The 120,197-nt window shown below is 39.4% G+C and overlaps 6 protein-coding genes and 1 long non-coding RNA gene across 16 annotated transcripts; 4 read left to right on the top strand and 3 right to left on the bottom strand.

Moving 5' to 3' along the window:
- Positions 1 to 17,259: 17,259 nt before the first annotated feature.
- On the bottom strand, positions 17,260 to 32,613 carry mfsd8l2 (major facilitator superfamily domain containing 8-like 2). Of its 4 annotated transcripts, none has more exons than XM_023289662.3 (12): positions 32,482 to 32,613; positions 31,108 to 31,239; positions 30,784 to 30,969; positions 28,891 to 28,953; positions 28,673 to 28,792; positions 28,387 to 28,466; positions 27,677 to 27,950; positions 21,975 to 22,048; positions 21,401 to 21,614; positions 20,314 to 20,436; positions 19,966 to 20,096; positions 17,260 to 18,116 (listed from the first exon to the last, which is right to left on the bottom strand). In XM_023289662.3, the coding sequence occupies exons 2-12, from the start codon at positions 31,181 to 31,183 to the stop codon at positions 18,036 to 18,038; spliced, it is 1,422 nt and encodes a 473-aa protein (XP_023145430.2). In that variant the 5' UTR covers positions 31,184 to 31,239; positions 32,482 to 32,613; the 3' UTR covers positions 17,260 to 18,035. The 4 variants fall into 4 exon arrangements, with proteins under 4 accessions (XP_023145430.2, XP_035812886.2, XP_054870845.1 ...); XM_035956993.2 differs by lacking the exon at positions 32,482 to 32,613 and adding an exon at positions 31,334 to 31,533; XM_055014870.1 differs by lacking the exons at positions 20,314 to 20,436; positions 32,482 to 32,613 and having other exon boundaries at positions 31,108 to 31,311.
- LOC129349946 (uncharacterized) lies at positions 21,613 to 23,298 on the top strand. Its single transcript, XR_008603112.1, has 2 exons — positions 21,613 to 21,752; positions 21,869 to 23,298. It is a non-coding gene; the product is annotated as an uncharacterized LOC129349946 (long non-coding RNA).
- On the top strand, positions 32,512 to 39,755 carry kcnmb3 (potassium calcium-activated channel subfamily M regulatory beta subunit 3). Of its 2 annotated transcripts, none has more exons than XM_035956994.2 (4): positions 32,512 to 32,762; positions 35,386 to 35,595; positions 36,652 to 36,826; positions 37,380 to 39,755. In XM_035956994.2, the coding sequence occupies exons 1-4, from the start codon at positions 32,677 to 32,679 to the stop codon at positions 37,746 to 37,748; spliced, it is 840 nt and encodes a 279-aa protein (XP_035812887.1). In that variant the 5' UTR covers positions 32,512 to 32,676; the 3' UTR covers positions 37,749 to 39,755. The 2 variants fall into 2 exon arrangements, with proteins under 2 accessions (XP_035812887.1, XP_023145425.1); XM_023289657.3 differs by having other exon boundaries at positions 32,513 to 32,762; positions 35,392 to 35,595.
- Positions 39,756 to 41,289: 1,534 nt separating this feature from the next.
- On the bottom strand, positions 41,290 to 56,137 carry LOC111581473 (phosphatidylinositol 4,5-bisphosphate 3-kinase catalytic subunit alpha isoform). Its single transcript, XM_023289652.3, has 21 exons — positions 55,586 to 56,137; positions 54,300 to 54,711; positions 53,826 to 54,035; positions 53,469 to 53,719; positions 52,868 to 53,113; positions 52,561 to 52,646; positions 52,360 to 52,465; positions 50,723 to 50,875; positions 50,045 to 50,179; positions 49,673 to 49,797; positions 49,436 to 49,517; positions 49,110 to 49,274; positions 48,868 to 48,971; positions 48,462 to 48,633; positions 46,225 to 46,331; positions 45,801 to 45,922; positions 45,342 to 45,420; positions 44,968 to 45,138; positions 44,701 to 44,818; positions 44,446 to 44,597; positions 41,290 to 44,223 (listed from the first exon to the last, which is right to left on the bottom strand). Exons 2-21 carry the CDS (start codon positions 54,649 to 54,651, stop codon positions 43,953 to 43,955), a joined length of 3,207 nt encoding a protein of 1,068 aa, XP_023145420.1. The 5' UTR covers positions 54,652 to 54,711; positions 55,586 to 56,137; the 3' UTR covers positions 41,290 to 43,952.
- A 1,219-nt stretch (positions 56,138 to 57,356) lies between these two features.
- On the bottom strand, positions 57,357 to 63,660 carry kcnmb2 (potassium large conductance calcium-activated channel, subfamily M, beta member 2). Of its 2 annotated transcripts, none has more exons than XM_023289660.3 (6): positions 63,444 to 63,660; positions 59,971 to 60,080; positions 59,455 to 59,577; positions 59,168 to 59,338; positions 58,692 to 58,887; positions 57,357 to 58,484 (listed from the first exon to the last, which is right to left on the bottom strand). In XM_023289660.3, the coding sequence occupies exons 3-6, from the start codon at positions 59,511 to 59,513 to the stop codon at positions 58,200 to 58,202; spliced, it is 711 nt and encodes a 236-aa protein (XP_023145428.1). In that variant the 5' UTR covers positions 59,514 to 59,577; positions 59,971 to 60,080; positions 63,444 to 63,660; the 3' UTR covers positions 57,357 to 58,199. The 2 variants fall into 2 exon arrangements, with proteins under 2 accessions (XP_023145428.1, XP_035812891.1); XM_035956998.2 differs by having other exon boundaries at positions 63,427 to 63,660.
- Positions 63,661 to 67,255: 3,595 nt separating this feature from the next.
- On the top strand, positions 67,256 to 95,994 carry tbl1xr1b (TBL1X/Y related 1b). Of its 3 annotated transcripts, none has more exons than XM_023289645.3 (16): positions 67,256 to 67,463; positions 69,503 to 69,567; positions 73,809 to 73,912; positions 74,091 to 74,236; positions 74,447 to 74,678; positions 76,413 to 76,545; positions 80,449 to 80,590; positions 80,958 to 81,021; positions 81,108 to 81,205; positions 82,634 to 82,694; positions 84,316 to 84,437; positions 84,810 to 84,884; positions 85,035 to 85,162; positions 85,929 to 86,094; positions 87,140 to 87,241; positions 93,228 to 95,994. In XM_023289645.3, the coding sequence occupies exons 3-16, from the start codon at positions 73,855 to 73,857 to the stop codon at positions 93,252 to 93,254; spliced, it is 1,554 nt and encodes a 517-aa protein (XP_023145413.2). In that variant the 5' UTR covers positions 67,256 to 67,463; positions 69,503 to 69,567; positions 73,809 to 73,854; the 3' UTR covers positions 93,255 to 95,994. The 3 variants fall into 3 exon arrangements, with proteins under 3 accessions (XP_023145413.2, XP_023145414.2, XP_023145412.2); XM_023289646.3 differs by lacking the exon at positions 67,256 to 67,463 and adding an exon at positions 67,670 to 67,877; XM_023289644.3 differs by lacking the exon at positions 67,256 to 67,463 and adding an exon at positions 67,670 to 67,873.
- A 2,768-nt stretch (positions 95,995 to 98,762) lies between these two features.
- Positions 98,763 to 109,496, top strand: b3gnt5b (UDP-GlcNAc:betaGal beta-1,3-N-acetylglucosaminyltransferase 5b). Of its 3 annotated transcripts, XM_023289654.3 has the most exons (3): positions 98,763 to 98,869; positions 105,069 to 105,167; positions 107,268 to 109,496. In XM_023289654.3, the coding sequence occupies exon 3, from the start codon at positions 107,571 to 107,573 to the stop codon at positions 108,732 to 108,734; it is 1,164 nt and encodes a 387-aa protein (XP_023145422.2). In that variant the 5' UTR covers positions 98,763 to 98,869; positions 105,069 to 105,167; positions 107,268 to 107,570; the 3' UTR covers positions 108,735 to 109,496. The 3 variants fall into 3 exon arrangements, with proteins under 3 accessions (XP_023145422.2, XP_035812889.2, XP_035812888.2); XM_035956996.2 differs by lacking the exon at positions 98,763 to 98,869 and having other exon boundaries at positions 104,877 to 105,197; XM_035956995.2 differs by lacking the exon at positions 98,763 to 98,869 and having other exon boundaries at positions 104,877 to 105,167.
- The last annotated feature ends 10,701 nt before the right edge of the window (positions 109,497 to 120,197 follow it).

Raw genomic sequence — 120,197 nt, forward strand, 5'->3', positions numbered from 1 at the left:
TTTTGGCGCAAAAAAAACGCCTTACTATACTATGTCGAAAAAAAATGCCATTTTTCAAACATGTTGTAAAAACGTGCCATATGATGAAATAATGTAAAGGAGGCCGTGAAAAACACTCCAGAAAGGTTTTCTTTGAAAAAAAAATCATCATGAATTTTGGCGCAAAAAAAACGCCTTACTATACTATGTCGAAAAAAAATGCCATTTTTCAAACATGTTGTAAAAACGTGCCATATGATGAAATAATGTAAAGGAGGCCGTGAAAAACACTCCAGAAAGGTTTTCTTTGAAAAAAAAATCATCATGAATTTTGGCGCAAAAAAAACGCCTTACTATACTATGTCGAAAAAAAATGCCATTTTTCAAACATGTTGTAAAAACGTGCCATATGATGAAATAATGTAAAGGAGGGCGTGAAAAACACTCCAGAAAGGTTTTCTTTGAAAAAAAAATCATCATGAATTTTGGCGCAAAAAAAACGCCTTACTATTCTATGTCGAAAAAAAATGCCATTTTTCAAACATGTTGTAAAAACGTGCCATATGATTAAATAATGTAAAGGAGGCCGTGAAAAACACTCCAGAAAGGTTTTCTTTGAAAAAAAAAATCATCATGAATTTTGGCGCAAAAAAATGCCTTACTATACTATGTCGAAAAAAAATGCCATTTTTCAAACATGTTGTAAAAACGTGCCATATGATGAAATAATGTAAAGGAGGCCGTGAAAAAGACTCCAGAAAGGTTTTCTTTGAAAAAAAAATCATCATGAATTTTGGCGCAAAAAAAACGCCTTACTATACTATGTCGAAAAAAAATGCCATTTTTCAAACATGTTGTAAAAACGTGCCATATGATGAAATAATGTAAAGGAGGCCGTGAAAAACACTCCAGAAAGGTTTTCTTTGAAAAAAAAATCATCATGAATTTTGGCGCAAAAAAAACGCCTTACTATACTATGTCGAAAAAAAATGCCATTTTTCAAACATGTTGTAAAAACGTGCCATATGATGAAATAATGTAAAGGAGGCCGTGAAAAACACTCCAGAAAGGTTTTCTTTGAAAAAAAAATCATCATGAATTTTGGCGCAAAAAAAACGCCTTACTATACTATGTCGAAAAAAAATGCCATTTTTCAAACATGTTGTAAAAACGTGCCATATGATGAAATAATGTAAAGGAGGGCGTGAAAAACACTCCAGAAAGGTTTTCTTTGAAAAAAAAATCATCATGAATTTTGGCGCAAAAAAAAACGCCTTACTATACTATGTCGAAAAAAAATGCCATTTTTCAAACATGTTGTAAAAACGTGCCATATGATGAAATAATGTAAAGGAGGCCGTGAAAAACACTCCAGAAAGGTTTTCTTTGAAAAAAAAAATCATCAAGAATTTTGCCGCAAAAAAATGCCTTACTATACTATGTCGAAAAAAAATGCCATTTTTCAAACATGTTGTAGAAACGTGCCATATGATGAAATAACGTAAAGGAGGCCGTGAAAAACACTCCAGAAAGGTTTTCTTTGAAAAAAAAATCATCATGAATTTTGGCGCAAAAAAAACGCCTTACTATACTATGTCGAAAAAAAATGCCATTTTTCAAACATGTTGTAAAAACGTGCCATATGATGAAATAATGTAAAGTAGGCCGTGAAAAACACTCCAGAAAGGTTTTCTTTGAACAAAAAATCATCATGAATTTTGGCGCAAAAAAAACGCCTTACTATACTATGTCGAAAAAAAATGCCATTTTTCAAACATGTTGTAAAAACGTGCCATATGATGAAATAATGTAAAGGAGGCCGTGAAAAACACTCCAGAAAGGGTTTCTTTGAAAAAAAAATCATCATGAATTTTGGCGCAAAAAAAACGCCTTACTATACTATGTCGAAAAAAAATGCCATTTTTCAAACATGTTGTAAAAACGTGCCATATGATGAAATAATGTAAAGGAGGGCGTGAAAAACACTCCAGAAAGGTTTTCTTTGAGAAAAAAATCATCATGAATTTTGGCGCAAAAAAAACGCCTTACTATACTATGTCGAAAAAAAATGCCATTTTTCAAACATGTTGTAAAAACGTGCCATATGATGAAATAATGTAAAGGAGGCCGTGAAAAACACTCCAGAAAGGTTTTCTTTGAAAAAAAAATCATCATGAATTTTGCCGCAAAAAAAACGCCTTACTATACTATGTCGAAAAAAAATGCCATTTTTCAAACATGTTGTAAAAACGTGCCATATGATGAAATAATGTAAAGGAGGGCGTGAAAAACACTCCAGAAAGGTTTTCTTTGAAAAAAAAATCATCATGAATTTTGGCGCAAAAAAAACGCCTTACTATACTATGTCGAAAAAAAATGCCATTTTTCAAACATGTTGTAAAAACGTGCCATATGATGAAATAATGTAAAGGAGGGCGTGAAAAACACTCCAGAAAGGTTTTCTTTGAAAAAAAACTCATCATGAATTTTGGCGCAAAAAAAACGCCTTACTATACTATGTCGAAAAAAAATGCCATTTTTCAAACATGTTGTAAAAACGTGCCATATGATGAAATAATGTAAAGGAGGGCGTGAAAAACACTCCAGAAAGGTTTTCTTTGAGAAAAAAATCATCATGAATTTTGGCGCAAAAAAAACGCCTTACTATACTATGTCGAAAAAAAATGCCATTTTTCAAACATGTTGTAAAAACGTGCCATATGATGAAATAATGTAAAGGAGGGCGTGAAAAACACTCCAGAAAGGTTTTCTTTGAAAAAAAAATCATCATGAATTTTGGCGCAAAAAAAACGCCATACTATACTATGTCGAAAAAAAATGCCATTTTTCAAACATGTTGTAAAAACGTGCCATATGATGAAATAATGTAAAGGAGGCCGTGAAAAACACTCCAGAAAGGTTTTCTTTGAAAAAAAAATCATCATGAATTTTGCCGCAAAAAAAACGCCTTTACTATACTATGTCGAAAAAAAATGCCATTTTTCAAACATGTTGTAAAAACGTGCCATATGATGAAATAATGTAAAGGAGGGCGTGAAAAACACTCCAGAAAGGTTTTCTTTGAAAAAAAAACTCATCATGAATTTTGGCGCAAAAAAAACGCCTTACTATACTATGTCGAAAAAAAATGCCATTTTTCAAACATGTTGTAAAAACGTGCCATATGATGAAATAATGTAAAGGAGGGCGTGAAAAACACTCCAGAAAGGTTTTCTTTGAAAAAAAAATCATCATGAATTTTGGCGCAAAAAAAATGCCTTACTATACTATGTCGAAAAAAAATGCCATTTTTCAAAATTGTCGTAAAAAGGTGCCATATGATGAAATAATGTAAAGTAGGCCGTGAAAAACACTCCAGAAAGGTTTTCTTTGAAAAAAAAATCATCATGAATTTTGGCGCAAAAAAAACCGCCTTACTATACTATGTCGAAAAAAAATGCCATTTTTCAAACATGTTGTAAAAACGTGCCATATGATGAAATAATGTAAAGGAGGGCGTGAAAAACACTCCAGAAAGGTTTTCTTTGAAAAAAAAATCATCATGAATTTTGGCGCAAAAAAAACGCCTTACTATACTATGTCGAAAAAAAATGCCATTTTTCAAACATGTTGTAAAAACGTGCCATATGATGAAATAATGTAAAGTAGGCCGTGAAAAACACTCCAGAAAGGTTTTCTTTGAAAAAAAAATCATCATGAATTTTGGCGCAAAAAAAACGCCTTACTATACTATGTCGAAAAAAAATGCCATTTTTCAAACATGTTGTAAAAACGTGCCATATGATGAAATAATGTAAAGTAGGCCGTGAAAAACACTCCAGAAAGGTTTTCTTTGAACAAAAAATCATCATGAATTTTGGCGCAAAAAAAACGCCTTACTATACTATGTCGAAAAAAAATGCCATTTTTCAAACATGTTGTCAAAACGTGCCATATGATGAAATAATGTAAAGGAGGCCGTGAAAAACACTCCAGAAAGGTTTTCTTTGAAAAAAAACTCATCATGAATTTTGGCGCAAAAAAAAACGCCTTACTATACTATGTCGAAAAAAAATGCCATTTTTCAAACATGTTGTAAAAACGTGCCATATGATGAAATAATGTAAAGGAGGCCGTGAAAAACACTCCAGAAAGGGTTTCTTTGAAAAAAAAATCATCATGAATTTTGGCGCAAAAAAAACGCCTTACTATACTATGTCGAAAAAAATGCCATTTTTCAAAAAAAAAAAAAAACACCGTAGTAAAGTATGACATTTTGGTCATATTTTGGACGACATACTAAACTATGACACTTTTGTCACATCTTGGCCATGAGATGGAATCGAACCCGGGTCTGTGGTGCAGTCCTGTTTATGAGTCATTCTCTCAACCAGTTGAGCTATCTGGGAACCTTTGTCACAGTTGTTGGCTGACATACTAAACTATGACATTTTTCTCTTTTTTTGACAATATACTAAACTATGACGCTTTTTTCCATATTTTGGATGACATACTAAACTATGACTTTTTTTCACGTTTTGGACGACATACTAAACTATGATGTTTTTGGTCACATTTTGGACGACATACTAAACTATGACATTTTTTCCATATTTTTGACGACATACTAAACTATGAATTTTTTGTCATATTTTGGACGACATACTAAACTATAACATTTTTGTGACATTTTGGATGACATACTAAACTATGACATTTTTGTCATATTTTGGACGACATACTATGGTAAGGTTTTCTTTGAAAAAAATCATGAATTTTGGCGCAAGAAAAGCCATAATATACTATGTCAAAAAAAAATGCGATTTTTCAACATGTTGTAAAAACGTGCCATATGATGAAATAATGTAAAGGAGGCCGTGAAAAACACTCCAGAAAGGTTTTCTTTGAAAAAAAACTCATCATGAATTTTGCCGCAAAAAAAATGCCTTACTATACTATGTCGAAAAAAAATGCCATTTTTCAAACATGTTGTAAAAACATGCCATATGATGAAATAATGTAAAGTAGGCCGTGAAAAACACTCCAGAAAGGTTTTCTTTGAAAAAAAAATCATCATGAATTTTGGCGCAAAAAAAACGCCTTACTATACTATGTCGAAAAAAAATGCCATTTTTCAAACATGTTGTAAAAACGTGCCATATGATAAAATAATGTAAAGTAGGCTGTGAAAAACACTCCAGAAAGGCTTTCTTTGAGAAAAAAACTCATCATGAATTTTGCCGCAAAAAAAATGCCTTACTATACTATGTCGAAAAAAAATGCCATTTTTCAAACATGTTGTAAAAACGTGCCATATGATAAAATAATGTAAAGTAGGCTGTGAAAAACACTCCAGAAAGGTTTTCTTTGAGAAAAAAACTCATCATGAATTTTGCCGCAAAAAAAATGCCTTACTATACTATGTCGAAAAAAAATGCCATTTTTCAAAAAAAAAAAGAAACACCGTAGTAAAGTATGACATTTTGGACGACATACTAAATTATGACACTTTTGTCACATCTTGGCCATAACATGGAATCGAACCCGGGTCTGTGGTGCAGTCCTGTTTATGAGTCATTCTCTCAACCAGTTGAGCTATCTGGGAACCTTTGTCACAGTTGTTGGCTGACATACTAAACTATGACATTTTTCTCTTTTTTTGACAATATACTAAACTATGACGCTTTTTTCCATATTTTGGATGACATACTAAACTATGACATTTTTTTTCCATGTTTTGGACAATACTAAACAAGAGAGGAAAGCAATTCACACCTGCAGCAACAGGTCATGAGCTGGAATCGAGCCTGCGTCTCTAACACAATCCTGTTTATAAATTACCCACTCAACCAGTTGAGCTACCTGTGGTCCCCTTTTTTTAGATGACATACCAAACTATGATGTTTTAATGACATTTTGGACGACATACTAAACTATGACGTATTTGATCACATTTTGGACGACATACTTAAACTATGATGTTTTTGGGGGCCTTTTGTTGGTTTTATTCAATATGTAAGTGGAGAGGAAGACAGGGAAGCCCTGCAGTAAAATGTCATGAGATGGAATCAAACCTGCATCTCTGACGCAGTTCTGTTTACGAGTGACCTTATCAACCAGTTGAGCTATCTGCACACCTTCTGTCTGCTTGTTGGACAACATACTAAACTATGACGTTTTAATGACATAATTGGACGACGTTCTAAAGTATGATGTTTTTACCCCATTTTGGACGACATACTAAACTATGAATTTTTCGTCATATTTTGGACGACATACTAAACTATAACATTTTTGTGACATTTTGGATGACATACTAAATTATGACGTTTTTGTCATATTTTGGACGACATACTAAACTGAATGAGGTGTTTTAGGATTTTGGCACTCAACCTGTCTTTTGCTCTCTGGGATGTTTTTGGACCAATATAGGTGCAGAAATGTGGAAAAAAGCCTCTCCTAAATCCCTTCACACAGCTAAAGGTTGCTTATGCGTGCCTATTCAGTCATGTGAATGTATGCAGCTCAGACTTGTGGTGTTCTGACATTAATATGCAAATGATACAAAGTCCGACATAGTAAGAACGCCATTGCAACTTTTGGTCATTTAAACATGAGGCCGGCAAGTTCACTTGCCGTCAGAATCATGGAATGGAGTGTATGTCTAAAAGGGGCTACACATTTGCTGCTCCTATGCAGTAGTTTCCAAACTTTACAGCCTCCAACCCCCTAAATGACAGTTCCAGAGACTCACGGTCCCTGGAGGTGGTTGGAACATATAAATATTGCATGCAGCTGCAAGTAATGTAAAATAAGCTAGTAGCAGGATGCATCAGAGTAACATCAGTGTGTAAACTGTAATACTGAGTAAACACAGTGTGTAAGAGATCAGATGATGTTTCTATGTTGTTGCTGCTTTTTACTCCTTTCTTTCGATTTAACCTTAAACTCACCTATGGAGACAGGTGGGCACTATATAGCAAATCCATTCTTGGTTTAAAGTTGGAGACGGCCACTTGGAGATCATCCTCAGGCTTTAGTGGCAATCTCTATTTATCGACTGATTTATTGATTTCAAGACATCATCTCAAAATCCCCTCTCAGTGTCTTTGGGAGCCACTGCTAGAGTGAGTATTTACAGCAAGCAATGTTGGACTGATTCAACGTTCACAGTGTTCATAATAAAGGAACATTGTGACTCACTTGTATTTTAATAGTTTCTGAGCAACAGCGGAGATCTGGCGGAATGCGTTATATCAGGCTACAGCTTCACAGACGATACTTGCTCTCTGTTGTGTTTTTTGTTGTTGTTGTCTTTTCTCTGGATTTAAAGACAACTACAAAAATTTAAAATCTCACCAGACATAGCCTTTAAACCTCTCAACTTTCTAAAACATGAATCAGTTCATGATCAAAGCATCATTTCATTCTGTTTTGGGTGAAAGCCAGCACATCTGCAGTCTTATCTGAGATTGAATTTATGTTTCAATATTACTTTTCTATGAATCACAACAGGAGACGAAAAAAAAAAAAGCCCTCAGGGCCACAAACATGAAAACAGCAAGGTCAGTGTTTACTCTGGCGTTGGTAATATAAAGCTCATCTCAGCACTATTGTCTACAATTACGACAGACCAGTGGGCTCGCTGCTCTTCCTTAATAGCTTCCTCCATATCTGACACTCTTCATTTCACGTAATGAGAGTCTTCAAGATGTGAATAAAGGTATGCATATGATTTGGAACAAGGGCTGAAAATGAGATATGCCTCGGGGCTCACTTCAAACAAGAAGAAATTTGTAGCTCGAGAGAAACTCTGTGGCTTTAAACCAGACATCTGTTCCTCGTCCCTCATTGGGGCCGAAAGCAAGCAGTCTGAGCTTTGGTGCCAAGGAGCCTCTTGTCTGAAACTTTGCCAGCTTATTTGTCACCGCGGCCTAGCTGACCAAAGAACCAGCCAGCCACTCCAGCCTATAATGGTGCGGTCATCTGTCGGTTCATCTCACGACTTCCAGCTAAAGCCTGAACATCAGACAGAAGAACGGAGGAGGAGGGGAGGAGGGAGTCAAACCGAATCCCCCCCTGGATTCACTCCTTTGCTGTTAACACCATGCAGTCACCTAAAGTTTATTGCTTGTCCATTTGTAAGCAGCCCAGAGAGACGCTTCACTCTCCCAGGAAGCCACAGAGAGCGCTTTAACTGCATGACCTTCCCATGTTTTTATGGAGCCGGAGAGCAATTCTACATGTTTTAGCTTCTCTGCTGCACCAGTAGAGATTCAAGAAAGTGATATGAGGCTGAAAATCAGCATTAAGTAACTGACCGGGGAGACGGTTCGCTATGCTGCAGCTCATATCAGCCTGAAACATCTCGACCACATTCGACAGGACAGCTGGCCTCTCGTACATGGAAGCCTGTCCAGCCAGAGTTTATCATAAAACTGCCTTTAAAGTGCATTACGCTGTTACCTTCTAATCTGAGGGGCCTGTAATAGAGATATTTGAGTGCACAATGAAGCCGAGGCTGCAAGAGACAGAGTCTGACTGGCTCAACAATAGGCTGGGAAACAGGGTGGAAGCCTGTTGACTCACGGATAAAGACACTGTCATACAGTCACAGCTCCAGTTTATCATTTAATTAACATCTCATACACCAAGACAAACACACCATCAATAATGCAGCGGCAACATGCTACAATATTAATGTCAGATGAAATAAGGCAATTAGATGGCGAAAAACTATTTTAAGTCTGTCCCGGCTGGCATGTGGAGCGGAATCATTCAGCAAAAAAAGAAACAAAAAAACAAAAAAACCAAAACAGAACAAAACAAAACAAAGGGATCCTGCTAAAATAGAGCCATGAGAAGAAGAGAGCAGCTGATCCCGGGCGACCGAGGGCCAACGTTTTGTTTGTCAGGACGAACAAATGGTGACAAACGATGGCAAATTGGAGTGAAGGCCCCCCGCTGAGCTATGGTCTCCTCACCGGGGTCCCAGCAGAGCAGAGGTGCTAGCTCGTTAGAATAAAGACGCGCACACATGTATAAAGTTATCGAAATGTAATAAAGTTCAAGGCATGCCGCGCATACGCAAGCAGCCCACTGCACAACAATAAGATGCCAGAGAAAGGAGCCATTGGAGGTTTGGAGACGACACACACAAAAGCCTCCCTGACTGTCTAATCCAATGTTTCACATGAAAGAGTTGAGCCTCTGCTGAGGACTAAAACAGCATTTGGTCTAATCCTATAAATCTATATGATTGAGACAGATGGAAAGTAAGTTCTCTGTGTCTCTGGGAAAAAGAGGAAAAAAAACCCCTGTACCTCTCACCCCACAGCCCTGATTTCCAGCCTCATCTGCAGGGTGAAGGGAAGCTCTGTGCGGTGAGCGGCGTAGTAGAAGTGGCAACCACAACACGGCCATAAATAGATTCCAGAGGCCAGCTCCAGCCATGTACAGAAAAGTGTATTTCATTTAATTGGCTGGATAAGACAAAGATTCTTAATTTCCCCTGAGATCTGGGTTGCCAACTTTTGTTTTTACACCGCAGAGAAGAAGAAGAACAGAGCAGTGCCAGGAATTTACAATGTTCTCTTTTCCACCGGCGATACTGTGTTTTTTTCCTCCCTCAGAGAGCTCCACAGATATTGGATTAATTATGCAGATGTTTAAATATCAACCCTGATCAAAGACTCTTGCTAGTCTGTGAACCTTAGTTTGTCTGTGTAGGTCTCCGTAGACCTATCATGGCATATGCTCTGGCACAGAGGACACACACTTACAGCTTTTCCTCTCTCTCTCTTTCAGCTTCCCTTCCTCCCTCCTCCACACAGACAGGCCATTGTGTGCGGGCACAGATGAGATTTGCATGCATGTTAGAGTGGATTACACATGCAGGCTCTGGGAACCTGGACCCCCGTGGTCTCCCTGCACCGTTTGGGCCCGAAACCGGCGAGTTCTCCTTTTCAATCTACCACTTCAAACAGATCTCACAGCTTAATTGGCTCAGGAACATACAAAATTAAAGGTTAAATTCCGAGATCTAGGAGAAGCGGGTGAAAAAGTTTCTCTTCGCAGCTGCCTCCTGGAATTTGCCTCAAAAATCGCTCTCACGAAACGCCTCCTCATCGGGTTTCCGCATCCATCAGCGGTCAGATTCCTAACTTGGGGAGATAAGAGTGTGCAAAAGGGTTAATCCTCTAAGTGATATGTATAATCAGAAGCTTAATCCCTGATCTGAAGATGCTGTGCGTAAGAAGGTGGAGATGGCAGATAAGAGCAGCCAAATCTCCTTAAAAATAGCTGAGGATGCAACATCAGTCTGCCAGCAGATGTAACAAACATTTGATGAATTGATTTTAATTTCATATTGCTTCCATGTCGATACTTTCCTTGATGGTGTTTGTGTTTGCAAAGCGCTTTCTGGTCAAGCCTCCCCCCACTATCATCCATCAGGGTATTTATAGTGCATTTGTTGACACTGAAACAGTACTAAAGTGCCTGCAAACAGACAATAAAAAAAAAAAATCTCATCTCAAAGCATTTGCGTGTCATTACGTTTATTCATATGAGCATTAAAGTAAATTGTCAAACGCTGCCTCTTTTAAGCAGCTAAGCCCCACGGAGCCTCTCTGCTCAGCAGGATTATAAATGAGATAGGATTTAATATTGATCCTCCGCTGACCTCCTATGAAGTTCTCATCATTTTACACACATACTGTTAATGAGATCAATGGGCTCCCACAGGTCCGCACACAGATAAACCTTGACCTTAACGCTGTCAGACAACAAGCATGACTGGGCCCACCGGAGGATAAAGCAGGGGAATGAAATATGAGCTTTGGTTGTTTACTTGATTTCTCAGTCCACGTGAAGACTTTCCTTGCCTCATCATTCATGCACGAGTTTACATCTCTACATTTCAGCACCAAGCTCTGCTGAGTAACACCACCTTCAAAGGGCCAGACCGTGAAATATTGGCTAATTTTTTACCTCGCACCGGAACGAAACTGGTTGATGAGCAAATTTACTGTCAGCTCTGAGGCTCTCTGGTGCTGCCACCAAGGGAAAGGAAGAGAAGAAAAAAAAAACCTTCACAAAGCAACATCAGGTTCATAAGCAAGCCACATACCTAAATGAGCCCGATAATTATCTGAATATATCTCCATTGCTATTACAATAGGCTCCAATCAATGAGCGTGGCTGCCTTAAACTCGTGTACGTCCCACAGGCATTAATTTCACTAAGGCTCACATATGAGTATGGGGGTGGATGCCTGGTGTGGGTTGAGGCAATTGATTCAATGCATCTGCCAGCCACACAGAATACAAAAGCACAGCGATGGGAGCTATAAGAAATGCAGTGGGCGGCAGGGGAGGAGGTCTACCTGAGCGACTGTAGCCTCTAACATACACATACCCCCGAGTGCCAGCGTCACATGTAATAAATCAAATCATTTGCCTTCCCTCCAGCCAGTCCTGTTTTCAAAATCTAAAGCTGCTTATGAGAAGACAGAGACATGAAAAAGTGTGATTTGTATTCCTCGATACGGAGCCACCAGCACACTCTGTCCCCTCTCCTCTTCCTCTCTTCTCCCACTCCCCTGTCAGCTCATTAGTCGCCCATCTCGATATTGCTATAAGGTGTGGATTCTCGTCTAATTATGCCTGCACACACACATAATGCTGGGAATTAGATAAAGAAAAACTTTCGCATAATTGGTCGGGGGTGAAATAAGAAAAAAAAACAACTTTCCTTCCTTGAATCCTGCCTGTGTGAAGCTGTGAATCTGCCTCCTGCACACAGTATTGGACATGAGCCACACCCAGGCAATGACATCCAGAAGTCAGATTCTTAAGTCAGCAACAATAACCGCATGAGAAACTGTAAATCTTTGACCGAGCTGGCGGGAGACCAACCGCTGACGTCTATTTAAAAGATTTCTTGATGAATTGTCTCCTCCGAGGAAACAAAATTACATCCTGAATAAATATATTCCTGTAAAATTAAACCTCTTAAGAAATGATTTGTAAGGACAAATCTCTCCGCACAAAATATGGATGGCAGCAGGGTGAGGAGGGGGGAGTTAAAAAAAAAAAAAAAAGACTGAATCGTGGAATGAATATAGCTGGCCTGATTTCATCCCCCCTCCTCTTCTCCTTCGTAACTAATAACTCATCTATCATCTCCGACCTATTAACAACCGTCCTCCGTCCGGCTAATACCATCAGGAGGAGAAGAGCCACTCGCTGCCTTTCTGCTGCTGCGAACATAATTGTTACATATTGGCTCCAGTCAAAGGCTGTTTTTTTTTCTCTTTGGGACCAAATGCCTCTATCTTTGTCAGATGACGGCGTCAATTTAGCTTCAAAGCCGGTCAAGGCCAAAAAAGAGCCATGGGTAAATTTCTCCTTGATCAAAGTGGATTAGATGCATTTGATAAAATCTCTTTTGTGGAATTTTGCTTCAATGGGTCAAAGAAGTGTCACTGTATTTAAAAAATAATCTTATAATGGGATAAAAAAAACAATATCCCTCCCTATCTAAACAGAAATGCAGAAATTAATTTTTTTGTGTGACAACAATTTTGTTTTCTTCACTCAACAAAATAACAAGTGCATTAGAAAGGGATTTTAGTGCATACATATGGGTGACATTGGTTTAATAAGGTGTTGGGTCACCAGTGAGCTGCCATAACAGCTTCAGTGCATCCCAGCATTGATTCCATATATTCCCTCATTAGGTGTTTTGATGATGGTGGAGGAGAACATGTCAGTGCATCATCTCGCATATGTGTTTATCTGAGTTGAAATCTGGTGACTGTTAAGGTCACAACATATGATCATTCTCATACTCATCAAATCATCCAGTGACCCCTCATGTTGTATAGATGAAGAAACTGTCACTCTCATCAGGAAAGAAACACCTCATTACAGGATAAAGCTGATCATTCAGAATAACTAAGTATTAATTTTAGGGGACAAGCAACGCCAAGAAAATGCCCCCATAACAGAGCCACCGGATCTTCTCTCTGTAGGGGTCAAGGCTTCGGATTTTGTGTTTAATTTGCAACCTGTCTGTACATATGGCATATCTGGTAACATTTTCACCTCATTCTTTTGGGATTGCATTTTGTTACATACTGCCTGTACATAAAAAATACTGTATGATTGTAAAATATTGTTTGTCCTTTTATCTATGGGCGGTTATTAGTTTAAGACATATATAATTCTGGGTGATCTAATAGCTTGGGCTGTACACTACATGGCTGCAAGTGCATAAACCAGCGAGTCCCAGGTTCGATTCCATAGGGACCATTTGCTAAAGCGGCGACCTCCAGGCCTGTAAAAGCGAGTAAATCCCCATAGACCCACATGTTAGCATGCAGAGCTTTACAGCAGAAATAAACATGTTTACAGCCTGATGTAAAAAAATGGTTTTGATCTCTATAAGCTAATTTGTTCATGACAACAGTACAGGGGGGGATTTTTATTCAGCTCAACCATTTAGATCATATTAGATAGTGGATGCCATCATAGGCATAGGAGATCCATCAGCTTTACGTACGCCACCACACTGAGCTTCAAAACAGCTCTTCAAGAAACCTGTGGGTGACGTCACAAAAGATTCGCCCGTCTTTATATACAGTCAGTGCATTTGCTGCGCAATCAAAAGCATAAAAATGCCCAAAAATAGAATCTCAGAACAGAAATATATAACAAAAAAATGCGTAGCTCCTTTACAGAGACTCCCACACAACTGATCCTAACATGAGGTCAGGTTCTTTTTACTACTGCACACTGTAAAATTAACACGCATCCATCATTGCCCACAAGTATTAGTAGAGAGAAATAATGAGTAACATTATCATTTTATCATAATTTTAATACATCACCACTGAGAATATAGTAGTGTAGCCAAAGTGTTGCCTTGAGACAACAAATGGAAAAAAAAAACTGCTTTAGAAACATGAATAAAAACATCAATTATGCCTGTAAAGAGATTCAAGCCTTTAAATCAACAAGTTATCTTGATTTAAAGGCTTTAAATGGTCCTAGTTTTTCCTGGCACATGTGACTGCTTTCTAACAGTGTGTATTGACCCAAAAAATGTAACATTATGAAGAAACATTTCATCAGATATCTACACTACCATTCAAAAGTTTGGGGTCACCCGGGCAATTTCACGTTTTCCATGAAAACTCATACTTTTATCCATGTGCTAACATAATTGCACAAGGGTTTTCTAATCATCAGTTAGCCTTTCAAGACGATTAGTTAACACAATGTAGCATTAGAACACAGGAGTGATGGTTGCTGGAAATGTTCCTCTGTACCTCTTTGGAGATATTCCATTAAAAATCAGTCATTTCCAGCTAGAATAGTCATTTACCACAATATATGTCTAGACCAGGGGGTGTCAAACATGTGGCCCGCGGGCCAAAACTGGCCCTCCAGAGGGTCCAATCCGCCCCACAGGACGACTGTGTAAAGTGTAAAAATTACAGAGAAGACATTAACTGAAATTTGTAAATTTGTAAAAGTATAAATTTAAAATAATTCCTAGACCATGACAAGTTGTTTTCATCATAAAGTAAAATACTAGATTGCTCTTTTGTCATTTTGTGTCTCATTTTTGTAATATTTTGTCTTGTTTTGGTTGTTTTTTGCCTTTTTTCTGTCTGACTTTTATCATTTGTCTCATGTTTTTGTCATTTTGTGTTCCTTTTTGTCTTGCTTGTGTTTTTTGTCTCATTTTTGTCATTTTGTGTTTTGTTTGATTCATTGTTTTGGGTATCGTTTTTGCCATTTTGTTTCTCGCTTTTGTCATTTGCATCTTGTTTTTTAATTGTTTCGTGTCGTTTGTCTAATTTTTTGTCATTTTTTTCTGGCTTTTGTCGTTATGTGTCTCATTTTTGTAATATTTTGTCTTGTTTTTGTTGTTTTTTGTCTTTTTTAAAGTAAAATACTACATCGTTCAGTTCCAGATACCTGCGACTAAAAGTTTTGTTACTTTGTAGAAACTCTGTGATCTGGGAGTTGAAATGTGGAAATGATAAACTGAGACATAATGTTGCTGAAATTGAACTTATTTTTCTGATGAAATTTCAGGTTGTTCATGATGTTTTGTAAAATTACAATTCCTTAAATGTGAATATTTTCAGAATGTACTCTTTTGCACTAAAACTGAGGGAAAAATTTGGAGTGGCTGCTATTTATCGGTTATTATGCTGAGATTTTACTGGTCTGGCCCACTTGAGATCAAATTGGGCTGAATTTGGCCCTTGAACTAGAATGAGTTTGACACCCCTGGTCTAGACTGTATTTCGAAGTCATTTAATGTTATCTTCATTGAAAAAAAATGCCTTTCTTTCAGAAATAAGGACATTTCTAAGTGACATTAACTTTTGAACAGTAGTAGGCCTATATATATATATTGTCTAGGGGGTCAAGTAGACTTCATGTCATGACATGCAGAGAGAAAAAAATATCCTTGCTTGGTGTCATCGGTTTCTCGCAACAGCAAGACTCGATATCACAGCCTAAATTGTAGCTTCTTAACAGCTCAGTTCATTGCAGAACAGCAGTAACACAAAAAAGCACTAAACACTGAGTAACGGTTACATCAAGATATTTTTACACCGCACATAGCAGGCTTATTCTTCCCCGACATGTCATGAAAATAGTTACAGCATATAGAAAGCACACGGACTCATTTATAGACACGTAGTAGTAAAACATGCAGATGCCTCCACTGAAGCTCTACTACACGTTCATCTGTTCCACACACACACAAAAAAACCTGGGTTTCCACTCTGTCAATTACGTAATATTATTTTATCTGTGGCTCCTTACTTTCTCCCCCCACTTCCTCACAAAATCCCATCTCCATAGCGACAAACTCTCATCCACGGTTCATAGTAGAAATAATTGTTTGCTTCTGCACCAAATGGTTGTTCTGTGTATCTTTAAAATTTCATAACTTGTGCGTCCGTGCCTACCTTTGGTATATTTAACATAAAAGCCCGCGGCCTCTGACTTTTCTATTTATGTCTTTGTGGAGTGGGGAGGGTGTTTGGTGCTGCTTCTATAGGCTGTCGCAGAGGCAGAGTTGGAAGATAACTGACTGCGCTCGTCCACGCCGTCTTGTATATGAAAGCAGGCTCATGGAATGTTGTTCATGCATTCGTGATGTCCTTGCTTTGCGTAAATGAATGCCTCACTGCCATACCTTTATCAGACAGTCATATGAGGGCCAAAATACTGAAGAAAAACTCCAATAAAATGGACATAATGTTGTTTTTTTCCCCTGCTTGCACATATGTAGCCTTGTAAAGTGCAGCGTGTTTGCTTCTTGTTGTATTTCTTGATAAAATCTTAATCTGCTACATGCAAAATTGTAGGCACCAAATGCCATAAAGACAGTAGACAGCAGCAATATTTACTCAAAAACTACTCCATAAAGCTAGCTTATGTTAGCTTCCATAAACGCCAGGTCACATCAGAGCGAAAAAGCCCGTAGCAACAAAACCCCTGAGGCTACTGAACCGAGAAAGAGTGCAGTTAATGTCCACAAATTGAACTTGTGCAAGAGGAGGAATGTGTTATACTTTAATTCGATAGTTACTTATTCTGCTTTCCCTTTGACTGATTCGTATTTAGCCATGAATATCTAATGTTGAAGTTTAAAATACAAGTTTTCCTTAGAAATTGCTTAGTGGTTGTATGTATTTAGCTTGTTGTAAAGAAATTTCTTTAAAAACAAGACGCAAGGAATCATGCAGAAAAAAGCGAGCCAGTTCAAAGAGAGTAAATTCAGGCTTGACCTGATTCCTCGCACCCTGTTATCTCCGTTAAAATGTCAAGTACCTGAATATGCTGATCAGGGCATGAAAGTACTTATATATATTATGTCCTTGAGTCCCAGAGATTAGAATTTCCATTTCAGGCAAAAAGCCTCCAGAAAGCCAAACATCACATGCTGAGTGTAGAAAACTGGAAAGGTTACTGAGTCTTATCTGCAATTATGCAAAAACACAGAGACCGGCCAAACCCATGTTCAATGGTACAAAGAGAATCAACAATGCCTTGATGTTGCTTTCAGCCATCCCCTCTCATGCACAGATATGTAGCATGCAGCACATCCTAGAGGAGGATATAGGCAAGAACAGCTGACGGTACACTACACACACCTTGTCACATTTTGAATTATGAATACAGGCAATTAAACTTTAAGTCTTCCCCCATAGTAAAAAGATAGAGATGGCTAATTAACAAGTGCTTTTTAAATTTGTTTTTTAATTCAGGAGCTTCTCATTTGCACAAGTTGTGGAGGAACAGATTCAGATAACAACTTTTTAAATTGCATCCAAGGCTTTTGGATTTGTCTGGGATTATATTTAAGTGTCTAGTTTTACTCCAACACAATAAAAAACGCAGCAACAAATCTATAAAGCTTCTCTCTCTTTGACCCTCCTCTTCTATCAGCTACACTGACATGGAGCTGCTAAGATGTTGACAACTCCACTTCTGCACTCATTGTGTCAACTGTTTCATTTTCAGAGTTTTTTTTGTTGTTGTTTTTTTTACTGGAAGACAGACTAGGCACAAGAAACAAAATTTCAGTACAAGGGTCACATGGAAAAACCTGCTCTCTTATTTTTTTTTGTCAACACCAGGGAATATAAATAGTTCAGTTTAAAAATAATAGCTTTCATCTTCAATTACGCCTCTGAATATTCAACATGAGAGCAATGGTGCCCCCTTGTGTAAAATATAATTAATAGTCTAATAGTTACATGGTAGATTCTAATAACATCTGAAAGCAGAAGAGAAGCTGCAGAGCCCAAAAACACACACAGTTTGGTTTTTTTTTTTTTACCTGTGAAGTGTGATCACCTCTGTGGCAGGTTCTGAGGTCCAGTGTGTGTTTTCAACATTTTTATTCCACACTCATACACTTTCCTCTGCAGTAAACTTGTATTGATTCTCTCAGATGTGAAGGGCATTCCCTCCGTCCGTCTTTAGCCTCGCTTGCTCTTCAGACAGACTGCAGCTCTATCCTCCGCTGTCAGAGCTGTGCTCACACTGCACTGCCCTGGGCTCAGTCAGCCGGTCGTAGGACAGCGCCGTCATAACCTGTGAAAATGTACAGTGTGATATGGCTTTAGAGAATAGAGAGCACCAAGTAATAAGTAGAGGCTATCATAGACATGCTGAGTTAAGGATTTTACTGGCAAGAACACCCTGTGGCTGTTTTTCACTTTAGGTGGATGAAGGAAAAAAAAAGTTTTTTCTTAAGCCACAGCTTTGGATAGTTTAAAATTGAGAAACTATCCACTGCAACATTTCAGCTCTGTCTTTCTGCAACATTAAAACTGAACTAAGAGCTTGAAATGTTGAGAAACAGAAGAGCTAGATGGAAAATTTGATACCACACTTGTGTATGTGCAGCAAATATGCTGACTGCTTAGCTTAGCTTAGCTTAGCTTAGCTTAGCTTAGCATAAAGAATGGAATGAAGGTCAAAGATCTCCAGCTTCTTGCAACATTAAAATTGAACTAAGAGCTTGAAATGTTGAGAAACAGAAGAGCTAGATGGAAAATTTGATACCACACTTGTGTATGTGCAGCAAATATGCTGACTGCTTTGCTTAGCTTAGCTTAGCTTAGCTTAGCTTAGCAAAAAGAATGGAATGAAGGTCAAACAGCTTCAGCTTCATACATTAAAACTGAACTAAGAGCTTGAGATTTTGTGAAATTCAAATGCTAGATAGAAATATTGATACCACACTCATGTATGCGCAGTAAATATGCCGACTGCTTAGCTTAGCTTAGCTTAGCTTAGCATAAAGAATGGAAAGAAGTTCAGACAAGGGGGTTAGGGTTAACAACATCGTCGTACCAGCATCCCAGAAACTTACTAATATTTCATGTCTGCCTTGTTTATTCAAGGTACAATAAACATGTATAAACAGCAACTGCTGTTTTTTATGCAAAATTGATGCTTTTACATTTTTAAACATTATAACATGACATGCTTCAGAGAATAGAGAGCACCAAGTAAGTAGAGGCTATCACAGACATGCTGAGTTAAGGATTTTACTGGCAAGAACACCCTGAGGCTGTTTTCACTTTGGGTGGATGACAAAAAATAATAATAATAATAAAATAAAGCAGTCTTGAAGCCACAGCTTTGGATACTTCTAAAAAGAAACACAGTCCATTATGTTATGTCACGTCCAACTCCCTGGCAGCCTTAAATTAAAGTAAGAGCTTGAGATTTTGGGAAAAACAAGAGTTACTTGACAGGACTGACTCTACACTTGTGTAGGTTATACATAGTAAATATGCAAAATGCATTGCTTAGCTTAGCATCAAGAATGAAAAGAAGGACAAACCGCTAGCCTGACTAAAAGTTTAAAAAAAATCTTCCTACCAGCCATTCTCAAACTCATTAAATTTAGTGTTTTATATCTGCTTTGTTTAATGTATTAAAAAATAAAATGTAAATGTATGCTAAATTGATGCTTTTAGGTGATGATTTTTATTAAATGTTGAACATAAGGTACTTTAGAGATGACAGTAAGCACAAAACTGAGCAGTTTGCACCAGTTTTCAGTCTTTATGCTAAGCTAACCAGTAACATTTATCATACATTTAGCATACAGATGGGCGAGTGGTGTTAATTTTCTTATCTCAACATTTAAATTCAAGTTTTCAGAGGCTTAAATATGGCTGTTTATGTCTATGTTGTTGTTTTGGAGTTGCCTTAAAAATGCAAGATGGCTGTTTTCGCCTCAAGCCGACCAGCTCTTAGACAGCAGCTTCACATTCTCATCTAACTATTGTTTATTACAGTGGGTTTTGTACATAAGTGTGATAACAATGGTAGTGCTTATGCCATGCTGAGCTAAGCTAGGCTCATTTCCCACATCAATTTGAATTCATCATACAGCCAGTCAGTTAAGGCTACTTGCTCTACTTACTGTGATCATCAGGAGGAGAGCGAGCATCATGCCCAGCATTATGTACAAATTATTGGTCAGTCCTCCAGCCCACAAAGGCCCCAAGATGGTGGCCAGGCCCCCGACTGAGCGTCTGACACCTTGGCTGAATCCTTTTGGTGAGGCATCACACACACACACACACACACACACACACAAAAAAGAAGAAATAAATAAATAAAAGCTTTTTCTCTCATCTAGTAAGATTACAATATGGCTTGAAAGTGCAGTATGTGTTTTTTTTGTTTTTTTTTTTACATACACTGAGCAACAATCTGTTGTTTCAATGTGTCGAGCCGTGCAAACAGTGCCAAGGTAAAACGAGCCAACCTTGTGTTTTCTCAGCAGTAACTTTGGAGAAGAGAGACACCTGAGACACGGCCACGAAGGGAAGCCCAAGCAGCTGCAGAAACACTCCGATGATGAAGGCCGACAGCTCCCATCCATAACCACCTGGCAGGGGCGGAAGGATAATATCACGCTATCACCAAATTACAATAGTTTGCTCCTGAATTACATTAAATATGTCATTAACCATTTACTTTACTCTCACAGCAACCCTCTCCTATCTGCACACATGTATTCGGTGGATCTCGTAGTGAATAAATGTGAATATTTTGTTGCTTTTTCTTCCTCATATGTGGCGGTAAACACTCAAACAGTGCGACAGATCATACTTCAGTTACCCAGCCCCTCTTCCATCGGTTTTAAGTTTCTTCCACAAATGGGCTGGCACTAGCGGACATAGCTCTCTCTGAAAATGAAACTACTGCCAAGCTGGCAGCCACTCGATTTTTGTTCTCTGCTGCTTTGCATCATGCACATGTTTGTGTGAATTTGTGCCCACTCAAACTGTTGGATGTTCCCGCGTGAGCTGAAACTCTATAATCTTATGATCAAAATGCAATGTCACCAATTAAGCATGTTTCTTAGTGGCCTAAAATAAAATCACCGTTTTCAGGTATCTGTCTTCTAAGTTTCACGTCTTTGTTGGGTCGTTTTAACTGTAACTGTAACAAATAGCGAACAAATGTCGGTTATGCTTTAACAAATAGCGTTTTTGTGTAATTAGATTAGTGTAATCCTTTTATATGTACCCCGGCACTACCCTGCTCCAGCACCTGTCACTCGCAATCACAGCGATAAACGTGACGAGCTGCAACAGACGCAGGCCAACATGAACATACAGGATCCGGTTTGCCTGTATGATCTCCTGCTGGACTACCAGAGCCTGAGTGATATCATTTACAAGAGCGCATTCAACTCAGCCGCTGTGTAACCCAATAGGCTCCGCTGTGCTCTACACACCAAACACTGGTCGCACGGAGAGGATCTGGCTCGGAGAACGACACAGATCTGAGTCTGCGTGCGCCTTTTGCATGCGTGTGTTGGTGTGTTTTCTCTGGCAGGTTAGCACCTCGCGGGTTGCAGAGGAAGACGAGGCACCAGATACAGGCGGTGCAGCAGATGACCAGGCCCACTGCCAGCACGGCTCGGTCCGCCACCTTGCTGCTCAGCCAGCGCACGAAGAAGAAGCCCAGGATGACCTCCACCCCGCACAGGCTGTACATCAGACTGTTGCCCAGCTCGCCAAAACCAAAGTAGCGCTGCGTCAGAGGAGTCACCATGGTCTGCGGGGTTTTTTTTTTAGAAAGATGCCCACAAGGTCAGTAAGTCAGAGATTCTTATAAGAGCTGAGACAAGCAGCTTCAGTCAACACGCAGATCAAAAGAATGATTCAGTTTTGATCTAAAAATGACATAAACCAGGTAAGTACCGAAGAAGGGCCTCTTCATTTTCTACGTTTCACACACAGAGGCTGATTATTTGCACTTGTTACATCAGTTTTACTTGAGCGATAAGCAATACTTTCTATTTTCTGAAGGTCCTTCCAGGCAAAGCTCGGCTGGATTCAGCGTGGATGAAGTAAAATAGTGTGATGTTGTGAGAAATGTTTGGAAACTCTGGCTGATGGATCTCAACTCGCTCACCTCCAACGCTGTCTGATTGAAGAGAGTGATGAACTGAGCCGTGAGGAGAACGACCACCTCTTCTCTCAGGAACTCTGCAAGAAGAGAAAAAGACGATGAGATACGTATACTGCCAAATAGAAGAAAACCCAACGAGAGAATCGTGAAACAAGTTCAACTGGTACCATTAAATTGAAAGTTTCAATTGGCAAGTGAGGTCAAGATAAAGAAGTTTAAAGAGAAAAGAAAACTTGGACTATCTGAAAGCGATCTTCAGATTGAAGAAGGCAGGCGTGACGAATCCTGGCGGCTTGGACATGCTGATCCTCCAGTCCAATAAGCAGCCTATTTCTTTTGCAAGAGATAACTGTGCATTCTGCTTTTTTTTTTCTTTTGCTTGTGTCCAAAACATGATAAAACGAGAAAAAAACTATATTTTTATAAATTCCAAATTTTGATACCAGCTTTTCCTGGAACAAGAACTCCCTTATGGACTTGGAGAGGAGGAAAAGAGCTGGGCTCGCTGCTAAATTTGGACGTAGATGCCAGATGGCTGGAGGAACGGCTTGATATTGCGTGTGATCTTCTATGGTTCAGCTCTCTCTAGTCAGCATTTGCACGATTCTTTATTTACATGATTTCATTTTTATATACTACTAGTTGTGCCTGTTTGGATACACGCAGCATGAAAAGGCTGTTCTAGGGTACTTATAGGTTGATGTGGGTTTAAAAAGGCCCTGGAGTGATTAGGTATTGCACTGCATAAAGTTGGGAGACCGATTTTTTAAAAATCAATGCAGCAGAGGCTGAGATATCCTGACCTTTAGTCCCTGGTGTGAGTCTACATTATGGCTATATTAGAAGAGCTCGATCCCAGACTTAAAGATGGTGTTCAATCACATCAATGAAAGAAGCTCGCCTGGTGCAGAGGCCAGAAAAAAGTTGAGTAGTCTTTTTCCTGCAGGCCCTGCACACACTCACTTGCTCGGCTCATATGCTATACATGGGAATAAACACTTTCCTGGACTCTGGTAAAGTTTTATGGATATAAAACTATAGATTAAAAAACCTAAAAGCAACACATTTACGTGTTTTGTCTACAGTTTCATTGATTTGAAGAATGGTGGTGCTTTAAGGCCAACTCATGTTTTCCATTTCCATATTTCATGGAGGCAAAGTGTAATATAGAATTTCAGCCCAAAATTTGTGACCACATAGATGTCCGCACTTGCAAGTGACCCGACTGCCAGGAAAACAAATGCTTCTTATGGGAAGCAACAGTACAAGGAGACTCTCCATCATCCACCAATTTATAATTCATCATTAAAGAGTTTTAATTGAAGTAGCTCCTGCCTGACTTTGATTTGTAGATGATTTCCATCGACGGTGCTCAAACACAGTAGAAAGTTTTTAAATCTCCGGAAATCCTGAGCTGTATCCACCCACTATGCTCAACGCCCCTCTGGAGTAGTCGCATGTATTTGATGCTACAGCCCGGTCTGTAGCTAACGTCTATATTCTGCAAAAAGTGCAAAGTCAGAGCCTTTCAGAAACAACCACAGGGGTCCGTGTGTTTTTCTGTGTTCAATATGAACAGCAGGGGATATTTTTTTGTTGTGATGCCAATGAAAAGAGACTGCTGGGAAAAACTGGCACCAACGCTAAGAGAAATTCCCATATGCAGCTCTTTTAAAACAGCCACACTTTAATGTGACTTTATTTTAATACGCTTTTGTCAGAGAAGTGTGAGGAAAGATGCTTTTTGAATTTTATTTTAGGGCAAAGTTACCCAACTTTTTCAGTGATTTTTAATTATTTTTTACTCACAATGGGCTTGTGACTTGTCTATACGAGCAGTTTTTATGTCCAGCTGACCATTCTGAGAATAAAATTAGAATTGTAATAATGACTCCCTCCCCATTTATTCAGATGGGAGCCTGGCCCTGCAGGCTCAAAATAACCACTAAATAGCACTACCAAGATGTCTGCAGAGTGTTTTAAAATAATCCACCAGAGTTAGCTAGCAGCTAATTCGCATCTGTTGTCTCTAGGCTGATACAAAAAAAGAAATGACCACAGAACAAAACAAGAAAAGCGTTCAAGAGAGCGCAGTACTCAGCCAAGGCTCAATCATGTCCGACGGATGAAATCTTTCATAAAAAAAAGACCTGTGTGTTGTACATGTGTACGTTATGTACGGATACCGAATCGCGTGACCTAAATATGTAACAGAATTGATGGGAAACACCCCAACAATTTAATCAGTTGTTCCTTGTATGATTTCCAATGGATAAGTCCCAATAAATCCGAAACGGTCGATTTATGGTAGGATTACAATCATGTGATCGCCAGCAGGCAGCTGATGTAGTTCAGTGTTGTCATAGTTACAATGACTCACAATAATACAGAAATCTTTAACAAATCTGTGGATCCAGACTATAAGCTGCATCACTGCCAAAATCTAATCACTTGCTCCTTGTGTCATTTCTGACCTTCCCTGAAAATTTCACCCAACTCTGTTAGACCGTTTTTGAATAATGTTGCTAACAGACAGACAAACATATGCTGATCATCACATAACTCCACTGCATTCCTTGGTGGAGTGAAAATACACTGCATAAAATAATACTAAACTGAAAAGGGCGTCAGTAAGAGATAATTAATAAAAGGTAATCGTTGATGAATAATTGTGTGCTGACTTCAGCCGAACCTTGAGGCTGGTTTTAAACACTGCTAAGCTTCCTGAATGTCAAATGTTTGAGGGGATGGAATTCCACTTCTTTACTACTTTAACCGAGAAAATAAATTGACCAAAAGCTATTTTTGTGAACCGTGGTATCCATGAGTAGATGCTCTCATCATACCTGTAATGTTGCTGCCTGGATGGGCCAGACATCCTCAGAGAGGAGAGGATGCAAGATTCTGAATAATTTTAAACATCACAGATGTAGCAGAATAATAGAGGAAATCGTGAGACTGAGGAAATTACATTTTTTTAGGTTATTGGAGTGATGGTGATCTTGTGGCTTTTTATCTAGTACTTTTAGGATGTGCTTGTACAGTGAGTGCACAGGATTGAATGTAGTCATACCTGCCTGTGACCATGTTGTAATGCAGTAAGACAGATGAGGAAAACATGAGTACAACAAGCAGACGGAGACAACTGGTGCCATTAACTTTACCATTGCTTGTGACTTCACTGACTTGTTGTTGTGTCTGACACGTTGCTCACTGTAGCTGTTAGTTGGGCTGCGACATGGTCTTTAGCTTGTGCATGAGTAAAAATCCCAGCATCATCAACAAACATCTGGACAGTAACATCTGGACATGCTTGAGGAAGGTCATCAATACATACACTAAATAAAATTGGTCCTCAAATAGACCCTTGAGGAATGTGGAACGCTGTCACCCATTATCATACATTATTCCTGTCATTTCAGTCGGATTCCATCAAGGTCAAGGCTTTGACAGATAAATTTAACTTGGACAGCTTAGAAAGTAAAATGCCATTATTAACTGTGTCAAATGTGTCCTTCAAATCTGAAAACACGGCTTCGACAGCGCCACCTTTATCAAGATAACATCGGATTTGTTCAACAAGAAAACGGTTTGCTGTCGGATGGTGCTTTCAGAAACCAAACTGCAGTGGATGTAAAGTAAATTAACCATCGTTAAAATGAGACACCAGCTGATCACAGATGACCTTTTAAGCAATTTGAGACTATTGGGAGGGTGCTAACAGGTGTTTCATTTTCATCCGATTAAACGACGCTTGTCACTACTGCAGTTATTCAAGAAGGAAAATTAAAGGTTGTTATTGAAAGATTTGTCAAATTAGTCAATGGTTTACATAGTAATACATTATTGTTTTTTTTAAATTACATCAATATCAAAAGCATGATTTGACTTTGACCCTTTTAACCCTGTAAGATCCAAATATAGAAAAAATGAGCAAAACAATTACATATATATATATATATATATATATAGTATTTTTTGCAACACTGGGTTTTACAGGGTTAAGCAATCAAGTGCTTCAATACAGACAATGTAGAATTTGCAGGCTCAAGAATTCTAGACTGAATCTTCAAAACGTGGAAGATTGTAGCTGTTTGCTCTTTGTCTTCTATCGCTTTAGACTGTTCCTTTATTACCCAGTTTGAAAGTAATTTGCCTTCCATCTTTGATATTATGTCAATACTTTTACAGAGTAATTTACTATTTCCCTTAGCCTCATTTATTAGTTTAATAATCAGCTGTGGCCTGCCTCAGTTGCTTTACTGCCTTATTTCTCAAGTCCTGAAATTTTCTTCTGTCACGTGTTAATCCAGATTTAAGAGCAGCCCTCAGTTCAGCCTCTCGGCTTCATTAACCTCCAAAAGGGATCATTTAACCATAGTAACAGATATTTTTATGTGAGTGGGGATTTTTTTTGCAAAATTCTTTCAGTATCACTGGCAATCATAATATTAGATGTTTTTGTGTGTCGTCAGGCAGTTTTAGGGACATTAAAAAAGTCTTTTGCCCTCTTGTCTGTATGAATTTTGCTCTTTGGTGAGTTTGCTTACAATTAAAATCCAGTTATGATCGGACACATCTGTTAACAGATATCAGTAAAAGGTTCAATGAAATCAGACAAAAAACACATTCGGAGGAAGCTCTGTGATGCCCATGCACGTGAATGTGTGTATATTTACTGAAATAGAGTAAAATACAGCAGTTCAGGCCAAATGTAAAGTAGAGAGTTATGTAATTGTCCTTATTTCGAAAACAAAAATCCACACAGATTTTACTTGTGTTCTTTTTTTTCTTGCACCATGACCCCTACCATTTTTAAAAAAAAAAAAAAAGAAAGACTTGATGAAAGAAAGTGAAAGATGTGTCTGATTTTCAAAGGTTCTTCAAACATTCACAAAAAAGGAAAAAAAGAAGTCTGGGAGGATCAATAATTCAAGAGAGCAAGCACCGGGCACACTGTAACAGCTAACACACACTCCTACTGTATTGCGCTACAGCAAACAACCTCCACTTCTGCAGAGTTTCTGCCACTGTAGATTCTCCTCAGAACAAAAAAAAGAATCGATACGAAGAATGTTGGCCACATTAGACATTCTTTCTCCATTTCATCCACAAGTCAACCACAGCAAGCCGGTCAATAAAAGAGGAAGTCTGCTATCCATCCCTTTGCCACATCTTCAAAGAGTGAGAGAATCGATATGAAGGTCTGACACGTGTGCGCACACACACACACACACACACACACACACACACACACAGTCTAAGAAAGTACAGAAAAAGATAATCAATAGCGACACACAATCACTGCTCATATTCTACGTAAACCTACTATGACACTAATGCTATAGGACACCTGACATCATACGCAAACACACATGCTGACATAAAGCACACGCACACACACACATGCCACACACACACACACACACACACACACACACACACACACATCCATGTCAGATCAATACACAAGGAATCTGATCTGACATGCTGCACAAAATTCCTGAGAGAGACCAGGAGAATGGAATATGTATGTGTGTGAGTGTGTATGTGTGGTTGTGTGAATGCAAGAAAATCAATAGAGCAGACAGGAAACATGTGCATTGGCAGTGACACCTCTTCCTACCTGAACCCCACAAACGGGCCAGAGAGGAGAAGCTGACACTCATTGCTCAGGACAGGCAGTCAGAAAGCTGCTCGCTCACCTCTGCTGGCGCTGAAGTTTTTGAAAGGGTTCGAGGCTCCGTTCACAGGCTGCATCTCACACGAGGCCGAGCTCTCCGATCGGTCGGTGCCGAGGGCCCTGTAGGTGTTCACCGGCTCCTCGTCAGACCCCATAAGCGGCGCCTCCTCCCCTTCCCTTTTCATCTCCAGATTCACCGCCCCTGCTGCTCCCTCCTCCGAGCCGATGGGTGGTACATCCCAGTACATAGCCAGGACCGCAAACTGGAGCAGCACCCACAACAGGCACATGAAGATCTGACAGCACGTGGAGAGAAAAAAAAGCACAAATATCCTCAAATATGTGCAAAAAAAGAAAGAATCTTAAGAAGCTATCAGGAGAGGTTTCATTTGTAGAGGAGCAACCTGGCACGCAGAGACTTTCAGAGGGAAATTATGTGGAAAAATGGATGCAGGGATAGAGGAGCTTTGTTACATCTCAGTTAAGCCACATCCGTGCTACAGGTGTTTTATTCAGACGCACTCATGAGATGGAAATAGATCGATACAGGCTGTTACGGGCCGAGTATCGCTGCAGGTGTTTTGTACTCTTCTTACTCAGAGGAGAACAAAAGAAGGAGGAAAAAAAGTACATGCGAGTGCAGAATGTGGAGCGACTATTTCTGAAGATTGTTTCTGTATTCATGAGTCTCTCAGAGAAACCTTAGATTACTGATTATCTGCAAGCTGTTACCCCAGGAGACGTATACTTGTTCACAACAAAGGGCCCCAGTTTGAAATCACACAGCCGCAGGAACAGGTTGAACGCGGGCCCTGGAGAGACAGGAGGAAGTGCTTTAAAGATGAGATAAATGGAGGCTGTATGGTAGACAGCAGCCTGCACCTTAGTGATTTTACTGAACGTCTTCCTGTCCTGGCAGCTGAAACTGAACATCAAATGCTGTTCAGAGTCTGATTTTTGTCGGAAGATAGAGGGAATGGAGGGACACGTGTGATTTTAGTGAAAAGGTGAAACTGACCAATGAGGAGGCCGGCTTGCCGAGCGGCCATGATGGCGGCAAAGATACCGGCGCGCTCCTCTGGCCGAGTGCTCCGGGTCAGGAAACCGAAGATGGAGGAGCCTGCTCCTGCACCGATACCTGAGAGGAAAGCATCTGTCAACCAGCAGAAAGCTCACACGTGTTGGATACCGTACACGTGTTGGGTGTTAACTACTTCATGCCTGTGTGAGCGTCACCTGCCACGAGACGACTGCACAGCAACAGCCACTTTGAATATCCAACAAAATACATGAAGTTACCTGAGGACAAACAGAAAAGAAAATCATGCTTCCGAACCAAAATGCAACTAAGAAATTCTTGGCTTGTTTTTGACTGTTAAGTTCTCTGCATTTGGTGTTCAGTTTAATTAATTTATTCAGTCCCTAACTGTTTTTTTTAACCACATTATATAGATTCACTGCTGTCTTTTATTATAGGCCCTTACCTAACACACTTAAACGATTGGATTACATGGCAGGTGCCGGCTGTTTGTACTGACACTGGATATCCAGTTCACTCACTGTGCACCTTCAACCTGCAATAACACGCAGGAAAACAACTTTTATCCTTTTTATTTATATTTCATTTTTATCCTAAGGGTAATCATAGCTTTACTTTTATCTTATTTTACCTCCAGCTATCCTTCTTTCAGTAGATTTACCTTTTCTGAAGTCTTATTTGCTCTGTTTATTCATAATAATTTTATTATTTTAATAATTTTAACATTTTTTGTTATTTTTATTGGTAATTTTATTTAATTATTTAACTTGCATGCCAACATCTTTTCTGTGTATGTGTATCTTTATTTGTTTTTAATCAATTGCTTGTAGTTTTTGTTTCTCTTTTACATGACATATTTTGTGTTTCTAAGCCATCATGAGATTTATTATTTTTATCATTATTAGTAGTAGTAGTATCATGATGATAATGATGATGATTATTAGTAATATTATTTGTTATGAAAAGTTGTGTCAAACATGCTAATGACTTTCCAATCTACTTACTGCTAATTAGCGAATGCCAACATCCTTGCTTCATCATATTTAGTAACTTTAGCTAGTTCATACTGCCAGTGCAAGTATATTAGAATCATAAACTGTAAATAAAAGATGGTAATAGTCTCCAAATCTGAAGAGTTAAGCCACTTCTGTCTGACAGCCAGCAGGTGGCGACTCCTCTGGTTGCAAAATAGTTCTGATTGTACGGAAGTCCAAGATAAAATGATCCTACTTCTCACTTGATATATTACCCCAGGAAACATATATCTAATGAGTTTATGGTCTCAATCACTGGTTTCAAGACTTTCTGAATACAACTTGGTGTTCATTTTGTAAATTATGGTCCCATTTAGACTAAAATAGATAATAAAACAGGTTATGCTTAGTGGAAAGAACAAGATAGTAGCCCTCAAATTAATGGGTAACATCCATCTTGTATGTAATGTCTGTGGTTTGGATGCTAATATTAGCTTTTATCGAGTATGTAGATACAGATGGCACTGCTTATTGGCTCAGTTGTCTACTTTTTTGCAGCATTTTTAAAAAGGCGACTCAGCATCATATCTAAACACAATGAAGTCACATTACTCTAATATATCAGATCTAATCAAATAAAGTTGATTTATTTATATAGCATGTTTTAAAACAACCGGAGTTGACCAAAGTGCTAAATATGTTATGACAGTCAACAAAAGCAGGAGTAAGAATTAAAATTGCAAAACAAAAACAAGACAAAACAGTACAACAAACATAAAATACTAAAATATTAAGACTAGCACTTTTCTTAACAGTGTTAGAAAGTGCTTTGCAAAAGGAGGACGAGTAAAACACAATAACAGTAAACAATGATTTTAAAAAAAGACATTAAATAGATAAGTACATCAAAATTCACATGAAATTTTACACACAAAATGACCTGTGACCTGAATTTTTTTTGTTTTTATTTTGCCATCTTACACACTTCTAGCTTCAAACTTCTCTGTGCAGCTTGCAGTGTAAACAATTAGAGTTTTGACACCAAATAGGACCAAGAGAGTTTCACACTGTCTAAATGTGATCCGGTCATGAGCTTTGTCTTGTGCTTTGACTCACCAGCAATCTCAAAAACATTTGAGAAAAGGATGATGGACTTTGTAGTTTTGCTCCGATCTGACCAGAGTCCAAAAATGGGGCCTGTTAGGAGCCCACTCAGACTGAAGGCAGACAGGCCCAGACCCAGGAAGTAAGGTGGGGCCTCTAGAATCTGCAGGTACTTCCATATTGTTGGCAGAATGACAGCTGAGCCGACGACGGAGGAGCGAGGGAAGGAAAAGGAGGCAGACGTGTAAATGACAAGCTTCATTTACTCTCAGCAAATGTATTGAAATTAAATCAGATGCTTAATCAGCTGTGATGCGCGCTCTAGAATGAACTTACCGTATTCTATGCCGCTCAGCATAAATATCAGCCCGATGGTGAAAAACGTTAAATTCCTCTTCTGGTGGTCATCCATTGGTGCTCAGGAACTTGCAGCTTTTTATACACCAACCTCTGTCTGTGCATGTTGCTCTGAAATGTTGTTCAGAAGCATAATTAGATAACAAGAGACACCATGTGTCCACTTACAACTGCTGGGCCGGATAATCGGAGGAATCCATCGCACCATTGGAGAAGGTCATTTTAGAACGTCTTGGAAACAGATCAGAAAGATGGTGTGAAGCCTGAAACTCATCGAGTCAGCACCAGAAACTAAACAGCTCCAGTTGAAATGATTGCAGCCGTCCGATCCCATTAGGCATTTATGTTAAAGATGAAATTCTGTTTGAGTCACGGCTGTAGTGCGCCGTCATGCTGCGAGCCTCACGGTCAAGGCAATGTCTCAGGTTACCAGGTGAGGTAAAGTACCCGGAGCTTTATACATTTTTAATCTTGTTTTCTTCAGTTTCATCAAAAGCACTTGATTCTCTGCAAACTCCGTGAAGAAATGTGTCAAGCCTCTCCGCTCTGCAGGTTGTAGATATGAATAACTTTGTGAGTTCTTCATAACAGGTCACACATATAATAAATCACACAGCTATAGCCATAAAAATAAATGAAACAGATGTGATAAACAAGCATCATATTTCCCAGAATATGGAGCTTTAACACCAGAGTGTGTGATAAAGGGAAATATTCAAATTAATACTCAACTGTATTCAATACTGAATAAATTAGGTATGGCAGTGCTGTCTGTTCTGTTGAACGGTTGCTCTGTTTTCAAGCTGCTGCCGTGTTCCTGGCCTTGGGCTTGTTATATTAAACAGAACTGTCACTAAGATAATACCTCCATATGTTTTTCAGCAACCCATGAATAATACAAGGCGTTTCGATTGTTTGAATAACACATATAAACTTGCTTGCACTCACACCACAGACAGTGTTTGGACCAACTGAGAGGTTTTGAGCTCAACGGGCTGAAGGGGGAATGAAAAGTCGCAGGACTCATGTTTTTGGGTCAGTATCTCTTCTATATGTGTGTATAGTTGTGTGTACAGATGGTTGGTTTGGTATACAATTGCCACTTTATGTCATTTTCTCTGGTTTTAAAATGATTTCATCGAGAATACGTGGGCAATAAAGTGTCACTGTGCAGCTTCACTCTGTGCAAGAAGTTAATAATCAAGAAGGGATTCACTCAGCTCAGCTTTTCCATGACAAACATCTGCAGCTGAGCGTACGGGCCCACTGAGAGGCCATTAGCATCCTACCTGCCTTACCTGTGGTGGTTTCTATAGAAACACACTTGAGGGTGGAAGGTGTTGTAACACTCACCTTTGAGCCTTGGTAAACAACAGGAAGTTCCCTGGTGGATAAAGCACAGTCTGGTCACTGCACTGGAGCCTGCTGGAGACACGATGGTGATCAGCTGTCGGCAGAAGGACATTTGACTTTCAGACAGAGGAGAGCTTGTTAGGGGGATATACTGTACATACTTGGAGCTGGGAGGTGGCTGGCAGAGGAGTGGGCATGTTCTTGAACACAGCTTCTCCCCGGAGATCGTTCAACATCCCCATTAACATCAACCTGCATGGGGCTCGCAGGCGGCAGACACGGTAAGAGCAGATGATCGACTGAGCCAGGCAGCAGGACTTTGGAAAACACTGCTGGGAGTTCATTATGACAGAAAAAAAAGTGCTGAATTTAAACACAGCAGCACATTATACACACTGTAGGTGCTCACTGGGGCTGTATTAAAAATGCATGTTACGATATGCAAAGTTGTATTGACTAAAATACATTAATTCTGCATTCCACCGGTCCTGCACATGAAGACTATTAGCATGTGAAACTGCTGTGTGTTTTCTCAGCTCTGGAGAAGGACAATAACCCTAATGATGTCATCAGGGTTGTTGCTTTAAAGGTGCCTCATGGAGGTTTTCTCCACCAGTGGTGTGATCGGGTCAATATATCATTGTGGGACTTCTTGTAACATAGTTGACAGGCATCATAGTTGACATTTTTGCTGTTTTCAGGCCTAAAATCAACATGGCCGCCTAAAACCAAACACCACATGGCATTTTTACACAAAGATTCTTCTAAATATTATATATACAACTGAGTTAAATTGAAATTGAAAGTTATTTATAAAGATATTGTAGTAAACCTGATGACGTGCGACAAATCCACACTTGACTCACACACTACTTTATATTAAACAACTCAAAGACTTGGAGTCTTACCAGTCTTTTCTTCAGGAGGAAATGACATCATGTGGAGCAGGTCATGTGATCTGGAATTAACACACTTCCTTGAGAGGTGTTTTTGTAACGGGTATCTTAGTTGAAAGTGATTTCTCGGACAAAGATACAATTTGTTATTTTCCACATAAAATTCAATATATTGCCAAAAAAGAAATATGTGTCATGATTATCTCAACTTAATGAAAAGAACACAATCAAAGCTATTTTTGAATAAGCTCATTTTATTATTGTTTAGCTAATTAGAAGGTGGTTGTTATTAAATTCATGGAATTTGTAAAGACATGATCATAGTGAACATAAAAAACTTTTTTTTTTTTTAAAAATAAAAATGTATGCAAGATATATCCCATGGACTTCAAAAGTCTGACCCAATCTCAGTTTGAGTGGGTTTGGTTTGGTTGGTACATGAAAGCACATGTTGATGGCAGGACACAAAATTGGCCAGTTTCAATGGTTATAGAAAAGGGGAAAGAAATGAAAAGAAGCATCAACATGGCCGTTAAGCAGGGGATTGGATTACAACAATGCACAACTTGAAAGTATACAGAAATATAATTTTAAAAAAGACTACATTCAAGCCAAGTCAAGCTATCAGGATTTGTACAGAACATTTAAAAATATAGCTGTTAAGCTAGTCCTCTCTAAGTCACAAATTTACAGAACACATCTGAATATTTAGGGAAAGACCCTGTAGTACTATGCACTGTTTTATCCTCTGTAGGGTCCTTGCAGCATGAGAAAAAATATACATTTACCAGACCAAGTTAAACATTCAGGTTAAGTCTCCACAATATTACTGTATTTATCTGACTGGCTTACAAAATTACAGTTAAGACCCGACAAAATTATACATAGAAAACCCAATAAATTCAAAGATTTGCTATGAGTAGCATATAACACTTTCCTTTCAACATTAAGAGACCTTCAGCAGAACCAGGTCAGGGAGGGTGGACATCTGCCTTGACTGGTTTGGGTGAGGACGAAAGGGAAAGAATACAAGAGCAGAAACAAATGGACAACAAGCAAGGGAGTATAGACAGTGCAGAGATGTACAGAGAGAGAGGACTGACAGAACAACGCAGACCCTACAGCAGAGAAGACATGGTTGCAATAGTGCAATATAAATGCATGAAGTGGCAAGAATAACAGAAAACCAAGTATGTACGCATGTAAATACAACCATAACAACCATATGAACAGGATTTCTGAGGTAAAGCTCTCTGGCTGTTTAAAAAAAGTGGTACAGCTAGAAAAGCAAAAGACTTAGAGAGAAAACTGAGTGAAATGAGGCAAACAATCGATACAAAACAGCAGGGTGATAAAGGAAACTAAGAGTGGACGTGACTGAGGCAACTTCAAGAAGAATTAAAATAAAGGAATAAAGACGAACCTTGAACTTTGATTTAAAACCGCCAATGGTAGAACAGTAATACGATGTGAAACAGGAGTCTAAAAGTCTGTAACATGAACTGGGGAGTTTAAAAGTCATTTGCAGGCTTAGTTCAGTGAAAAATGCATTATGTATTGGATTATTGGAAAATGCAGGACCCATGTTTTTGTAGCTGCTCTTACAATAACTAAAGGTCAAGCTCTCTTGGCCTCTGCTGCATTAATTTAATTGTTCTCTTTAGAGTGGAGATGCTGGTTTATTCATCAGTCAGTTGGTCAAACATCAGCGTAGTTGTCAATGTGAGCTTGTTAGCATGCTGACATTAGAACTGAGCTAAAACCCCCTGCTGTGCTAGCATGCCTCCATTTCCAAAGGAGCACTAACTTGTTTTTAAATCAAAAATCTCCGTAAATCCGCTCAGATGCTTTTTGTTATTCAGTTAAGTCAAGCAATAATGTAGTTGGAGAGAATATAAAATGAATCAATGCAGTTTATCACTTTGAAAAACAAGTCACTGCCGGATTGAACTGCTGCACCCCTGCTGTCCATTCATGTATTTATGGTATTTATGTGTGGTTATGTGAGTCACAGGGAGTTCTTCCATGCAGCTGTAGCTCAGGAACATGAGGGCAGCCGAGGAGCCGATGGACGAGGAGGACAGGGAGCTCGGACTCAGATGCCGGTGTCGAGTGTTGGGGAGGACCGAGCCATCCTGCTGGGCTTCACCATGATGGCCTTCTCAGCGCTCATGTTCTTTGTGGTCGGCATCACGACAGTCAAACCCTACGTTAACAGGTACACTATCTGTCTGAGGATACTGCGTGGAAGTCATATGATAGACAGCACTGCAACTTAAATTGATCATTTTATTACTCTGCTGAGGAACGTGGCTTTCCATTCCATTTCCATTCCAGCTGACATCTAAAGGGGCTAGTATTTTTCCTGACACAAAGTTTAACTGAACTCTGACTCCATTTTATAATTCCTGACATGTTCATAAACAAGAAAATATATGATTACCATCGGTAAAACAACAATCTCTAAACAATATTTGATTTAACTTTTCTCTTTTCCTGGCAGTCTCATTTTTGTCTCAGCATGAAAACAGTTCCCTTCATTCCATCTAATAACATGAGACATCGTTAGAAAGGCCAGTATGTCCTCTACTTAGCACATCAGGATTTAGTAGGGTAGCTCAATTTAATTAGCAAATATAGATCAAAAACAAATTACAGAGGACATAAATGAATAGGCCAGGTCTCAGGAGGATATGTAGCCCTGTGGTAGACTGGTGACCTGTCCAGGGTGTCCCCTGCCTTCACCCTGAGTCAGCTGGGTTAGACTCTAGCCCCCCTGCTACCCTCACGAGGATTAAACTGTGTATAGATAATGGATGGTTTTTGATTCAGTCTCTTTTATAACTTCCACAGCACTGGACAATGAAACAGCAAACCTGAAGTTGCTGAGCAGGTGTAATGTTTACCATCTACACCATCTTCATTTGAATGTTAATGGTAATAATCGACACATACCATTGATTGGAATGTCCCACATTTGCACCAAGAGTTTCAGTGAATCACTAAAATTATTGGGCACCATCGGTGCCTGTGCAAAATCGGATGTCACGCCATCCTACTGACTCAAGACTCAAAATTTAAGACCTTTACTTATCACAAGCACAATTACACATAGTATAATGCGCAGTGAAATGTATTGTGCACCTGTTCCAGACCGAAGCAATAAGAATAATGTTTAGCTGCAGTGTTTCAATTAGTGCCATCGCTGTGAGTTTGCCTGCTGGAAGATGAGGTCGGACCTCTCTGACTTCTCCACCTGGCGTTTGTCTTGCAGCGACTGGGATCAGGAGGTGAGCTGTGTGCTGCAGCAGACCGAGCTGCCGGAGGAGTGGGTGGACTGCAGAGGTGTGAGCACAGTGCCCTGCCTCAGGGTCACAGTCAACCTCACAGGCTCCAATCAGGAGGCCTTTCTGCACTTTGACGAGGAATCGGTTCTCCTCGCAGCCGAGGTAGGAAGTTATGGAGGTAGATTCCAGCTTGTGTGAATTAATAGAGCTGTATGTTTGGATCAGCTTTAGAGCAGGTGTGTGTGGCCTCTGACTTCGTGTCCAGGTCCCACCACTCACATGTGTGACTGCTGGGTTTAAATAGGACTTAATGCTACTCCTCAGGACTCTCAGTAATCTCAGTTTTATATTAGACATATAAGTAGGAACTTGAGAAAGCAGTCGAGGCAAATAACTGCTCCGAACTACCTGACAGGATGAAATAGCAGCAGTACCCTAATTCCTCGGCTCTTGTGAATAAGCCAGCAGATATTATTAGGCAATGCTCTCACACTGCACTTCTGCTCCATTCAGAGAGATTGTATCAAATATTCTTTCAGTGCCATTACAGCAAATTGAAGCGAGAAAATGTTCTTTTTTTTTAACAGACAAAAAACAGAATCCAAAAAAAGGCCCTTGCAGTCGGCCTCGCTGATTGCAATCAGTGCTGCCGACGGCAACAAGCAGGTCACTTGATAAAAAGAATTACACTCGAATCTTGTCTTTTCCCTCCCAGTGTTTCTACATACCCAAATGTCAAATGGACAGAAAAGCGCTGCAGGATGAAGTCCAGAGGGTGAAGAGCAGCTTGGACAGTCAGCTGGGCAGCACCTCGTCGTGCTTCATCGACCACAGCAGACACCCCGAGCACGTCATCCTGAGCAGGAAGTACACTCTGAGGAAGGCGCTGCTGGCTCTGCTGTGGCCTTGTCTGATGCTGGGCGGCGGAGCTCTGCTGGTGGGACTGGTGAAGCTGACACAGTGCTTGGCTCATCTGTCCTCTGAGGTGCGCAGTGAGACTACAGGAGCCAGGATGACTTCAAGATGCACTCAGGGAAAACTGTACAGACTCCTCCGTAGATCCAGCATGCAGTCTCCTACGTGACACAGCCGGTGTTTGTGCAGCGATACGCCAAATATACCATATTTAATTACTAGGGCTGGTTTGTATAAAGTTGTTCTGAAGTGTCAGAGTCCCAGAATTTCATAACTTCAGTCTAATTCTAAAGAATGAGTGCCATGCAGTGCCTTTCCTGTTGGTTAACATTACCAACAAGTTCTAAAATTTGAATCTTCTTTTCAAAGAACATCATAAAGATTATGAAGGGCAGAAGAATTAAATAAGTAAATCACATTTATTTCAGACGTTTGGAGAATTCTTTTTTTAAAAAGAAATTTTTTGGTTGTAATTCTGGGCCAAGAACACTTCTTAATAAATAGCAGTGTCTCCTGTCACTTTAGTCGACTAACATTTTAGGGATATTTGTCATTACTACACTCAAAATTCAGGTCCCACCTAATTAAATGCATGGTTTCAAAATAAAAGCTCTGATTTAATGATTTAGAAAAACCCTTTAAGTTGCAAACATTGTTTTGATGAGTTGTGCTGACAACGTTGGGAATTATAACAGCTTAACATTTTGTGTGGTTTAAAATTTGACATTTTTGCATTCACTAATTTAAAGCTAATTTTTTTTTATTAAGTCTAAACGGTTTTTTTTTTTTTTAGCTGTAACATACAGAGGACATTTTGAGGATTATGTCACATGATAACAAAGGAAGAATAGTCTCAAACCAACAATCAGCATTTGTCTGAGATGGAAAATTTTTATGAAACACTCCTATTATGTCACATATTAGCAAAACTAGAATGTTTTTGCCCATAATATTCTGAGGTAACACATTATGAAATGTTTTTTGACAAAATATTTTCACACAGTGTTGCCTGATAACAAAGGAAGCCCATTCTCATTGCAACATTTGGTTTTAAGACTATTAGGGCATAATGATTTAAAATGGCATCACCAGATATTTATAGAATGCTGTCCTGCCTTTAAGAATAACATTTTAAATTAAAATAAAAAAAATTACTAGAACTTTGTAGAACTTTCTCAAAACATTTTAAAACCAATGCTTTTAGGATTCCATGATTTCTCTTCTGTCTGTTTCAGTCACATGATCCACACAGGAGTTAGTACTTGAATGCATAACTATTGTTTTTGATGACTGCAGCCATACATCTTGGCTGCTCTCCACCAGCTTCTGACATTGTTCTACTGTCACAGCAGCCCATTCCTGTTGCACTAATTCAAACAAATTTGCTTTGTTTTTGGGCTTGTGGTTCTCCATTTTGTGTTTGATGATTGTCTTGTTGGAAAATCCAGTCATTGGAGGCAGAAAAGAGTTTTCCAGCTGATGGAAGAAGACTGTTTTCAAGAGTAGCCCTGTACATGACCTGGTTCATTGGCCCTTCACACAATTGCATTTGCCCTGTTCAACCCAGACTGAAACAACCCCAGATCATCACTGATCCACCCCCATGTTTTACTGTAGGGGCAAGACAGTCTGGTTTGTAGGTTTCTCCAGGCTTCCTTCTAACCAGTAAATTGGCTGGAACTTATTGAAAACTGGATTCATCACTGAAGAGAACCTTAGCCCAATCATCAACAGTCCAATCCTTGTGATCCCCAGTAAAGACTAACTGGGTTTTCCTCTGCCTTTCATTGATGAAGAACTTCTGTGCCCTGTGTGACTTCAGACCATTCTTCAAGAAGTCAGTTTTGAACTGTCCTTGCCAAACAAGTCACATTTCTCCACAGTGCCCACTCATTTTTAAGGTCCCTGGAGGTCTGACAACAATTCCTGGCACAGGAACACATGAGTACATGGTCATCTGGTGGGGTAGAAACAAAGCCTTTATCAGCCTTTACCAGTAATCATTGTTTATGTTTTTTTTCTGGAGTCCAGTTTCAGATGACCTGCAGGTGTTAATAGTAGAAGCACAGCAGCAGAGGACTCAAGTATTCATAACAGGCTGCTAGAGGGATACAAGGTGTGTCACATTACCTACAAATCACAAAGCTCAGATGATTAAATTCATAATGGAAAAGACTAGGCTGTTTGTGCCTCTCATGTTTAAGCCTACATTCAATATCTTGTTGTTCAGCTACTGAACACTCCATGTTCACAGCGAGTCTCTGACTGTGTCTGTCTGCTGTTTAGTGCTGAGCAGGTAGTGAATTTTTAGAGCTTTCTGTCTGAAAACAGTTTGCCTGCTGTGACCAAAAACAGGCATGGTGAGGGAGGAGAGAGTGAACTAAAACAGTGAAGCTACTGTCAGGCCTGTGTATAGTCAGTATAGTCGAAGCAAACTGTTCATTTTTAATCATGCACGTACACTGATCGGACACAACATTAAAACCACGAGTCTAGGTTCCCCTCAGTCCTGCTAAAACAGGTCTTTTTTCTGGCTCTTGGTCGTGTTCCTCGAACCGATTCTGAGCATTTTTTGCCGTATGGTAGAGCATGGCAGGAGTGCAGCTGCCATGAGGACGTGTGTTTGGTTAGAACAATATTTCTCAGTGGGTGTCAAAGTAGCATCCAGATGAATGCAGGACCCAAGGTTTCTTAGCAGAACATTGCATTGTGGACGATTAAGGGTTTTAATATTGCAGTTGATCAGTGTAATACAAAAACAATCTAATAGTCTTCCCTTTAACTTAAAAATAATACAATATTAATGTGTGATTACTAACGTAAAGTGGCAACAGCCAACCAGTGTCCTCCCCTCCTCTTGGGTCCTTCTGGATTTTGTTCTGTTTCTACTGTTGTTAATTTCCCTTTTACTTCTTTTAACCCTGCAAAACCCACTGTTGCAAAAATACATCAGTTTTATTTTTATATATATATATATATATATATATATATATATATATATATATATATATAAAAGCAGCAGATAGATAGATCTATACTCAATTAAAAAAAATAAATATATATATATATATATATATATATATATATATATATATATATATATATATATATATATATATACATATATATGTTACTTATATCTAAATACATCTAGATTATTTGCAATATTTTTCTATATTTGGGTTTTACAGATAATATATATCTATATCTATATCTATATCTATCTATATATCTACATATATCTATATATCTATATCTCTCTCTCTCTCTCTCTCTCTATATATATATATATATATATATATATATATATATATATACATATATATATATACACACACATACATACATATACACATATACATATATATACATATATGTATATACATATATTTACATTTTTTATTTTTACAATTTTTTTTCGGTATTTGGGTTTTACAGGGTTAACTCATATGTGATCTCGGGGTTGTGATAAATGTGAGATGCAGTTTTTAGTCATGTAACAAGGCGGTGATATTGTTTTATATACCAGTTCACCCAGTGAAGAACTTGTTTGTAGATCTCTTGGGAAAGATTGAAAATACTTCAATTTTGGAGTCTCACCTTGTATTATCAATGTTTCCCATAAAGCACAACAATGTAAAATGTCTTCTAAATTACCAAACTTTCCATCAAGTGTATAACAATGTAATGAAATTACTCTGGAAATCCAATTAGACAGGGAGAAATGATTTTATTCAACAGCACAATAAATGAATGCATACAGATTTGTATCAGACATGGTCATATGAGGATGATTAAAACAAGTATCTGAAGAATTTTTTTAATGATATATATACAGATGAATAGATAACATGAGTTTGTTTCTCTTTTATAAACATGCAGAGATAGTTTCTTCTTTCTTATTGTGCTTACACACTTCCACGTAGGACAAGTCTCCACTTGAAGTGAAGATGGTACTCTGACAACAGCATCAAGTCCCTGTCCTTCATTCAACTCTGCTTTGTCATTCATATCCTTTCAACAACTAGACGCTGGCTGCTGGACTTTGTATGAGGATGGTGCATGTTACGCGTAATTCTTCCTTTTTTTTCTTTTTTTTTTTTGGTTAGCAGTTACATATGAGTTTGTTTACATTTAAAAATACAAAAATATATTACCTCTGTAGTTATTCAAGGAAAGCATTTGCACATGTAGTAGCAGTATCAGTATCTGTTACCTTCATTGTGACTTTGTTGTACCTCAAACAAGTAACAAGGTCATTTCTATACATGAAATTCAAGTAAACAACATCAGGTCAAACAAAAAAACCCAAAAAAAAGTAGATATTTGAGGACCTCATGCATAATGCAGTGTGAGAAACAAAAACAATCAGAACAAGTACAAAGGGAAATAGCATCATTTAGATAGTTCTTCTATAAAGTACACTGGGTTTAGTTTTCTCAGTTCGGGTCCGGCCCACTGCTCTGTATCCTGTACAGAAAGCACATGCATTTCAGTGGGATCGGTTTCCTGAGCAGTTTGAAGTCCTCACCCATGTACAGAAAACACAACCTGGACTCTTAGACAGACTCAAGTGTCCAGGAAACCGCCCCGTTATGTATCATTTAGTAAAGCTAGAACACTTAAGGGCCTCTTACGCGCGAGTCTGTGCAGTGATCAAACCTGTGACGACTACTCCTCCACACGCAAGGGAGATAATCACAGGAAAGAGGAGGGAAGAAGACACTTGGAAGGTTTAAAAAATATCACTTCGGTTACTTTTCTCTACCTGGATGTCACAATCTGGCAAAATTTTGAGAAGAGAGAGTCTGTGATTGAGAACGAGGAGACACGCAAAACATCTCAGACGTATTACAGATGGCTTAGATTGAAGCTCCAAAGTTAGTTAGAAGCCCGGTAAAGAGAAGGCAGGGTCCCAAAGGTGTTTCTCACAGTTCTATTTTGCTGGTAGGAAGTAGACGATACTGTTACACGGCAGCATTGTGCATATTTTTTGTTTGTTTTTCTTCTTCCATGTACTGTCTGTACAAAGTTCACTGACACACTTGCCTGTGTGTTGGTGGGAGACACGGTTCACTCTCCGCCTTACTCTGACATCAACTTTTTTTTTTTGTTGCAGTATACAGTACATGTTCGGATCACAACTTGCATAGTGTAACAGCACAGCACACAAAACGAACACAAATGCACATCCTTTTTCCCCTCTTGCCTGTGTCTGCTGAATAACAAAAACAACAGTAAAATAAAAAAAAAAAAAAAAAACTAAACAAGTCACAACATGTTATACAGCTGGCCATCAAAGCTATTTTTCCGGTCCATCTGCATTGGGTGGATGACGAAGGTTTGTGCCTCAACATCTGACACAGAATAATACTGATAGACGAAACAAAACAAATACTGCAGAGATCAGTGCTATGAGGAGTACACACAAGACTTGGAATATAGTGACTATTTTGTTTTGTTTTTACAATAAGACTGCTGAGTAGTGGGGTTATACATCTAGTACTTTGGCTCAGTAGAAAATAGACTCAAAAAGGAGTATGTGCACCGAATGCATACAAGTATATGGATATACTGCTGTATAAAAGTCAGTTCTGTGACGTGCCATGATTCCTAAACTGAGGACACGTCATCATTTGTAGGCTACAAATAGGTCATTATTTCAGTTTGCTCCATAAACTGTTAAATGCTCATTAAGGATTTTCAACAACACATCCTGTCAGTCCCGTAATTAGAGTGTTCTCGCCCGTTTGTGTAATTGTGAGGGGAAAATAATGACTCTGAAAGCGCTCGCCTGCTCATTGGTGACCACTAGCCTGGCTGTGTGCACCGATAACCACCCTCCCCCATCCCCACCTTCATCAGTTCAAAATAGGTAGTAGAAATAATTCAGTTGCACTCTGTCAGTTTAGAAAAAGCTACCTGTGCTCATGGTACACCACTTCATGATGTTCCTCTCTAAATGCTGATGGTTGTAGATGTACTGAAAGGAATAAAAAGAATAAGAAAAATAAAATTTGTCTATTGTTGGTTCACATAAAGGCCAATGTCATCAAGGTCCAGTACACTTGTTGAGTTCCTATGAAGAAGACAGATGAAATATAATTCCACCCTGTCTTCTGAAGTTCATAATGCAGGGAGACAAATTTCAGACACCTGTAGGTACAGGAGCGTTTAGATTTTATGTCCCTGAAAAAGGCTCTTCTGAGCATCCTCATTTTGTGATGTGCTGGCAGATAATGATTCAGTCACACACTGGCAGAAATATTAACCAGGCCGTAGTGTGTTTGGGGAAAAGAACTTGCTTGTTTCTCACAACTTTTGTGTCTTGTAGCGTGCTGTCGTTGCCTCAGCTCTTTGCTCCTCTCTTTCCTTAGTTCATGGCGGCCTGGCGAATAGTGTGGAAGATCCAGTCCATCTTGGTAGTCCAGCCGCCGTGGTGAGCGTCGTTCATCTGCTTCATGAAGTAGTCGAGGGCCTCCTGCTCTGACTTGTCCAGGGCCAGGGTCTTCCTGATGTAAGCGATGTCGTCGAACGACTGCAGCTCAGGCATTCCCGAGCCCAGCATCATGGAGAAGAGGTTGATGAAGAGGTTGGCGTGTTGCCGGATTGCCAAGTACGCCTTGTAACACATCTCCTGGAACCTGGGGGGGGGATAAGACGTCACACAATAGGGAAGAAACATGGGGACAGAGGAACAAATAACTAGTGAGCTTAGGCTAATTTATCAAATCTGCCACAAAGAATAGTTAGAAGTTCCGTTTATTATTGCAATAAAACCACCAGATTTTTTTTTGGCTTTGGTATGTTTAATAATCACTGAAATTACTAATTCGTCCAACATTCATGTCTATTGCTGCTGCTACCTTTCGAACTCCCTCGTTTTGGTGCACTCTTGTGTTCCTTTGCTAATAACGATCAGGAAATCCTGTGTAAGCACAAAGGGAACGCGTTCTCTTTTGTATCCAAACTTCTTCTTTTTGTGGTCAAGAAAATGGCCAAAGTCTATGTGGAACAGCTGTGAAGACAAAACATAATGTAAAATATTACATAGATATTTAAACAAAAAAAAGCTTGCATATAAAGAACAACACAGAAGTAATATCAGCTGTAATCTTCACCTGTCCGTCATCTTTGACCATAATGTTGCTGTTGTGTCGGTCTCCTATGCCCAGGATAAAGGTGGCTACACAATAGCCTGCACATGAGCGTGTGAACAGATCTATGGCCTGGTCATACCTGAGACACCACACAAGCGGAAAATATATCAGAGATAATTCACGAACTGTATTCAGTGCATTGTGATATGTCACCCTAACACTATTTACATCCCCTCTGCTCAGCACAAAGCAGAAAATCTGTATATATCGCTGTTTTATGTAACTCACATTTCTCCCTTGTTCTTATCTTTAAGCCACTGATGCAGTGTATGGCTGTTGAACTGCAGCGCCCCCTTCAGGCCTCCTTTACACTGGATCTGCATGATGGTGTGAGAGTTCCTCACCACCTCAATCAAGCCCACACAGTCACCGATTGACAGACAGCCATATGGAAGCATCCTGAGGGAAGAAGGACAGAGAACATGAGCGAGGCCGAATAAAAACCGAAGACAGCAGTGATGGACTTTATGTTAAATGACCTGAGGTGGCCTACAGGGGTAGCCACTAATCTGGATTCAAGTATGGAGCGCAGAACATGAAAGGTCCAGCGCCTGTTAATGTGTACCTGCATCCCTGCTGTCATGGCGAAGTGAGGAGCCTACCTGAGATCAAGGCCCTGGTTCTGCCAGATGTTCTCCATTATCCTAATGATCTGCAGCGTCAGCATGTCCTGCCTCAGATCTGGAGAGGCAAAAAGAGAGACAGGGAAGTGGATAACAGTGAGGTGAATATTAGCTGCTTTGATCAACTCCATGATGCATTATGGAGCAGAGCTTTCAAAGTCAGGTTGGTGGCAGATGGTGCAGCAAAATGCAGAAGCTGCTGCAGGTAAAGTGTGATTTGAATAAGGTGTTGTTCTTTCTGAAGTCTGTGTAAAGAACATAGATAGGTTTGTGTTTGTGCACCACAATACAACCTGCAGGCTTAGACTGAATTATGCTGCACGCTTAGGAAGAGCAGCAGGCTTGCATGTGTGTGTGTGTGTGTGTGTGTGTACTGAGACAGAGAAGCAGGGAGGAAATCTGAGAGATCGAAGGGGGAAACACACAGAAAGAACTCACCATCTCCATTTTTGAAGATGATTTCGTTGTTCTGAAAGAGCAGTTCTGACATCATATCTGGGTTTTCCCAGTTAAGCCACAGAGGCCGCTTTGCTGACGACATCATCCTGCATTCCTCCAAGCTGAAACACAGACATGATTTTTTTAAAAATATATATATAAGGATATCAGTGAGCTTTCAGTGTTCATGGCTGTGCTGATGGGGAGTCCTGATCCACAGCAATGTATACATTATTTAATCTCAGCCAAGTCACATGGACTGGGTTTACAATAAAGAGAGGCTGAGCTCTCAATGTCCTTTATCCACACATAGAACACTATCAATATGTAAAGGAAAAGCCCAAAGCAACACTTTTAAAAGAAACAAAACATCAGATTCCAACCAATTCTGAGAACAGAGTTAGATAAAAGAGAGCTGATGTACCGGAGGTTTCCGAGCTGGTGTGCTGGATTGAGCGGGGAGGTGAAGCTTTGCAGTGCATCCATGTAGTCGGGCCTTCTCATCTGCTCTACCAGAAACTTCATCTGAACCTGAGAGCAGATAAACAAATCCATCAGCTATTAATATCCTGCTGCCGAGCGGCTGGTGCAATAGGTCAGTCTGGTAAATATGCAGCAAACAGTGTCAACATACTGCCGCTTTTCTTTGGCAAAATTATTTAGCTCTTACAATGAGGTAATGCGACTTCATAGAGGTGCTTCTAGCTAATGACATGCACCCTCTGGTGGCCATGTTGAAGGTCCACAGCTTTGGCACTGACATGAAAATGGTTTAAGGGGTTTGGAAACCTGTGAGTGACCAAAAAAGCACCACTGCTAGAGATAAAATTAAATTTTGACTCACATTCAAGTCAGTTTGCTACTTAGCTAGCTAACTAACGCACCTCCTTAGACAGCTAACAAAACGAGTATGACTGGCAAATTAGTTAGGGCCAAAAAATAGATGTTAAATTTAACATTGCTTATTTTGATACACAGCCAACTTACACAATTTTTAAAAAAGGAATCATTTATGCTTTTTTGTAGATAACACCACAAAGTCATATATCTAAATATTATTTAAAAATTGCTATATCTTCAGTAGTGATCCAGTGCCTTTCTTATTCTTTAAGGGAACTTTGGCAATGATAAATTTTAGCAACATGTTTCACTTATTTCCCATCTAATTTGCTTTTGATGCTTTCATTGTCAGTGGAAACACACTTTCAACACTTCATTTTAACAATTATGGCTGTTGGGGCCATAATAAGGCTTTCTGAATTAAAACGCTACGTGACTTGTTGGCCATCATTAACAGCAGCTTAATAACGAGACAGAACAAAGTTTATAAAAGCAATAAGAATTGAACAACGCAAGATCAACAGGAAAACCACACTCAGTGGTGCTTTTTCAGGTGTAACTGTTAAAGCTAAAGCAACTCAGTGTTCTAGCATAGATTCAACTCTTATTGACAATTCTGGTTTTTGTTTATTATTACGGTCATTGTGGGTGGTCATGTACTGCACTGCATTACACTGAGAAGTTCTTGTAATATTTGGTCTACCCAGTTAACATACATGAGGGGGACAAAATATTGGGGATACTTTTGAGTGTAATGCAGTCCAGAATACTATCACCATCCACCATGACCATAACACACTCAACTCCAAAACCCCAGTACGTTTGGATTGAAAATACAAATTAAATTTAAAAAAATCACCAAAATCAGACCATTTATCAGAGCCAGATATTGTGAAAAGACGGGGAGAATTGTTGAAGTTTTAACCTTCAACAGTTGAGCCACTCGCCCATAATGTGTCATTCCTTACCAAATCTAACCTTAAAGGCATGATATTTCTTTAAAAGCACATTTTTCAACAGGTTTAATTTGTTCTGCATTTCTCAGCACAACTTTTTTTGTCACATGACAAAAATTCAAGGGCTTTTCAGCTGAACTGGACTGAACTGCAGGTTGTGTTTACTCAGAGCTGGTAGGAGACAAACAGATTAAAATTGGAAGCACTAAAATATCTGTTGTATGTAGAGCAAACCTGTTTATCTAGTGCTGGTAATACCCATGGGCATTTTGAAAAATGCTGTATATGCTGATTATTTTCTCAATGTTTCCCAGGTTTTATAAAATCCAACTTTTTTTCTTTTCTTATTGATTCATGGCATTATAACTGAGTCATGCTACACAAAAGATATTTTTGACAGTAGCAAACAATGAGTAGAAACTGCTTAGTTTTCAGGGGATTAAAAAAAGAGACAAAGTTGAATCAACACCTTCTCAAGAACATAAACAAACACTGTAAAGGAAAGAGCTTTGGAAAAGCTGTGGTATTGGATTGCATTACATTTCACAGATGAAACCAATGCTGTGGAGATACAGATTATGCTGGACCTTGCCCACAACACTGCTTGTCCAGTTACCATGAATTCTGATTTTTTATTGCACATCGTACTCTTGGTCTTATTTGGAAAGACACTGTAAGTTATCAGAAATGTCTTATCTTGATTCGCTTAAAGTTATTTCACTGCAAGCCAACGGAAAAAGAAACTGTCCAAACTATCACTATAATATACTGGGGCATCTCTGTGACCAGATTGGTCCAGATGTCATCAAGATTAAACCCAACGATTCAGTGGATCACAATTAGCAGCTGCCAGCTGTCAGATTACCTTCTGTGCCTCATCTTTCTTCTCTTGTTTGAGGAGGTCGGTGAGATTGATGAGCTTCTCCATGGCCTCCACCTGTCTGCTCAGGTGCTTCAGATACATGCCGCAGGCCCGGCAGTACGACTCCAGCAGCAGGCCAAACCGCTGGCTCACTGTCTTGTTGTGCATCTCTGACCTTCAAATGTGAGCGAGAAAAACACATTAAGAGGCTGTGTCCCAATGGAAAATGCATCCAGCCTCCAAAATGTACACTGCATCCCAAAACATGATCTGAAATTAGATATTTTCAAAGAACTTTCTTAAATCCAACGCTACTTGGGAACAGACAGTGACATTCAACCAACAGTTTAACCTTTCACATATAAACAGCTCCAACTTTCTGGAAGAAGACTGTTTTATATTAACTCACTTTAAATGCCAGAAGAAGAAATGTCCTATCCTCTGATTGGTCAATGCCTTTTTCAGCAGGAAGCGTGCAAGTGGGTTATCAAGGTACTGTTCATATTTTAAAACCTGGGCACAGGCACAGAAAATAACTTCAGTTTATCAACTTGAAACATCATCTGACTTATCACAATAACATGCCAAAATGAAAAACGTTCACACTGTTTGCATAACTTGTGTTTACAGCCAGATGAGCACACAACGCACCTGAACCAGCTGAATAAGGTACTGTGAGAGTTTGTCATCAGTTAGGTATTTCTCAAGGCACTTCACGGCAAACTCTCTGATCATGGGATCAGGAAAGTTGCAATCCAGCAACTCCATGGCTTGTTCTGGTTTGATAGCAGGCCAGTCCTTCAGAAGGCAATACATCTGAAATGGAAAAAAAAAAGTCACTGAGCACAGATATATATTATATCTTGGTATTGTAGCAATTTTAAACAACTCTACAATGCGTGAGAGTGTGTGTACAATCTGTGTTTACAGTCAGCCTTCAAAATAAAGGCGTGTCAGCAGTAGAAACCTGATCTCACCTGTGAAACCTCATCTCTGGAGTTCCATTTCACAGCCAGGAGGATCTTGGGAAGAATCTCTGGCATGTTGATGCAGTCGTGTCTAAAACAGTTTAAGTATGACTGTTATAACATCTAGGACAGCTCTATTTGAACAATGACTTTTGTGTAATGCTTTTGATTATAGAATGTTGACATTTAATCCAAACAGACTCCTCGAAAACCCATTATAATAGTACACACCCACACACACATTACCTGTGCCTCCATAGAAAGTCTTTCTCCTGCTCAGTAATTTCAGACAGTGGGTCTCTGTTACCGACTTGCCGTAGCTGCTCATTGTCGTTGTCAGTCAGAGGGTTGTCACGTGCCAGTCTGTTACTCTATGACGCCAAACAGCACACAGTTTGATGAATTAATATGAATAACAATGTCAGCACTGTGAGGAGCCTACAAGCACTTGTCACATAAGGTTTAACGTGTGAATTAAAAGGTGTTATTAAGATCTCTCAGTGTGGTGCACATGAACTACGATGTGACAGCTGCTCAGAAAGAAAATCCCATCACACAATGAATCTGATAAGTGACGCAAGACAAATAATAAAAAAACAAGCATGCTTGTTATCTTACCAAACCGGTGTGGCAGTAATTAAAGCCAAGCTCTCTGGATATAATCCAGTTTGCATGGTCCTCAATTGTGGTCATGTCAGGGAACTTGACAGGGCAACTGAAATGGTCAAACTCCAGCTCCAGACAAGGGGTTTCCTGTGTGTTTAGAGAGTGTATGAAGGGAGAAAGGTCACTCAAGGTGTTCAGTGTAATCAAAGAAAGGTGTGTCAATGAGTCATTAATTAAGTGGGATAAGAAGCTTGGTCACTTAAATCGAGGCAGCTTAAGTCCGGCTCTGAAACTGTACAGGTCGTCAGCAGCTCTGTTAAAACTGGGTCATGAGGCTTAGAGGTCAGTGGCTGGTGCAGAGACGGTACATATGTGAACAGCTTAAAATGTTTGGCAACTGTGATTGTTTTGTATGAAAATATGATCTTCTTAATGTCTTGTCATAGTCCATTCGGCTCCATATAACTGAAATAATCTATAGTTGCAAAATTATTGGTCTGTCAAAAGCATGTTTTCTAGTTAACTCAAAAAATAAACATTAAAGCATCAGAGTAGATAAATTAATGTCTCTTTACAAGTGAAATCTCTCCATTGCACCATCACTTGTGCTGTAAAAAAAAAACACCTGAAAATACTGGAGGCACGAACAAGTGACTGAGCTTTATGTTCACACAGATGTTTGCTGTTCACCTTGTTGGGGTTAGAGCCTGTGACACCGATGGGGTTGAGCAGGTCTTCCAGGCCATGTGGAACAGGCCACAGGTTGAGAGCCATTTTTCCTGCTACCAGTGTGTGGGTGTAATCAAACAGGTTGATGTTGCCCCAGGCGAGAGGACAATGCTCCTACAGGAAAACAGGAGTAAGATGACACTTATGAAAATCAGCAAAAAGGCAACAGCTTGAGGCTATGGAACAATACCGGTAGAGTGCAGAACACAGGAGAGTGTCTATTTACCATCAGTACAGTAAAAATGCTGCCATCCACTTTGATATAATGAGAGAGAAGACTTGACCGAAGAGCGAATACCAAATGTATATCAATGAAGACTTTAGAGTCAAGACCGACTGATTGGTTTATATGCTCTCGTCCGAACAAATTCTCATGGAGACTGCAAGGTCCAACTTCCTTAAATGTCTACTGAATGTTTACTCAGCTGCCTCAAGCCATTGGTGAGACTGCATGTTGTTCAAACAGATGGCCAAAAAGTTGACTGCAAACCTTGTGAGCAGGAATTCGTTTAGATGACACCTCAACAACCAACATAGCATATCATCTAAAGAAGGTATGTATTCCTCAATATTTCTGGTACCATGATGACCAGTTAATATAGATCTAAGAAATCATGTCAATTTGGGCAAATTTTAGCATACAATAACCACATTAAAATCATTTAATATGCTTCAAGTACTAGTTTTATGTGTTTGTTCAGAATTATTTTTGGCTAATAAGGCTAGCAGGCGCAGTGAATTCAGTCCATTGTGGTCTATTTAGTTAATCTAGAGACAAAAAGCCGGTATTTTCCCTCCAACAAATGGTGGACCTTGCCAACAACACTGCTTGTACAGCACGGTTGAACAGTGTGTCGGAGTTTAAGCGACTAAGATTTTTTTTCGTTGATTACAGCCCAATGCCACTGTTTTTTGGCTGATAGACAGTTAATGAAAAACATGTCTACAAAACATAACACGGTTGTTTCCTGTACTTTTATACATCACATCAGTTCTAACTATTGCAGGGAGTGATGAAATAAAACAGTAGTAGCCACAATAATGTCTCAGATGAAGAGCTACAGATGGCAGACTTCAGACTCCTTTCACTCTGCCCTGTTCTGGTGTTGAAAAGTAGTCAAGTCATGCACACCATGAAATTTAATCGCATTTGCCCCTAGCCTGCTGGAAAAAGGCCAGTAACTGATTGACTTCTTTATTAAAACAATGCTAGTTTGTTTGGCTGCGAGCAGAAAATGTCACTCAGTCTTTTAATACCGTTGTGACAAAAACACCATTCAAAGAGTGTTTGCTGTAGCATTAAACTGCATATATTGGTACTACCCATGACCATAGGTGCCACAAAATCAACAAGACGTGAAAGATTAACGGTGCTCTCTGAGATTCTAGAGACAGGGTTTTAAAATTTAGCTATTTAGCATATTGAGATAGCTAGCATTGGCCAGATTTACCATTTCTCTCGTTCCTATTCCTTCATACCACACCTCCACACTGCAGATCATGATAATATTCATTGAATTAGATTTGTTAAAAAGTGTATTGGATTAGAACAGCACCGACAGAAAGTGAATATAGCATTTCTGAATTTCACTACTAACCTCTTTGGCTCCCTTTCTTCCTTTCACAGAGCAGATGGAGAGGCAGAGTCGGGCAGCTCGGGGAATTTCTGGAATGTACATGTCGTAGTTCAGCCACTCGTTCCACCTGGAGTCAACAGGAAACAAAACATTAATACAATCAGTCATACTGTCATCAGAAAGCTCACTGAAATCCCAGCATTATTCTTCATTATGCACTACCTGGGGTTTGAGCAGGGCACGCGCTGGGTGTTGACATTGTCACATAACTGCTCTCCACCGTGGTATATCCCAGTCCTGACGTAGATCTATAGCAGCAAAGAGAACAACAACTAATCCATTAAAGTGATAAAGATATCTTTCAGCACATTTCTGACAGAAAAGGTCAGTGAGACGCTGCACAACATCTTCTAATAACGTCCAAGGCACTGATAAGTGAGATTGGCAAGAAGATTTAGTCAAACCAAAAACTTTCAAAGAAAACAAGATGAGGAAGTCACAGCACTGCATCTTTGTTTTGCAATCGTACCTTGTCAATGTCTCTGATGTTGACATTGACATAAGTGGCGCACAGTATCTTGATCCTCAGCGTTCCGTTGATAGTCCATAGAGACTTGGTGGCTGTTTCCCCGTTCATGTAGGGCGTCGCTGTGGATATTCGCCTTGCATATGACGGCATGGTGAAGTTGTCCATGGGCAGTTGTGAGTACAGGCTGTCTTTTGCCATTAGCATCAAGTTGGGCATCCTTCCCAGCATAATACAGCTGCGCACGTACTGTTGAAGACAAAGTGACATTTTCAAGTAGCTGTGACATTTTGTTGCCATACACGTCGTTTGACATTTTCAAGCCATTCACAGAATTTCTAAGCTTATCTACATGTAAATTATGAGAATTTACAACTACAACTAAGCAATATCTGAAACATTCAGCATGTATAGCGTGATATGCATCTTTTTTTTTTTTCTTGAATGAGCACATTATACAGGCAAAACATGTTTCATAAATTTAATTTCATGACATGAATGTCAAGCACATTTGCGCTGGATAATAATTTGATGTGAAGTGGATCTCTTGCCCTCTAAGTGTAATAACATCAGATGCAGCTAAGCTAAGATTAAATTAGATTACCTTGTACTGACTCAGAGGGTATTTCTCCAGTAAGTACTCATCACAGCCGCAGACTTTGAGGATGTACTTTCCCTGATACTCTTGCACACACATCTTCAGCTGCTCTTGGGAGAGCAGCATGCTCCGTGTCTTCTTACGGATGGCTTCAGCAATCACCTGTTCTGGCACATAGTCGTGGTTGATCTTCAGAGTGTACTTCTGTTTGTCATTGCTGGGTGAAACAATGACCCAAATCACCACAATGATTTGACCTGAAGGAAAGAAAATAAACAATCAGATATGTTTCATGCACATTTAAGGTGCAATATTTTTAATACAGTAAACATTTGCTGCCCACCCCAGGGTAAAATGTCCTACCTTTGTCTAGCTTATTATAGATGTGCCTGGGAAGTTCTGCTGAGGACTCTACATTGGGAGGATAGACGTACAAAGCTCTGCTGTGGGGTCCGTTACTGTCTCTGAGGTCCACAGCTTCTTTACAAACATTTAAAATGTTCCTTCTAAAGTCCTGCACTTCTGAGTCTTTCACCAATTCAAACTCGCATATTGGCATTCCAATAGCAAAACCTACAAGGAAACAGACACATTGTTTAACGACACGTAAAATACACCGCATCACAAAGCATAATGTAATGTCTATGTTGCACAGTATTATGTTAATCCTTTTCAATTTGTAATAAACTGTATTTATACAGCACTTTTTCAAAACAAAGTTACAAAGAACTGGGGAAAACAAAATCAGCTGGTATGGGTAAAGACACTGCCAGAGCGTTCCATTAAATTACTAAGAAGTACAGTGTGTTGTATAACTAGACAAGTCAAAAATCATACCTATCTCTCTGTTGAGAATTTTCTCTTCCCTGTTGCCTACTGGCTCAATAACTTTGAGGTAGGCCTGGAAAAGCCTGAGATCGCACAACCTCCTGGTCTCATCATAAAACTCCTCCCGCTCTGCCTCTTGGGTGACACTGACAAAGATGTAGGAGCTCTCCTCTTGCAGCAGATGGTAGAGAGGGTACTTCCTGGCTTCTTTGAACAGCTCATGCTTGACTGTGATAAGTGTGGCCTCTCGGAGGCACTCCAATGTGAGAATCATGCCATTTGGCAGAAGGCAGTCCACTAGGATGCTGGGGGGCATCAAGTGCATCCCCCATAGTTCTCCTGAGGAGGGTCTGGGAGGCATGGTTGTGCTAGCAAATCTGCTCTATTCAGAGCCTGGTAATTACCAGATGATGTGAACCAACTGTGAGAAAGAAGGACACAGAATTACATAAGAACCCCTGACTTGTATAAAATAATGCAGTACACTCAAGGTAAACATTTAGCTTAATTTATGGTAATTGTGCACACAAATTACACGACAAGAGTTATCCAAATTTAACACTGGCTGCCTAAAGTCTTCAGACAAATTTAGAATTTACTAGGAAAGGTCTATAGACAGTCTATTGCTTCAGTGTGTTTGAACTTATCACACTGCAGGTAAACATTATGCAAAGTCATATTTGTTCAGTTTGACAGGCGAGTGGCCATTTTTTGACAACTTAGCAAATTTTGACAATGTAACTTGAGGTAACTGAAGATGTCATTGCATTATTTTTGACTAAAGCGGCTATGTCAGAGGTTACAAAACTTACCATCGATCCACAGACGGAAATGTGATTAAAAACACGTTCACTCTGTTGAGTTGCTGTCAAAACAATTGATGCTAACTAGAAGAACTGATAAATGTCAAGTGATGTCGACTGAGAACTACAAAAAACATGTAAACAAATGTGTTAGCTAACCTAACTCAAAAATATTTAACCTGGCTAACACATGCAGGGTTTCAACATTAAGGTGACTACCTGCTCGACTAGTTTGAGTTGTGCTGCTGTTTGTAGATCAACTTTACCGAAGTGTTGTTTGTTAGCGAGCTAGCCAACCATGCTAGCCAAGTTCAGTAAGCAGATCAATGTCATTTGCAATATGAAAACCTCGCCTCATACATAAGCTAATTTTAGTTACTATAAGAAAAGGGTGCGACCGGAAAGCTCGTCGTGTGACTAACTGAGTGACTGTTTCGAATAACACCAAAAGCGAGCAAACAGCAAATAAACGAAAAAGAAACATATAGCTACCTGGGTCAGATAGCTAACGCCAACCGGTTAGCCGCGAAGCTAGTCAGCCAGCACAACCATTAGCCGCGGCTAGCTGAGGAAATCCCATCCGTGCCCGCTCGGGAAGTCTCAAGCTGCGGTGCTAGCTGTAGCGTTAGTCCATCCAAACAATGGCACCGAGGGGTCGGGACTGCCTCGCTTTAGTGGAGAAAAGACGACCCTAGCTCCCGGTGATGTTGTCAATACGCTGCTGCGGAATAAGTCCGTAACACTTCACGTTGTTCTTCATCGTGCCGTCCCGAAAACAAACTGCACTGTTTGGTAGCACGCTAGCTCCGCACGGCTAGCCTGACCCAGCGCCGCTAGCAGGCTCATCCTCTCGGAGCGCCCTCCCATACAGTGAGTGAGAAGAAGCAGCCTGTCATGAGATGGGACGAGGGAATTCACGGAAAAGCCGAATGTTCACTGTTTGCTTCGATGGGAGATGAAGTGACTCTTAAGAAAATGCCATCAAAGGGAACATGAAGAGAAAAAAAAACACAGTGCTAAAGTTGTTGTTCTGCTGCTGAACTCAGTCATATGCAGCAGCCCAAAGCAAATTCCTAATGCAGCATGTGTGTGGATGGATCCTCCAGGGAACCTGCACTTTTTAAAGATAAATAATCGTTTGATTTTTCAGTGCATTTTTTTAACTTCCACCCAGAGTTTCACGTTTTCCCTGCTTTTAATCGAGTATCTATTAAGCTATTTTATTGGTGACTTGGGGGCAACGGAATAAGCGAGAAGCAATATAATAAATGTATTATGGAGTTAAAACTTTGCACACCCATTTTTGTAGAAGTGATATAGTCAAAATAGGGTTTTTTCAGCCACTCACCATTATGTATGTTTTGATCCAGGTCTGAGAAAGAAAAAAAAACTTTCTAAGCCCTTCTCTATCTTTAAAATAACCCAAGAAATGTAATAAGATTGTGCAGCCGTGTGCCTTCGTGCTTCCTTGTTCACAAATATCCTGAGGAGGTGCTACTTTATTACAGGTACCCGGCCACAGTGTGGAGAACCAGTGCCACCACAATGAGAAAATTAAATTGCTGTTTTTATCTGGGAGATAGCCTTGAGGTGGACATGTAAGTTGTTTAGTTAAACAATGGATTTGTGACCCTGGAACCTGAAATCTCATTTTAAACTCTGGTCATTGATTAAACCTACTAAAAACTCATCTCTCTGCATCAAAATTACACATTCAGAAGATTTTTTTTTCACAAAAATAATCCCTTTGTGTCCTAAAATGGCTTAGATTTAACTCTACAGTGTTGCCCCCTTGAAAATGTGCAGAAATACAAAGTCCTTGCTTCTCTCTCCACTCAACCTTCTGCTACTCAGTGCAGCCTGAGCACACCAGCTCACCAAGGACTCTGTTCATACTATGGTAAATTATTGTAAGTTGGGATATTGGAATATTTTTGCCATATAGCCGTAACTAGAAACAGATTGATATGTATAATGATACAAAATGCCGCTTTAGATTTGTTACATTTATGAAACCCTGAAAGTTTGAATCTGTGTTTCTCAGACTAATCATCAGTACACTACAGCATTAAGTTGAAAATACTCAGCTTATTTCGCTCATTATGTTTCCCAGCATATAAAAAACACAATATGGATATGTTAACAAGGTTTAAAAAATAGTTTTTCTCCAGAAAGGGTCTTGACAAGCCGTGTTTTTCTTATGAATCTGAGCTAAATTTCCAGAGTTTCTCAATTGTCATGACAAAAAAAAAAAAAAAACATGGCAGGTGTTACCAGGGTTTTTATCAGCTGTGAATGTGCCTTTGGGATGTGACCACACGTGACCGTAAGTATGACCAGTCCACATAGAGTAAAGCCAGTGAGTCAGTGTTAACATATGTGACAGATGCCTCTGCCTGGAATTCCTGGCCATCTGTTAACAAAATGTATATTATGCTTGAGAAAATGAAAGCTAAATTAATCCAACCGGTCAAAAAAAAAAAACCCTAATTCCCTATCATTCTGGCACTGGTGATGGTGGTGTCCGTTTTCCTCTATGCATGAAATCCCCTATATGTGTACCTTATGTTCAATTTTAAAAGATATCTCACAATAAAAGACCTCCACATTCTATTTGGTCGCTGGTGTAGTGGATATAAAATAAGAAATTATTTCAGAAAACAATCACAGTATTATCAAATTACATGAAAATTCTCAACATTATCAGCCACAAACAGGATATTCTAGTACAGACAGCTGTGTTTTCCTCCGTTAGTCTAAATATAAATTGCTATTGTCATGAGTATCATATGTGACATAGGCTATTCCATGTTTAAGTATGGCAAACACTTGTAACCAAAGCCCCCTTTAAACTTTTCACAATACTTATAACACCATGCAAAATGCAGTCATAGTTAACAGACAGCGACCCGTCTGACAGTTTCCACCCAGGAACATTCAGTTCACTTTTATAAACAGTCACATCCGGAGGGAAAGTCAGCTGCTCCGAATGTCTCAGCCAAGGAGGAAAGTTTGCGAGAGGTCACAGCAAGGTCGCCTGGTTAAAACAATCCCTTCTCATGTCATGTGTCCATCGCCAAACCGCCGTATGTTCACAGCTGCTGCTTCACCTATTAATCTTCCCTATTTCCTCGCACAGTCTGGAGAGGTACTGCGTGAGCTTCACCATCACGATGATGAGGGCGCCTCCCGTGAGCATACAGGAGGGCCAGAGCAGCGAGTGGACCACGACGCTGTGGTCGTAGAGCCGGGTCAGCAGAACCGTCTCCTGCTGCTCGCTGGGGTCGTAGTAACACGGCACCTGCTGGTTCGCCTTCAGACGCTCGGAAATGTTCATGATCATGGCGTGCATGGCCACGCTGTCCTTCTGGCACCGGGGAACATAGAAGCACTGCGAGGACAGAGGTGAAGGAGGTTATCGAAAGGGCATTTGGTGGTGCTTAGGGCTAAGTTTCTTTTATTCCACAACCCTGAATACTAACAATTTGTAAGCTGTGAATAGAGTAAAGTCTATCACCCGGCCACCATCTGACAGCCGGTGTCAACATTTGAAATGGTTCAGTAATTCCCAGTATTTTCCCTTTGGCACGGTACTCACTTCAGAGCTGGCATCCTGGGTCTCTTCATTGTGAGATAAACGGCTGACATGGCCCGTGTTATTGACGCTCACATAGACCTGCAGACAGGGGTATTTGGACACTCTCCAGCAGTCCGACCCACAGTTGTAGGAACAGTTCATGTCTGCTGTGACCGTGGAGTTCAGGACAACACACACACCCTCCTCTGTCCACACGCTGCGTTGACATTTAAATGAAGATCCAATTTAATGCAAATAACAGAAAAAAAAATTAAAAGGCTGAGGACATTTTTTGGGGGGGTTTCATGGCATGATATCAACTCTGTTTGGGGTATAATTTGTTGCTGAAAATCTGCTCTCATAAAGTATTCATTTTTGCAATTTTCAGGTTGAGAGAGCAGTGAAACTGTTTGTCAACAAGCACATCTGATGAATAAAACATGGCAGAAATATCAGAGTTAACCCCTGAAAGGACGATTCTACCAGCAGGCCTGTACCTGTCTGCATAGGAGCGTAATATGGTGATGCCCAGGACAAAATACATCATGACCGAAGACAGGATCATTCCGAGTCCCAGAAGAATGGCCCGATCCTCTCCAGCCTGTAGTGCTGTCACTGTCTTCTTCTTGTCCAATATATCTACATCCCGAAATTTCTGATAAATAGACCTGATGATGGAAAATTTTGCAAGCTTGAGTGCATGGTCAGTAAAAGCTTCTCCCATTTGCCCCACTGCATTTTAAGTCTGTATATTTTGGGCCTGAAAATGGTATAAATCTCTTACCTCCTTTCACTTCCTCCCCCTGATCCTCCTGAGTTTTTGGCCCCCGCCACGAAGAACATCTTTCCTGATGATCTTCGTCCTCTCTTGCTTGCCGAAGCAGAACGGAAAGACTGCTGGAGAGACCTGAGAAAAATTACAGCTGGTTTTATGTTGCAATGAATTGAACATTCACTACCAGGGTCATAAACATAACACAAATCCCAAGTCACCAGTTACAAAGCAAAATTTGTAAGTCGAGACAAATCATACTTCACCTCTGGTACATATTTACTGTCAGACACCCTATTTGTTGTAAATATGTCCGGTTTTTAAGGGATAAATGCTTCTTTTAACAACCCTGCAAGCAGCAATGCCTTATTATGATGAGCTGGGACAGGATGCATCCCTGATATAGAGGACCCCACCAGGTAAACATCTCATTTTCAACACAAGGAAACGCTACAAAGGCGACACAGGATGACAGATAGCTACGGATGAAAGGTGTTAATGTTGATGAGGCGCTCATGAAAAACCTACCTGCTGTATCATGAACACTTGCGCTGTCAACACAAAGTCATTGGATCCTCTCTTGGCACAGCAACAACACCTTGCATGTGCCTCATCTCGCTCTCTGCAGGTCCCACCATCTGTAGAAAACATAGCGTTCAGTGCTCCACATGCAGCTTTTGGACCCATAAAAAAGATCAGCTTTGATTCCAAGGCAAATGAATGAGGAGCTGAGACATTATGAGTTATTAGTTCTGGGTCAGCCAAGGGTTACTCACAAGGCAACAGCGAATGTACTCTGGGAATTGACATTTACTCAAAAACACCATTTAGAACAAATGTATTTCCATGGGCGAGGTTTTGAGATAATGTGCTCATATCGAAGCAGTAAAGTCACTGCTTTTCATTAAAAAATCAAACATCTGTTCCATTGTGAGGCAAAATTTAATTAGAAGTACTGATCGATAAAGTGGAAGTGGAAAAAAAAAATCAAACCATATTGTTTATTTACACCCCTTCTGAATGGATTTTTTTTGTTCTCGGTCAAACGAAATGTAAGCAGAATAAGCAATCTGTTTCCCTTTTTGTGGGGATAACAACATTGCCAGAGAGCTGGGAGCAGGATAGTTAGAAAACAAGCCAACAAGTTCCTCTTAGATGAGTAATTTCCTCATTGTATCACATTCCCAGCTGCTTAGGGGAAATGTTGCTCAGAGGCAACCCCAGTGTGACACAAGACATCTGAAGGAAACCATAAATGTTATCTACAGATATGCTTTCCTTGAAAAATTCCACATGAATTTGCATGCGTACCCACAACAAAGACTCTCACTCACATGAATTTTATGCTCTGTCTCACTACTTTCCAGCTTTTCCCCTTCGTAAAAGCACACTGACCATTGCCTCTTGGGGGCCTCGAGTTCCACACATAACTGTATTGATTTCAGCTAAACATGGACACACACACACACACCTTCAGAAAGACCGCCATACTCCTTGTATCCACTTTACAGTCAAGCAGAAGTTTTGAAAGGGTTTGAGGGCTGTAAATGTGTTGGTAGCTGTACGTCATACCCCACGCAGGCTGGATTTACTGTGGCAGCCTAATAACTTATAAGGAATGGACTGTGACAGTTCCCAATGATATATGGAGCAGGCAGCCTCTCAGTCTATGAGCCTGACCTTGCAGGGCAGACTGAGCTCCAAATGACAGAAACAACCTAAAATATTAAGACAATAGGTTCAAATTTGCCAGATAAACTCCATTTTTAAAAACATTTTTCATGCTTTAGCCATATGAAATCAGGAAAAAGTGACGCTGATTCTAGTCAAGTTCAAGAGAGACCCATGAAAATCAAAAAAAATTGAAATGGTGAAAACTGAGCTGAAATAGCATCATAGTCGGGTGAAAAGTGGATCTGAACGACAGTCACCAACTTGAAAATTTGATTTTGACTGTATTTGTGTCCATCCTCATATCTCTGCTTATTTAAAAAGCTCCCGAATCTGCAGTGTCACCACATGAAGCACTGCAGGGTGACAGTCTTTGTGCGTTTGAAGAGATGCTCCAACGCCTGGCACAAGTGTGCAACTGCTTACAACAGCAGGAATGTATTGTTCAGCCTTTCCTGTTATCAGTTTAATGAATATCCTGAGCCAGAGGCAGATAGGATCAGCCAACCTCCCTGTATGTTCTTTATGGGTGCGTCCTTAGTTCATATTTCTTCCAGCTGCTTCTCTCCAATCTTGTGAGACTGGAAGTGGGACTGAATGAGTGACAGTAAACCAAAATGGCATGTAATAGACTACATAATTGTAGAGCAGGTGTTATTGTATACATAGACAGATTGCTAAAAAGACTTATTTTGGGCCAAGGGACACCAGTAAAAATTCTTGATCTAAACTGTTAAAACTACTGAAGTTCAATTGCATTTTTTAAACAACAGCACCTGCAGAATTCTAATGCAACATAAAATTCGCAAAAAGACATGCAAAAATGATAAAGAGATGCAAAAGACAAAACCCTGATAAAGTCACATAGCTACAAAGAGACAAAACACCTACCCAGAGCTGCAAAACAACTATAAAGAGGCACAGAATTCCCACAAACACAAAACAACTAGAAAGACACACAAAAGTCCGAGAAATAGATGCAAAATGAACACAAAAGACATGCAAAATAATAACAGGAGACATGAAAAGAGACACAGACACACAGAAAAGTATAAACAAACAAAATTTGTACAAAGAGACACTAAACAACTAAAAAAAAAGACACACAGACACAAATACATGCAAAGCTATTACAAAGAAAGACAAAATTACGCACACAAAAACTCCAAACATAAAACACATACAGACAGATGCAAACTGACCACAAGGAAAGGCAAAAAGAGGTGGAAAATAATAGAATAAGTCACAAAAAAGACAAGAGAACATAATAACAAAGACATTCAAAGGACACAACACAACTACAAAGAGAGTCGGACACAAAATGACAGCAAAGCTACATAACTACAAAAATCTAAAGAAATGCAAAAAGACACACAAAGCAGACACATCCCTGGTGGTGGTAATTTCCCTTTGTTCTTGTGTGTGCTGGTTGGTACCCTGGGGCCCATTGTCTCATAATGTAGCCATAATCTTTTATAACTCCTAAATTTGTGACTTTCTTTAGATTTTATTGAGCTAATATTGCATACGCATCATAAAAGTCAAATAACGCTGCTTGTAACAGACAGAGAATAGTCTGGGGGCTCACTTTTAATCTTTTGCTTTAGTGTGGAATTTAAAGTCTGGCCTCCCATCAACACGTTCTGATCAAGAATGTCTCAGGATATATTTTTTGCCTCGTCCTTCTAGTGATTATTGCTTCTCCATCACGTGTCCCACACTGCTGCCTTAAAAATGTCACATGTTGTGCCGCACAGCTCCCCACAGAGGTATAACAAAGCAGTAAACACTTACCTGAGGTGCACAAACTGACAACTGAATAATGTGAATGGTGCACTGCGCGCCTCAAGCACGTTGTACACGGTGCTGAAATGATTGCATTGAATATAATGTCGAAACCAAAACATCCATCTGTAATTGTATTCGGTGTATTTTGCAGTTGTTACTGTGTTCCTCAAAGTGAGTAAATAACAGCATGGGCCTAATTATTCAATTAGGACTCATAAGGGCTCACAAGAAGTATGCGCTGAATTATCTCATTCTGCAGGTCAGTTATAAAATATGCTTATTAATCAATATCACATGTACGAAACCAGAAAAAGATTAAAACTCTTTTGTGTTTCCAGCTTTCTATCAACACTTTGTTGTGTTCTGGATCATTTTTAAGCACATGGTGGCTGTTATCCACTGTGTTATCCAGTGTTTTACCCCAGCACTTGTGATAATCTCTTTCTTTTCACAGTCAAATTGCAGTAACCCCCAGCTTTTGCGTGTGGCTAGTGTATGATTCAAAATAGTGGTGGTAATACGTACAATCAGTGAGGTCCTACCTCTTGTTGAGGGGTTGTTATGATAATCCAGAGTTTGGTTTGCAACTGTCAGCAGTGGCTCTCCATCGTGGTCTGGGCTCCAAGGGACGGCAGCTGGCTACCTCTTATTTAAACTCAAGTGAACAGGATTCCTGCCATACCTGTGTTAGTAATATGAGTTCCCTGTACAATGCCTTCAGGCTTAAAATGAGCCGGTCCAGCACAATGCCTCTCCACTGTACCTCTGAATAACTGGCTGGGCTGTTGCTATGTTTGTTGCAGGCACTGCTGCACATGTACAGAGGAATCTGGGAGCTGTTATTTCAAACACCTCCGTTGTTGCATGTCATAAATGTACAGTATGCATAGGCAAGTTGAAAGTCAAACGCTGGGACAAAAAGAAGACTTGTGGCTCCATGTGGCCACAAGGTGTCTCTGCAACCTCAGAAACTGGAGAAAGATTTTTTTTTTGGGGTGGGGGGTTTCCTCTTTGACTGATTACCAGTAACGGATGGAAAGCTTTTAATTTTGAGGGATTATGATTTTATCTTGGTAAAACAAAGATGGCTGTAGATGTGTGATATTTTGTAGGAAGGTGTGTTATTATGTGTGGAAAAGGTCAGATTGGAAATGGTAGAAGGCCACAGCAGATAACCATGGCATCCTGCTTTTATTTCAGCTGGGAGCCCTTCATGTATCTCATACACTTCTCTGTCATCCTTTTTCTGTCTTTCTCTGTGTTATTTTATCTAATAAAGACAAAACTGGCAACAAAATTCTGTTTTAAAAGAAAGAAAGACTGAGAACAAATCTTCGTAGGCGTAGGAGATTCTAATTTCTCAGTTTTGGAACAGTGAAAATTGAAATCCTTGTGATTGTGTGTTTAATATTGTACATGTCATTTTCAAAGACCCTTAAATAGATTAGTGTTGTAAACTACAGGGTAAATTACCATTGAAGCACTGCAGGTTAACTTAAAAGGTCCAATTCACAGTTGACCTCTGTAAAATGTTTTGGTTTTTGAAAAATCAAATACAACTTGACTGATGACATTGTGTATTTTTATGACATATTTAATCTGTAGAGGTTTTCCAGCAAATATTTGAAAATTATTATTATTCTACAACCTCTCTGTGTGCAGTCATTTCCTCAACAGCCTGAACAGATGGGGTATTTTTCCTCTCTGACCCCAGCTGATGAGCCATCTTGGCTGCAGTCTTTCCTCATCCCGCTTGGTGTGTGTGATTATGAATGTCTGTCGCAGCATCCGATTAGATACTGTTAGGAGTCACTGCCTTCCACTCACACTGCCTCCCCTAAGCTCCATTCAGCTGATGACCAGTGAGTACAACACAAGGCAATCCCCCTGAAGAACTCCGGAGCTCTCGGCTCAGATGCTTTCTCCTTTAATTACACCCCGGCCCTGGATTTAGCCTTGAAAGAAAAACAACATTCCCTTTTGCATACAGTAAGACAGCAGGAAGACATTTGCACAAATATAGCAGCATGAGAAGAAAAAAAAAACACTCAAGGGCAGATGGAAAGGCATTTGTATGTATTTGAGGTTAAGCCTAAACATAGCTACAAAGTGCAGACTGTCTTCAAGTACCACATTTGGAGGTGAAACAATACAGTTACAGGGGCGATGAAAGGCGATTCTGCGTCTTTGTTTCTCTGGATCTAAAAATAGCTCTTGCTGAGCAGGCAGTGAAGCTGAGCTGCAGTCCCTTCTCTTGGTTCCCCCCCACTGTCTCCCACTTTCTCACGCGTAATGCATCATGCTAATGATGCATGAGAGGTGACGTCTGGCTCAAATGTGGTTGAGTCGGTCTGATGCTGTATTTCAACTGCTGTTATCAATGCAGCACCTTGCACACAGGGAGCAGTATTAATATTTGTGTGTCACCTGTGCATCCCGAATGTCAGACTGAGCCTCAAATATACATATTTACACCAACTGATGTGCAGATGAACACTTGCAACAAGGGATCAAGGCAAATCTTAAGGGGTCTGCAAGAAAAGATTTTTTTTTTAAAACAGAGCTGCTTGTTATCAAGTTCTTACATGTGCATCTTTTAAAGATGAAAACATTAGATTACTTGCCCTTATCTCAAAAATAGCCACCAATCTCCTGTTCGTTTTTTGCCCTCTTCTCCATACACAAACACAGACACATGCACACAAATGGAAAGGCAATACTGCTGTTGCTAAGGCAGTTGATAAAGCCTGGTCTTTCTTGTTATTGTCCTTCAGATTTGTTCCCCACCCCCACACAGATATCACACTGCTGTACTCCTAGTCTCACATTTATGAAGGGAAACAATGCTAATCTCATTCTATGGAGAACTGCTGTATTGTACAGACACAAGCAGACCTGCTGGTGTGTAGATGTATGCAGACATGTCTTATATTCATGTACAGTATACGGTGCATGTACAGTAGGTAAAAAAATGGGTGAGTAGGATTTACACTCACAGAGAAGAGGTGAGTCAATTCACAATATTTGCCTTTAGAGTGAATCATATATTGCGTAAAGCCTGGCATCGGAGATGAGGAATTTGCTTCACATTTCTGCACTGGCAGCCAAAACACCCGCACACAGTGGGAGTGATGGAGCACATATTTCTGTTTCTCCTGGCTGGAGGAGAAAGAAAGTGAGAGGCTGAATGTGGGAAATCACTCATAAATTAACTAATGGAGACAAACAGCACTCATTCTTGCAGAATTATGTGCACCGTTTTGCCTGGTGTCCAAATGTAGCCCCAATCCATGTTTTTTTTTCTTTTTTTTCTTACATCTGGGCCTTCTGTATTAGAATCCTCCCAGCTTTTCATTGAGTAAATAAATTACAAAGCACTCTAACATTGTATCACCCTGTTTGTGAATTCACAGGACAAGACATTAGACAGGAAGGTCTGGTGGACAAGTTGCAAGGATGATGACAAAGAGCCAGATGAGCATTGAGATTATTGAGTGGGAGGATCAAACAGCCCAGAGGCTGGGAAGTAGCAGAGGACTGCAGTAACATACATTATCTGCTACAGACAAATTTATCCCTCAAGCATACAACTAATCAGATAGGCTATACAAATAAACGCTGCTTTTACAAATTTTCCATCTGGTTGCATGCAAATGCCAAACCTCTGTGGTATTATCAGCACTGATTTGGTTATAGATGCCGTGGCAGCTTTGGCAGAGCTCACTGAGGAAATGATAAACGATCAGCTGCATATATAATCACACACACATCATTGTGGTGTATTTGTGAGTATGCACGGAGTGTGAGACATGAAAGGGATGCTGCATCTGTGTCCAGATCAGACACTATTATATGTGGAGACAGGAAAATGCACTGTAACAGAGGCCATGCTGTGCAGTTTCTGCTGTTGTACAAGTTATTTAATGGTCCCCAATTCAGCATTTCACGATATGTCATCATCTTACACAAGAAAAGGCCTAAGCAGTGCAGCTACTTAAATGACGACATCCACTAATCACAGTGGATACATGCATTATATTGAACTCTGAAGGTCGACTTCTGTTAGAGTGGATCCTTATCAAAGCACAGTGTGAACATCGCAGCATTTTTTTTTATCAGGAGCGTTGGGGAAATTGGTATGATTATGGATTATGTATGCAGCTAAAAAAAAAAAAAAAACACCCAGTGTAAAACACAGATTGCAATGATGATGTAAGCTTGTTGTTGACTTTCCCAGTCTGAATGACTGAGCAGAGCGGAGGGGGTGGGGTGTCATTAATCCACGGCTAGTAGTGACCCGACACGCGCAAATGGGGTGTAGTGGGGGATGGGCGAGGACTCTGTTATGACTGGTGCTTGGCTGCGGGACAAACTTCCAGAGGCCTGGTTTTTTTCTCCCCCCTCGTTTCCATCTCATCGGTCGGTTTGAACGAGGAAATGCGGCTTCGTCTCGCAGTGAACGTGTCAAACGGACCAGGAGCTAATCGATAATCACCGTTTGGAGGACTGCTTTCAGATTTTGCTAAACTCGAGCTGGTGTTTGGTGGCTTTTTTGAAAATAGGTTAGTTACCGACACAGCGTTATGTTCCACAGGCACTCGGTCGAAATTAGAAATTAGGTGTTATTCTTAGTTAATTACACATGGTGTTGTACACGTTAGAGGACACGGTGAGTGGACGGTCCACTCCCGTTGTCACGGGTTAATCTTTATATTGAGCTTTAAGTGAGTGGCGCTTTGAAATAACAGTAGTTACAGGCAGCTCATTTGTGCATGCCGGGTCACTCCACCGTGTCTAATGTCTGAAGCCGTTGCTGGCTTCTTACCGCCTGGCTTTAGCTTTAATATTATAACCTTACGATAGTTAATATACGTGTGAAACTATCCCCCGTGCAATCGGTTAAAGAGATAACATGGTCTGACGTGAACACAAGCGCTGTGGAAGATATCGTCAATTGAAAGGTTTTATCCAAGTAGGTACGAGATTGTAGCTACACTGTCATTAGCATAGCATGCTAGGCTTAGCCAGCTAGCGTGCTAGCTGGCTAGTTGGCAGCTTGTTAGAGTGGTAGCGGGCTTACGACCTTACTGTACTAGTCAAAAATGAAGTTGAAAGCAAACTAACTTGGCATTATTGTACTAAATTGCTATACAAAAACAATAATAGCAACGACGGCATATATAATGTCAGAATATATTGTTGCTAATTGTTAGTGAGCTGTATCAAATTAACTGAACTGTAGTCCGCCTTGCCTGACTGGCATGTGTGGTGACGGGTACGGCCGCCGCCAAGGCAAAACTAATGTTAACTCGCATGTTAGCCACGGAGCTAACGCTACTTGGCTAATGGCAGGCAGAGCGGGCACCGCTTTAAAATGTTTTGTTTTTTAAAAAATAATAAACTGCCAACTGTATTAGATAGTGGAGTAAAAATGAAGAATACAAGTAATGCATGTTTTTGATTATTTATATAGAATACTGGGGCCGATAACGCCCGTATCCGGTTCCCCCGTTGACCCATGACATGTGGGCAATTGTCAGTATGACAGTACAGTAGTAATGCCTTCAGTATTGTTAAATACTCTGCTGTGATACCTTTCAGCAATCTGCTAACAAATGACGAGCCATTTTATTCTGACTTGTTTTAAAACCTCAAAAATACAGTATGAATGATTTATAATTTTAAACTGGTGGCCGTGCTATCTTGCTTATTTAGCTGCAGGCAGATTAGCATGGTGACATAACTTGCATGTGTTCAACTTGCACGACATCAATCAGACATAAGATGGCAAATCACACAGACGACGTTTCCTCTGAAATGGCGATAAAACAAGATCTGATTTGTGCTGCTGAATGTAGCAACATAGAAGCCATCACAGTCTTGGGCTTTACTCAGTGATCCAGCACCACTTGTGAGATGCTGGGTAATATTTCAGGCGGCAAATGCCTTAAATGTAGCTTTACTAAAACAAAACAGCAGCGGCATGTCTGTGTTTGATTTCCTTTATATGAGGGGAGTTGTGTTTTAACTGCAATCCTTCAGGGATAGCTAGGCCATACATGGCACAAAATACCCATTCATTGTTTTGCCTTTTTATATTGCTGACCCAGTTTCTCTCATTGTTTAATGACACGCCCCTTCGTTCAGAGCACTTTCCTCTGGCTGCCTTTTCACCCAGTCGCTGACATGCTGCTGCTAAAATGTCCATCCTAATTACTGTAATTTGTCACTGTGCTGATACTGAGACATCATCCTGTGTGAATATTTGGCAGGGCCTGTGTGGTTCTTGAACTGGTTGTTGTTGCATATGCAAAAGGTGTTACTTAGGTGTTTCTTGGAAAGTTGGAAAAGATTATTCCACTCTGACACATGATGGGAGGTGATCCGAAGTATAAAAAGCTGCCACTCTTACATGAAAGGAAGGATTTTTATTTGCGTTTGTAAAATTACAGACAGGAATACTGCTATGTGTAGATGAACTCAATATTGATTTTCTTAACATTTTGAGTCTACGTGTTTACACTCTGTATCATCTATATAACCTAGATGTGTACTTTATGTTTTAGAAATTACACATTCAGTTTCTTTCTCCCTCTTTAAGGCTGACAGTTCTTGCTGAGGACACCAGAGCCATGATGCACCTCTGAAGATATCTTGATCACATGGGTAGTGTATCTGTCTTTTTACCGTCATGCTTTCATTTTTTTATGTATAGCTTTTGTTTAGTCTCTTTCCAAGGCTTTGCTTTTGTGTCACTCTGCGGAACGTCACATCACTATTACAAAGTGTCAGGCGTCACGTAGAGGAGACGATTTAGTTTTGGTCTAAGCAGTGGTATGATGGTGAACAAGAAACCCTAAGTTGTTCAGACAAGACAACAGCTAACATCTGGAATTTCCCCAAAAAGGCTAGGATTTAATATGTCCATGAAAAAAATTACACTTCACCTTCAAATACCTGAAATCAGAGTTTTCTTTAGGATTGGTGGCTTTCTGTTGGTGTTTGCCATAGAACGCCAGCAACACCTAAGATACTTACTGTTCAAATTCCAAATAACATGTTTTGGATTTAATGAAAATATATGTTGATAACTTGTACACATTCAAAGAATAAACGTCTTATGACAGCAATAGTCATTTGAGGAATAAAACTAGGCAATTCCTAAGCGTTTGTGGTTTGTCTTTGTGTTTCTTTCAGTTGCTTGCAAAACTAATCCATTGCCTAACGGTAACTCTAGATTAGCGTAAGCTGTGGTAACAAAGGACACTACCAACTACATTTTGTAACAGCAATTTTGTAAGATAAAATGCTTTGACAGGAGTTTTTCGTCACAATAAAGATGTGTATAAACACAGCCTAACTTTGTTAAGCTTCGAGGCTACATTAGATATTGCTTTAGCTCAGTCACGGTAGGTAATATCAACTGTCGTTGCTGGATAGTGTATGTACTAAGATTCCTGTTAGGGCTGTCCAAAAAAGCTGAAGACCTATCACATTTTTTTAAATGACTTATTTTTTAAAAAGACCAGGAGAAAAACATTTACTTAGAATTTAACCACTTTAGCGTGTACACAGGTAATTACTTAAATGTCAATACAACAATGAAAAACACACATAGAAAAATGTATTAAAGGTACACGAAACGATACAACAACAAATCCATTGTTAAAGGATATCATAAGCTGTTTATGAGCCAGAGAGGCAGCATGCTTGGAGTTTGATTGTGGAAGTTATCTTTATGTCTCTGTTAAGTGGTTTCATCGCAGTTTGCATCCAATGCATTTAAGCGAAACTATTGAACATTGCAGCAAAAAATGTTCTTATTGCTATTGATGAAGTGTTTATCTCTGGTATTGCTATGGTTTTATCACTCCGGCCTAATATCTCTGTAGCTTATTTAACAATTTATCTAATTGTAAAATAGGCTACAGTGGCTAAATCATCTGTTTAGTCTCACTGTTATTACTATCGTCAAGAGAAAAGTTTGTACTTCATTAGCTTTTTTTTTTCATTAAGGCTTACCTTATCAGTGGTTTGCAACTTGTGTATCAGAGTTTATGGTTGTAAATACCATCCTTTGCTGATGATGCAGAGATTGATGATACAGTCAGCTGTTGGATTACACACCAGTCTCACAAACATTCATTCAAATACAGATTCTTGATTGGCAGGTTATTCTTGATGCCAGCTTACCTTTCCTTTTGAGCCCAGTCCACCACTCCTCTCGTATAACTCTCACTGCTGTTTTTACATTCAGCCTGATATGTTGCCTAAATGTCTTTTTACGGTCATTGGGCTTAAGCTGCTCCGCAAAAACACTTGGGCGCTGCGCCTAAGCCTTTTTATGGCGGGGAAAACCCTGTGAAGTAACCCATTTGCAGCTTTAATCAGTTGAAGTGTTCACTTGAATGTAAATGTTATGAAAATCCTGGAACCAGTGTGCCTTGTTTTCAGAATGAGCTGAGGTTGATTGTGCCACACTTGAGGTTTAGTGGAATGTGTTACTGGTTGAATAGACTTTGTCTTTTGACCAGTGTTAATGTTTTTTAATTGTGTGTCGTATTTATGTAAGAATATGTTGATAAATCAATAGCTGCTTTAAAAAAACACTTCTGCTTGTCAGTCCACAGTCTGGAGATGTCTTTGGCAGACTTTTTTGTTTGTGCAGTTGACTCATTTGTTGTCTTTTACACCTGTGTAAACTATTTAGAAACATTTGGTGGGTGGTCATTGTAAAACCATCAGTGTGATGAGAGTGAGTGAGGCTAAAAGGAAGATGGGAGCAACTGCAGAGAGCAAAATGTGGCACTAAAATGAACTGCTTTCTTTGTCTATATTTAAAAAGAACTAGTGAGGCTTCATTATTTTCTCCGTCTCAAAATTCCAGCGTTAAATTCTGATCATTTCCATGCTAAATCATATATTGAATTTGATACTTAAGCATCATTAATAATCCAAATCATTGCTGATGAATGACAAGCTTGAAATTCCACACTTTCAGCCAGTTTTATAGATATGGGTTAAGCTGAATTCGAAGCTATAAACAAAAATTATCTCCATTGAAAGAAGCCAGAGCCTTTGTAATCAATTTCAAACTAAAGTACAAAAACAATAAACAGTCGTCAGTTGTCACTATTAAAAACTGCAAACTCACTCTCTGTGAAACCTACATTGGCATAGTGCAAATGTAGTGTGGACTTGGAGTAATGTTGGACAAATGTCAGTTTAACATTAGAATGTAAGTTATATCTTGCAGAACCTCCATTCGAGCTGCTTGAGCCAATTTTAGTGTAGCAGCGCTGAATCTGTGGGATTTACGACTCAGAACTATTAAGCTGATGAGCCTTAAAATTTGATCACAAACTTGAAAGCTAACTGAGAGATTCTGGCAACCAATCGCTTGCCGTTTCGGCCTGATTTTCACGCAGCTTGCTGCTAATTAGTCTGTCGAATGCTTTCTGAACAAATCTAAACCTGATAATGCTGTTATATGATATCATTCAGTCAGGTGAGGATATTTCATTTTCTTGTGCAGCTCCCTTGTCTAAGCTAGCAGCTGGATTATTCCCACAGGAAAAGAAACATACTGTTTGTTTTTTTGAACAGCGTAATGATGTGAATAGCAAATTGTCTGTGATCCCGACAAAGCAGTTATTCAGTGCTGATGTTTATAAAGCATTTGGATATAGAACATTGAGTCAGCCAGATGAAATGGTCGACTTATTCTTGTAACTGAGCCCTGACCCTGTTCACTGCTCCTGCGTCACTTGCATGGTGATGACATTTTGTCGGCACTCTTTGAAAGCTAGGCTAGTGTCAGATAAGCAAGAGCGCTGAATCAACATGCTTTTAGTGTACCTTAAGCATACTGAACGTTGAACAAAATGTAATGGAAAACACAGTGCACTGTTACAGCTTGAGTACAGTAGTGGTGCTGTAGGGCAGCACCTATTTTGTGTTTTTAGGTAGAAATGTTGGCACCTTTTACTGTTGATTTTGTCTTTAACAAAGTTTTTTGATTGAGCTGTTCTGATTTTATCAAGTGTTTTGCTGGGTCCTGGCGGTAGCACTTATTTGTGAGAAACGGTAGCAATCAGGACTTTGTGACCACCTTGTTAGGGATTGTGGAAGGGCTTTTACTAGATTCCAGGCCTCTTGATTCAGTTGATCTTGGATCTCGGCCTCTGGGATGCGGCAGGAGACATGTTGACTTTTTCATTGGGCTGGCATGGTGAAAACAGTGGAGGTTCTGTCCCTCGTCCAGACCCCTTGTTTATTTCCACAGTCTCATTTAAACAGTGCGGGTTCTGCATGAGCAAATATGGAGGACGAACACAAGCACTGCAGGATGGGTTTTTGCTGAGGTTTAAAGCCCGTCTGTTCCAGACGTTTTGCTCCAAAATACCCAGCCTGCCTTGTGAAGACTGTGGGTAATTATTTCCAGTTGTAGGTTAATGAATGGAAACTGGTGCCCAGCCTAAACCCAGGAGACTTCTGCAACCACCAAAAGTAGAAGAACGAGACATCGTTATTTATCAGATGCCATTTTCCTTTGCGTACTTCTCTGTTTTTGAAGTTGCAAGATCTAGGTCAAGCAAGGTGATGTTTTTTTAACCTCTTCCTCTTCTCTGTTTTCATCATGTGTGCCAATTTAGTAGTTAACTTCTAGTGTAACACTATCCTTGTTGTGTGTGTGTGATAGCTCTCTTTTACACCTGACTCTGTGCCCCAGAATGCCAAGTTGTTTTTTTATGTACCGTTTATGTTTCTGTAGGATGTTAATGAATGTGATTGATGGTATTAATGTTCCAGATACAACTAAAACCCAACTTGTAGCACATTTCTAAGGCATGTAATATCATCTTTGAGTTAATTAAATCTGTCTCCTCTGTGTTTTGCTTTTACAGGCTCCTATCCTGTGCTGACCCAATGGTTTAATCACCAGGACTAAAAATGAGCATAAGCAGTGATGAGGTTAATTTCCTGGTTTACAGATACCTGCAAGAGTCAGGTATGTCTAATAGTTTTTGTGTTTTTTTTTTTTTTTTTGTTTGTTTAATACTTCTGTCGTAGTGGCTGTAAATTGCACAAGTTTAAACATGATTAAAATGTAATATTCTACTCTGATGCTCTTGATTAAATGAACTTTGAATTCATACTGCTTTCCAAATTATCCATTTCTTCTCCAGGCTTCTCACATTCAGCGTTCACCTTTGGCATAGAGAGCCACATCAGCCAGTCCAACATCAATGGAGCCCTAGTGCCCCCTGCTGCCCTCATCTCTATCATCCAGAAGGGCCTGCAGTATGTGGAGGCTGAAGTCAGCATCAATGAGGTCAGGCTCCATCTTTACATCGTCATCTGCTAATTAGTGGAAATTTGCAATGTAGTGGCAGGAAGAGGTGCACTGTCAGCTTTTATGCATCTGTTGGATTATACAGTGTAGGGTATATTTTTCATTATTGTTCAGTTGATCACCAATAATTTCCATTATTAACCACAAAAGGCGACTTTGGTTTTGTAAAGTTGCATGTCGTCTTTGCAGGACGGGACCTTATTTGATGGTCGACCCATCGAGTCGCTGTCTCTGATCGATGCTGTGATGCCAGATGTGGTCCAGACCAGGCAGCAGGCCTACAGAGACAAGCTGGCCCAGCAGCAGCAGCAGCAGCAGCAGGCGGCAGCAGGCAGTGGCAGCAGCACAGGGCCACAGGGAAGCACCAAGAATGGAGAGGGTGCAGCCAACGGGGAGGAAAACGGATCCCACGCCTTAGCCAGTAATCTAACTCGTGTTTATAAACAGTCTCTGAATCAGCTTCTTGCACAGTAGCTGTTGTCATGTTTTTGGGTTTCAAAAAAGAAATGGTCATAGGCGGGATGTTATTTTTGCATTGGTATGAGGTTATACCACAAAACAGTGTTGACTTCATACTTTTACACACATTGTCCAAAATGAAAAAACAAAACAACCACACACACTTTAATTCTATAACTCAGTGCAGTGTTGTATGACCTAAATTTATATTTCACACATAAGTAAAGCTCTGAGGTAAAACCCTATTCCTAATTTCAGCATAATGGGAAGAATGTGTAAAATGACTGCAGAGACGTTTCCATCTATCTGTATATAAAAGCATTTCCATCAGGGCGCATAGTCTGTACATTACACCGAATTATGGACACCAAATGAAGCTGCTGCAAACAAAGCATAACGCTCTTTGCTTCTGTGTAAGAGGAAAATTGTGGCGTGGTTGGTCTCCTATGTGCGCTAATTATTGATAACACTCAAAACATTAGATTGAAATTAATTTAAATTCTCATTTTAACTTTATAATGCAGGAACTCAGGGCCGGTGCAAGGTGGCACCAATATTTATAGAAATTATCCCATAATCTGTTCTTTGTGCCTTTTTATGTCCGTCGCAGTGCTTGATCAGACAGCTTTGGCAGTGACCCCGAATGTGCCAAAACAACAGTAAATGATAGCTGCTGGATGTGACTCCAGTTTTATGACTCAGTAGGAAGTAGAAACATTGAGGGTTTGTCATGTTAGCTTGAATGGCATATTTTACTTTATTGATGTCGATGTTGTCCACTCTGACTTTAACCAATCAGCGTTCGTCTTCTCCATGTTGAACTAGTCAGTGTTGAGACCTACACAACAGTTTGTCAAGGCCGATTAGGAGTACCTACCCCGGAGTATGTACTTTTTCTCGCGCGAAAAAAGCTTGCTGAAATACATTCCACAGGGGTGGTTCTTGAGGTCGGAACATACACGACGTTTCAGGCCACCCTAAAATGGCATGCAAATTCCTGCAGTACAAAATGGCTTTATGACATGGGGTTGACAACTTCCATCTTTCATGTCAGGGACAAACACATATTTGCTGTGAAGACTCTTATATCAATCCTAGGTGCATTATCTTGTTTTACAATCATTTTACGGTTTACATGCATAGCTATAGTGACTGTTGGTTAGACTGAGTGCAGAGTACGGTGCCTGAATGCTTCGATACAGAGCAGGCTGCTCCTTCTGTGTGAACACAGTGGTGTTAGCCGTTTGACAACAGCACAGCCTGCTCTTAAATTCCACAGCTGGTTAGTCCAGTGTACTCAGTTCAGCACCATTTACTTAAATCTCCTTAAGAAACACTGGCGTCGCCGCTCTGTTTGAATTAAGACCAAGCAATGACGTACATGTGTGCTGCTGTGGGACTGGTCTGGTTTGTAGTAATTACATGATGTCAGACTGTCATTATGAACTTCTGCCATTGTTAAATGTTTTGCAGTTTTGCTTGCCTCGTTGGTAATGTACTTTCCACAATAAAACCTTAGTTTTGGGAAATATTGGGAAAATAATTATTCATTTCGCAAGTTGTTTTACTAGAAGTGATGATTCGTTAAATTTTATTGATATTCTCTTACCATTGAAAATTTGAATTGCATTGCACTCAATGAATAATATTTTGCAAACCTTAAGCTAAAATATTTGTGTCACTCTCGTTCCTGTAGATCACCACTCAGAGATGATGGAGGTGGACAGGGATGTGGAGATCCCCCAAAGTAAAGCCATGGTCTTGAGGGGCCACGAATCCGAAGTTTTTATCTGTGCCTGGAACCCAGTGAATGACCTCCTTGCCTCTGGGTCAGTAGCACCACTCTGTCCCCACGCCTGTCACTGCTCATCTACTGTCTATAAAAGTATCATTCTGACAAGGATAGTCAAGTTTACCAATATGTTAGCTTCTTTGATACATATTAGTCACATTATTGTTGTATTTTTAGATGTAATGGCCACCCACAGTCATTGTGATTCAGTTAGCTCCTCTGATCCTGTTTTTAGTCAAGAGATCAAGACATTTAAGTTAACATTTACTCACGGACTATGACGATTTTTAGGATAACTCAAGTATGTTTAAGCCTGGTGCCTATTTTTTAATATTTTTTGGTGTAAATTATTAATAGGGACAAAAATATTTGGGGTCACTCCAATATTGAGGAACAGTGATATAACTTACAAGAGCACAATGGCTGGAGTGTAATCTACTCCTATGTGTACTGCTGACTGAGTGGTTGTTTTTGCCATTATCTTGTTCTATTGTGTGTCACAGTCAGGTCAACAAAATACCTTTACCTGATAACATTGCCACCTTTCGGTCTGCAGCAGATCTCTACGCTTATGGAATGCTGTTTTTCTTTCTGAAGAAGTGTTTTGGTGTAGGATTTCTTCTCTCTATCTGACTGGCAGATGTCCGCCTGGTCAAAGTGGTCACTGAAAGCACAATTGTCAGCAAGGTGCAGTGCTCTGACAATAGTGTTTTCCTCAATTGTAACGCTGCAACGTGACTCCATTCTTCCCTCAACAGCTTTCTCTGACTTTTGCTCATGTTTACACTTTTATCTTCCTGCAACAGCTCAGGTCTTGTGAGATTTCATCGCGGCACTGCATGTTAGACACGTCTATCTCTGTAAACAAGCACTTTTACTGTCGTGAGGACTAAAGATGTTATCAAAATCCGGTATTAAACAAACATCTGGGCTAAATTATTGAAGACCAACGGGTTGATTAGCTCTGACCTTATTGGTTCTGTTGTTTGTACAATAATAATAATAATAATAATAATAATAATAATAGCTGTATTTATATAGCACCCTTAAGGACAGCGTTCAGAAATTGCTTTGACAGTTAAAACATGGAAACAATCAAGCAAGCTATAGGAGACGAGTCAGAGCACTCAATTAAAAATAAGTATAAAAATGACAAGAAATTAAATGAATAATTTGCTAGATTAGCATGCAAATCAAACAAGGGAACTAGGCAAAAAATAAATAAATAAAAATTAGAGAATTAAAGAATTAGAGAGACAACATCACACCAAAGAACCAGGCAGCTAAAAGTAAAATAAAACGAGAGAACATCTAAAATAAACAGGACATAGTACGGAATAAGACACTAAAGCTAAATAAAGCTAAAAGTAAACTTCATATAAAAGCAAGTCTATAAAGTGGGTTTCAAGAAGTGATTTAAAAGAAATTACTGACTCTGCAGTAGAAGTGGCATAAGAAGAAAATGTATAAAATCTATATTTATTCCTTTTTTTATTGCTTCAGAAACGTGATCTTGTCTTTCATCTCTTCAACTCCTTGATGCATTTTCTCTATTCTAATCCAGAAGATCTCTCTGAGCCTGTGTGAAGGGCAGATCCTACTCTCTCTGTCACACCTGCACAGAGAAATGTTGCTCTTTGTGAAAATGGTAGAAAGAAATAAACATTCAAAAGTGTAGTTACACTTTAGTAGAACTGATGTTTAACAAAGTCTTGCCACAAGTGCAACAAGTCTTTTGCATGTAATAGTGGAAACATCACACACAATTGCACAATTTTGGACTGCCCATCTTGCACTTTAATCTCTCGAGCCCGGGCTATGTTATGTATGCAAACAATCATTTGTATGAACATGGTTAATATTTACAAGTAAGCATATAGCCACTATAGGTGTGTTAAATTGAACCTAAAATGTTCAGTGTCCTCTGAGAGTGCTCAATGCAGCACAGATTTAGTGAAGTGATGGCTGCAACCAAAGTCAAACCCTTTTTTGCTTTGTTTTTCCTCTTTCTGTAACTGAATGTCAGTTTTGGCAGTGGCAGAAGAAGTACCCAAAACTTTATCCGTAAAAAAGTTCTGCATTCAATTTTCTACTCAAAAACAATGAGTGACACAGAAACTCTAGCGATGGAAAATGAAGCAATGTCAATTTTGTTTTTGATTTATTTTGTTAAAAATAGCAAAAAGAACCGACGAGTGCTTTTAAAATAGATCAATAATCAGTTAGAGCTGTTGAAATCTTAACAGTACCCATTCCTAAAGTGAACAGATGCCCAGTAGGATTATAGTACAGCTGTTTTGTGGTTGTAGTGTTCTTGCACAGTATTGACCAATTCCAAATTTTATATTCCTATTATTATTTTAGATCCAAAAAGAAGAAACAATAGTACCATTGGAATTATCTTTTCATTTTAAACAAACTCTTTGGTAGGGCTGAACCCGAATATTCGATCATGACGATGGTATTCGAATATTTATTTTAAGATCCGAATATTCGGATTCCACCCCTTCAAACTTCCCTCATCGGACGTTACGAAGCGAACCGAATATTCAGATACTCGTCATTAATCGGGGCCGAATATCCGGAGTCCAGAAACTGCTATTCGGGCCAGCCCTACTGTTTGGTCAACTAGCTAATTTTTCAAACTGTAATTACACCTCTCAAAATTTGGTTCTAAGTAAATTTGTCTTTATGTTTATGAAAGAATAACCTTGTTTTAATAAATAATTCTTCCTTTATCTTCACCAAACAAACAGTCATTGTTACCACAGAAGAATGTGTAGTGTTGACGTGTCGTTTTTTTTTAGAGAGCAACTCATATCTCAGAATATTACTCTTATGCTACAAATGTGCCAGAGTTTCCAGTAACAGCTGGAACCCGAGCAGCAAATTCACTAAATAGCTATAACTCAAACTCGCCCATACTGACGGATCGATTGACAGCAAGTATGTCTGGTGTTCAGTGCAATCTGTGTGTTTTGCCATCAGCAGTCTGCACTCTGTGTTTATTGGCTCTTTTTTTGGCTTCAGCAGATGGCCTGAGTTGGGCTCTGTGCACCGTGTACCTCTTAGCTGATTGGTCCTAACCGCAAACATGGCATTTCACTCTGCTCTTATTTAATTATTAGGGCCAAGGTTAAACAATTTGTAAATGTCCAAGTCAAACAAAGCCCCTTATTGAATCAATTATCTGCTTAGATGATGTCATACATCCTCCACTCATCCTTCCCAGTGTTTGTCAACATGGCTTGAGTGAGATTCCTACATTTTGGAATGTGGGGAAAGAAACAAAATGAAACTAAATGCACAGCTTGTTTCTGTTGAATCCAACTGCAGCAGTAAACGTTAAAATAATGAGATTCCTGAAATAAATTATTCAAGTGTGAGAAATAAGCGCAGTGTGGTCATGATGCTTGGAGAAAATTATGTTGCTTTGCCAAACGAAATTCGTCATCTTTCTAAAATCATGCTAGACTTTCTCCTAAATTATACAATTTAGTGTTCGTTCTAAAAATAGCCCAACAGAGGTAAGTGTTCAGCTGGGTACTTGGTGTATATTCAGCAGTCCTGCTCCTAAGTATGGGCACACTTCTTAAAATGAGATAGAAAAGGAGAATTGGAGTAATTAGATCTAGAACCCTCTAATTTTTCAGGGTCTGCATGTGGGGGCAAATATCCACACGAGCCACGAAAACATTAATGAGTTTTGTGCTTGTAAAATGTCTTTCTCCTTTTTCTTCAACAGATGATGTGAAAAGTTTTAATAGGGATTTAAAAAGGTTTTGGATTTGATGGTTTGGGTTGAGGTTCGATAAAATGCCTTTAATCCCCAACCCTACTCAGGAGCAGTGATGGTCAGTTTTATAATATTTTCAGTAATGATTTTTGAAGCTGAAGCTTTGTTCGGGTGCCTAACGGGAGGTTGTATCGCCTCGGGCAGGTCTGGGGACTCGACGGCACGGATCTGGAACCTGAGTGAGAACAGCACAGGCGGATCCACCCAGCTGGTTCTGAGGCACTGCATACGGGAAGGGGGCCAGGACGTACCCAGCAACAAAGACGTCACCTCACTAGACTGGAATGTGAGTTTGTGTGTCCGTGTGTGTTCGTTCCACTGAGAGCAGTTTTTAGTAATCTAATCTACTTGTGTGTGTGTGCGTGCGTGCCTGTGACCGCTGCATTCGCTAAAGGCATTCCTTCCAGCCATATATATGGGGGCAAGTCACTCCCACATGGGATGAAGGCCTTTTATGCCACTTAGCTGCAAACTATTTTTTCTCTGAGTAGTACAAGTCAATGCACAACACCCTAATGAGCCCTAATATCTTATCTGTCATTAACTACTTAAAGTAAACAGACAGAGGGATATATCTGTGAAATAAGACATGATTATGAACTGGGAGAGATTTTGCGCCGCTGAGTGAACCTAACGATCTCTCTTTCTTTCAGAGTGAGGGTACGTTGCTAGCAACAGGCTCATATGATGGCTTTGCTAGAATATGGACAAAAGACGGTAAGACTCTCAACATATACATCATAGCTTTGCAATCTTATGTTTCTGAGTTTTTTCTGAGCTGCCTTTGGTTATGGTGTTTTCAGGTAACCTTGCCAGTACTTTGGGTCAGCATAAAGGCCCTATATTTGCACTCAAGTGGAATAAGAAAGGAAACTTTATTCTCAGTGCCGGTGTAGACAAGGTAAGGCATACTGATTTTAGCTGTAGTTTGTTCTCTGATTTATAGCACTATAAACTGATTGTCTATGAATGTTTGGCCTGCTGGTCTAACCAAATAAGAGAAGAGGTTATCTTGTGCTGTGTTGGTCATTTTATTTAAACATTTTATAAAATAATACCGTGCAAAAACAAATCAATAGTAATAAAAAAAGATATAGCCAAATTTTCATTCTGATTAGTCAATTAAAGTTATTTTGTACAAACCAGAGCTTTGTTACACCATTATTTATTGTATAAAATAATTAACAACAACATCACAATATTTGTAGAAAATTTGGGGAAAAAGAAGCTCTCAGCCAAATTCATCTTTAACTTGGCTTCTGTGTTTGTCTTGAGTGTAGAGAGTCTTTAACTGTACAAAAGTGTAGATGAACTGAAAGCCCCACATCTGCCATCAGTACAATGTCAAGTTTAACCACCCCAGTATGTTGAAGTGTCAGATAGTTGGATTTTTTTTTGTTTTGCTGTATTATATGTATATTATTAACATTATATAGTTTTGTTTTTTTTTTTAACATTTTCACAGTTATCAAGCAATATTGTTTATTTCTTTATTTGATAGGGACAGTGCACATTAATCACCGTGTATTTATACAGCAATGGAAGTAAATATGCCGAATTATAGCAACAATGCTAATTTACATCTGCAGTCCCTAGGCAAAAAGAAAAAAAAACAGAAGAAGGACATAACAGTGATACATAGGACTATGTCACAATAAAAGCACACTGCAAAAAGTACACAAAGACAACATAACAGTGAAACATACAAGAAAACATAGGACAATAGGTCACAATAAAAGGTCATTAGGTCACAATAAAAGGACATTACAAAGTGTACACAAAGAAGTGCATTGCATCACCCCTACTGCAAATGTTTGTTATGGAAAGGCAAGGCATAGCACAGGGACGTCATGCATGTAGGCCACAGATATCTATGTAATGAGGACTGTCTGGTTACTGCTCAGATCTGTGGATCACATCAGGTTCTTTTTGCACTTCACAGATGTGTGGGGCTGACAGGTGATTGAGGGGCATATAATCAAAAATCAGATGGATTTATGTTGTCACAATCACAATGAACCTCATTTTATAAGCGGTTCAACATTGCCACCTAGTGTTGTGAAGTATTATGACAGGCGCAGTCTAGCTTCAACGTAGATATTAATACTCTGGTGCTGATGTCTTGGAGGTATAAAGAGGGTTTAGGTAATGTGATCTATTAGCCTCCCTGTGTATCTCCTCTACTTGTGCACATTTTTCATTATGACTTGCAGCATTTTTAAATAAGACACAAACCGCCTTTTTATAGTCTAGATAATGTTTTTATTGATTTCTTGACGTGAACGATGCCAGTTTATTATAAACAATGACAATCTCCTCCTCCCCACAGACAACAATTATTTGGGACGCACACACAGGAGAGGCGAAGCAGCAGTTTCCTTTCCACTCGGGTGAGTGACAGGAGTCAGCTGGATTGTTCCACATGACTTTTCATGCAGGAGACTTTCCGCTTTTAGAAAGATGTTACCTTTTGTTGAACTGCAGTGAGCTCATAGTGATCATAAATTCATTATTTTCTGCTATCGAGTCTGTCTTCACATTGTGACTTATGTCTTGGCTTCAGTTTCAGTGTTTGCTTTGGTTGCAGAAGTTACCTTGTATATTTGCAGGTGTTGTGGTGTTTGATTTAGATTCGGTTGTTGGTGTTGTCAGTTACAGGAGTTGTTGAAGTTTCAGTGGCAGGTGTAGGTACAGAAATTGCTACATTTAATTGCGGTAGATACTGTTGTTTAGATGTATTAGTTTCTCTGTTTTGTTGCAAGTGCTGCTGTAGTTGTAGCTACTGATTAAGGTGCTGATGTTGCCGTATGTAGCTGCAAGAGTTACTTTGGATGCAGTGGGTGAGGTAGTCACAGTAGCTGCTGTACTTGTTTGCAGGCATTGCTATAGCTTCAGTGGTGCTGAGATTGACATGTTTGACGTAATTGTTGGTGTAATTTGCCTAGTGAAGCCACCTTTATAGATGTTGGAGCCCAACCAATATTGGATGTTTGAGATCAATACCTATTTTAGGGCTTAAAAAAATTCAGATTTTGCTGTATCCTCCAATATTGTTTATACACGTGAGTTATATTGAAAAGGGATGGGGTCCTTGCTAATTAACTTTCCAGCAATGTATTTCACAAAATGAAGACAAAGCTCGACTCTGCTCCACCGTCTGCTTCGCTGAGAAACATACTCTGCTTCATGTGCTGCGGATAGTGTTGTGAGTCAGAGCTGCTTTGCTGGATAAACTATGCAATGGCATAGCTGCTAAATTGCCAAAAACTTCTTTTTTGCAGTATGTTCTATGAAAAACATTGTCATGGAACTGTTGTATTTGTGATACTGACCAAATAATACATTGTTCAGGCACAAATTTGTGTAGCATGTTCAAAACCACAGATGCTGATTCAAGTTTCATTCCATTTCAGTCAACTTATTAACAGTATAAATAAATGTGACTAAATGAATTACAATAAATTGATTTAGTTGCATAGTTGTACGTAGTAGCAGGTTTTGCTGTATGTGTATTGGTTGGTGTAGCTATATGGTCATTGTTAACTTGATTTTGTGATCTGCTTGTTTTGGTGTTTGTGTGACACACGAAAGTGAGTTTAGGAGAGTTCTTTGTAAGTAAAGAGGATGATGATGAATGTTATCTTTGATCGTGTCTTTTTCCGCGAAGCTTATCTTCACACCTTTTGCTCAACAGCTTTGCATTTTTGGTTTATTGCAATTTGTCACTAACCGAGAAGTCACACCTCTACAATCATAGTATTGGTCTAAGTTACTGTCATGTCTGGTGTTTAAAAGTAATTGTTTGTCCCAACTTTCACAAAGTACTTTTTCAGGGGCAACTGTTCGGTTTTTCCCTATTATATTCTGAGGTCTTGACTTATGGTATTGTGCTATTTAAATATAATTCACTTAAGTTAAATGGGGTAATCAGAAGTCTAGATTCAGTCTCATAGCTTGTGTACATAATTCATTGTTGCTTTAGCCGTAAGTTGTGTCTCTGCTTCCCAACAGCTCCTGCTCTGGATGTAGACTGGCAGAGCAATAACACATTTGCATCCTGCAGCACAGACATGTGCATCCATGTGTGTAAGCTGGGTCAGGACAGACCTGTCAAGACTTTCCAGGGACACACGGTAAGTCAGGACTCTTCGGTGTGAGCGCTGCTTTCTCACAGTGAGAGAAACAGAAATGCCCAGCTGGCCAGATATACTCCTGTTAAATAATGTGAAGGGTTGCACTGGATGACTGTAGCTTCTAATTCAGAGTTTCATTACCCTGAAAGTGAATGAAGACACTATTCTGACTGCGTCTGCCTGTTGAAAATCACCCTAATTGCTGTGTCAAACCAGGAAATAATTTAATTTATTAGCAAGGATTGAGATATTTTTTCATTGGTGCAAGTGTATATACATTACGTGCACATTATTCTTCTAAATTCATTCTGGCTTAGTACACCAGCAATGTGCTGTTTTTGTTTTTTCTAAATCACATCTTTTTCATGTTAGAATGAAGTGAATGCCATCAAGTGGGATCCCACTGGCAGCTTGCTGGCTTCCTGCTCTGATGATATGACACTCAAGGTCAGTTCACATAACAAGCTGATGTCACCTAATGCTTCAGAAAAGCATAAAGTCGACCTTACTCAAATCTGTTTTTGATTTCTGATGTGTTGTCATACTCACCGCTGCTTTTTAAAAAAATTATTATCGCCTCTTTGCTCTCTGGTATAGATCTGGAGTATGAAGCAGGACTCGTGTGTTCACGACCTCCAGGCCCACAGTAAAGAAATCTATACCATCAAGTGGAGCCCCACAGGCCCCGGGACCAATAACCCAAATGCCAACCTCATGCTGGCCAGGTGAGAGTGCAGAGCAACACTGTCCTTATCCATCTTCCTCCTCCTGGAACTTGACGTCAAGAATATGAAGAATAGGAAAACTAGTGAAAAGTGGCTTCTGGTGTCTGCTTTCAGCACCACAAAGGGTTCGGTTTGTTCTTCTGTTTAGTTTTTCGCCAATAAAACAGTTTTTTTAGTTAAAGCAGGTGAGGTTGCGTCACCACACTTTATTGGTGATGGCAAGAACAGCAGCTCTTCAGGGCAGCTCATATCTTATTAAGAGCAGCCAAGCTCCCTGTGACTCCACTGTAGTTAGCACCCTGTCCACAGTGGCCCAGCTGATCCTGAAATAACAGGGTCAAACAGGTAACAGTGGGCTTTACACCTCCACAGCTCATTAGATTGTCATGGTTTATATGGAACTGACAGAGATAGTGTGAGTTATTGAAAGACTGTGCTTCTCCATTTCTTCATCTTTTAGATGTAACAGTTGTGCCATGTTGGTTTCCATGCAGTGCATATCTGAATTTATCTTTGTCTTGAGTGTTTGACTTTATTTAGCAAGGCTTTTGAATGCTTGTAAGGTTTTTGTCACTGATTTGGGACAGAGTTGACGCATAATAAAAGGAAGAGGATAATATTTTTTCTTAGACAGGTGCAGTAAACGGATTGTTTCAGTTAATTAACATGTCCACTTGACACATTATATTTTTAAAGCTGTGGTTCATGGCTCAGGACACATGATACTGAGCTCATTTTGCATCCTCCACACTTTGTCTCTCTCCAGTGCATCCTTTGACTCAACAGTGCGTCTGTGGGATGTAGAGCGTGGGGTGTGTATCCACACACTGACCCGCCACCAGGAGCCCGTCTACAGCGTAGCCTTCAGCCCAGATGGCCGGCATCTCGCCAGCGGCTCCTTCGACAAATGTGTCCACATCTGGAACACTCAGGTTTGGGATAATACTTTTAAATTACTGTGCCCATAAAAAGTATTCACCGCCCTTGGAACTGCTAGCCTTTTATTACTTTTCAAAATTGAAACATGGTTAATATATTTTGGCTTTTTTGACAAGATTGTACACCTAATTGTCTTAAAACCATTTCCGTGTAACTTTGGGTTATGGTCTTGCTGGAAAACAAATCTTCGCCCAAGTCGCACTTCTCCTGCAGACTGCATCAGGTTGTCCCGTTGTCTTTGCTGCGTTCATTTTATAATCTACTTGTACTGCGCTCCACTTCATGATGCTGCTGCCACCATTTTTCATAATGTGGATGTAATGTTTGTAATGGTGTAAAGTGTTTGGTCTGGTCTAGACAGAAAGTTTGGTCTCATTTGGCCAAATAACCTTCCGTCAGTTGAGTTCAGAGTCTCCCACATGCCTTCTGGCACATTTTAGTCAGGATTTCCCATGAGCATTTTCAACAGTGGCTTTCTCTTCGTCGCTCTCTCAAAAAGCTTTGACTGGTTGTTGTGTGTGCAACATATCTTAGCTGCTGAAGCTTGGAACTTCCATCAGAGGTGTTTTAGGGTTAGCCTCCCTCAGTAGTTTGTTCTTTGCATGGTGACTTAGATTCTGAAGCTGATTCAGCGATTGGACCTTCCAGATGCAAGTGTCTTAATGCTACAATCACTTGACACGTTTGCTGCACTAAGATGATCTCCATTTCACTAATTGTTTGACTTCTAGCACCAACTGCCTGCATGTGTGTTGAATTAGGTGACTCCCTTGAAAGGTGGCAAATATGAATGAAATCACTTATATTACATTTTCTATTTTTATTTAGTTAATATTATTTGTACAGATCTGTTTTTACTTTGACAAGTCTTTTTTTTTGTGCAAATTTTTGTTGTGAAGGGAAAAACCTCAAAATGAGGTTGAATATTTTTTTTATAGGCACGGTATAACAACGCATGTTGGTAGACAATGAGCTAATGCAACACATACATGATAAAGATTTTGCCTGCCATTGATCAATCTGTGTATGTGTCTTCAGACGGGTGCTTTAGTCCACAGCTACCGAGGGACAGGAGGGATCTTTGAAGTGTGCTGGAACGCCACAGGGGACAAAGTAGGAGCCAGCGCGTCAGATGGATCGGTGAGTTTTCCTGCCTGAGCAGTTGGTCACCCACATTATAATCACAGCTGAAAGTAGCAGCCACCCACATGCACTCTGGCCTGTGTGTACAACTTTTACACCAGCCTCCTGACCTGAGAAATGTGCACATCGGCCCTGTGTGTTAAAGGGTAAGCAGATGCCTTCAAATGCCTGGGGTTAGAATCAGGGTTGAAACTGAGGTCAGACTGACTTCTGAAGAATTAAGTTCAGTGCTTACGGGGAGTCCATGTTTGACCAATCAGACGCAGATGTGTCTCAAAGCCCGGATGCATCCAGTCATTAAACTCATGGCTAATGCAGGGATGAGTGTGTTTGTGGGTGGTGAATAATGTTGTGAAGACTGAGGGATTAGCATTCGAACATGCAGCTGACTCAGGCAACTTGAGCTGAGCAGACCGTTTGAAACATGGTCTCAAAAACTGAATGAAAACATAACAGTTGATGCTACAGTGCCATTAGGTGACACTAGATAGAGCCATTAGTGCATGAAATGTGAATTACTGCTCAATAAATGAACCACCTTAAGTTTTCAGCACTCAAATAGCAGCCTCTGATAAGCACTATTTAACATTTGGTGGAAAATATTCAGACCCCTGTTCACATTTATTGGGTTATATATTTTTTGACTGTTGGTCTTTTCAACCAAACACAGCAAGCGAGAAGCAGCATGATCAGAGAGGTGACTGCAACCTTCCATCAGTCAGGAATTTATGACCTAGTGGGTAGAGAGAAGCCACTGCGAATGAAAGGACTCTAACAGCCATCTGTTCACAGTCAGTTCATGGAAGCTTCTCAGCTGAAGTCAGAAAGGTTGCGAGGTTTTGATGTGAATTTGAGCGAAACTGTTAATAGAAATAGTGGAGTGACATACAAGAGAACTCACCGCTAAAATTACTGCCCTGGGCTTCTGCAAAAGACTGAAGACAGTCTCTTGACTATGTCTCATGGCATCTTGTTCAGTTTGTTACATTTATTAATGAAAAAAATACAAAAACCATTGTATTGTCTAGAAATATTATGAAAATCTGTTAAATCTTTGCAACAACTGGAAGCTGAAATTGATTTCTTTTTAATATTTGAAGTTAATGTGAGATAGGGAACATGAGGTCTAGTATGGTATCGTCAGACAGGTACACTATAAGCGCATTTAAGCATTGATGCCGAATGTAAGACAGAGAGAGAATGGGGTGTGGGGCTTATTGGCTTGCTATTTCCTGTGAGTAACTGTTCCATTTCTTCCAGTATTTCCCCACTGTCTTTCCATTGATGAAGGGTGTAAATCATCTTTCCATGGAATTTAGATGATTAACAATATACACCCCCTCCAAAAGTAGTGGATCAGGGAGGCCAATTCCTTTATTTTTGCTGTAAACTGAAAATGTTTGGGTTTGACACCGAACGATGAATATGCGACAAGAGATCAACATTTCAGCTTTTATTTCCAGTTATTTACACCTGGATCTGATACACAGCTTAGAAGATAGCACCTTTTGTTTGAACCCACCCATTTTTCATGTGAGCAAAATTATTGTAACATGTGACTGACAGGTGTGCTTTGTTGCCCTGTGTGTGTCCCACTCCATCTATTATTCAAACAATAAATAGCACTCAGTGTCTATGTCCAGTTTCAGATTTGGGTTTAGCCTGTGCAGACTGCATCTATAGTTAGAGGTGTAACCAACATGAAAACTAGAGAGCTGTCTCTGGGTGAAAAACAAGCAATTGTGAAGCTGAGACAAGATGGAAAATCAATCAGAGCCATTGCACAAACATTGGCCACAGAACAGTACAACCATGTGGAACATTGTGAAGAAGAAAGAAACCACTGGTGTACTAAGGAAGAGACGTCGAATGGGTAGACCAAGGAAAACAGCAGCAGTGGACAACAGAAACGTTGTGAGAGCTGTAAAGAAAGACCCTAAAACAACTGTTAGTGATCAGCAACAACCTCCAGACAGCAGGAGTGATGGTATCACAATCTACTGTTGGCAGGAGACTACATGAACAAAAGTACAGAGGCTACACCAGAAGATGCAAACCACTCATTAGCAAGAAGAATAGGAAGGCCAGGCTGGAATTTACCAAAAAAAAAAAAAAAATACAGAGATGATCCTCAAAAATTCTGGGACCAAGTTTTATGAACTGATGAGACAAAGATGAACCTTTACCAAAGTGATGGAAAGGCTGAAGTTTGGAGAAAGAAGGGATCTGCTCATGTCCCAAACATACAAGTGCATCTGTGAAACACAGTGGAGGTGATGTCATGGCTTCTTCTGGGATGGGCTCATTAATCTTAACTGATGATGTAACACATGATTGCAGCAGCAAAATGAACTCAGAAATCAACAGAAACATTTTGTCTACCAGCTTAAAGAAAGATGCAACCAAACTGATTGGGAGATCCTTCATGTTGCAGCAAGATAATGACCCAAACACACTGCCAAAACAACAAAGGAGTTCATCAAGGGCAGGAAGTGGAAGGTTTTAGACTGGCCAAGTCTCCAGACTTCAACCCTATAGAGCTACATTTTAGCTGCTAAGGAGGAGACTGAAGGGAGTAACCCCCCAAAACGAACAACAACTGAAAGAGTCTGCGGTGATAGTCTGGAAAAGCATCACAAAAGGAGCATGCAAAAGTTTGGTGATGTCACTGGGTCACAGCTTGATGCAGTTATTGCAACTAAATATTAAGTCTTGTTCACTTTAATCTGTTTTAAGTCTATCTGTTCCAAAACTGTTAAAAAAAACCTCTCTTTCATGTCAGGCTTGGAAAGCAATTAGCAAAACAGTGCAGCTTTTCACACCCCTAACCATATGTGAAGATGCCATTAGAAGTGGATTAAAGTGTCTTGGACTAACAGAGTATGCTTTTAATCAGGGTTGTGCTTTGGTGTTTCAGATATTTTGGTATTACTGATTCAGTTTTGATGTAAAAGAGTGTGTAAGGGTGAGTTAAAGCAAACTAAAACCCACTTTTAGATTTGTGAAACTATAGCTTTATCATGAAAGAAAAAATATATAATTAATGACAATAAATGGATGTTTTCTAGTTTCAGACAACAATAGACTAGGTTTTGACCCGGCCCCAAAGAGAAGACTTCGGAAATCAGAAAACTGTTTTAACTGTTTTTCTAACTTTTTAACTGGTACCAGTGGTGCGACCAGCTTTCTCACTTGGTTGCATCTCTCACCTTGTCAGAATCTTTTCTTACCGATGGACGCTAAGCTTTACCAACGTTCCCTTAACGCCCCATATTGCAGGCTGCAGTAGCTGCTGCTTGGTAGCTGTGGTGCTTAGACAGGTGTGTTACCAAAGATTACTTTGGAAAGATTTAAACTAATGTGTTCTAATGTTAGTTTTGTCATCGATGAAATGGAGGGATTTTCTTTTCTACATGTGCTGTTTTCTATGAGTAGAAAAACAGTGCATGTAGGTGCACTACATTTCACAAGAAGACCTCACTTTTAAGTGTAAATACTGTAGTCCACAAACGTTCTAAAAGTGCTACTTGTTACCATCGTGGTAAATACAGCTGCTGCCTGTGCCAGTTAGAGTGACACCTGCACAGCGTAATGATCATCATGCCCTAGAAATTTCTACTCACACACTCTCCGAAGACTCAGACTGTGACCAAAGTGGTTGCAGTCTGGAACCCTGATGTAAACATTGCCATTTATCAGTTACAGGTTTGACTAATCTCTGTGTAGTGTTCATTGTAAATATAGATCTGTAATGATTAGGCCTTCATCGGTAAAAGCCAAGTAATAAGTTTAATCAGCATTTATGTGTTTTTACAAATAGGACAAAAGGTTTTATTAAAATTGGACTGTGTTAGTAGAGGCTGCTTGTTAAAGTGCGCTTTAACTAGGATGTGTAACACCTTGTCACAACAATAACTGACTAACTGTGCGGTGCTCCCCCCTCCACCACCCCACATCCTTATCCCAACTATCCTTGTCTTATGTCATGCTTTGCCCGTTGCGGGTTTGTTTTTTTTAGGTTCCTTCTTAAATGGAATTTCCCAGTATTGGAAGTGTCATTTAGTACAGCGAGCCTTTTTTTTCCATTTACCCTCTGCTATCCCTACCAAGATCCCAACATGTCTTTTTCTTTTTTTTTTTTTCCTCAAGAAAAGCGTGCGCAGCAGCCAGAGCTGTCATTGGCAGGGCAGCTCAAATGTAATTTCCCTTGTGGATGAATAAAGTATGTCTAAGTCTAAGTGCATCAAAACGTTGATAATCAGTAGCTGTATCGTGTTAACCTTGTCATTTAAGTTTCCTTTTAACCACCGAAATGAACACTGAGAATTGGCAGCTCATATCCATGTCATGTTTTCCGTGCTTTTATTTTTAGAGATCAGTTGATAGCAGATTGATCAATGAAGAAAGTCTAAAGAAGACCTTCTTCACAGCAGACGTTTTAATCACGTTAGGGGAAAACACAGATGGAAATAATCTGCTAGTTTAGGAGAGAACCTTCCCGTTAGTGGAATGCAGCCATCATTAATTTCACGTGTGCTTTTCCTGCTGTGACGAATGGAAATGTCAGCTGTAAACAAGGTCTGTTGAGGACACCATATCAGCCAACAGTTAGCCTGTTTGAGCCTTTAATGGTAAAGTATGGGTGCTTTTAGTAATAATGTGGACAGTTACCAGTTAGCAATTAGTGTGACTCACCGGATGTGAATTTCAGGTAGAAATTTCCAATTTCTTCTGCACGTCACACAGCTTTGTTCACCCTTTCCACTATGATATTGTTTTTCCCCTTCAGTACAGGAAACAACAATCTTCGCACCACCCACACACTGAAAGTGTGAAGTTTTTAATCAAGATTGCAATAAGGCCAGATGTTGCTAATGTTTCACTAAAACAATCCACCAAGACTTCTTTTGCAGGGGCAGCATTAGTGCATCCTGGGTTTAGCACCACCTGAAACAACTGTGATGGGTTAAAAATAAATAAATAAACAAGCCAGAGTGTTTAATAACAGAATTATAATGAGGTGGCAAGAATATTAATTAACTGACTTAGTCTAAATCAGATCTATAGTTGGTGTAAGTATATTTTGCTTTAACAAAACAACCAGTTCTCCTTTTTACACTGTAAAGATTTTTCAGGGAGCTTGTCAGAAAAGTTAATTCAAGCACTTGGGAGAACTCATCTAGAACATGATCCCCATCTGTCATACCTGCCTTATGTCATTTTAAATGTCCTGGATTATTTGTCTTTCATCTTCCATGAAAATAGTTTTATTTTTGTTGCTCAATAATTTATTCTTCACATTATTAGTCTTTTATTGATGGCATAAAGGGATGACGTCTGTAATTTCATCATACAATCTTGTGTTGCATAATGATAGTTGAACTGAATGTTTAACAAGAAACCTACATCTAAACAACTCGTACATAATTAAGAAGGTATTTGGATTGTACCCTATATGAGGCATTATCATTATTATTATTATTATTATTATTGATAAACCTAGTAACTCATGTTCACAGTCTGCACTTTTGGTTTTTGGCTGCAGCTTTTAGTCTGTATAACAGTTTTAAATTCCTTATATTGGTTCAGGATTATAGTTTCTCTTTGTTAGAAATATGCAGTTCTAGACCAGTCTGTGTTTGTGATTGGTCTTCTGTTTGTCACATCACCCATCCTCTGTGAACATGCTTGTTGTTGGATTCATAGAGTCTGGGTTTAGTAAGTAACCAGCTTTGTGTGAATGCTAAGCAAGACAATGGCTGTTAACAGAAACATACTCTCGGTATGTTCAGTTTGCTTTGCTATACAGCCTTTTGTTTTGCAAAAGTGAGGTTTTCATTCGAGTTTAAATGTGGTTTGTGTAAAGTGGCGCAAAAATCTTTTATCACTGATGAGAAATGACTCCTCTTCCCATTCGATGTGGCAGAAACTGAAACGTGCGTGACAGAGAAAGTCTAACCGTCTGTGGCTTCTTGTTTTCCAGGTTTGTGTTCTAGATCTGAGAAAATGACGCACAACTGGGGGAGCCATGGACCGACTACGAATGTGTACATAGCCAAAATGACTGTCCCTGCCTGTCCGCCACACTGCTGTAGTCCCATCAGATGCCATGGCCCGCCGTTACAGCCAACTGGAGCGTTCCCTCCCTCATATGTACACACAAGGACCACACATACAGTTTTTACGCACATGCATCAGACATACAACAGGTCTGTGTGGACGTTTGTGTTGCTCCACAGACCAGAAACATTTCTTTGTTATCACATAGTAGAAACTTGTTGGACCCATCACAAGCGAACCAAAACACCAGGATTCTTCTTGCTTTCCTCTTTTTATCCTTTGTATCAGAATTGTAAAGATTTTTGTTCTCTGTTGGTGTGTGCATATTGCATATGTCAGCATTTGGTGTCCTGTGGACATTGTTGTGTTGAATTAGAATTTTACTGATCTCTGTAGGTTTTCTATTACATGTGTGGTGGAAGAGAAGAGAGCAGTTGTTGAGTCTTTTAAAATGGATGTTCAAAGTTGTTGATTGGGAGATCCATTAATTTTCTTGTCTGCACTCTTTAAGGTTCAAAAATACAGATGTACAGCTCTGAAAACGATTTATAGTTTTGTCAACTCTATTTTTATCTAATGAGTTTGTTTCATTTTTTGCCATTTTTTTAACAAAGTATAAAGCAGTTAATCAGAGGGTGGACTGCCCTTTGTTTGCAACTTTTATCCTCAGAAATAGTTTTCAGGTGATCGCAATTCATCAGGTTAAGACGGAGCCCCAAGGAATTCAAAAAACTCTTGGCCGAAAGATAATCCTTGCAACCGAAAGACATCAAAGTGCAGTCAGCGTCAGGTTCCCGTCACTGACCACAGGTCGTCCTAGATCTGTGTCTTGCACTTATGAATAGATGGCTGTGCTTTTGTGTCAGTGGTGAGGTAACAGTAGCGGCTTGCTGACAGACAGGTTTGGGAAAACAGGCCCACAGCGGCTTGCATTCATCAGACGTGAACAATTAATGGTTGTAATTGTGCTTGTTTCCTCAATTTATGGCTGGTTGCTAACCAATGCTGAATGATAATCAGACTAAGTCGGTCTAATTGTATCCTGTTTCCCCTGCTTGGTCATTATGCATCAGGACGTCATCTGGAGTGTCGCCTCCTCTGTAGGCACAGGATCTGTGGTCGCCGCTTTTGCCAGACTAACGCAGCATTCGCTCACATCTCGGCCGAGGCGACGGTGCTGGAGTTCGGATTACAGTTTGTCGCGTTCAGCGGCTGTTTGCAAAACTTTCACTCTGTAAGGCGTGCAGCTTTCGTGTCCGGTGTCGACCCAAGTACACACTACAGTCCCTGCTTTGGTTTGCTGTTGTCAGGCAGTTGTTGCCCAGCACTAACACACACAGACACACACACACACACACACACGTCCATCACACACACACTCTCTGGAGACGGGCTGTTTTCAGGCCTATGCACGGATAGACGGCGCTTTTGTTTGTAGTGTTCAGAGTTGGCGTTTTGAGGCAAGTCTGTGCTTATTGTTCAAAGCAGTCTCGCAGCAGCATACGACTTGATGCAACATGGTATCTGCATATAAAATATATAATGAATTAATTATAAGCAGACACCATGTTACATATATATATATATATATATATATATATATATATATATATATATATATATATATATATATATATATATATATATATATATGTGCTATTACAGGGGATTCTGTTCTATGCCACTCCTATGCTAAGGATGGATTTAACAGTAACTTTGTGAAGATGCTTGAAATACAGTTTGATGTTTTTGAGCATCAGTGAGGGTCGTGACCATGAGGAATGGTTTTCTTTTTTATAAAATACCATTAAACAGTCATAGCTAAATTTTTTTAAAAAGCGACACTTTGAGAGGTGATTTTTATTATTTTTTTCCTGCACTTTAGACTGAAAATGGAGAAACAGGGAGGTGTGTTTATTCAAGCCATCATAGACACATCCGATGTTCAAAATGCTCTTAAAGATGAATCAGAATTGATGCAGAAAGCGTGCAGCGTTCCATTGAGTAAATAAGGGTGAATAGTGTCTCGTCTGACTCCTTGGATGCGCTAAGTAGAAACAAGCCAACTTCATGGCATTCCAGGTCTCATCTCGCAGCCATATCCAAGATCTAAACGGCTTGATAGGTGCACACGACATTTCAGACGTTTTGTTCCGAATGTTACTTGTTTTAAAAACGAAATTTTATACCGAAGCTAAAGACTATTTTGACATTTGCTTTAATACAGTCAGCAGTGATTGGACTGTATCACAAAGACACTATTTCCGATGATGTCTATGACAGTGGAATGGTATTTTATAATGGTTTGTTTTTAGATAAGCTTTTTACACTGCATTCAAGTGTGTTTGCTATTTTTTGTTCCTACCGAAAGTACTAACGTTAATTCTATCTTTGCTATGTTGGCGAGCCCTTGAAGGTTTTGTACTTATCAAAACTTTTGTAATTTTGATTTATTTGTAGCTACGTACTCAAAATGAACAAAAAATAGAGAATCTGGATTTAATTGTTGATGTATTATAACACGCAGAACATGTAAATACCAATTTGCAGATTTTTTTTTTTGTCTTTTCCCTCACTTATGTTGTACTCTCTCTCTCTCACTCACATGGTTGCAGTCTGCAGCCTCCTGATCAGACTGTTGTAATATCACTCAGATCTCAAGGTCTAGAATAAAATCTATTTTGATAATATTGGCGTGTTTGATTCTTTGCTGTTTATTTTCACACTGCTGCAGCAGAACTTCTTGAATTAAATGACTGAAGATGTGTGTGGTGCAAAAGGCCAAAATATACCCTCTGCTCATACTGTTATATACCAGCATAAACAGAATATCCTGGCCTAGTACAGTTTATACCCTAGGGTATTATTTGGGTAAGGCTTTTTCATGCCCCTTCTAAGGCAGGATTATACCCCGAAAATGACAGAATATTCAAATGAAACAAATGTTGCTCCAACACGATTCACCAACTTATAAAACTTTGAACTTTCAATGCAGCCAACAAACTCTTGATGGGTCTTGACGCCAAAAACGTTCATTTCCTTATAAATGCACGGCACTCTAATGTGACTAAGGGTTAGAATAGCAGTTTAAATTCTTCATAGTCTCATATATAGTGATAGGAAGTTTTTTTTCAACAAAAATATAACCGTCAAGCACACAATGACAAATACTGCAGTCTTAGATTATTTTATATAAAAAATGAAACTTTTTTTGTATTAGCTCAATTGAATTTCTTTGATTTGTACAAAGTAGTATCCCCAAAGTGTTTTGCTACAGGTCTGGAGTGTCATATGAGCTGCTGCACTCTGTCACTCCGATGTACTTCATTTAACCCTCCTATTATCTTTGGGGTCAATTTGACCCCATTCAGTGTTTTGCTTCATATTTAATGACTTTTCCTAATTTAATGGGGACAAGTGGGTGAACATAAAATTATGTGATGATATGTTTTCAAATGTCCTGTACACATGTTGTACCCACCAGTGTTCTTTGGAATCAAATTGACCCCAGGCTTTTAGCTGTATAAAAGAAATACCAACATTTTACACAATTTTGTTTTGGATGATATTTAGGTCACTATAACATGCAATTTTATAATCTTGAAAAAGCATTTAGGGCCCTGAACTTTTTGAAATTGTTTGTTTTTCCTAGTATTCGCTCACCCATCCAAATAATCAGAATCAGGTGTTCCAATCACTTCCATGGCCACATATATATATATATATATATATATATATATATATATATATATATATATATATATATATATATATACACACATATATATATATATACACATATATATATATATACACATATATATGTATATATATATATACATATATATGTATATATATATATATATACATATATATGTATATATATATATATATACATATATATGTATATATATATATATACATATATATGTATATATATATACACACATATACACATATATATATACACACATATACACACATATATATATATATATATATATATATATATATATATATATATATATATATATATATATATATATACTGTTATTTTGATCACCTACTGGTCGTTACAGACACAATGAATCTGTAAAGTTTTAACCTGGTAGGCATTATCTACCTATCATTTTTCATTTTGTCTCAGTGCCTATACCTCTTTTCAAGGCCTTTTCCTTCAAATACCATCTATGATGCCAGTACTCGCATCTGTAGAACACACAGCTGAAAAAGTTCATCTGCCTTTGTAAATGTTGTTTAGATTATAAAGCCCTGACAAGAGATATTGCAGGAGTTCTTCCACAGCTGTTAACAAGATCAAATAATTATTTTGTCCCAAATGGCTTGAATTATATCTATCATACAGCCTTTTTATTTTCAGTGATCTATAAAATATGTTTCAGCTCTTCTTTGAAGCTATATTATATTTACACCAAGTCAAATATGCCGCCAAAATTCAACGCAACACATCTGGTGTCTTGTCTGACCATTGCTAGAATCTAAAACAAAGTTTGCTTGTTTGAATAATCTATGACAGGCCTACTTCTGAAAGAAGACAGAACGCCTTTTGATGTGATCGTGAGAAATACCTATAAGGAAGAACCAATAAACTGGTATCTTGCATTTACATCTTGTGTTAGTTATACCACAGCATGAGGAAGGATATACAGTGGGTTGCAAAAGTATTCACACCCATGACCAAAACTCAATTTCTCAGAACAGAACAAAGCAAAAGTGAGTTTCACCTGTTTATATGAAATGAAATAGCACAGACACAACAATCCATCACTGTTTTTGTTCGTAAGCACTCTTTACTATGAATAGATTGAGATATATATATATATATATATATATATATATATATATATATATATATATATATATATATATATATATATATATATATATATATATATCTCAATTCTTCTTTCTAAGTAATGACTGATGGTTTATTTGATAATGGTTTTGTTTGTTGTTGTTTTCGTAGACTTGTGGGTTCAACGTGTTTTCTACACCACTTGAAAAAGCTACTAAAACACCAGAAAATGCTCTTGTGATTAATTGGAAACACAAATACTACATTTTATTTATATTAATACTACAAGTGCTACATTTTGTAAATAAACAGTGTGCATACCGACAAACTAAGCCAATGTCAGGATAAAGCAGATTTTTCCTGGGGTGTTGCTGGAGCTCGATTATTTTAATTGCTAGGTAGCCTGTACTTGGTTGGTAGGGCTGAGGCGTAGTGCACATTTAATCGAAGGGGGATATGCTCGAGCTGATTTTTCAGATTGGATGAGGAAAGAAATGTTTACATTTTATTCTCAAATTAAGTATTTTCGTTAAATTAATGTTAAGAAAAAAGACACCAAAAATATTGTTTTGTGTATTAATATCACTATATTGGCATGACTAGTGCATACAGACCCCCCTCACTTGTAAGGCGGTTTGGTTCTTCCCAGCGGAGAGAACTTGTCAGGTAGAAACGGCGAAGTTCGTTCAGTCGCCAAGCAGCGGCTGTGGAGCTCCATATTGTTGCTGTGGTAAGAACCGTAGTGTCAGGTACGAACAACCGCTCACATGACAAACAGTGAAAACATTTTGAATTTAATACATTTCCTGTAAATAGCGTTTGAATATCCCCATCTAAAATGACTTTAGCTCGAGCGGCTAGCCGACAGGTGAACAAAGTGAAGTTAGCTTATTGTCATTAGCTTGGAGCTACGTTGTTGTTTTATGGGGAAAAAAACAACTGAAAGCTAAAATATGTCTTACACAACACTAAATTGATATTTATATGGAAACAGCAGCAACATATTGCGAATGTGAGCTGTTTCTGAAAGTTTAAATATCAGTTTTAGCTAGCTAAGCTGCCGTTACCTCTGAGGAGACAGTGTTTGTTCGTAGCATGTTCGTGTTTGATGTTGCTATTAAATGAGCGTTAAAAAAATTCAAATTATTTAATTAAAATGTAAACACTTAAATTGTAAATTTGAGAACTGACTGACTCTTCCGTAGACAAAAGCGGAGGAAGTACTAAAGTAACCAAGGCGTTGCAAGTAAAAGTCATGCGTTACAATTTTTACTTTGATAAAAGTACAAAAGCATTAGCATCAAAGTTTATGTAAAGTAGCACAAGTTGAAGTACTCCTCATGCAAAATGACATATTTTAGTGCAATGTCTAATTTTGGATTTTAGTTATTGATGCAGGAATGTGTTCACCACTTAATGTTCAAGCTTGTAAAGGTCATTTTACTAATTTAGAATTGCAGGGTAACTTGTCAGTTTCCCGTCTGGGTTCAATGAAATTGTATCTTAAGCTATAATATCAAATCATTATTTTGTTGTTGATACATTTTGCGTCATTAAATTAAATTTGCAAAGTAGCTAAAGTTATCAAATAACCGTAGTGGAGTAAAAAGCACAATATTTGCCTCAATTGTTTTGGAGTGAAATTATGAAATATCTTAAAATGGAAACAGTCAAGTGAAGTACACCAAACTCAACATTGTATTTAATTCGTTTGCTTGAGTATGTGCACTACAACCACATAAATCTATGTTGCAAGGAGCATGGTGTGGTTTAGATTTGTGTGAGAAGTGGGACTGTGAAACTAGGCCGCTTCTACAGAACACCTCAGTGCTATAGATGTTTGTAAGCCACACTCATGCAATTAAATTTTATCCTAAGGGAAACGCACACCAGGTTTCACGACGTGAAAAACTAAAAATATAAACATAATTAGTTCCAAATTACCAGTTCTCTCTGAGGAACAAACTACTACGAAATTACAGGACCCACAAAATACTCAATAAATAAAAGACAAAAAAAAAGATATTCACCAACTCCAGCTGTTTTCCTTCACTTACTTTGCATTTTAATTTGCATTTTAGCTTGCCGGGGCAGCCCCTTCTGGCTGTTAGGCAAGAGTGACACTGACAATTCAACAGTGAAGAGATAAAGAGCGTTTTCTGTTTGCTGATAGAGAAGAACACAGTGTTTATCCAATCAGCTTCAGAAATATTGTTTCATCACAATCAAGGCAATCGGGAGTAAAGATACTGAGGAAGCGGAAGTTAATTGGCAGTTTCTGATTAGTTTCAGTCATAAATGTGACTAAGAAACTGTCATTTTTATGAAAGCTCTGATAGAGCATGATTGGTTAAGTTTACAACTTAATCAAACCTGAATTTGATTTCCATAATGCTGTATTTCCATATTATTTAGTGTTCAAACCGAACTCTTGTTATGGTGATTTAGTATTTTAATAGGCAGTAATTTGTTAGTAAGGTAAGCCAGCTATCAGACTTCTTCAGCTATACTTAAAAAGTAATCTCAAGCTTTCATTGGTGCACAAGAGAAAGGGTAAAAAAAAAAACTTTAGCGTCTGCAACAAATTAAGCATGTGTGCATTCCAGTGAGCATGTGAGTCGTCAAGCCTTCACATCACTTTTCCTTCACACTCTCCTTGAAAAATCCTGTGATGCATTAGTCCTGCGCTCTGCAGGTCCTGACTGTCTCACACTGTAGTCTCCTACATCTGTGACCTCCTGACAAACATTTCTTTTCTCTAATCAGGTCATTTAGTGTATTTTTAGACATCCATCTCCTGTACCAGTTGCTTGCGGAGCTCTCAGGTGAAATTCTGGGCAGGCTGCTTTATTTAAAGGAGGTTTGATGGATTGGAAGCTGCCTGCTTGTGTTGCTGCGCTAAACAGACAATAAGTGCAGATAAAACCAAACCCAACAATTTGAAAAACTGACCTGATGATGGCGCTACATTAAAACTTCAAGAAAGTTATTGCAGCATATCCCGAGGGAAACACAAATTCCATGACATGGCCAGTAGTTTTTATGTAGGGTAATTATTATATAATTTCCTGTGTCCTTCTAAAAAAACTAAAAATAAATACATAATTAGAACAAAATTACACAGTTCTCTCTGGGAAACATATTGGGAAATTATAGGACTCCATAAAATAGAATATTACCTAATAAAAATAATAGCTGTGAAAGAGCTTACATCATTTTCCTTCACTTGCTCTCTAAAACTAATACTTCCTGCTGTCTGCACACATTTGCATGTTTATCTCATTATCAAACGGCACATGCCAACGCTGGTTGTTGATTTAACCCCTCAGAAACTCATCTCTTTGTAGCAATGTTACATATTTAGAAGTTTATCTATGAAAAGAATCTCTTTCTACTGTAAAATTACTTAGATGTTGCTCGACACGGTTGATTTCTAGTCCCTGAATCTGTCTCCACTCAAAGTTAAATGAATGAAAGAATGACTAAAAGTGGGCTCGCCACTCTTCACTCGCTGCAGCTCGAGCACACCAGCTCACTTACAACTCTGCCCAAACACTGAAACCTCAGAAGTCTGAATCTGAGACTTTATTTTCATACGCTGCAGCTTGAACACTATAAGCTGCTCAGCCATGGCGATGACTGATTATTTCACCCCAGATGTGCGTTCAAGCATACGAAAAAACAAACTGAGAAACTTAGCAGTGGAATTATGTGAATTAAAACTATGAAACTATAGAACTATGAAAAAATGTTTCACTCTTTTTGTAGACAAAACTGAAACAATAATGCTCAAGACAGACAAATAACTAATGACTGTTTTGACAGGAAGTGTTTTTCAGTTACCTGCAGCTCTGAATTCTTTTCTACTGCCCCCAACTTTATTCTGTTCAGTCGATTTACTAGTTGAACTGCTGCTAACTAATAAACTCATTATATTGCATGATGTGGTGAGTCAGGCTGTGAAATCATCTGATGGTTCCTGAAATACGACAGACTTATGAACTTACCTACAAATTGCGATGACAAACTGCAACAACACTGCTGAGACAAACTGTGAATAGGCAGGTAGCAGCTGACTTTTTTTTTTTAAAAAGGTAAGCTATTGTTAATGTAACAGATGATGTGAATGTAATGTTGACTTCACTACAGTCAGATGTTCATGTTGCTGTCACTATCGATGAGTCAGTTCAGGTTTACTGACGACTCTCCTTCTGCTAATGTTGTAAAAAAAAAATGTTTATTCCATCAATTTAGCATCTCTTTTCAAGCTAAACCTAGACAGTAAACTGGATTTTAGTGAGCATGGAGTTGTAATGCTAGGTGAGTTGGACAGACAGAGTGGTTCAGAGTTTGGAAATGATGACTGGATTTACAGAAGATATGCCATCTTTTATATCATTACAGAGAGACATGGACATTTAACCTTTTCCACTAACCTTTCCATATCCAAGAATAATGCCTGGAGCCATGGTATCTGTACACAAAGCTAGAGACGGCTGTGGTCTTAAACTGCTTAGATGATTTGACAAAATACAAAATGCAAAAATGAGACTAAATGTCACTGACCAAAACTAGCTAAAAAAAATATCTAGTGAATCAAAGTTGACTAAAACTAATACACATTTGAATGGGGTCTTCAAAGTCATGCAGAGACTTTGTTGTGAATTTCAGTCTAGGGGGCATGTAGCTGGACCAGTCCCTTAAGGATGAGTAGCACTGATGTTTAATCCCAAAGTGGAGAAATGGAAAGTGTTTCCGTTAGCTGATAGAGAGAATAACAGTGTTTATTTATTCAGTGCCAGAATTTAAACGCTCCAGGAAATCCTGAAAATTCTTTGTAAAGGTATGGAGGATGCTTTGCATGTCTTTGCTACAGTGCAGGCTTGCAAAAGTATTCAAATCAAAGGCATCAGAAATATGAACAGCAAATTGTCACTTTTGAGCAGACTGTGTACTTTGTCACAGAAATCTTCTATTTTTGCATATTTGTCACACGTAAATGTTTCAGATCATCAAACTGATATTCACATTTATAGCATATTAGACAAAGATAACCCACAAAATGCAATTTTTAAATGATAATTTATTACACTATTTAACTGTGAAAGAGTATTTGCCCCCCTAAGCCTAATAGCTGGTTGGGCCACCTTTGGCAGCAGCAACTACAGTTAAATGTTTGCGATAGCTTGTGATCAGTCTTTTACATCATCATGGATTAACTTTGACCCACTCTCTGCAGAATAATTTTAATTCAGTCACATTAGATGGTTTTCGAGCACAAACTGCCTGTTAATGTCTTACCACTGCATCTCTATTGGATTGAAGTCTGGACTGTGACTCGGCCACTCGAAAACCTTCATTTTGTTCTCTTTGAGCCACTCAGAGGTGGACTTGCTTGTGTGCTTTGGGTCATTGTCTTGCTGTATAAACCATTTGTTCTTGAGCTTTAGGTCATGAACTGATGGTGGATATTCTCCAGGAGGATTTTCTGATAGAGAGCAGAATTCATGGCTCAAACAATTATGACAAGTCGTTCAGGTCCTCAAACCATCACAAGACCACCACCATGTTTCACTGCTGGTATCATGTTTTTCTTGTGGAATGCAGTATTAGCTTTACGCCAGATGTAACGGGATCCATGTCTTCCAAAAAGCTGGACTTTTCACTCATCAGGTTCTCAGGATGTTATCCCAAAAGTCTTGGGGCTCATCCAGTAGTTGCTCATCTAGTAGTTGCTGTTGTTCTTGCAACTCTCCTATGTCGCCATATTCTCCCAGTGTCTTCTTTATTGTGGAATCATCTAGACGGACCTTAACTGAGGCCAGTGAGGTCTGCAGATCTTTTGATGTTCGTCTAGGTTCTTTTGTGACCTCCTGAATTAGACATTGACGCCCTCTTGGAGAAATGTTGGTAGTTGGGCCACTCCTAGGAAGGTTCACCACTGGTCCATGTTTTGTGGATAGTGTCTCTCAATCAGGTTTACTGGAGTCCCAGAGACTTAGCAATGGCTTTGTAACTCTCCAGACTGATAAATGCCAATGACTTTATTTCACATCTGTTCTTGAATCTCTTTAGAACGTGGCATCATGTGCAGCTTTTTGAGAGCCTTTAGCTACTTCACAAACTCAGACAGGTTCTATTTAATGATGTAGATTCAACAAGCCTGGCAGTAATCAGATGTGAGTGTGGATGGTGAGACTGAAATCAGTTGGCAAATTAATTTGGTAGATTGGTATCTAAGGGGGCAGTTACTTTTTCACATAGGGCAAGAATAGAATAGAATAGAACAGAATAGAACATGCTTTATTGTCATTATACAGTGTATAACGAGATTGGAGAGCTTCTCCTTTGGGGTGGGGTTCCAAGATGGGCTGGACAATATTTTTCCTTCAAAAACAAAATCATCATCATTTAAAAACTGCATTTTGTGTTTTCTCGGGTTATCTTTGTCTTATTAAAATTATTGTAATGATCTGAAACATTTAAGTGTGACAAATATATCCAAAAACAGAAGATTTCTGTCGCACTGTATGCCACTTTACAGAAAATTCTGCAACTAATGCTTCACATCAGATAAAGATTCTTCACCTACTACACCTTTTCGGGTGTCCTAGCACAAAGATGAGGAACAGGGCAGAGCTCTCTCTCATCACATCCTCCCTCTGCTCTACTACCACCTACACAGACTGCACTGATAGGGAGGGAGGGAGGGAGGGAGGGAACGAGTGAGGGAGGGGAGAGACCAGAGCCAAGGCAACCGGCTCATTTACAAGCAACTTACAGTCTACACTCAGGCCAGTGGAAGGATCAGAAGAAAACATACTCTCACACCACTTCACAGATATTCCCCACACAGACACACACTGTTCCCCCACACAGAGCCTTTGACTGTTTCACTAAGGATTGATGCCTGATTCTGACAAGCGTTTCGCCTCCTGTCATCTGAAGGAAAAAGTAAACTTCAAGCAGCGGAGAAGGAGACTCAGGGAGGGAAAGAAGATTTGCTGCCACTGTGTTGGATTCACACGCAGATATTCTCCTTTGCCGGTGAGTGTTGGAATGATCCTTCGGCTGATGGTATGTTTTTCTTCTCCCCTCCCTCCTACTCTGCTTCTGTGCTTCAAATCTATTTATACACAAATGGTGACTTTCTAAATATGCTTATGGGGTGGTTCACTTTCACGGCGCTTGTTTTAGATGCAGCTTAGAAGAGCGAGGGCCGACGCTCGTGTTTGTGCTCGCTGCAGTAGAGACAACCTGTTTGACCAACGCGACAGCAGTAACACCTTCAGTCAATATCCTAAAAGTAAATTAAAGTCACCGAAGTGCACTGCTGCTGAGGCTAAAGCACAAATACGACAAAATAGTAGTCACTGAGGAATAAATGTGAAGGCCTTATAAATGTAGGTGACATTTTTAAGCAGTGAAAACTATCATTTAGTAACTCATGCTTGGGAAATGCAATGGCAGTTAAATTCAGTCACACTTAGCAGATGACACCTGTCACATGAGCTCTGTGGGTGATAATCAGACAAATTATCAGTAGTCTGGTTTTATATGCTTTTTTGAAGTTGATCTGAATTTCATCTAACAAGACCATGTTTAGCAATGTTTTTACTGAACAACTAGTGGACAAAACTGCATTTTCTGATATACTGTAACCTGGTATGTATATGTATGTGTGACTTTAAAGACAGTAAGCAAAAGAAATTGTGTTATGTGGCTGAACAGCTGAATATGTTTCTCCCTTAAAAGGCCACTTCCATCCAGTGACAAAACGGGGAAAAAAAAACATGAATTCCCATTGAGCTTTTGTGCTATTTGTCCATATTTCTGAATTGTTTTCCTCCACAACTTGTTTTCCCAGGAACTATGTTTTTATTAGCTGCGAGTTGCTTTAAGCTGCCTGCTCTCTAGCAAAAAAAATTCACTATAAAAACCATTTACTCTGTTTTCTATAGATGTAGAATGATTTTTTTTATCGTGTTTATGTCCAGAAGCATAAGTCTGCAAGGTTTCCCGCCCCGTTGCATGCCCTTTCTGACTGACATATCATACATGCATAGGTCACAGTCCAACAAGTATGTGCAGTTATCTCCATGTTGGCCAATAAAGATCCATTACCTGTGTCCACATAGCTGACAAGAGCTGTATATTAATATATGACAGACGTGTTTTATGTCAGGTTGGCTGTAAACACCGTGTAACGGGAATCGTTTCTGAGGAAGAGCGGGAGGCTGGTGTGAATCAGAGGTGAAGCAGAGTTTCTCATTATCAGGCAGAGAGAAAAGAGAGCCATTCTAAGCCAGTGACCCCATTAGGCACAGGCTATCCAGTGATGTTTAAAAAGCTCCCGGGGCGCAGTGGGAGTCCCAGGCCCCGGGCCCATCATGATCCCCCCTTGGTTTTAGCCCGGGCTCAGACGGAAGCAGGCTATTCTCGTCCCGCATTGTGCTGCCGAGCTATTCTGACACTGTCCATTGTGTCCAAATGCTTTCCATGACTCTCAGCGATTTCAGTGGGTCTGTGCCTTAAACCCCTCCATTATGGACGAGCTTGTATTGCAGCATTTGCTGTGTTGGCTTTTGCATTCAGTATACCCCCCCGCCCCCCACCCTTTTACCCCACCTCACTTTTCAGCTAACGTTACTATTCCTGCACAGAACACTAAACAGAAGTGGGTTTAGTCAAATGTAAAGTTCCAATCCAGCCGCAAGAAGAAGCATAGTAGTAGGCATAGTGTAAATGAACGAGTGCCCATACTTTCTCTTTCTGAACGATGGATACCGTGGTCTAAGTGTGGACATACTTCACTGAGAGAGACTTGCTTATTTGAATAATTAAATAGCATTTTCCACGCGTCCTTGGGTGATTAAAAGCTTTAGTTGATTGTGTGCAGAAATCCTGCTTGTGGCAACACATGATGAATTCTTGTAAAATGTGAGCATGACAGTAGAACAAGAAACGTAACTCAACGTTTGTCACAGATATTGGCCAAGAAGACATTGAGAAAATACGTTATTTTGGACATTATCACTTCCCGCTTTTGAATTAAAAAGGAAGCAGTAGTTCCACTTTTGTGCCTCCTACAAAAGTGTTACAAGTATTTGATGAAGTCACAGATGTCAATGTGCTCTCTCTTCACAGAACCAGAAGATTCATGGGTGAAAAATGACTCTCCAGCTGCTGGACGACTCTGAGCGTGTGAGCGATTCTGCTGCAATGGAGGATGTTTCCCAGCAAGCCCAGTGACTCCCACCACTGCCCATGCCTGCTGCTGAATGTGGAACCCCTAGGATGGAAGACCCAGCAAATGCTGCTCTGAGGCACTGGAACAACTCTCTCAACCTCTGTTATCTCGCCTCCTTCAAACACACTGACACAATCAGCTGCCTCACTTCTATCTCCAACCAGACAGGGACCACCGCCACCGGGTGACCAGATTCCAGGATGTTTGTGAATTTCCGCCGGATACGAAAATGCCAATGTGTGCAGCTGATGACCACATGCCTGGTGCTGTCAGTGGTGATGGTTTGCTGGGAGCAGCTGGACAACAACGTTGTGAACCACGTCAAGTCATACTCGTACCGCTACCTGGTCAACCGCTTCACCTACATCAACAAGAGCCTCACCATCTCACGTGAGCAGGCCAGAAGTTTCAGCAGCTTCCACTACCTGCTGGACCACCCTGAGAAGTGCAGCAATGAGGACGTCCTCCTCCTCCTCTTTGTCAAGACATCCCCAGATAATATTGAGAGGCGAAATGCCATCAGATCCACCTGGGGTAATGAGACCTACATTAAAAACGTGCTGGGAGTGACGGTCAAGGTGGTGTTCGCCTTGGGAGCAATTCAGACCAAGAAGGAGGAGCCTTTGTGGAGCAAGAGGAGTGGCGTCGGCTTCCAGGACCAGCTCATCCAAGAGGACCGTGTCTATGGCGATTTGGTCCAGCAAGACTTTTTAGACTCCTTCCACAATCTGACCCTGAAGCTGATCCTGCAGTTTCACTGGATGCACAATCGCTGCGCACACGCACGCTTCTTCATGACCGCTGATGACGACATCTTCATCCACATGCCCAACCTGGTGAGCTACCTGCAAGACGTGAGCAGCAAAGGCATCACAGACTTTTGGATCGGCCGAGTGCACAGAGGGGCACCGCCCATCCGCAGCAAAGACAGCAAATACTACGTTCCCTTTGAGATGTACCAGTGGTTTTCTTACCCTGACTACACGGCTGGGGCCGGCTATGTCGTCTCCAGCGACGTAGCGGACAGAATCTACCATGCCACACTGACCCTGAATGCCTCGCTTTACATAGATGATGTGTTCATGGGCATCTGCGCCAATGCCATCGGCGTGTCGCCACAGGAGCACGTCTATTTCTCAGGGGAGGGCAAGGCGCCTTACCACCCATGTATCTACAACCAGATGATGACGTCACACGGCCATGTAGAGGACATTTACGACCTGTGGAAAACAGCGACACACCCACAGGTCAAACAGAGCACCTCGGGACTCATGGGGAGGCTGTACTGCACCGCCGTGAAAATGGCTCTCCTTTGCAAACCCTCATACACGAACACCTACCCTTGCAAAGCAGCCTTTTTGTAGTATTAGTCAGGTGTGTGTGTGTGTGTCAGTGCGTGACAGAGAGAGCGAGAATGTGCCATACTGTAGGTCATAAAATGAGGTCATTGCTGTGAATATTACCTCAGTCCTTTCAGTCGGACATCCATGTCAAAGCACTGTGTTCTGTGTTGTGCGAGACGCCAGAGAGAGCCGACGTTTTACGTCACTGTTAGTAAGAAATCACCAACAAATAAAGGACTTCTAGTCTCTGTGGTTAAAAAATGTCAACACTGGCTCTGCACTGACAGTACAATGTGAAAAAAGGTTCTGAAGTGATGCCATTTACATGTTGTTCCAATTCAAACCCAATCCTCTCACAAACCAGTCAGCTCATTTTCATCTCAGTCAGTTAATCAAGACTGTACCTCCTCATTTTTGTTAATTTTGCACTCATCCACTACTGTGATACATAAAAGGCTTGCCAAAATTTGTAACGCTGGCATTTCCCTATTTCACCAGAGTCAAAATAATCGTGCTTTGTTAAAAACTGATGGGCTTATAGGAGGTCTGTATTATGAAAAGAGATGATGATGTGAAACAGAAGCGGCACATCTGGGTGTCATTGATGTGTGAGTCAGCGTAAGACAAATATACAGCAGATCAGTGACATGTCAAAGCTAAAAATGTCTCCATGTCATGAAGTGCTAAAGTAGAGCACATGTGTAACTGAAAAGACTCAACAAACGGTTCTTGTGCTGGGGGGGTAGGGGGGTGGGGGGTTATGTAATGGTTAAATGGTTTATTTACATTTGTGAAAAACGTTTTTTATTGAAATAAAATATGCACTCTGTTAGTGAATAACTCTGTTCTTTGTCGTGGGCCTCGGAAACATGAGCTCAGGGAATGTATATTAGGAAACACAGCGATAGTTTGACTACACAACTCATTTAGTTGTTCCTTTACAAGTAACTTAGCAGATCTTTCTGTGACATTTTGGTTTAAAGTTAGATTCCCCGTCTAGTCATTTCTGTTTTAGAGTCTGCATGGGTTTCTACCTACAAACTAGGACTGTTGATTGCATGATGAGCATGGCCAAACTTTTTTTATAGAAAGTCACATTCTTTAACTTTGTTTAAATCAAAATACGAGTGTATGTAGGTGAAGAGAGTCTGTAACCATAATGCTTCCTCATCTTCTTGTCAGCCACAGAGTTCTTAGCTGCTGGAATATTTACTATATTGTCGTGTGTATTATTATCAAGATATCAATATTTAATCTCCTTAAAAATATCACAGTTATCCTCAACACTGGGACATCCCAACGTGACTACTTCACTGTATAATTAAGTCAGTCAACATGTGCAGCAACAAACTCCACAAAACTGAGACATAATGAAAGTACAACCATCAAACCCGCCATGCAGGTCCTTCTTCAAAGAACTAAATGCTGTTGGACAATTTGAGGACTTACTTTAATTGGTACTTTAGCAATACTACCGCTTAAAGTTTAGCAGCACTAGTCTATTACTGCATCAAAGATAGAGTGAAGAAAGAAACGCTCAAAAATGGTGCAAAATCTCTTGTCTTTCAGAGCTGTAGCCAGGATTTTAGATACTGAAGGCCAAGTAGCTCTCCCACCTACAGATAATTTTAAAAAAGTGTGAAAAGTCTGTAAAACTATCTGCTATAGTCTGACATTTTGGGAAATACACCTATTTGCTGTCTTTGAAGAAGCCTGATAACACCAATGAGGTTGCAGCTAGGAGACAATTAGCGTAGCTTAGCACGGAGACGTAAAGATCAAAGCTCATTAATGAACACTTTTTATTTGATTTGTTTTGACACTTTGAACTTTATTAATTATCAACCAACAGCTGGTTAGCTTAGCTTAATATAAACCACTGGAAACAGCTGGTCTGGGTCCGTCCAAAGATGAAATCTGCTGACCAGCACCTATGAAGCTCATTCATTAACCATTCTATCTTCTTGGTTTAGTACAAAAACTAAAGTGTTAAAGATGTTAATGAACTGTTAAAGTATTTCTTTAATCTATGCATTAAAAAAAAAAACAAGATCCAAGCGGTTAAAGAGCACAGTTCAAATTGTTCTCCATAATTTATGCAGCACTCTTTCAGTCTAAATGTCAATACACACAGATGCAGCATCACCATGAAAAGCAGAGATGGAAAGGTTGAGATAACAATTATCTTACATAATGTTGTCATAAATGTACTTTTTAAAGCTAAATAAAGCATAAAATGAATATAAAACCAATGTCATGAAGAGGGGGAGTGGGAAACTTAACAGTTCACACCACAGAGTTCCGGACTACGTGCAGCACATTGTCACAGTAACAGCCAAAGTCTGAGTTGTTGTTAGTTTTACGGTTTAGGTGGCGAGCTCTGAACCACAATGTTTTCCGTGCACATCACACATATGGAGCAATGCACCGAAACTGCTTTGCTATAAGTTATTAGAAGCATCGGTCCTTCCGCATGTTTGCTCTTCCTCTCCATAGCAACAGTGTGCTGAGCAGCAGAGCAGCCCTCATTAGCGTGGAATAGGCAGCATCTTGCAGAAAAGCAGTTTACACCATCTTTATATATGAAGGAATGGACCTTTGTTTTAGTCTGTGTACTGGCATAGTGCTCACTATGACTGCGTTTTAGGCATTTTCCCTCTGACATGTGGTACGCAGAGCCAAGAATACCCCCCGACACCGACCAGAGAGGCATCACGGCCTCTGTGTCTGATCCACGGAGGCATCTGGCACCCTGCTAACAGTAATAACTGAGGCCGGTCCTGTGTCAGTGTCAACAGACGTGACGTAAATGTCATAAACCCTCACAGAAAACCAAAACTGATCGTCAGTTTTCAGCCGTGCCACTGATTAAACCAGTCCTGAGTTGCCAACCCAGAGTTACAGTGAAGCCAATTCAGCTCAAACATCACTACTGCTGTGTGATGATGTATTTACCCATTTCTTGTACTATTTTTAACACCATCTTTTATTGAATTTTGCATATTGTGTCTAAATGCATTGTAAATTCCTTACAGTATGTGAATCTTCTTCTCTGCTAAAGCAACAGGCGTGTTTTCTTATCTAAAAATATTGAAATTTCATCAAATGCCATGTCACTAAAAGCCGTTCTTTTAATAATACAAAGTAAAGGTGTCGGTTTGAGGTCATGAAACTGCCGCCCTATTCTCACTTCACTTCATCTCGCTGCGAATTATCTATATGTTTATTTATGGCACCTCATCCTGAAATGTGACGTCGCCTGGATTAGCTGTTCTCCAAACAGCTGCTCTGTTTCCAGGGCAACGCACAAAGGAGAATAGGATTTAGGATGGGTTCAAAAACACAACCAGCTGCGTACATCTGTTTCCTAAACTGCAGTGAGAGATTCTAAAACTGCCTGTTTTTGACTCCGAGATTAAGTGGGCTTGCTGTAAATATGAAGTCATTTAAAATGAGAAAAGCTGATGATGTCGTGCGCCGTGTGTGAGCTGTTTAGTCTAATTTCCCTTGGAGATAGAGGGTGGTTTGTTATTTTGAGATTTACTCCAGTGATCGTTACTGAGAACCGGCCCATGCGGAGGCAGCCGTTGACTTCAGTCTTCAGAACAATGTAGCTCGTGGTTAGTCGTTTCCCAGGAGGTGGCTTTGCAAAATAATTGTGTTGACAGAGTGGCCCCGCTAAATTTAGTTGCAGAGTGTGCTGGTCAGTGCACCAGCTGAGCACTATGGGTAACGATAGCTTATTAAAAAAAATACTTTAAAGAGACAGCCTGGAGTTAGGACAGACTCCTCTGTTCATGATGTCGACGCTGGAGGCAATATAACATGTACCTAACACAGCAGAACTACATTTTATGTACAGAAAGACCAAAAACCAGCAAGGACATCAAATCTAGGAGTTGTAGTTTACTGATAAATCACTGTTTTGATAGTTCGAACTACAATCATTAGTGAAACCCATAAAGTATGTGTATCAAAGTTACATTTTCCATGAGAATAAACCCTTCCTGCCTTCAAATTCCTCTATGTTGTGCAGATTTATGAAGTCCCCCTGCTCTCTCACTGCAGTTTGAGCACACCAGCTCACCTACGACTCTGCTCAAACACTGTAGATCTACTCTATGCTACACAACGGCAAGTTTTCATCTTAGAGACTGATTCTGAAGAGAAAAACTGATACAGAAAGTCACGCTGCGAGTTGACAGGATCAGTTCCCTAAATTTGTTGTACATGTGTTGCAATCCAACCTCTAAAGTGAGCTGGACGTAACAAATAACCAGATGATGTTTGGTTCCGGTAAAGGAATTTATTGCTCAGTAGCAAATGGAACATAAAAGTGATGAAACAGAAAGAAGGAGGGATGACTATATCAGAGGAGGAATGGATTGGAATATGGAAACTCCAGTGGAAATGCACAAACTCACAGAGATGGATGGAAAACCTTGATAAGATACTTGATCACTCCTTGTCAAAAAAAACTATGATGTAACTCCTATCTGTTGGAGAAAGTGTGGAGACCAATGTGCAAACCATTTTCAGATCCTATGGGACTGCACATGTATTAGACAGTATTGGAATGGTGTTCATGGAGCACTGCAAGACATTTTTAAATGTGTAATTCCATCTGGAATAAAAACTGTTTATTTTGGATGGTTACCAGAGAACTGGAGAAAAAAGGATAAATATCTATTGAGTGTTTTGTTGGTTGCAAGTGAGAAATCGATAACTAAGAAATGGCTATCGCAGGATATTCCCACCATGTCAGCATGGTGGGGATATAACAATGGATATTTGTAAAATGGAAGAGATGACAGCGTTTGTAAATCAAAAACAAGACTGGTTTGTAGCATGTTGGGAAAAATGGGTTTATAAATGATAAATAAATTTATAAATAAATGCGTATATAAAAATTAAAAAGCCCAATTTAATTTTGAGTCTAAGAATTTAAAGACAGTGTAATGGTCACTCCCTAATGTTCATAAAGATGTTCATGCTTCTGCTTATTTTATTTTATTGTATTTTAGTTTATTTTCTTGGATGGGAAATTTTCTTCTGAAAAAATAACAGCGATAATATCATGCACATGGTGGCACATGTGACTTGTACCCATCACTAAAAATCTGTTAAAACTGAAAAATAATTTTTAAAAAAATCAAACAAAGAAAAGCACAGGCATTTAGCACACAGTACACAAAGTCTCAAACTACCAAAATGCTTCTTCACAAAGTTGGTGGACTGCTAACTGGCGTCACAGTCTCTACTAAAACTTGAGGCTCCACACCAGATTAGCAGCCGCCAACAGAAGCTTTAAATTGCCCGTAGTCACCCCTCAGTGATGGACCACATACACAAATGCAAACTGGTCACAAATACCAGCCACCAAAACTGAGAGTTTTGGTTGGCAGGTATACACCCGTGTGTGGTGACTGCTGGGGTCTTCAGGGAGGAGGAGTCGTGGTGGTGGACCAATCCGATGTGTTGGGAGGCGGGGAGGACCAGGGCTGGGAGGAGGTCTGGAGCTCCAGGCTAATCACTCCTTTTGAGTGCTGGGTGTAATCTGGAGCTCAGTCTTCAGCCAGGTGTAATCAATCACCTCCCCACAAGCTATCCAGACACAGAAGCTGTACAAAGTCCTTTTGTGATCACACACAGCCCCCACAGGGCGTAACACATGAAACCCTGAATCTGTGTTTTAGAGACTATCACTGATATGCTCCAGTTTCAAGGTGGAATTCTTGTTGACTGCTTCTTTTGCTCATGATATGTCTTCCAGCATATAAAAACACTATATAGTCATGGTAAAAGCCTGAAAAGGTCCTTTAAAGTTTTGACTTGAACATGCTGCATTCTGCATCAAACTCACAAATCCAAAGAAGGTTCAAGATCCAATCTGGGTTTAATTGACATCCAAATATCCAATATGCAGTCTGAGGAGCTTCAGTAGAAAAGAACTGGACTTCTCTGTATGATTCTTGAAGACGTTTCACCTTCATCCAAGAGGCTTCTTCAGTTCTAACTGACTGACGGAGAGTTTCAGATATATGCTACAGGCCAAAGGTTTGGAAGCAGCTTCAAGTTTCTGTTCACAATGCCTGTCTAAAAAACCAGTATGAATTCTAGGGATTTTGGGATTTATTTATGGCATGATCAGACTTTGCTTTCATTTATATCCACCATTTTACTCAATTTAACATTAGGTATACATTTAGGTTACCAGACAATTGCTGAATAAGTCTTAACAAAAGAAAAAAAAGGGCTTAGCTTAAGGATTGAGAAGATTAACAAGAGTCACAACTTCAGTGCAAAAGTAATGATGAGTGACTCTTTATGTAATAATCATATTTATTTTGTTGCATTGTATACCAATGAAACTATAATCTTTTTTCATACAAATGTGATCTTGCTTCCAAACCTTTGGCCTGTAGTCTATATAGTCTCTCCAGCAAACATGACTAATAGCCCATTAACAACCCAGGACTCACCTTCCTCAAGGTGTGAAGTGTTATGAAACCAATGACAGCAATCATGGTGGAACTGCCAGTTTACACAACAAAGGATGTGAATCTGCCAAGTCAGAGGTGACTGAAGATGATAAATGGTGTTTTGGATTTCCAATTGGATTGGTTTTCATTTGATTTCACCTAACTGTTCACATGCATTCTCTTATCTGGAGCAGTGTTCAGAAAACGCCTCCTAGAAGACAGTCCTTGGGTGGCAAAACCAACCTCACCCCCAACCAGACATGTGTCCTGCTGGATCACTGCCTGACCACCACTTACTTCAAATATAACAAAGGTTTCTACAGACAGAAGCACCATGAGCTCTCCAGTGTCGTGGCCAACCTGTACAAGGAGGTCATAAAACGGAGCACAGATATGTTCAGATATGTGGATGACACCTGGGTCAAAATCAAAGTCCAAGAGGTACAAACCTTCACAGGAACATGATAGACACCAACATCAAGTTCACCAGGGAAGACATGAAGGGTAACCAGCTGCCTTTTTTGGACTGTACTGTGCAGGTTCAGAGGATGGAAACCTCAACATTAAAGTCTACAGGAAACTGACACACACACATATCTGCTGGTTCATTCCCACCACCCACTGGAACATAAACTGGAACATCAGAACCTTAAAGCACCGGGCTGAGAATGTTCTTTCCAGTGGAACTGTGGCTACCCCAACTTGGCCTCAGAAAATTTATGAAAAGATCTAGAAAACACAACACCACAACAAACAGAGAGGAGAGGAAGAACAACATTGTCATCCCAGGATTTACTCCAATCATAACATCCCGGTGCACTTCAGACCCAGTAACACTGAGATAAGAACTGGTTCACCCCAAAGATAAAACACCAGCACACAATGTTGTATACGTAGTCCAGTACATTCATACAGGACATGCATTTGATGACAGCAATGTACACATTTTGGACAGATGGTCTGAGTGAGGAGCAACCAAACTGGAACAACTAAACAGAAGAAGTGATCTACAATACCACTTATCAAGCACATGGAACACAGCAATAAGGTCTCTGCCCACAAAGTTCCACCATCATTAATGTCTTCAGTCACTTGTGACTTGGCAGATTCACATCCTTTGTTGGGTAAACTGGCAGCTCCACCATCATGACTGCTGTCGTGGGTTTGCTGTGTACAATACAGTTAAAAACCGTCTTAACTCAGTCAAGGTGTCACTCTTTCTGTATTGTGCCTTTTGTTTACAGTCACCACAAGTAAAAACAGATAAACACAAGTGAGATCAGACATGTTTACCTCTTTCCAATCAGTTCCTACTGTCACACTAATCTTATTCTCATTATTAAGTACTAATCTACATGTAATAAAGCCATTGCTCGTATTTATGTACAAATGTTACTCTTACACAATCACAAAACTTCAAATTGTGGTCAACAAATTCAACATACTGAAGAATAATCCACAGAATAATCCATTTTTAGATATATTTTTCCCTTAAAAAATGCATTTCCCGACTCCTGCATAGTTTTTAATGGAAAAATGCCGGAATATGTAGAACAATGCTGTCATTTTTAATTCTTGAAAAGAATACATTTTTCCCAGTTAAATGTACATATTGTTGTACTGATAACAGAAACATGCTGCAATATTTAGAATCATGGCAATTTCTGCATTTATTTCATGTAAAAAATACAGTTTGTTACCGGTCAAACTGATGCACTTTTGTGTTAATAACGGACATATGCTTTAATATTTATGACAGCTTTAACCGCAATTTTTACAAAAAAATACACATATTTAATGTTAAATACTACGGAGCCCCTCTGGTGACATGGTAAAAAAAAAAAAAAAAAAAAAAAAAAATCGTGGCCACAATATAGCTATAACGTGCACACGAAATACTAATTCGTTCGCACGAAATACTAATTCGTGGCCACGAAGTAGGTATAATGTGCGCACGAAATACTACCTAATACTAGTAATATAATTCCTGGACAGCTGGGTAAGCAAATCGAGCGCACCGTCTCTACAACCTGCAATAATCTGTGTACGGGGCCCCGCACCCTACGTGATGTTCCTAAGGTGAGTATCTTTTCTTAGCTGTGTTAGTCAATATGTTGTTATCCCGCATTTAGGCAGTTATTTATTTAGGCCTGTGTTTGATACTTTGTTGCAACGGGTAGCCTATCTGCTGACGTGTCACTCGATTTACAAACTTTTATCCTCATCCTGTTACTACACGTTGTTTTGTTGTGCTAATATGTAGCCGTAAACTCAAGTTAGGTAAAGTTGGCAAGATATTCACAGATTCGGACTTCCGGCCTCAATAACTCATGAGATATACGTTGTAAAAACATAAACAATGCCTCTTTCCCATCGTTGTAAGCTAGACAATGTGCTACAAGGCCAGTTTTATCAAAAGTCGCTGTCTTTCAAGCTGCAGAAATAACATTGATGTCTATGAGCAGCCGGCTGTGCAACGAGTGAACAGGGACCGTCTGCAAATAGCAAAACCGCTGCAACAGCGAAGAGAGGCACTACACAAATATTCAATTGCTTAACTTTTATACACTGTAGTGTCACCAAATTTACTGGAGCCATCAATTGTCTCCTGCTGGTCATACTACAACTCTTGGTTTGATGCTAAATACAAAATCTGAATTTTAAGGAATTTTCATTATTGTCTTATTATTTTATTATTCATAAAATTCAATAACTTCACTCTTATGAATTGTAGTATCACCAAAATCACTGGAGCCTTCAATTATCTCCTCCTGGTCATACTACAACTCTTGGTGTGATATTAAGTACAAAAGTTGAATGTTAAATAATTTTTATTCGTAATAAAATTCATTAACTTCACTCTTATGTACTGTAGTGTCACCAAACTCGCTGATGCCATTAGTTGTCTCCTGACTGTCATAGTACAACCCTTGGTTTGATATTAAATACTAAATCTGAATTTTAAGGAATTTTTATTGGTAATAAAATTCAATAACTCCACTCTTATACATTGTATTGTCACCAAAATCAGTGGAGCCATGAAATGACTCCTACTGCTCATACTACAACTCTTGGTTTGATATAAAAACATTCTTTCATAATTTTAATGACTTTTATTATTATTTTATTAGTAATTCAATTCAATAACTTCACTCTTATGTACTGTAGTGTCATCAAATTCACTGGAGCCATCAGTTGGCTCCTGATTGTCATACTACAAGTCTTGGTTTGGTAATAAATCAAAAATCTGAATTTTAAGGAATTTTTTATTAGTAATGAAATTGTTGTTATATTTCTCAAATATTTTTTGTTGTAACAGATAAAAGTGCTCATCCATTGTTTGGGTAGATTGTGCAACATTAATCACCAAAAGTAACTGAATTTTAATGATTTGGGTTGTTTCTTGCCATGTGAAGATGTGCACACTATTTAGTGTGCAGCTTGTGTGTGAAGTTTAAGGATTATGAGTAAATTAGCTTTGATGGCTCTTCTCTTGATGTATGTGGTGCTATATTTTTAGATCCACAGTGCACCTGTTTGTCCAAATACATGATACTGAATAGTAATGGAACTTGGAATCCTCACCAAAGACAGATCAGATAACACCAATATACCAAACTAAACTGTTTAGACTGTCTCCTCAAGTACTGATAATTGGAAAGAAAGACAATAAGATGCCTTCTTACAAGGCTGCAGCGTTAACTGATTCATTTAAACCATGATGTTAAACCGCTAATAATATTTTCCAAGTTAAGGACTGTATGGACAATACTTGGAAGAAAAAACCTGAAGGTATGATCAGTAGGACCTTTTGAAGGTTGGATTGAGTTTATTTTTTCTGCAGTGTTTGAGTGAAGTGATTGAATTTTATTTACTCTAAAAATTCCTTAAAATTCAGATTTTTTACTTAATGTCAAACCAAGAGTTGTAGTATGACCAGCAAGACACAACTGAAGGCTCCAGTGATTTTGGTGACTCTACAGTATATAAGAATGAAGTTATTGAATTTTATGACTAATAAAATAATAATTAAATAATAAAAATTCCTTAAAATTCAGATTTTGTATTTAGCATCAAACCAAGAGTTGTAGTATGACCAGCAGGAGACAATTGATGGCTGCAGTAAATTTGGTGACACTACAGTATATAAGAGTGAAGTTATTGAATTTTATGACTAATAAAATAATAATTAAATAATAAAAATTCCTTAAAATTCAGATTTTGTATTTAGCATCAAACCAAGAGTTGTAGTATGACCAGCAGGAGATAATTGAAGGCTCCAATGATTTTGGTGATACTACAGTGCATAAGAGTGAAGTTACTGAATTTTATGACTAATAAAATAATAATTAAATAATGAAAATTCCTTAACATTCAGATTTTGTATTTAGCATCAAACCAAGACTTGTAGTATGACCAGCAGGAGACAATTGATGGCTGCAGTAAATTTGGTGACACTACAGTGTATAAAAGTTAAGCAATTGAATATTTGTGTAGTGTCTCTCTTCGCTGTTGCAGCGGTTTTGCTATTTGCAGACGGTCCCTGTTCACTCGTTGCACAGCCGGCTGCTCATAGACATCAATGTTATTTCTGCAGCTTGAAAGACAGCGACTTTTGATAAAACTGGCCTTGTAGTACATTGTCTAGCTTACAACGATTTGAAAGAGGCATTGTTTATGTTTTTACAACGTATATCTTATGAGTTATTGAGGCCGGAAGTCCGAATCTGTGAATATCTTGCCAACTTTACCTAACTGGTCGGGCTAAACTGGCCGGCTGGCGAGTTGCACTGGCTCAGCACGGTGCGGTGACGTGCCTCATGTGGAAAAGAGGCATTAATGTTGCTGCGTGAACGATTCTGTTACACTTCATACACAATAATCCACCCGAATTTATGCCTAAATTTAGTATTTCTAGCAAGATTACTTTTACTCTGTCAGAAAAATTAACCACATTGGCCTGCTGGGTGTTTTACACGGATTAGCAAATTATTTATTGTTG

Source organism: Amphiprion ocellaris, chromosome 10, assembly GCF_022539595.1.
Source record: "Amphiprion ocellaris isolate individual 3 ecotype Okinawa chromosome 10, ASM2253959v1, whole genome shotgun sequence".
Classification (NCBI taxonomy): domain Eukaryota; kingdom Metazoa; phylum Chordata; class Actinopteri; family Pomacentridae; genus Amphiprion; species Amphiprion ocellaris.

Bases quoted from the DNA above. Each gene is read 5' to 3' on its own strand.
- mfsd8l2 (XM_023289662.3), bottom strand. From the start codon at position 31,183: ATGGATGACCACCAGAAGAGGAATTTAACGTTTTTCACCATCGGGCTG. The intron at 27,951-28,386 runs GTAACAGCTTGC...ACGTGCTGTCAG, and splicing joins ACAAGTATACGTCTCCTGGG to ATCTTCATGTGCCTGTTGTG. The intron at 20,437-21,400 runs GTGCTAACCTGC...CGCCCCTGCCAG, and splicing joins CTTCCTCTGCAACCCGCGAG to GTGGTTATGGATGGGAGCTG.
- kcnmb3 (XM_035956994.2), top strand. From the start codon at position 32,677: ATGTTCTTGAACACAGCTTCTCCCCGGAGATCGTTCAACATCCCCATT. The intron at 35,596-36,651 runs GTACACTATCTG...TTTGTCTTGCAG, and splicing joins GTCAAACCCTACGTTAACAG to CGACTGGGATCAGGAGGTGA. The intron at 36,827-37,379 runs GTAGGAAGTTAT...TTTCCCTCCCAG, and splicing joins CGGTTCTCCTCGCAGCCGAG to TGTTTCTACATACCCAAATG.
- LOC111581473 (XM_023289652.3), bottom strand. From the start codon at position 54,651: ATGCCTCCCAGACCCTCCTCAGGAGAACTATGGGGGATGCACTTGATG. The intron at 48,972-49,109 runs GTGCGTTGTGTG...GCCTGTGCCCAG, and splicing joins ACCTTATTCAGCTGGTTCAG to GTTTTAAAATATGAACAGTA. The intron at 45,139-45,341 runs GTAGGCTCCTCA...TTCTTCCCTCAG, and splicing joins AACCAGGGCCTTGATCTCAG to GATGCTTCCATATGGCTGTC.
- kcnmb2 (XM_023289660.3), bottom strand. From the start codon at position 59,513: ATGTTCTTCGTGGCGGGGGCCAAAAACTCAGGAGGATCAGGGGGAGGA. The intron at 59,339-59,454 runs GTAAGAGATTTA...TTCCATCATCAG, and splicing joins GGGGGAGGAAGTGAAAGGAG to GTCTATTTATCAGAAATTTC. The intron at 58,888-59,167 runs GTACAGGCCTGC...ATGTCAACGCAG, and splicing joins TTACGCTCCTATGCAGACAG to CGTGTGGACAGAGGAGGGTG.
- tbl1xr1b (XM_023289645.3), top strand. From the start codon at position 73,855: ATGAGCATAAGCAGTGATGAGGTTAATTTCCTGGTTTACAGATACCTG. The intron at 74,237-74,446 runs GTCAGGCTCCAT...TCGTCTTTGCAG, and splicing joins CTGAAGTCAGCATCAATGAG to GACGGGACCTTATTTGATGG. The intron at 84,438-84,809 runs GTAAGTCAGGAC...TTTTCATGTTAG, and splicing joins AGACTTTCCAGGGACACACG to AATGAAGTGAATGCCATCAA.
- b3gnt5b (XM_023289654.3), top strand. From the start codon at position 107,571: ATGTTTGTGAATTTCCGCCGGATACGAAAATGCCAATGTGTGCAGCTG.